General features: G+C 41.2%; 3 protein-coding genes across 6 annotated transcripts; 2 read left to right on the top strand and 1 right to left on the bottom strand.

Moving 5' to 3' along the window:
- Window positions 1-75,446: 75,446 nt before the first annotated feature.
- Window positions 75,447-91,469, top strand: LOC109902159 (endoribonuclease ZC3H12A-like). Of its 4 annotated transcripts, XM_031786586.1 has the most exons (8): window positions 75,447-75,616; window positions 78,508-78,963; window positions 80,069-80,199; window positions 80,431-81,095; window positions 82,194-82,333; window positions 85,235-85,469; window positions 88,571-88,677; window positions 88,971-91,469. In XM_031786586.1, exons 4-8 carry the CDS (start codon window positions 81,034-81,036, stop codon window positions 90,089-90,091), a joined length of 1,665 nt encoding a protein of 554 aa, XP_031642446.1. In that variant the 5' UTR covers window positions 75,447-75,616; window positions 78,508-78,963; window positions 80,069-80,199; window positions 80,431-81,033; the 3' UTR covers window positions 90,092-91,469. The 4 variants fall into 4 exon arrangements, with proteins under 4 accessions (XP_031642446.1, XP_020353867.1, XP_020353868.1 ...); XM_020498278.2 differs by lacking the exons at window positions 80,069-80,199; window positions 80,431-81,095; XM_020498279.2 differs by lacking the exons at window positions 75,447-75,616; window positions 80,069-80,199; window positions 80,431-81,095 and adding an exon at window positions 77,788-78,306.
- Window positions 91,470-93,114: 1,645 nt separating this feature from the next.
- Window positions 93,115-106,994, bottom strand: LOC116353096 (centrosome-associated protein 350-like). The gene is made up of 7 exons (XM_031786584.1): window positions 106,881-106,994; window positions 106,597-106,684; window positions 106,241-106,407; window positions 99,725-99,845; window positions 99,147-99,294; window positions 98,123-98,362; window positions 93,115-95,095 (listed from the first exon to the last, which is right to left on the bottom strand). Exons 1-7 carry the CDS (start codon window positions 106,953-106,955, stop codon window positions 95,038-95,040), a joined length of 897 nt encoding a protein of 298 aa, XP_031642444.1. The 5' UTR covers window positions 106,956-106,994; the 3' UTR covers window positions 93,115-95,037.
- Window positions 106,995-114,348: 7,354 nt separating this feature from the next.
- Window positions 114,349-143,369, top strand: LOC116353095 (serine-rich adhesin for platelets). Its single transcript, XM_031786583.1, has 9 exons — window positions 114,349-114,547; window positions 121,178-121,243; window positions 121,745-122,032; window positions 126,381-126,439; window positions 130,602-130,700; window positions 131,030-131,192; window positions 131,884-131,957; window positions 142,213-142,317; window positions 142,592-143,369. The coding sequence occupies exons 2-9, from the start codon at window positions 121,213-121,215 to the stop codon at window positions 142,844-142,846; spliced, it is 1,074 nt and encodes a 357-aa protein (XP_031642443.1). The 5' UTR covers window positions 114,349-114,547; window positions 121,178-121,212; the 3' UTR covers window positions 142,847-143,369.
- The last annotated feature ends 810 nt before the right edge of the window (window positions 143,370-144,179 follow it).

Raw genomic sequence — 144,179 nt, 5'->3', positions numbered from 1 at the left:
ACATGGGAATAACATTTAAATTACAACTTTCAAATCGTATCACAAAGATGGTTTGAGGTCCACATATCAGAGAATGTTGACTTGAATAGGAATATAAATTGTTTTAAATTACACTGTCAATCTTCCATAGGAAACCTATTGAAATCCTAGAAATATATAATAGAGTAGACATTCCCATTTAAGATGACATTTGAAAGTAGATGGACCATCTTTGTGGTAGTAATTGGAGATACCAAATACAATTTAAATGGAGTACCAGCTAAATTGCTGTGGTCTGGCAGGATAGGTCCATTCTGTTAATTACAGTACCTGTTAAAAGTTTGGACACACCTACTCATTCAAGGGTTTTTCTGTATTTTTACTATTTTCTACATTGTAGAATAATAGTGAAGACATCAAAACTATGAAATAACACATATGGAATCATTTAGTAACCAAAAGTGTTTAACAAATTGCGACTGCACAATCACCCAACATCAACCCAATTGAGATGGTTTGGGATGGGTTGGACCGCAGAGTAAAGAAAAAGCAGCCAACAAGTGCTCAGCATATGTGGGAACTCCTTCAAGACTGTTGGAAAAGCATTCCAGGTGAAGCTGTTTGAGAGAATGGCAAGAGTGTGCAAAGCTGTCATCAAGGCAAAGGGTGGCTACTTTGAAGAACCTAAAATATATTTTGATTTGATTAACTCTTATGGTTACTGCATGATTCTGTATGTGTTATTTCAAAGTTTTGATGTCTTCACTATTATTCTACAATGTAGAAAATAGTAAAAATAAAGAACCCCTTGAATGAGTAGGTGTGTCCAAACTTTTGACTAGTACTGTATTTCAATGATTGAAATTACGCCCATCCTTTATTCAAGAGTATGCTGTGTCTCAACCGATACGTGTTTTGAGATAATTGAAAGGTTAAAAATGTCCATCTTATTTATTTAAAAAAAACATTTATTTCATTATAAAAGGAGTTTGACAACCCTGTTTGTAAGTTTTTAAATTATATAAAACTCACCGTTAATCTTTTCCAGGAATGAAGAGATGGATGTCTCATGGCATGTTGGGTATGCAAAATAGTTCACCTTTGAGCACCTCTATCACCTGAAAGTCACTTTCTGACCACTTCTGCCATGGTCAAATATGTATGGAAAGTTTTATTCAAATCAAAAACTGATTGAAATCAAATGGAACGACCCTATGGTCTTATCTCAAATCCTTCACCATAGTTAATGAGCAACCTGGAGAAAGGTCTGTAACCTAATCAATATAGGAGTGTATAAAGAATTTATGAAAATATAGAATAAGCTACCACTGACTACAAGGGAGATATCTGAACCTAAAACAAAGACATTCAATCCCTCTTCCTCAAATTAATTCTGTAAATTGTTGCAGACTTAGTTTCGCATAAAGTAGTTTAACTTGTTTATATAAGCAAATTCCCTGTGTGTGAATATGTAATACCATTTTACAGAAACCCTGCTATCATTATGGCTCATGAATATCTATGCATTAAAACTGGGAGACTTGGTAAGGGAGCTTTTCAGGGGAAATTAATTTACCAAGAAGGGCATATCAGTCATGTTTATTTCCATTGTCACAAGACTGTTGAACTGCTTTTATCCACCACTTTCAAAACTAAACTACTGATTTTGGGAAGAAGAAATGTTGTTTCATGCTTTTTTAAATTAATACTACATATTGTATATATATTGTAAAGTCTGCTTCCAACTCACATTCTCAAACACATAGATCCCCTGAACACAGCTCACTTTCCAGCTCACAATCACCTGAATTCTGATCACCTGTTCACACACCTGTATGTCATTATCACACACTATTTAGTTCAGTTCTTTGCACCCCATCATTGTGAGGTATTGTTTGTTTTGTGGCACACTTCTATTCGGATTGCTGGGTTTCCTGTAATTTAGCCCCCTGTGTATGATTTTTGTCTGCCTCACTAACAATTCATTTTGCCCATTCCCTGCCTGTACTTTAGTCGGATTTCCTGTTATCAACCTATTGCCTGATCTCCCGGACGATGTTACTAGCCTTTTCCCTGCTTGTACTGTTGCCTTTTTGGTGCACCTGTGGATGACCTTCTGCCTGTCCCTAGACCCAGCTACCTGCCGCCTCCTGTGGCACTTTACAATAAACACCTGCTGTGCCCTGTGCTTGAAACCAGCTCTCTGTCTCCCATTGTGTTCATTACATATATATATATATATATGATAAACACCCTTTTAAACTAACCAAAGAAGGGTGTCAAAAAAAAATCAATACCATCAAACTTTCCAAGGAACGCTGTTAGCCAGTAAAAGTGATTACTGTTCTATTGCATATTATGAGATGCTGTAACTGTACATCTTTCATAGAGATTTGCTCATGCTCTCAGAAAAGAAAAGATTGTGTTCAAAGCAATCATTTTCCTTGGGTGCTTCCGTAGAATGTACCCCAGCCCATGTAAATAAATGAACCAATGGGGAAAAAAGTACTTTTCTGACTGTAGAATGAAAGTCTCAACCCAATAAATAAATTATTGGAACATTGAGGAGGAAGATTGGGTCTGTGCCCATATACCCACCAAAGGATGTTTACTAGTGGTTTGTGGTTTACAGGGGCCCAAGCCCATAGGGGGCCCGAGTGACAGAGAAAAAAAAATATTAACAGCAGGAGCCCGCTTTCAATGTTCAAAACACACCTGATAGCATAATTTAGTAACAGGATCAATATTTTCTAAAACATAACTAGATTACGTTTGATTATAAACAAATACAGGTAACTGACAAAATAAAGGAAACACCAACATAAAGTGGATTAATAGGGTGTTCCAAAACAGCTTCAATGCACCTTGGCATAGATTCTACAAGTGGACCTAAACCATGCCAAGAAAATGCACCTCAAACCATAACATAGAGCGCCTTCAGAAAGTATTCACATTTTGGGATTAAAATTGATTCAATTGTCATTTTTTTGTCAATGATCTACACAAAATGTGTAGATGTGTAATGTTAAAGTGGAAGAAAAATGATATATCTTGATTACATAAGTAATACATGTCCTGAGTCAATATTTTTTTAGATTCCCTTTTGGCAGCCATTACAGCTGTGAGTCTTTCTGGGTAAGTCTCTAAGAGCTTCACACACCTGGAATGTATTTTTTTAATTCTTCAAGCACTGTCAAGTTGGTTGTTGATCATTGCTAGAAAGCCATTTTCAAGTCTTGCCATAGAATTTCAAACCAATTTAAGTTAAAACTGTAACTAGGCCACTCAGGAACATACAACCTTGTCTTCATAAGCAACTCCAGTGTATATTTGACCTTGTATATTTTTTATTTATTTACCTTTATTTAACTAGACAAGTCAGTTAAGAACAAATTCTTATTTTCAATAACGGCCTAGAAACAGATTCGTACCTTGTCAGCTCGGGGATTTCCCCAATCATTGTTGAGATCTGATATTCTGCACAGGGCAAGAGGCGTAGGCCAATGACATTGACCTATCTTCAACCAGTCACATTTCTCAAATCATTTTGTGTAAAACTCCAGCTAAACTTGGAGAGTACTGTTAGGCCTAACTACTAACAAAAAGTGTGCTTCTGACGAATGCGAGACTTGATATTTTTTTGTTAACCACTCAACACAGAATAGCCGCATCTCCCTCAAATCGTTTGGAGAAAATATCCTTTCTATTTTATTCTGCTTTGTCCAATTGTATTCTTCATACTATAAAATAATACCACAGTTCTAATGAAATAGTGTAGCCCAAAACCATTTGGCATAGCCAGATCAAGACCTAAAATAAGGACAACTTAATAATATGATTGCTACCGTTTCACGGGCTCCTAACCAACTGTGTTATGTTATTAGTTTTTTTTGCATTGCAGTAACTTATTTTGTACATAAAGTTGCTGCTATCGTCTCTTATGACCGAAAAGAGCTTCTGGACATCAGAACAGCGATTAATCACCTCGAACTGGATGAACATATTTTCTTTAATGAGTCCGTCGCGAAGGATATACTGCTTCCCGGAGACCAGGCCCAAATCCCCGTCATTCGCGTGAAGAAAAGACGGAGATACAGGGGGCGAAGGTCGGGATGCCTTGTGAGGATTCGTAGGCAAGTGAGTAAATCGTCACTACCATCGGTTCTATTGGCCAACGTGCAATCACTAGAAAACAAAACTGGATGATCCACGGTCGAGACTATCCTACCAATGGGACATTAAAAACTGTAATATCTTATGTTTCACGAGTCGTGGCTGAACGACGACACGGATAATATAGAGCTGGCTTGGTTTTCCGTCAATCGGCAGGACAGAGCAGCTACATCTGGTAAGATGAGGGGCGGGTGTGTGTGTCTATTTGTCAATAACAGCTGGTGCGCAAAATCTAATATTAAAGAAGTCTTAATGTATTGCTAAACTGAGGTAGAGTACCTCATGAAAAGCTGTAGACCACACTATCTACCAAGAGTTCTCATCTCTATTATTCGTATCGATCTATTTACCACCACAAACTGATACTGACAGGAAGACTGCACTCAGCGAGCTGTATAAGGCCATAAGCAAACAAGAAAATGCTCATCTAGAAGCAGTGCTCCTAGTGGCCGGGGACTTTAATGTAGGCAAACTTAAATCAGTTTTACCTCATTTCTACCAGCATGTCACATGTGCAACCAGAGCATAAAAAACTCTAGATCACCTTTACTTCACACACAGAGATGCATACAAAGCTCTCCCTCACCTTCCATTTGGCAAATCTGACCATAATTCTATCCTCATGATTCCTGCTTACAAGCAAATACTAATGCAGCAAGACTCACTCAATTTCGGAAGTGGTCAGATGACACTGATGCTATGCTACAGGACTGTTTTGGTAGCACAGACTGGAATATATTCCATGATTCATCCAATGGCATTGAGGAGTACATCAATTCAGTCTCCGGCTTCATCAATAAGTGCATCGACGACGTCACCCCAACAGTGACCTTACGTATATATCCCAACCAGAAGCCACAGGCAACATCCCCACCGAGCTAAAGGCTAGAGCTGCCGCTTTCAAGGAGCGGGACACTAATCTGGATGCTTATAAGAAATCCTGCTATGATCCTCAGACGAACCATCAAACAGGCAAAGCCTCAATACAGGACAAAGATTGAATCCTACTATACCAGCTCTGACGCTCGTCGGATGTGGCAGGGCTTGCAAACTATTACGGACTCCAAAGGAAAACACAGCCATGAGTTGCCCAGTGACGCAAGCAGACCACCATAGTCCCTATGCCCAAAAATACGAAGGTAACCTGCCTAAATGACTACCGCCCCGTAGCATTCACGTACGTGGACATGAAGTGCTTTGAAAGGCTGGTCATAGCTCACATCAACATCATCATCACGGAAACCCTAGACCCACCCTCATTTGCATACCACCCCAACAGATCCACAGATGACACAATCCTAATCACTCTCCACACTGCCCTTTCCCACCTGGACAAAAGTAACACCGATGTGCGAATGCTGTTCATTGACTACAGCTCAGCGTTCAACACCATAGTGCCTACAAAGCTAAGCCTACATCACTAAGATAAATACCTCCCTCTGCAACTGGATCCTGGACTTCCTGACGGGCCATCCCCAGGTGGTAAGGGCAGGCAACAACACATCTGCCAGGCTGATCATCAACACCGGGAACCCTCAGGGGCGTGTGCTTAATCCCCTCCTGTACTCCCTATTCACCCACTACTGCATGGCCAAGAACGACTCCAACACCATTAGTAGGCCTGATCACCTACAACGATGAGACAGCCTATAGGGAGGAGGCCAGAGACCTGGCAGTGTGATGCCATGACAACAACCTCTCCCTCAATTTGAGCAAGACTAAGAAGATGATTGTGGACAGGAAAAGGAGGGCCGAACAGGCCCCCATTAATAAAAACGGGGCTGTAGTGGAGCGGGTCAAGAGTTTCAAGTTCATTGTTGTCCACATCACCAAAAAACTATCCATGGTCCAAACACACCGAGACAGTCATGAAGAGGGCACAACAACACCTTTTACCCCTCAGAGGAGACTGAAAAGATTTGGCATGGGTCCTCAGATCCTCGAAAGGTTCTACAGCTGCACCATCAAGAGCATTCTGACAGGTTGCATCACTGCCTAGTATGGCAACTGCTCTGCTTCCAACCGCAAGGCACTAAAGAAGACAGTGCATACGGCCCAGTACATCACCATGGCCAAGCTTACTGCCATCCAGGACCTATATACATTTGAAGTCGGAAGTTTACATACACTTAGGTTGAAGTCATTAAAACTCGTTTTTCAACCACTCCACAAATTTGTAACAAACTATAGTTTTGGGAAGTCGGTAAGGACATCTACTTTGTGCATGACAAAAGTAATTTTTCCAACAATTGTTTAATGACAGATTATTATAATTCACTGTATCACAATTCCAGTGGGTCAGAAGTTTACATACACTAAATTGACTGTGCCTTTAAACAGCTTGGAAAATTCCAGATGATGTCATGGGTTTAGAAGCTTCTGATAGACTAATTGACATCATTTGAGTCAATTGGAGGTGTACCTGTGGATGTATTTCAGTGCCTCTTTGCTTGACATCAATGGAAAATCAAAAGAAATCAGCCAAGTCTGGTTTATACTTGGGAGCAATTTCCAAATGCCTGAAGGTACCACGTTCATCTGTACAAGCAATAGTACGCAGCTATCAAGACCATGGGACCACGCAGTCATCATACAGCTCAGGAAGAAGACGTGTTCTGTCTCCTAGAGATGAACGTACTTTGGTGCGAAAAGTGCAAATCAATCCCAGAACAACAGCAAAGGACCTTGTGAAGATGCTGGAGGAAACGGGTACAAAAGTATATCCACAGTAAAACAAGTCCTATCGACATAACCTGAAACGCCGCTCAGCAAGGAAGAAGCCACCGCTCCAAAACCGCCATTAAAAAAAAGCCAGACTACGGTTTGCAACTGTACATGGGGACAAAGATCGTACTTCTTGGAGAAATGTCCTCTGGTCTGATGGAGGAAAAAGGGGGAGGCTTGCGAGCCAAAGATTACCATCATCATGTTGTGGGGTGCACTTCACAAAATAGATGGCAACATGAGGAAGGAAAATTATGTGGATATATTAAAACAATATTTCAAGACATCAGTCAGGAAGTTAAAGCTTTTTCGCAAATGGGTCTTCCAAATGGACAATGACACCAAGCATACTTCCAAAGTTGTGGCAAAATGGCTTAAGGACAACAAAGTCAAGGTATTGGAGTGGCCATCACAAAGCCCTGACCTCAATCCTATATAATTTTTGTGGGCAGAACTGAAAAAGCGTGTGCGTGCAAGGAGGCCTACAAACCTGACTCAATTATACCATTATACCATTCAGGAGGAATGGGCCAAAATTCACCCAACGTATTGTGGGAAGCTTGTGGAAGGCTACCTGAAATGTTTGACCCAAGTTAAATAAATGAAAGACAATGCAAACATCTGACCCACTGGGAATGTGATGAAATAAATAAATAATTCTCTCATTTCACATTCTTAAAATAAAGTGGTGATCCTAACTGACCTAAAACAGGGAATTTTTACTAGGATTAAATGTAAGGAATTGTGAAAAAACTTAGTTTAAATGTATGTAACTTCTGACTTCAACTGTATCAGGCGGTTTCAGAGGAAGACCCTAAAGACAACAGCCACCCTTGTCGTAGACTGTTCTCTCTGCTACTGCACGGCAAGCGGTACCGGAGCGCCAAGTCTAGGTTCTAGAGGCTTCTAAACAACTTCTGCACACAAGCCATAAGACGCCTGAACATCTAATCAAATGGCTACCCAGACTATTTTCATTGCCCCCCCCCCACCCGCTTTTATGCTGCTGTTACTGTCTGTTCTTATCTATGCATAGTCACTTTAATAACTCTACTTACATGTTCATATTGCCTCAATTACCTTGACTAACCGGTTCCCCCGCACATTGACTCTGTACAGGTATCCCCTGTTCATAGCCTCGCTATTGTTATTTTACTACTGCTCTTTATTCAATTATTTTATTTCTTTATTTTATTACATTTTTTTCAACTGCATTGTTGGTTAAGGGCTTGTACGTAAGCATTTCACTGTAAGGTCTACACGTGTTGCATTCAGCGCATGTGACAAATAAAATGTGATTTGATTTGAAAAATGTGTATCTTAAACTGTACATGTCCAGTTGCAGGTGGTACTTCAAAAACTAGAGAAAATTCGGAACATTTTAAATCCCTCTAGTCAGGAAGCGTGCAAGGTGGGCATCGCACCAACTGTCAGAGCAGCTCACAGATTACTGCACCTGTACATAGCCCACCTATAATTTAGCCCAAACAACTACCTCTTTCCCAACTGTATTTAATTTTAATTAATTTATTTATTTTGCTCCTTTGCACCCCATTATTTTTTATTTCTACTTTGCACATTCTTCCATTGCAAAACTACCATTCCAGTATTTTACTTGCTATATTGTATTTACTTTGCCATCATGGCCTTTACCTCCCTTCTCACCTCATTTGCTCACATTGTATATAGACTTGTTTATACTGCATTATTGACTGTATGTTTGTTTTTACTCCATGTGTAACTCTGTCGTTTTATCTGTCGAACTGCTTTGCTTTATCTTGGCCAGGTCGCAATTGTAAATGAGAACTTGTTCTCAACTTGCCTACCTGGTTAAATAAAGGTCAAATAAATAAATAAATAAATAAATAAATCGCGCAGCATATCAAATAGCTGATTGCTGCTTTGCTGTTGTCAGTGAAAAGCATCTGAAATAGGCGTATCGCAATATTGCTGGAAAAACGCTAAAGAGAGGAGACAGATAAAAACTAACCGGTCTTTAGTTAGGCCTACTGTTTGCTTAATAGTTTTATCTTATTGGCACTATAGAGGAGAACATATTTGTTTTATAACATTAACTTTCCTCCTCCAGGCAAGATTGATGTGGACTGAGCTCTGAATCTGTGTAAAGAAAGGAGAAGAAATGCAGGAAGGTATTTTTAGCGAACAGTGAGTTAGTTATAGGCCTATTATTTCCTAATTTATGACTATCCAATCCACTCATCACATTAGAAATAGGTTATTTTACATTAGGTGATACTGCAAATGCGATGATAGATGTATGCAGTACTTTATCATAAAGCTGGGGGGGGTTTCGTGAATTTGTTTAGCTTCCCCTACCTTGAAACTCAGGTGCCGCCTATAGTAATCGATAGTTGATAAATTTGTACATTTTACTGATCATCATAAGAAACCGAATTCTATCAACGTCCTTGTTCTGTCCCATTACTGTAGCTGGCCACTGTGTTGACTTGAGAGGTCACGCACAGTGCCCACGGCAGATGAATGAAATTTGCACTTCTGGGAGAATTTTTATTTCTTTTTTAAACTGCATTTAAAATGACTATAATCTAAATATTATAGTTTCACATATACTTGTAAAAAATACATGGAGTGCAAAGTGTTAACCACCCAGCTTTGAAAAACTGTTTCCCTGCTTTTGGGAGGAGCTGGCTACTGTACACAGAGATTTCCAGCAATTGCGATCTTCAAACTGCACAGACATAAAAATGGAGTTCAGCTGACCCTGGGTAAGTAGAATGACCTATATCCCATGATTTTGCAGTATCCCTTTAAGGACAGGAGCATGACATGCATATTCCATTAAAAACAAATAGAAACAGTGTTTCCTTTCAGTCACATTTTCACCAAACCCGGCCCAACAACAGTCGTCTAGTTTACCTCCGGACATACTGTACAGAATACCAATACATTTCTTTCGCATGATTATAACACACTTAACTTTGGAAATATAACAATAGTTTGGGACTATAAGGTTCTATCTGAATTTTTGTCAGAATGTAATTATTGACATAGCCTTGTTCTGTTCAGTGTTCTCTACAGTAGTAAGATAAAAATTGCTGACACCATTCAAACCAATGAGGGTTCGTAACATTAAAGCCAATTACTGTATTTCAGAATACAGCATAGATACCGTCTCAGCCTCCAGTATCTATGCTTCAATATTCTATGTGCCGGGTGCCAAGGGTCAGTCTGTTATTTCTGGTGTAATTCTCTTGTCTTATCTGGTGTCTTGTGTGAATTTACATTCAGAATTTACATTCTGCATCTAATTCTCTCTCTCTCCCACCACTCCCGGAGGACCTTAGCCCTAGGACCATGCCTCAGGACTACCTGGCCTGATGACTCCTGGCTGTCCCCTGTCCACCTGGTCATGTTGCTGCTCCAGTTTCAACATTTCTGCCTGCAGTTATGGAACCCTGACCTGTTCACCGGATGTGCTACCTTGTCCCCGGACCTGCTGTTTTCAACTCTCTCTCGCTCTACCGCACCTGCTGTCTCGACCTCTGAATGCTCGGCTATGAAAAGCCAAATTACATTTACTCGAGACAATGACCTGTTGCGCCCTCTACAATGACTCTGATTATTATTTGACCCTGCTGGTCATCTATGAACTTTTGAACATCTTGAAGAACAATCTGTACTCTTATAATCTCCCCCCGACACAACCAGAAGAGGACTGGCCACCCCTCAGAGCCTGGTTCCTCTCTAGGTTTCTTCCTAGGTTCGTGCCTTTCTAGGGAGTTTTTCTTGGCCACTTTGCTTCAACATCTGCATTGCTTGCTGTTTGAAGTTTTAGGCTGGGTTTCTGTATCGCACTTTGTGATATCTGCTGATGTAAAAAGGGCTTTATACATACAGCCTTCGGAAAGTATTCAGACCCCTTGACTTTTGCCACTTTTTGATATGTTACAGCCTTATTCTAAAATCCTGAGCAATCTACACACAATACTCCATAATGACAAAGTGAAATACCTTATTTACATAAGTATACAGACCCTTTGCTATTAGACTCAAAATCTCTCAGGTGTGTCCTGTTTCCATTGATTATCCTTGATGTTTCTACAACTTGATTGGAGTCCACCTGTGGTAAATTCAATTGATTGGACATGATTTGGAAAGGCACAGACCTGTCTATACAAGGTCCCACAGTTGACAGTGCATGTCAGAGCAAAAACCAAGCCATGAGGTTGAAGGAATTGACCGTAGAGCTCTGAATGTTCTTGAGTGGCCCAGCCAGAGCCCAGACTTGAACCCGATCAAACATCTCTGGAGAGACCTGAAAATAGCTGTGCAGCAACGCACCCCATCCAACCTGACAGAGCTTCAGAGGATCTGCAGAGAAGAATGGGAGAAACTCCCCAAATACAAGTGTGCCAAGCTTGTAGCGTCATACCCAAGAAGACTCGATGCTGTAATCACTGCCAAAGGTGCTTCAACAAAGTACTGAGTAAAGGGTCTGAATACTTATGTAAATGTGATATTAAAAATAAGGAATAAGGCTGTAATGTAACAAAATGTGGGGAAGGTAAAGGCTGAGAACTTCTCCCCTCCTGAATGACTCACCATATCAAATGGTCAGCTAATTTAGATATATGTTTAGCCAAGCTGACAGCAGCTAGCTAGCATAGCTTGGCGATAGCTGCAGCTGGCTATCCTTTCTAGAAGATATTTCTCTGTCAAATTAGTTATGTACAGTGGGGCAAAAAAAGTATTTAGTCAGCCACCAATTTTGCAAGTTCTCCCACTTAAAAAGATGAGAGTTGCCTGTAATTTTCATCATAGGTACACTTCAACTATGACGGGAAAAAATCCAGAAAATCACATTTGCAAATTATGGTGGAAAATAAGTATTTAGTCACCTACAAACAAGCAAGATTTCCGCCTTCTTTAAGAGGCTCCTCTGTCCTCCACTCGTTACCTGTATTAATTGAACCTGTTTGAACTTGTTATCAGTATAAAAGACACCTGTCCACAACCTCAAATTCCACTATGGCCAAGACCAAAGAGCTGTCAAAAGACACCAGAAACAAAAGTGTAGACCTGCACCAGGCTGGGAAGACTGAATCTGCAATAGGTAAGCAGCTTGGTTTGAAGAAATCAACTGTGGGAGCAATTATTAGGAAATGGAAGACATACAAGACCACTGATAATCTCCCTCGATCTGGGGCTCCACGCAAGATCTCACCCCGTGGGGTCAAAATGATAACAAGAACAGTGAGCAAAACTCCCAGAACCACACGGGGGGACCTAGTGAATGACCTGCAGAGAGCTGGGACCAAAGTAACAAAGCCTACCATCAGCAAGGGCATTGAAGACGAAACGTGGCTGGGTCTTTGAGCATGACAATGATCGAAGGAGTGGCTTCGTAAGAAGCATTTCAAGGTCCTGGAGTGGACTAGCCAGTCTCCAGATCTCAACCCCATAGAAAATCTTTGGAGGGTTGAAAGTCAGTGTTTCCCAGCAACAGCCCCAAAACATCACTGCTCTAGAGGAGATCTACATGGAGGAATGGGCCAAAATACCAGCAACAGTGTGTGAAAACCTTTGACCTCTGTCATTGCCAACAAAGGGTATATAACAAAGTATTGAGATAAACTTTTGTTATTGACCAAATACTTATTTTCTACCATTATTTGCAAATAAATTTATAAAAATCCTACAATGTGATTTTCTGGATTTTCTTTCTCATTTTGTCTGTCATAGTTGAAGTGTACCTATGCTGAAAATTACAGGCCTCATCTTTTTAAGTGGGAGAACTTGCACAATTGGTGCCTGACTAAATACTTTTTTGCCCCACGTTCTATAATGCCTTGCTACGAAAGTAACTTTGCAACTCCATTTCAAAGTTTCATGTCTTGTAAATTCATGTAACCATGGAAACGATATCAACTACTGCGAGTTGAATTCCTGCTGTCATTGGTCAGCTCAGTTGTCCTACAATAACTTTTGCATGTGAAAACACAGAATCCTACTCATCACTCCACATGCCTTATGTCACTTTTGTTTCGCAGAGTGGGCCACTTGGCTCACGCCCGGGAGGCAGTCCAGTTCCGAAATGTAATGCAATTACTTTTCACCCGGTTCAAACTCCTCCCACTGGCGTAACCCAGGCCAGATAAATAAACCTCTTCATTGGCAAAAGTGGGCATTTAAGTAATCCATACCCAACCTTCAAGTAAGTCACGCCGAACTCACTTACAAAACTCAATTTTGGACGAGACTGACTTTATGACCAATATTATCCTATTTACACTTTGTAGTCAATTTTGACAGTAGAATTCATATTTGACTCATGTTGATGTGACATAGGCTGGTCAAAAGTTGCTTCTAAAGGTCAGTTGACCTTTAAGGTTTAGTGGCAAACTACACCCAAAAATCTGTATTTCTGCCACATACTGCACAGGATAAAAACAAAAAAATCCCAAAAATGTGAACATTGTATGGATATGTTTTCCCCCACCCACACAGTCTACCAAAAGAAGAGAATAAAAAAACGTCCTATTTCTTCTGTTAAAACAAAACCGCCAAATCTCTACTCAGGCACCGGAGCCTGGGAAGGTGGAACATCTTCCATTGCGAACTCCTGAAGTCCCAAATACTTTTCAGCTGCTGCCACAATGATGTCCAACTTCTTCTATACCGTAGAGCTAATAACAGTTACAATGAATGCTACAGAATCCACCTTTTTAACAAACAGCGTAGCCGGTTGACTTGTTTGACACATTCACGGGCTGTGGTGCATCTGCGACCATATCTTCAACACTGTCACTTGGTCCGATGGACAGTTCTAACTTTCGCCACCTAAGTTTCTCAACTTACAGGGCACTCCGGATCATGATCCCTAACACAATTGCAGAACTGACCTTCTTCACTATACATATTTCATCTGCACGCATTTGCAACACTCCAGCACAGTAGGTGGTGGTATCCACCTTATCAGTTTATTTACAAACTGTCAATATGCTCATAGAAGTAGTAGAAGAAGAAATTGACTACTTAAAAATGGATAGTCCTCAATGGTGCTGGCCATGCTGTCACAGAAGCAGCCATTGCAAAGATAGAGATGTACAAGAGAGCTCATCTCCTTTGGGGCAAGACATGAACCGTCCAATGAAATACTACCACATTGTAGGGCTTCCAACTCCTACCTGCTACACTAATATGAACACCGTAGAATTGTATTCTGCGGAATCCAGAGAGGCTTACAGGTCTGAGTTATGGGAACTTTTCACCAGTACTGTACAGAACACACCTTTAGGTTGTGACTGGGGGCCCTGTGAGCATTCAGTGTTGCCCAGGTGATGAATGGCCAACATTGGATAAAGTACATAGCAATAACCTCCAGACAACCGACAGCGCACCTTGGCACAGGCTGGCCCATTTATCATTCAATTGTCAGAGGATTTTATCAAGTGTGTTTTCTCCTGCGCCTTTTGATTTATTTTACAATTTATTACAGTCAATCCCAGTCAGCATTTGCCAAATGTAATGGCTATTCAGAGGAGAGAGGGCTGAGGAAGCACACACCAAGTACATACAACAAAGTGAGAACAATGCTATCTGACTAGGGCTGTGTCTGAAAATACTACTAGCTGTCAAATCCTTGCTTCCTCCATCCTTGTTTCCCCAATTCCTCACCTACCTCTGAAAGTACATTTGAAGAAAGGATCCAAGGTCCCTCTCGCTGACCTCCTCCTCCAATGAGCTTTAAGCAGGAGGTGAGAAATTGAGGAAACAAGGATGGAGGAGTCAAGGACTTGACAGTTAGTAACGTTTTCAGACACAGCCTGGGTATCGTCACATCATAGGAATTGATTAATATTAAATTGTGGAGAGGGTGGGTTGGGTGTGTGGGAGGCAAATAAACCTTGCATAGCACTATGGGGCTAGGAACAGTCCTTAGCACATAAAGTAAAGTGCTCTCCACGTGCATGCTCTCGTTTATACACACTCTCTCTGCCTCTAAGTTGTTTCCAAAAAACACATGTTTATTTCTATCAAGCTAGCAAATCGTTAATAATTTCCTTTTTAATTGCTGTGGTTTGCCTGGCCTCTCATTCGGCAGAGGCAGCCCTCCCACAGATCTATCTGGCATTAATGTGGTGTTCAGTCTCATGTGTTCAGTCTTGCAGCAGTTACTTGTCCCCGGGCAGCCGCTGAGCGCCACTGAGCTCTGCGTGAAGCAGCTCTTAAGAGACATTACTGGTTTTGCCTCTCGGGGGCGTAATATGTATGCTTCTTGTCTTCAGAGGCGGGGGGCCTGATTCACTGTCTTGCCGAGCTCCGGCATCTCTTTTTGGAGGCTTGGCAGCACCCATGTGGGGGTGACGTTGATTGATGATGCCCCCCAGTTTAACACGCTGTGAAAACGCTGTGGAAATACTGTGGAAACACAGTGGTAGCCGAGGTCCAAAGCTGCACGGCTCACTGGGAAGACACAAACCGCAGCGCTCAATGAAGTTTTGCCACTGAAATAAATATGTATGTCAGTACGCTACATGGATGAGGGATGTGCCAGCATCTTTAAGCATAAAGATTATTCTCCCTGAAAAATCGGGGGTGTCCAGATATACACTGCTCAAAAAAATAAACAACACAATGTAACTACAAGTCAATCACACTTCTGTGAAATCAAACTGTCCACTTAGGAAGCAACACTGATTGACAATAAATTGCACATGCTGTTGTGCAAATGGAATAGACAACAGGTGGAAATTATAGGCAATTATCAAGACACCCCCAATAAAGGAGTGGTTCTGCAGGTGACCACAGACCACTTCTCAGTTCCTATGCTTCCTATAGCATGAGACGGAGTCTACAACCCACACAAGTGGATCAGGTAGTGCAGCTCATCCAGGATGGCACATCAATGCGAGCTGTGGCAAGACGGTTTGCTGTGTCTGTCAGCGTAGTGTCCAGAGCATGGAGGCACTACCAGGAGACAGGCCAGTACATCAGGAGACGTGGAGGAGGCCGTAGGAGGGCAACAACCCAGCAGCAGGATCACTACCTCCACCTTTGTGCAAGGAGGAACAGGAGCCCTGAAAAATGACCTCCAGCAGGCCACAAATGTGCATGTGTCTGCTCAAACGGTCAGAAACAGACTCCATGAGGGTGGTATGAGGGCCTGATGTCCACAGGTGGGGGTTGTGCTTACAGCCCAACACCGTGCAGGACGTTTGGCAGAGAACACCAAGATTGGCAAATTTGCCACTGGCACCCTGTGCTCTTCACAGATGAAAGCAGGTTCACACTGAGCACGTGACAGATGTGACATAGTCTGGAGACACCGTGGAGAACATTCTGCTGCCTGCAACATCCTCCAGCATGACCGGTTTGGCGGTGGGTCAGTCATGGTGTGGGGTGGCATTTCTTTGGGGGGCCACACAGCCCTCCATGTGCTCGCCAGAGGTAGCCTGACTGCCATTAGGTACCGGGATGAGATCCTCAGACCCCTTGTGAGACCATATGCTGGTGCGGTTGGCCCTGGGTTCCTCCTAATGCAAGACAATGCTAGACCTCATGTGGCTGGAGTGTCTCAGCAGTTCCTGCAAGAGGAAGGCATTGATGCTATGGACTGGCCCGCCCGTTCCCCAGACCTGAATCCAATTGAGCACATCTGGGACATCATGTCTCGCTCCATCCACCAACGCCACGTTGCACCACAGACTGTCCAGGAGTTGGCGGATGCTTTAGTCCAAGTCTGGGAGGAGATCCCTCAGGAGACCATCCGCCACCTCATCAGGAGCATGCCCAGGCGTTGTAGGGAGGTCATACAGGCACGTGGAGGCCACACACACTACTGAGCCTCATTTTGACTTGTTTTAAGGACATTACATAAAAGTTGGATCAGCCTTTAGTGTGGTTTTTCACTTTAATTTTGAGTGTGACTCCAAATCAAGACTTGATAAATTTGAATTCCATTGATAATTTTTGTGTGATTTTGTTGTCAGCGCATTCAACTATGTAAAGATTTTTTTTTTGAATAAGAATATTTAATTCATTCAGATCTAGGATGTGTTGTTTTAGTGTTCCCTTTATTTTTTTGAGCAGTGTAGTATATTTAAACACAGTGGTACCCAATTGTGATACTTGAGTAAAAGTATAGATACCTTAATAGAAAGTTACTCAAGTAAAAGTGAAAGTCACCCAGTAAAATACTACTTGAGTACAAGTCTAAAAGTATTTTGTTTTAAATATACCTAAGTGTCAAAAGTAAATGTAATTGCTAAAATATATTTAAGTATTAAAAGCAGAAGTAAAAGTATAAATAATTTCAAATTCCTTATATTAAGTAAAGCAGAGGGCACTATTTTATTGTTTTAAAAATGTACGGATAGCCACACAAACATTATTGACAAGAGATGCATTTGTGTTTAGTGAGTCCACCAGACCATAGGCAGTAGGGATGACCACGTGTTCACTTGATAAGTACTTTGGTTTGTTAGGGAAAATGCATGGAGTAAAAAGTACAATATTTTCTTAAAGAATATAGTGAAGTAAAAGTAGTCAAAAATAGAAATAGTAAAGTAAAGATACCCCAAACAATGACTTAAGTAGTACTTTAAAGTATTTTTACTGAAGTACTTTACACCACTGTTTAAACATTATTTCACATAACTTGACTTTTCAAATCTCAATCTGTTACTTTATCACTCAGCGCTCGTACAATAATGTTTTGTACCGTGTCGAAACAATTTGCATGTCAGATTATCAGTTGTTCATTTCGGGGTAGTGTGGAAGGAAGAGCCATTTTTCTTCCCTAGTTTGATAACATTAATTCACATGAATTAAGAGTACAGTTCGAGCTTCTACTTTTAAAAATCCAGCTTTCCAGAGTCTCTCACTGTTGTTGCTTGTTATACACCCCCTCAGGCCCCAGCTGTGCCCTGGACACCATATGCGAATTGATTGTCCCCCATCTATCTTCAGATTTCGGACTGTTAGGTGACCTAAACTGGGATATGCTTAGCACCCCGGCCGTCCTACAATCTAAGCTAGATGCTCTCACACAAATTATCAAGGAACCTACCAGGTACAACCCTAAATTCGTAAGCATGGGCACCCTCATAGATATCATCCTCTTCTGTCTTCAACCAGGATCTCAGCGATCACTTTCTCATTGCCTGCGTCCGTAATGGGTCCACGGTCAAACAATCACCCCTCATCACTGTCAAACGCTCCCTAAAACACTTCAGCGAGTAGGCCTTTCTAATCAACCTGGCCCGGGTATCCTGGAAGGATATTGACCTCATCCCGTCAGTTGAGGATGCCTGCTTGTTCTTTAAAACTATCTTCCTCACCATTTTAGATAAGCATGCTCTGTTAAAAAAATGCAGAACAGATATAGCCCTTGGTTCACTCCAGACCTGACTGCCCTCGACCAGCACAAAAACATCCTGTGGCGGACTGCAATAGCATTGAATAGTCCCCGCGATATGCAACTGTTCAGGGAAGTCAGGAACCAATACACGCAGTCAGTTAGGAAAGCAAAGGATTGCTTCTTCAGGCAGAAATTTGCATCCTGTAGCTCTAACTCCAAAAAGTTCTGGGACACTGTAAAGTCCATGGAGAACAAGAGCACCTCCTCCCAGCTGCCCACTGCACTGAGGCTAGGTAACACGGTCACCACCGATAAATCCATGATTATCGAAAACTTCAACAAGCATTTCTCAACGGCTGGCCATGCCTTCCTCCTGGCTACTCCAACCTCGGCCAACAGCTCCGTCCCCCCCGCAGCTACTCGCCCAAGCCTCTCCAGGTTATTCTTTACCCAAAACCTGGACCCGTACAAATCAGCTGGGCTTGACAATCTGGACCCTCTATTTCTGAAACTATCTGCCGCCATTGTCGCAACCCCTATTACCAGCCTGTTCAACCTCTCTTTCGTATCTTCCTAGATCCTCTTCAAAGGGGGAGACACCCTGGACCCAAACTGTTACAGACCTATATCCATCCTGCCCTGCCTATCGAAGGTCTTCGAAAGCCAAGTCAACAAACAGGTCACTGACCATCTCGAATCCCACTGTACCTTCTCCGCTGTGCAATCTAGTTTCCAAGCCGGTTACGGGTGCACCTCAGCCATGCTCAAGGTACTAAACGATATCATAACCGCCATCGGTAAAAGACAGTACTGTGCAGCCGTCTTCATCGACCTGGCCAAGGCTTTCGACTCTGTCAATCACCATATTCTTATCAGCAGACTCAGTAGCCTCGGTTTTTCTAATTCATCCAACTACTTTGCAGACAGAGTTCATTATGTCAAATCGGAGGGCATGTTGTCCGGTCCTCTGGAAGTCTCTATGGGGGTGACACAGGGTTCAATTCTCGGGCCGACTCTTTTCTCTGTATATATCAATGATGTTGCTCTTGCTGCGGGCGATTCCCTGATCCACCTCTACGCAGACGACACCATTCTGTATACTTCCGGCCCTTCCTTGGACACTGTGCTATCTAACCTCCAAACGAGCTTCAACGCTCCTTCCGTAGCCTCCAACTGCTCTTAAACGCTTGTAAAACCAAATGCATGCTTTTCAACTGTTCGCTGCCTACACCCGCACGCCCGACTAGCATCACCACCCTGGATGGTTTCGACCTAGAATATGTTGACATCTATAAGTACCTAGGTGTCTGGTTAGACTAAACTCTCCAATCTAAAATCAAATCTAGAGTCAGCTTTCTATTCCGCAACAAAGCCTCCTTCACTCACGCCGCCAAACTTACCCTAGTAAAACTGACTATCCTACCGATCCTCGACTTCGGCGATGTCATCTACAAAATAGCTTCCAATACTCTGCTCAGCAAACTGGATGCAGTTTATCACAGTGCCATCCGTTTTGTTACTAAAGCACCTTATACCACCTACCACTGCGAACTGTATGTCTGTTAAAAAAATATTGCCTTACCTCCATAATCTTACTACATTTTCACACACTGTTCATAGATATTTCAATTGTGTTATTGACATTTGTATCCCATGTATAACTCTGTTGTTTTTGTCATACTGGTTTTCTTTATCTTGGCCAGGTCGCAGTTATAAATGAGACCTTATTCTCAACTGGCCTATCAGGTTAAATAAAGGTGAAATAAAAAATGTCAAAAAAATGTTTTTATCGGGGCTCATAAGAATGTAGATTTGAGTAAGTTAAATGTTACAAAGTAATTTTAGTGTGGATGAGAGAAGGAGGGTCAAGGAGGAAGATATTTGTCAGTCTGGTGAAGTGGATTTTGATGTACCCTGTTTCCATGACACCCAGATCCTGTCCTTTTCACATTCATTTGTGTGTGTGTGCATGTGCGAGCGGATGGGAAATAATTATCAGACGCAGGAAATTAGGTTCTAAGAGAGGAGCAGTCAGCATTAGGGTAGTAGCCAACGATATTGATTGAGGGAAAGGAATCAGGTTTGGTCTTCATTTGTCACAATGGGCCCGGACTGCAGCTGGTTAAGTGGCCACAGACCCACTCACCAGCATCAAGCGAATTACTATCAAAGAGACATCAAATGCATGTGTAATAAATGGTTTTCGAGTCCATCTCAATCTGCTTTCATACTTTTGATGCCCATGTCGAATCGCCAGCTAGTTAGTTGTGTGATGTGCGCTAGTAGCGACCCTGAAGTCTAGAAGTACTGCCACCCCAGAAACCCCTTGGTTTCTCTGGGTCAGTGCTATTGAAGTGTTGTGGAGAGGGTCCCAGGTTCTAACATGGCTGGAACCTACACTATGAAGTACAGCAGTCATCATCATAAACTCATGGTCTTCCAAACTGTTCTAAATGTACTTCTTCAATAAGGAAGCCTTTCAACCTTAGCTACTAGCAGGAGATCTCCGTCCGACAAACTGCTATCAGTATGTCGATACGTGCGATCCATGTGTGCTGTTGGCCAGAGAATTGATCTCTCTACCTGCCTGCTCCCCACCTGCCCTGGTCTGTCTCTCCCATTCTGGTACAGGTGCCCTCGCCACTCTCTCTCTCCCTGGAGCTTTGCTTGCCTACATCATATGCATACATCGCTGACTTTTTATTGATCTGCGGTTGCACGATTTGATCAGTGACTCTTAGGGCAATAAACAAACATGTTGCTGTTGTTCATTTTGTGCTTGTCTACCCTTGGCTTTTACAATGTTGGAGATACTTTTAGAGCCCGTTGCTCTGTGAATAAGGAAATATATGACTGTTTCTCCCTCAAGATTTGTGAGAAACCACACATTTGCTCCGGAAATGCACGTGAGAACTATGCACATTTCTCCCAAACAATATGGGAGAAATTGGACAAGTGCACTTACATGTCAGGACTGTTCTCTTGGTACTTAATCATGTCTCAGGACTTTACACATCTGTAATATGTGGCGTTAAAGACTCTGGTGACTATGGATTCTCATTCAACTGCTGTCTGTAAATCCAAATGTTGTAACCCCCGATCTAGACTTGCCATTATCTTGCCGCTTCTATTGTCTGGAAATGTGCAATCTAAATTTTTGCATATGAATGTAAGAAATCTTCTGCCAAAGCTTGATTTTGTGAACATATGGATAAAAACTGCCGACCCGGATTTACAGTATTTATGCTTTCTGAAACCTGGCTCAAAAAAAAAATCCATTACAGACAAAAATGGTTACATTGTTTTTCGTACAGATCGTAAATCTAAGGGTGGTGGTGTTGCTGTATACGTAAAAGACAAGTTCTCAGTGGTCGTTCTGACTTCTGTTACTAAACCTTGGCTCATCTTTAAATATTACTGTATTTTGTTGTTATAGGCCTCCATCTGCTACTGTTGGCTCTCTGTATTTGTTATCACAGAATGTCAATTCTGAGTTTGTCCTGATGGGTGATCTGAATCAGGACTGGTTAACATCTAGCTCTGATCAACTCAAAATTCTATGCAATATTTATAATCTCACTCAGATTATCAACAGTGTAACTAGGTTGAATATAAAATATCCTCTGAAATATGACCGTAACCAATACTCCTCATCGTTTTAATGCTTCTCGTATTTTTGCAAATGACATAAGTGATCACTGTGCTATTGCCTGTGTGAGAGATGGTAAAATTCCTAAGAAATCTCCACGTGTCATTACGAAAAGAAACTGGAAGCGGTTTGATATTCAAGGTTTTTTACATGATGTAGCATTGAATGGAATAGAATGGAATCAATCCCTGATGTTGAACTAGCCTTTTCTTACTTCCACAACGCATTCAATAGGCATGCCTCTTTTAAAAAATCAGGACTAAGGGCAGAGAGAACCCTTGGTTTGCTAAGGAATTTACTAAATCATAAGAGAATGAAATGCTATGTGGGCTAAAGCAAGAGGGACTAGTTCGGAATATGATTGGATGGCTTTTAAACGTCTTCGAAATATGGGTGTGGCAATTATCCGTAAATTGGAAGCAGACCACTACCTGAAATCTACTTCATATAATTTAAATAATCCATCCAAATTTTGGCAAGTAGTAAAAGGTTTTGGAGTGCAAAAAAGATACACAGCTTCCCAAACATTTGTTGGTAGACGCACAGATTGTAACAGAGAACCTCCATTCTGAAAGCCTTGAATCAGCGTTTATTTGAAAAGGTCAAAGTTGTAATTGAGCCCCCTATGAATGTACCTGGCACCCCTATGCACTCCTTCACCAGGTTCTCCTTTTCATCCTTCTCTGTTTCAGAAGTGCGTAAAGCCCTGAAAGAAATTGATGGATAAAAATCCCCTGGCCCTGATGAACTTCCTACACCTAGCTGCAGACATCATTGACCCCCCCGCCCCCCTTAACATGTATTTTTAACCTCACGCTTGATGTTAAGGAAATCCCCAAGTTATGGAAATCTGCCTTTGTACTGCCTCTCCTGAAAGGTGGAGATCCTTCGCTACGTGACATCTATCAACCCAAATCTAAATTGTCTGTATTGTCAAAGGTACTGTAGTGTTTAGGCAGCTAAAGGCCAACTTCAATGGAATGCAATCAGGTGTTACGTCTGGCCACAGCACTGTTTCAGCCATATTGAAGGTTTTAAGTGACATCCACTGTGTTCTTGACAAGAAGTTACATTGTGTGTCTGTCTTTATTGATTTGTCGAAGGCTTTTGACACCGTGGACCATGCTGTGTTAGTTTAAAATGTTACTAGTCATGCTCTAGATTGGTTTATAAATGACCTATCAAATCTTACACAATATGTAATGGCGGATGGTTGTCCATAGAGGTGTGCTCAGGTGTTCCGCAATGTTCTATTTTGGGCCCACTGTTGTTCATTTTGTATATCAACAACATTGTCTTATTGAAACAGCGGATGTTCATTTTTATGCAGATTATACTGTTCCTTATTCAAGTGGTAGTAGTTTATCTTTAGCTTTTGAAAATGCCCAAAGAGCATTTAACATCATACAACATAATCTTTATGATTTAAAGCTGGTTCTAAATTCAGGTAAAACAAAATGCATGGTATTTTCAAATGCCAGGCATGTTACTAATCATGTCATTGCTACATTGGCTGGACATACTATAGAGCAAGTCATAGTGTTCAAATATTTGGGTGTGTGGGTTGGTGATAAACTGAGCTTCACTGTGCATGTAGAGAACTTGATAAGGAAGCTCATGCGGTTTTTATTACCGGCATGAGGCTTGTTTTTCTTTGTAGGCCAGAAAGGAGTTGGTATGATGTACATTACTGGCGGTTTTAGATTTTAGTGATGGGATATGTACAGTTGAAGTCGGAAGTTTACATACACCATAGCCAAATACATTTAAACTCAGTATTTCACAATTCCTGTCATTTAATCCAAGTGGAAATTCCCTGTCTTAGGTCAGTTAGGATCACCACTTTATTTTAAGAATGTGAAATGTCAGAATAATAGTGGGGAGAATTATTTATTTCAGCTTTTATTTCTTTCATCACATTCCCAGTGGGTCATAATCATACATACACTCAATTAGCATTTGATAGATTAATTTTGGCCCATTCCTCCTGATAGAGCTAGTGTAACTGAGTCAGGTTTGTAGGCCTCCTTGCTCGCACACGCTTTTTCAGTTCTGCCCACACATTTTCTACAGGATTGAGGTCAGAGTTTGTGATGGCCACTCCAATACCTTGACTTTGTTGTCCTTAAGCCATTTTGCCACAACTTTGGAAGTATGCTTGGGGTCATTGTCCATTTCAAAGACCCATTTGCGACCAAGCTTTAACTTCCTGACTTATGTCTTGAGATGTTACTTCAATATATCCACATACTTTTTATTCCTCATTACGCCATCTGTTTTGTGAACCGCACCAGTCCCTCCTGCAGCAAATCACCCCCACAACATGATGCTGCCACCCCCGTGCTTCACGGTTGGGATGATGTTCTTCGGCCTCCCCCTTTTTCCTCCAAACATAATGACAGTCATTATGTCCAAACAGCTCTATTCTTGTTCCATCAGACCAGAGGCCATTTCTCCAAAAAGTACAATCTTTGGCCTCCCGGGTGGTCTAGCTGTGCCACCAGAGACTCTGGGTTCGAGCCCATGCTCTGTCGCAACCGGCTGTGACCGGGAGGTCCATGTGGCGACGCACAATTGGCCTGGTTTGTCCGGTAGGGATATCCTTGTCACAACGTGCACTAGCGACTCCAGGTCGCCAGGTGCATGGTGTTTCCTCTGACACATTGGTGCTTCCGGGTTGGATGCGCACTGTGTTAAGAAGCAGTGCGGCTTGGTTGAGTTGTGTTTCGGAGGACGCATGGCTTTCGACCTTCGTCTCTCCCGAGCCCGTACGGGAGTTGTAGCGATGAGACAAGATAGTAGCTACTAAAACAATTGGATACCACAAAATTGGGGAGAAAAGGGAGTAAAATTCAACAACAACAAAAAAGTACAATCTTCGTCCCCATGTGCAGTTGCAAACCGTAGTCTGGCTTTTTTATGGCGGTTTTGGAGCAGTGGCTTGCTGAGCAGCCTTTCAGGTGATGTCGATATAGGACTCATGTTACTGTGGATATAGATACTTTTGTATCTATATCCACAGTAACTTCAAAGTCCTTTGCTGTTGTACTGGGATTGATTTGCACCTTTCGCACCAAAGTACATTCATCCTTAGGAGATGGAACACGTCTCCTTCCTGAGCGGTATGACGGCTGCGTGGTCCCATTGTGTTTATACTTGCGTACTATTGTCTGTACAGATGAACATGGTACCTTCAGGCGTTTGGAATTTGCTCCCAAGGATGAACCAGACTTGTGGAGGTCTACAATTTATTTTCTGAGGTCTGGCTGATTTCTTTTGATTTTCCCATGCTGTCAAGCAAATATGCACGGAGTTTGAAGGTAGGATTTGAAATACATCCACATGTACAACACCTCCAATTGACTCAAAGTATGTCAATTAGCCTATCAGAAGCTTCTAAAGCCATTACTTAATTTTCTGGAATTTTCCAAGCTGTTTAAAGGCAGTCAACTTAGTGCATGTAAACTTATGACTCACTAGAATTGTGATACAGTGAATTATAAGTGAAATAAACATTTGTTTATTTGTTGGAAAAATTACTTGTCATTCACAAAGTAGATATCCTAAAAGACTTGCCAAAACTATAGTTTGTTAAGACATTTTTGGAGTGATTGTGAAAAAAGTTTTAATGACTCCAACCTAAGTGTATGTTAACTTCCGACTTCAACTGTATGCAGGCCTCAAACCACTACCTGAGAGCACTTGATTCAGTGTATCATGCAGCCCTCGGGTTTCTTACAAATCAAAAATGTCAAACACATCATTGTGATCTCTACTGTTTGCTGGTCATCATTGACCTTGCGTAGGCTTAAACTGTCACACCCTGACCATAGAGAGCCTTTTATTCTCTGTTGGTTAGGTCGGAGTGTGACTAGGGTGGGTTATCTAGGGTATTGTATGTCTATGTTGGCCTGGTATGGTTCCCAATCAGAGGCAGCTGTTTATCGTTGTCTCTGATTGGGGATCATATTTAGGCAGCCATTTCCCCCACTGGGTTTTGTGGGATCTTGTTTTGTTTGCTGTTTATTGTCTTGTGAGTTTCATTTAATAAACATGTGGAACTCTACATACGCTGCACCTTGGTCCGGCATTCACGATAACGATCGTGACATAAACACTGGTATACACTTATTTATATGGCCATATTGGGTAAAATGCCATTTTATCTCTTTTTTTTTAGCAGGTCGGTAAATAAATATAAATCCTGTCCCATTCTCATTTGCTTCTAACAGTACCAAAAATTGGAACAGGTCATGGTAGAAATAGTTTTAGTTACTCAGCTCCATGGTCCTGGAATTCTCTGCTGAACATTTTAAAATATGATGATCTAGTTTCGTTGGTGGAGTTTAAACACTTGATCGATGTATATATCATAGAAGAGTGTAATTGTCTTTAGGACAGCTGTTTTTAGTCAAGTCTTTCGTGTTTTTTAATGTAATTGTGGTATTGTATGTGTTTATAGTTTTGTTTAATGCTGTGTTAGTGTATGTAAGTTGTTTTGTCTGAAACATTGTTCTCCCTGCTGCTATTGGTCCATGTCTCTCTTGGAAAAGATATGTTATCTCAATGAGAAAAACCTGTATGAATAAAGGTTAAATTGAAACTCTATGTCATGTCCATATGTACCTTTTCCTGTGGTATGGAAATGTAAAGTAATAACAAGATAAACCTGGGGTATATTTACTAAGAACCTAACAAACACAGGATGAATCAGGGAGGTACCTACCTGAATTTGTGCAATAGAAACTCTTGTTTTCATCTCGTTCCGTTGCTAAATGTTTTGTTACAGTTTGCTAAACTGCACTAATGAATTCACTACCTGTATATCCCTGTATGACATTTGGTGAAGAAATAAGGGTCTGGAAAAGATCACAGTGACCTATCGGTTTTGTCTGGTAAAATGACATGTATTACGAACAGAGACCCCATAATTCTAGGTTTGATCATTACTCTGTGGTAAATAGTATAGTGAGTCATCCGATTGACAATAGAATACTGTAACTATCAGTGATGGGAATCCATGACCATGTCTTCCCTTTTGTGTTGATGAAACACCATCATTGTAGCACCGATAGATCTGTGACTGACAGAATATGAACAATGCGACATGACATCACAAACAGTATACCTTATGGGCACACTGTTTTTTTTTCCTAATTTCAATATTGTCAATGTTGTGTGTTTTTTTGTGCAACTTTATTATAGCGTCATTTAGATTTTATGTCAATGGTTAAAGTGTTGTCGTTTTTTATATCTGGTATGCTATTATTCGATGAACGCACTAATACTTACTAATTCCTCAGCAGCCTGGTGCATTGAAGAGCAACGCTGGAAATGTTGTAGCCACACTAAGACCGGGAGTTATTAATGAAGGCGACCGCCATCACTGAATGATTTCCCACACCGAAAACCATGTTTGAATTAATTGCGGGGCTTAAGTCATCTGGCTACAGCAAGAGAGCTGTTAGTCTATAAATCCAGATGTTTGCCAGGAATATTAAGTAGGACACAAGGCAAGATTAACTGTTCGTCCACAAATTCAGTCATTGGCTGCGTATGAGTGTTACTGTGAACACAAATGTTGACATAGGGGAGCTCTGGTAAACTCTTGGAGCTGGGCAGTGGCTCCTTAGAGAGCACATCTTGGCCACATGTCTGATGTCTTCAGTAGTGATGCATTCACCAGTGGGCTCCCCTAAAGACACTTTATCATGGCAAAATGCCCAATAAATCTTTATCTATCCACAGACAATTTACTGTACTGTTCATAGAATACTGTTTATTTCACCATCAATCACTTGATAGTGTCTGATGCTATCTACAGCATATCTATGAAAAAAACTGTTACATGGGATCAATTTGAACTAGACTTTTCAGAATGCTGTAACAAAGAGTCGGATAAAGCACACCTTGACTGTAATTTTGTATTCCATGATTTGTTTCTTAAACTGCTAGAAAATATTGTGCTATAAAAAAAGGGTTCAATGGTTCATTTCATATATGGCCCTCAAAATGGTTCTATATGGAACTGAAAAGTACCTTTATGTTTTGGCAGTGAAGGCAAGGGAATCGGATAATGTACTGAGATTTTGTATTCCACAATTTGTTTCCAAAAAACTGAACATTTTAGAGAGAGTAAGATAACACAACAGCAGAGTCCCTGAAACGAAGGTAAGATGAAGAAGCATGCACCTCAATGTTTATCAAAGCAACACTTAAATCACATGACTGTGCTGAACCAAAATCTGGAGCATCCAAATTTAGCAATGCGACGTTTGGGGTTAGTCAGGCACGGTGCAATACAGACAGTCAAACGTCTGTTTGAGAAGAGAGAGAGAGAGCAGAGTGGCTTCCTTGGAAAATATATTTTCTCTTCAAATAAAAGGAGGGGGACGGTAAAATTACTTTGCGATCTCTGTCTGGAGAAGAAACAATAATTCAGTTTTAGTCAGAGCTAACAATAATGGTAAATAAAACCAATGAAGAAGTTATTTTGCAACGGACTTAATGTAGCACAACATCTCACACAGGATGCGATACATTAGAACCCATTATTTCTTACATCCCCCATATCCACTTTGCAGAGTATTCAGAGGACATACAGATACATCTGAACATAATTGTATTTTGTGGAAATGCTCTGTTATGCAGACAGGCAATATTTGTTACAGTTTTCTGTTTGCGAGACAGCATGCCATAATGACAGTGCTACTCTTCATTATCATGCAGTCAAGTAATGAAGCTGCCTATGGCTGCTTGTTTCAGAAGTGTCCAGTCAAGGTATGAAAGATGTTTGTCTGCTGCCTGGAAAGGAACTCAAGTATTAGGGCTCACCTCAAATCTGTTGGTCACATCAAATAGTAACTCAAAGCGAGTCACAGTTTTTAATGTTATTACCGACATAGATATACCATCTCCGGTTTACATTTGAGTCATTTAACAGACGCTTTTATCCAGAGCGATTTACAGGAGCAATTAGGATTAAGTGCCTTGCTCAAGGGCATACGTGTAACATCGCACACACACACACACACACACACACACACACACACACACACACACACACACACACACACACACACAAGGTACCTTTCACAAAGTGTTTCCAAGAACATTTGTGGATGTTAGGTTACCCTTTGAACCATTCTGTGCCCTTTCACAAGAAGAAAAGTAAACAGAGAAAGAGTTCACTCTTAAACACAACAGGATCGTCTGGGTTAATACAATCGTATTCACCACAAATGTGTCTTAACTTTTACTCTGGCTTGCAAGTCTGAAACGATAGGTATGGACAGAAAGAGGGAATTTGGACTAGGAGAAGAGAAAGGACTAGGTGGCAGCTACCTCGGGGAACAGGGGCATTGTGAATGATTGATGAGAGAGACAGGGCTGTTGGTGAGTTTAGCAGTGTAGAAAAACACAGCTAAATAGAACCCCATTTCTGTCCTTTCAATGTCCAGTTGGTTTGTATGGCTTTTCTTGTACTATACATCCAACGGTTTATAATGAGCAATGCTACTGGAGAATCAATCAAGATGCACACACCCACTTCGTGCTAATGTTTTTAAATGTACGGTGCCTTCAGAAAGTATTCAGACCCCTTTACTTTTCCACATTTGTTACGTTACAGACTTATTTTAAAATGTATTCTATTCCCTTCATCAATCTACACACATTAACCCATAATGACAAAGCAAAACCAGTTTTTTTGATTGTTGCTATGTTGTTAAAAAAATGAAATACCACATTTACATAAGTGTTCAGACCCTTTACTCAGTACTTTGTTGAAGCATCTTTGGCAGTGATTACAGCATCGAGTCTTCTTGGGTATGATGCTACAAGCTTGGCACACCTATATTTTGGGAGTTTCTCCCATTCTTCTCTGCAGATCCTCTCAAGCACTGTCAGCTTGGATGGGGTGCGTTGCTGCACAGCTATTTTCAGGTCTCTCAGACATGTTCGATTGGGTTCAAGACCGGGCTCTGGCTGGGCCACTCAAGGACATTCAGAGACTTGTCCCGAAGCCACTCCTGCGCTGTCTTGGCTTTGTGCTTAGGGTCGTTGTCCTGTTGGAAGGTGAACCTTCGCCTCAGTCTGAGGTCCTGAGCATTCTGGAGCAGGTTTTCATCTAGGATCTCTCTGTACTTTGCTCCGTTCATCTTTCCCTCGATCCTGACTAGTCTCCCAGTCCCTGCCGCTGAAAAACACTCCAAGTTGGCTGTCAGCCACTGAGGAGTGGCTTCCGTCTGGCCACTCTACCGTAAAGGCCTGATTTGGTGGAGTGCTGCAGAAATGGTTGTCCTTCTGGAAGGTTATCCCATCTCCACAGAGGAACTCTAGATACCCATCGGGTCCTTGCTCAGCTCTTGGCCAAGGCCCTTCCTTGTTTGCTCAGTTTGGCTGGAAGGCCAGCTCTAGGAATAGTCTTGGTGGTTCCAAACTTCTTCCATTTAAGAATGATTGAGGCCACTGTGTTCTTGGGGACCTTCAATGCTGCAGACATTTTTTGGTATCCTTCCCTAGATCTGTGCCTCGACACAATCCTGTCTCTACGACAATTCATTCGACCTCATGGCTTGGTTTTTGCTCTGACATGCAGTCAACTGTGGGACCTTATATAGACAGGTGTGTGCATTTCCAAATCATGTCCAATCAAATGAATTTACCACAGGTGGACTCCAATCAAGTAAAACCCTGTTTCTACAACTTATGTAAATAGGGTATTTCTGTTTTAGTTTTTTTTATACATTTGCTAAAACATCAACAACAAAAAATAACTGTCATTATGGGGTAGTGTGTGTAGATTGCTGAGGATTTTTAAATTTTTTATCCATTGTAGAATAAGTCAAGCGGTCTGAATACTATCCGAAGGCACTTCATGACAATTGTAAAGTCTTTTGTCTTTTGTTTGTATTTTTCGTTGTGTGTTGGACCCCAGTAAGACTAGTTGTCGCCATTGGTGTCAGCTATTGGTATCATAATAAATTGAATCGAATCAAATCAATCATCTTTATTGTCCCAATTAGGACATTTGTAATCTTAGAGTCAAAGGGTTTTCTGTCATCCCTCCGCATTCTGTCCCAAATATTTTTGTCTCGCTGCACCAATCTGTTTATCTCACAATGTCCTAATGCCATTTCTCAACCACCAACTACTCTCCTTCTGACCCTCATTGTTTTGCTCTCCAACTCTCTTCCTTGTTCATACTCTGTTTACCTCTCTCTCTCTCGGTGGATAGTGGCAGCCTTTCCCCGGACACAGAGTGACCCCTGCTGGTGGAGGGATAGACTAGCAGAGAGAGAGCGAAAGGGAGTAGAATAAAACAAGAAATACACAACTAAGAGAGAGAGAAAAAAGAAAGAAAGAAAAAGAGAGAGAGTGAGTACATCTTCTTCTGTTGTGTGTGTAATCAACTAATAAATCAGGCTGGTATCAGCTCCACTGTGCCAGACACACTGTCCTCCTCTTTCTCAGTGGACAATTTGAGGACCACATTTGGAAGTCAGTGCTGGTCAGTCAACCAGAGTGGTCCATACACTCCACACAGCTTTTGTCTCTATGTAATGAGAGGCCATGCTGAACGAGGTAATAATAAAAGGTCTTTGTTTATATAGCACTTCATTTTATTTTAAACTGGTCTCAGAGCATTTTGTATGTAAATCCGAGACACTCTATTTAGTATGATATGTTACGTTTCATCTGGTATGTGTCAATTTGTGGATGTCCATCACTTATTTTGCATGATGTTACGACTTGCAATTCATACAAAATGTTACAAATTGCAATTCGTACAATATGTTACAAATTTGCTAAACTTATATGTTCAAATTTCCAATTTGTTGTTGCTAACATTAGCTAGACAGGCTAATGTTAGCTTGCCTATGGGTTACGTTTATGAGTTAGTTTAAAGGGTAACGGGTTAGCTAAAAGGGTAGGGTTAGCTAACATGCTAAGTAGTATGTTGTTGAAATGTTGCTAATTGCTCAATTTGTCCGTGATTAGATTCAAACACGCAACCTTTGGGTTGCGAGACTATCGCATTATACGCGCACCCTGGCTTTCAGACCAAAGGTTTGGTCTAGTAGAGCACAAAGAGAGTCTTGATGATCCATACGAACTTGCACACAGGTACACTATGGACACTATGTGAATTAAATGTTCACTCCATTCAGTGCTTGCTTGCCATTGCATCATCAGTATACTAATTTTATCAGTTTCTGTACTTTTCCACCCTTCGAATGTTAGGGTACATCTAGCTTCAGACTATCCACAGGAGCCAAATAGATTGGTATAATTTATAACTCAATGGAAAAAGTGAGTAACATACAAAGTGTGAGAGTGGCATATTTATTTTTATTTTTTTTTGCTTTTAATTGGAATGAATTCCTCCATTTTTTTAGGACCCAAAATGAACTAACACATATGTTTTATGTGTAAAATTGCTATGAACAGTGATATAGGCAGGTGGCAATGAATGACCTGGATTTTAGTGTGATGAAGGACAATCAGGGTTATTCTGCATTCAATCTCTCTTGTTATCTCTCTATATACTGTATATATATATATATATCTCTCTCCATCCATCTCTTTCTCTCCCTCCTTCCGCCCTCCTCTTTTTCTCCTTTCTTCCTTCCTCCCTTTCTCTCTCCCTCTCCCTGACCCTCTGCCAGTTTGAGGAAATAACCTTAAAAGCACTTATTTATTCAGAGAAACATGATTTCCAACGACTGAAAGGGAAACTCAATCTTGCAATCAAATAACATGTCTACGCACAGTCAAGCCATAGCCTTTTTTCCATAAATAACAGATCACCACCTGTGTTCTATAAACATATTTCACTACCGAAGAACGGTAGTTTTCCCACACACACTCAATTACCTCATGTGATTTCCTCAAATTCTCATTTTGATGAGACTGACCCCGTGCCCCCAGCTCCGGAGAATAGAGAATTATAAAAGTCGGCCATTAGATTTTGGTTTAGGAAGAGACGATGTCCACACACTGTGGAAATGTAACTAGCATAATAAAAAAATCCCCATCAAAATCTGTCAGAGATATTTTTTTTGCGTCTCAATCCACCACCACATCTGCGGTGGAAGGTGGCCGAGCTACAATGTTGTTTGTCAGACCATGACACATCCCCAAATCAGTCTTCTCACAAAAACGTCTGTAGCACCTAAACGGTTTGCCCTTACAAGCCTCACATAACTTTCACGTACATGTCGGTTGTCACAAGACTCGTCTGAAGGTAGCCTGGTACCAGCTAAAAAAATGTACGGAAGTAGATTTGTAAGTAGTTCAGTGGACAATTTTTTGTTATTTTATGGTAAAAAAAATAACTCCTGATCTTTCTTATATCTCTCAGATACAGGACAAACCAATTTCCTGTTGATTTATATTTTGACTGTTTTTCCTTGTATGAATCTTTTACTCAATGCATTTCTATGGGCTAATTCAACGTTTCATCAAAGAATTCCATATGTTAGGTTAGTAAAAAAAAACTTCCCCGCCTCCCCAACCATGCAGGACTCGTCTGTATGGAAGTTGACCAGCTTTGTGGAGGTCACACACAAATTACCCCTGGGATAGACAATTCAACTGGAACCCACCATTATAGGCTCAATGTGATGAGGCTCTCAGCACAATTATCCAATTCAGACAAAAAACACTAAAGAGCTCATAGCAGGGGGAGATGCTGCTGGAATACTAGTGTTAATAGCGTAGCATAATGTAAATTGCGAGATATAGCAACGCAAGCAGACAATGAATGGATATTCAAATGCAGCTCCACCTTGGCTGTTGTTCGTGGCAGGCTTATTAGGAGCAAAGTAGCACCTATAGGAGTGCACGGCTCAAATTCACTCAGCTGGCATTTAATTTCTACCTTGTTGTTGAGTACTTGAGATATTTCCAGTGCTGTCACTGGGGAGTTAAAAGGAAAAAGCGTCCGTTGCCCATTTTTCAAAACATATTTGTTGAGCACATATTCAGTGCCATCAATTTGTGTGTAAGGTCAGAGTCATCCATTGGTATTAATATATTCCATCATTTCCAGTGGATACAAGAGGATGCTGGCTCCTGCCTATGTGGTGGGTGCTCTGCTCCCAGCTCCCGCAAGGTTTCAACTGGGTCAGGGTAAAGACCCTCCGGGCAATTTTAGTTTTTTAAAAGTTACGACAGAACTTTGATACACTAGCAAAGTACATTTTTACTACCTACAACTTACTAACCATGCTGTACCTTGTGTACCATGTGATGACTTTCGAAAACTAATGCACTTTTTCCTGAAAAGGTTGTGGCAGTAACGTCCGCAGAACCTTTAGAAAACGGACCAAATAGACACTAGAGGAATCTTGTCTATAACCCTCAAAACACAGCATAGGACCAGAAATTGATGCTTGGGATTATTGTATTGACGTTTAGTTTACAGTTGGCATCTTCTACTTTGAGGTTATCACACCGTTCTCCGGGGGAAGGCATCCCTCTGGGCATAAATTGGTTGAATCAACGTTGTTTCCTGGTCATTTCAATAAATGTGATGACATTGAATCAATGTGAGAAACTGATTGGATTTCAAAAAAGGAATGACTCGCTAGGTTTCCATGCAAATATAAAAAAGAACTATCTGCAGAAAGAAAATATGTGCATTTTCCCACAAGTGGTGTTTCCACCAAATGGGCAGGTTGCTGAAGAAAATGAGTGCGTGACGACATAGTGCACACAAAATGTTGCTTAAGTTTTCATGTACCGAATAAAAATCTAAAGTTCAATGTGTTTCCATGACATTTTCAATTCTACCAATGGTTTTGTCACAAAACTGTTGCGTTAAATATCAAATGTGCCTACCCTGGTCTTGGCACCTGCGTAACAGCCAAGTGCTTGCAGATGGAGCGTGTAGGATAGTCTACATGATGATATTATTATTATGGATAAGTAAGGATATTTGTCTGCATTTATAAAATTGTACCGAAACTTCCTGTTTCCATCACAGCTGTCATTTAATTCACGTTAGTTGACAACTCAACCAAATGTAAATCAAAAACTCGACTTTGAGTGAGGTCTGTGTCCTGTGGGATGGCGTCAAAAAAGACCTGAGCCAATGTTCTCAAAGCATCTCAGAGTACGAGTTCTAGTCTAGGATCAGTATTTAATAATACTATACTAATATTATGAACAGTGAAACTTGATCCTAGATCAGCACTTCTACACCAATATGCTTTATGAATACAGGCCCTGGCCCCTCAATAGGATCCACCACAACAATCACAAGATTGTAATGTTTCCTCACCTCACCTTTTGCTCAGGGAAAAAAAACACACGCACAATGTAATTGCAAAATAAAATTATGCGGTCCAAGGGGAAATATGAATGATGATATGTGTGCTGTAGTCATTTCACGCCTCACAGAGCCCCACCTTTAACAACAGAGGTGCATGTCTTGACTGCCGTTTCGGGCGTGGGTATTCAAATAAAGGAATAGTGGAAGCATTCTCTTTTTAATTGGACATTGTTAGACTGACATATCAATCCGGCTGCCGAAATGCCCTTTTCCGTGTATATTGTAATTGAAACGTCTTTTTATTTCCCTCATGGTCTTCCCCTGTACAGGAGATTAGGAATGCTTATGCCTTGCAAATCTGGCTGGTTCAAGTCTTATTGTTGAGAAGGTGGTGCTTGATTCTGTATTAATTTGTTGTATATGTTGATGATGAAGTTGATAGGACACAGCCATTAGAACATTCACAGCCTCCATCAAATTACACAAGCTTTAAAATGGGCAGTATTTCATGATGGCATGTACCATGTGTAATCTCTTTGATTTGATTCAACGTCTTTGTGTTCAGACTTTAACTAGCATTATTCAACTGGAATCCAGTGATTATAACCAAATGTGAATATATCCAAATAGGGGCCACTTACAGTAATTGTACAATAAAGGGGGGTGAGTATCCTGGACAAAAAAAAAACGATTTCAATCTATTTCGATGGAGATTCTAGGCTTAATCTGTGTCTAGGAAACCATCACACCTCAAACATAGTCAAAATACCCCTAGGAGCTTAATACTGTACAATGTTTGCCTCGTTCAGTACAGTAGGGTCGGTTTTCCATACACAGATTAACTCCGTGAGACCCAACGTTGTAAGAATACGTGTCCTAAATTGCCTCCTATACAGAACCTAAACTCAAACATCATGTCAAACACTACATAATGCATCACCTTAGACCAAGATGTATCTCTTGGTATTAGTATTTGTTCTGTGTTGTCTGATGATTGTGACATCGGTAGCCTCTGAAACATTAGAAACCTGTCCGCACGTATGAGACCACGATGATCCACTACACAAGCATATGTCGTAGGCTATCCATTCAAGTCAATGATTCCAAATATGTTTTCCTGTCTTCTCTAAGATGTAGTGATTATGTAGACAAATACATTGAGAAACAAACATTCTGAGCCAGAGCTGGAGGTTTTGTAAGTGTTGCAAAAACGCAACTTTGGGCTTGAAGGGAGGCCAAACTGAGACATTGGGCCACATTCATATATTGATAGTTAGAGAGATTGTTTTCCTTTACAATTATGCAAATATGGGCAACCACATACTTCAAGAGTAACTCTACACACCAAAAAATGAATATATATACTGTATATATTGTTTTAGGTGTGGTTTATGAGGTCAGAATACTGCCATTGAAAACCATTCATATTATGTTAAAGAAGTAAGATAGGAAGTTCTCTCTAAATTAAACCAGAAAGGACACCCAAATATTACCAAAAGTAAGTTAGACGTTCTCCATAGAATACACAGAAAATTATTTATTCTTTCAAAGATACACTACTGTTCAAAAGCTTGGGGTCACTTAGAAATGTACTTGTTTTTGAAAGAAAAGCACATTTCTTGTCCATTCAAATAACATCAAATTGATCAGAAATACAGTGTAGACATTGTTAATGTTGTAAATGACTATTGTAGCTGGAAACAGCAGATTCTTTTAATAGAATATCTACATAGGCGTACAGAGGCCCATTATCAGCAACCATCACTCCTGTGTTCCAATGGCACGTTGTGTTAGCTAATCCAAGTTTATAATTTTAAAAGGCTAATTGATCATTAGAAAACCCTTTTGCAATTATGTTAGCACAGCTGAAAACTGTTGTCCTGATTAAAGAAGCAATAAAACTGTCCTTCTATAGACTACTTTAGCCTCAGCATTTGTGGGTTCAATTACAGGCTCAAAATGGCCAGAAACAAAGAACTTTCTTCTGAAACTGATCAGTCTATTCTTGTTCTGAGAAATGAAGGCCATTCCATGCGAGAAATTGCCAAGAAACTGAAGATCTCGTACAACGCTGTGTACTACTCCCTTCACAGAATAGAAAGAGGAGTGGGAGGCCCCGGTGCACAACTGAGCAAGGGGACAAGTACATTAGAGTGTCTAGTTTGAGAAACTAGTCCTCAACTGGCAGCTTCATTAAATAGTAAATCAAATCAAATCAAATCAAATTTATTTATATAGCCCTTCGTACATCAGCTGATATCTCAAAGTGCTGTACAGAAACCCAGCCTAAAACCCCAAACAGCAAGCAATGCAGGTGGAGAAGCACGCAAGTACCCGCAAGACACCAGTCTCAATGTGACTCCGGGATGCTGGACTTCTAGGAAGAGTTCCTCTGTCTGTGTTCTTTTCCCCATCTTAATCTTTTATTGGCCAGCATCCTGGAGTCGCCTATTCATTGTCGCCATGTGAATGTTGACCTGTTTAAGGGTCTTACTCGCTACGGAGAGCCTGATCACACAGTCATCCGGAACAGCTGGTGCTCTTCTGCATGTTTCAGTGTTACTTGCCTCGAAGCGAGCATATAAGTAATTTAGCTTGTCTGGTAGGCTTGTGTCACTGGGCAGCTTGCAGCTGTGGTTCCCTTTTGTAGTCTGTAATAGTTTGCAAGCCCTGCCACATCCGACGAGCATCGGAGCCAGTGTGGTATGATTCAATCTTAGTCCTGTATTGTAGCTTTTTCTGTTTGATGGTTTGTCAGGAGGGCATAGCTCCTTGAAAGCAGCAGCTCTAGCCTTTGGCTTCTGGTTGGGGTATGTACGTACAGTCACTGTCGCGACGACGTCATCGATGCACTTACTGATGAAGCCAGTGACATTGTGCTCCTCAATGCCATCGGAAGAATCCCGGAACATAGTCCATGTGCTAGCAAAACAGTCCTGTAGCTAAGCATCTGCTTCATCTGACCACTTTTTCATTGACCGAGTTGCTGGTGCTTCCTGTTTTAGTTTGTAAGCAGGAAGGAGGAGGATAGAATTATTGTGAGATTTGCCAAATGGAGAGCGAGGGAGATTTTTGTATGCGTCTCTGTGTGTGGAGTAAAGGTGGTATAGAGTTTTCTTCCCTCTGGTTGCACATTTAACATGCTGGTAGAAATGAGGTAAAACAGAATTAAGTTTCCCTGCATTAAAGTCCCTGGCCACTAGGAGCGCCGCCTCTGGATGAGATTCTTCCTGTTTGCTCAGGCGAGCGAGACATTCTTAGATTTCGTGCACCAGCTGTTGTTTACAAATATACATAGACCGCCACCCCTTGTCTTACCAGAGGCGTCTCTTCTATCCTGATTAAATTATTAATGTTGTCGAGTTAACGTCCCATTGGTAGGAAATACATGCTCGTAGTTAGTCTATTTTATTATCCAGAGAGCTAATAGGACCGATGGTAAAGGCAGATTACCCACTCGTCGTCGGATCCTTACAAGGCACCCAGACCTATGTCCCCGATATCTCTATTTCGTTCCCCTGCAAATGACAGGGATGAGGGCCTTGTTGGGTGTCTGGAGTTAATCCTTTGCGTCGACTCATTAAAGAAAAAATACTTCTTCTAGTACGGGGTGAGTAATCGATGTCCTGATATCTAGATGCTCTTTTCAGTCATAAGAGACGGTGGCAGAAAAATTATGTACAAAATAAGTTACAAATAAGTCATGGCTGGTTCCACCCCTCCCATGCAGATCGGGGGGAACCATAAGCCACTTTGGGTACATCTCCTGTTTATCTGCCTCTGGTGTTGTTTCCCAGATGCAAGAATGATTAGACACACTAAGGGTGTCGCACCCTGATCTGTTTCACCTGTCTTTGTGCTTGTCTCCACCCCCCATCAGGTGTCTCCCATCTCCCCTCATTATCCTGGGATCTCTGTTTGTCTGTTGTTGCCAGTTCGTTTTGTTCGTCAAGCCTACCAGCATTTTCCCCCTTGCTCCTGTCTTTTCTATAGTTCCTGTTTTCTAGTTTTCCTGGTTTTGACCATTCTGCCTGCCCTGACCCTGAGCTTGCTTGCTGAGCTGTATATTGCCCCACCACACTGGATTATTTACCTCTGCCTGCCCTGACCCTGAGACTGCCTGCCGTTCTGTACCTTTTAGACTCTTATCTGGATTATTGACCTCTGCCTGCCCTGACCCTGAGACTGCCTGCCGTTCTGTACCTTTTAGACTCTGATCTGGATTACTGACCTCTGCCTGCCCTTGACCTGTCATTTTGCCTACCCCCTGTTCTAGTAATAAACTTGTATTACTTCGACACTGTCTGCATCTGGGTCTTCCCTAAAATGTGATAAAGGGTTTTGTTCTGTTCCTCCAGGCTCTCTCGATCTCGGTTACACCCACCACATCTTATCTATGGAATGCCAGCTGTTGGATTTTAGGCTCCTCTCAGTTCACACAGACATAGATGAGAAAGTACTCATCAAAGCTATTCAATGAATTAACAGTATTATAACATAATCTTGTAATTTTGCTCTCACACATGTAAATTCTTGCAACATTTCCAGAAAATTATTATTTTAAAACCTCTTAAGGATCTGCCCCTTTTTTTCAATTTACACCTAAAATGACACACCCAAATCTACCTGCCTGTAGCTCAGGACTTGAAACACTTTGAAGTTTGTGGGAATGTAGGATTAGATTTGGTAAAAGATAATACAAAGAAAAAAACTACAGTTTTTTTGTATCATCATCTTTGAAAAGGCATAATGATTTGTTCTAGCCCAGGCGCAATTTAGATTTTAGACAATAGATGGCAGCACTGTACGTGCAAAGTGATCCGATGAACTATTGCATATCTATTCAAAATGTTGTATCAAGACAGCCCAAATGTGCCTAATTAGTTTATTCATACATTTTCAAGTTCAGAATTGTGCACTCTCCTCAAACAATAGCATGGTATTCTTTCACTGTAATAGCTACTGTAAATTGTACAGTGCAATTAGATTAACAAGAATTTAAGCTTTCTGCCCATATCAGATATGTATATGTCCTGGGATTTTTGTTTTGTTTCTTACAACCTCATGCTAATCACATTAGCCTACATTAGTTCAACCGTCCTGCGGACGGGACACCGACCCTGATAATCAGAGGCCTATTAAAAATATTTCTGCAAGCTAATAAAATGTTTCCTCATTTGAATCTATACTTGGGTCTTACAGGGTTAAGTCTAGTCCTGGGCTAAAAAGCGCTATATATTTCAATTGTGAATTATTTTTGTCCAGGACTAGGCTTATTCTGTATCAGGCAAACCGGCCAAACAGCTTTTATAGGGTGAACACCATGGACTACTCCAAGCATTTAATCATTCAAAATGTTACCAAAATGTATTCATGGCCAACAACTGACAAGTGAAGTGGAGCTGTGCAAATAAAACCTGGCAGATGCTGATTGAATGGCTGCTTGTTTGGGTTGTAACGATAAGAACGAATTACAATTTTGCACATCATCCATTGGGAAAACTAAAGCCCGAGATAGGGTTTAAAGCTCTTTGTGGAAAGATTACCAACCACAAAAGAGAAATATCACTCCTTTAGTGGATTCTCAATGGAGTATCTCCCACTATCAATAAATGATTAAGCACCCCATCAAAACAGTACAATATGACCTCAAAGCACACACAATAAAATGGTGATAGCATTGTAAGGAATGGATCAGCTATCAATCTTTTTTGTGCGGTCTTAATAGTGCTAGGAGAGAAGTGAGTTGTCAATGCGAAAGACGTTCATTAATCATACGAAGGTCCCAAAATGGCCCCTGTTTCAAACTAGGCCTTCCTTGCTTTTCCCGCTAACGTCTGCCATTATTCTCGCCTTGCCGGATGAAATAATAGCTATTTTATGGTCACCTCCCCTGGTTTCGTATCATATCCTAGCCTTTAAGTGCATCACTCATTTCTATTATCATTCTGCCCCCTGGTTCTTCTTCCATGACCAAGGTGGACACCTCAGACTGAATTCTCTATGTTGGCATTTCAATCAAATATCCCTGAAATGTACCAGAAATCAAGCTCCTTGGTTGCTGCCCTATGTGCCAATCAGCACAATGGGGAGGAATAAGTGATTGATCCCTGATTTTGCAACTGGTTTTGCAACTGCTCCACCCACAACCGCAAGGCTCTCCAGAGGGCAGTGAGGTCTGCACAAAGCATCACCGGGGGCAAACTACCTGCCCTCCAAGACAACTACACCACCCGATGTCACAGGAAGGCTAAAAAGATCATCAAGGACAACAACCACCCGAGCCACTGCCTGTTCACCCCACTATCATCCAGTTGGCGGGGTCAGTACAGGTGTGACCGGGAGACTGAAAAACAGCTTCTATCTCAAGACCATCAGACTCTTAAACAGCCATCACTAACATTGAGTTGCTGCTGCCAACATACTGACTCAAATCTCTAGCCACTTTAATAATTAAAAATTGGATGTAATAAATGTATCACTAGTCAATTTAAACAATGCCACTTTATATAATGTTTACATACCCTACATTACTCATCTCATATGTATATACTGTACTCTATACCATCTACTGCATCTTGCCTATGCCGTTTGGCCATAGCTCATTCATATATTTTTATGTACATATTCTTATTAATTCCTTTACACTTGTGTGTATAAGGTAGTTGTTGTGAAATTGTTAGATATTACTGCATGGTCAGAACTAGAAGCACAAGCATTTCGCTACACTCGCATTAACATCTGCTAACCATGTGCATGTGACCAATAAAATTGTATTTTATTTTATTTGGTTAGAGTTAAAAGCCTCTCATCTAGCTCATAAAAATATAGGCCAAAAACAACCTGGCTGTAGGCTACTATTGGTATCTGCCATTTTGTTGACAGTCAACCTCCCTTTCCATTCAGTCATTCCAGGCATGGCCCTGGCTCTAGATGACCTTGGTTATCAGCCCAGCCAGTGAAGAAGAAGACAGACAGGTGGCAGAGGGACAGGGGTGATAGAGTCAAGGGTGACAGGTAGAGGTGTGGTGCTTCCGAGACAGACTAGGCTTTGCCAGTGGAGGGCAGGACAAAGCAATGCTCAGGCTTAGACTGGCCCTGCCAGTTGGCAGCTGCGCCCCTGAGAAATCACTCTTGCTGGGTGCGAATCAGAATTCTAACAGCTAAGGGCAACAGTCACCCCATGGTGGCAACCTTCACAACAAACCGATGCCCACACCATACAGAGTGGTGCATACAACGTTGTCAATATCCCAACATGGGTGAATAATACATGTGGTTGCCTCCAACAAGAACAATGTTTTGTCACAAGATATTCTGACTGTAATAAACTATTGTATTGCATCCATTGGCATGACAGTAATGCCATCCATAATCAACTTTCATGTCATATTTTGTAAATAATGGTTAGATGCATGTTTGGCATGCATGTTTGAGTTTGAATTACACTAGTGCCCAAATCAGTGCACTCACTGTGCTGTGTTTTGGTCCATGTTTCTGCACACAAATGTAGTACAAGAGTGTCGTATGAGACCTACTGTACACATCCATAGTTGAGAAACAATTCGGTTTTCTCCCCAGGATCCCAGCAGAGTGAATTAATCATCACAGTCTACCCAGTGTGGAGAGAGAGACCAACAGCTGGGCAGAAAAAAAACTCAGCTTTAAACACTACATACTGGAGGAGGGGCAGTGATCACTACGAGTTCTGGATTCTGACATCAATAGTAATGAATACCTTGGAGTGTTGCCTCCTGACTACCTGAGTTGGTATCACACAGGGCGGTATATGTGTGTGTGTTATGTAGAATAACAGGAAATATTAAAATTACCTCTGCATCAGACCGACAGGAGCTATTAATCAGGGTGCCGGTGTTGTTGCTCATGAGTGAAGCTACACACTGAGGCTGGAATAGCATTTGAATCTGACACACCTGAACAAAAGGTATTTTAGTAATGATATATTGCTGGCTGATACAAATCCCTTTAAAGTTATGTGTTAGAATGAGCAAGGTTGTCTGTCTGTTCTTTCAAAGAAAGTATTATTGATCATACGGTAATGTGAAGGCTTGACGTCTCACCTTGTCTATAGACTGCTTACAGGGTAAGGAAACCAAATTTGTAATTTGGGTTAAGTATTACTTTAAGTTCACGTGGGAAAGCAACACCAATCCAGAACTAAATGCTTGAGAAATGTTCATTTCTATGTGCAGTGTCAACCCATTACAATACCTCCGTCCGTATCCAAACTCACACAATGTGAGAGAGTACTAGGTTTTGTGATTTACGTAGGGAAAGCGCTAGGGTGTCGAGAGCATGAAATGAACAAGATTAATGTAAGGGATATGTTCTTTTGAAGGTTCAGTCAGAGAGTGTTTGAGTCATCCGGTGGCACAAAGGGTGGAGTCACCATGGCTGATTTACTTTACTATTCAAACCCTGGCTTAATTGGAAACCGTGAATCACCCTGAGACATGTGGCACAAGATAGACTCTAGGTAAAGGACTCCCTTTTCATCTCTTTTGGGTCTTTTTAAGAAATCATATGAAAATACATTTTTGTGACGGACAACTAGCTCTGGCCATCATTGAAATTTGAAGAGATGGCTTGTAGCGGAAAACTACAGAGACCGTTTTATCAGCCCGGATGTCCAAGACCAGATCCAACATTTTTCACTGCACAATGAGGCTTGGCAAATACTCGATCAACTGTCTCAGGTTCAACCAACCTTGCCAAACTAAGCCTGCTGTGTTAAAAAGATATGACTTAAGGAGAACAAATGTCTCTCCTTCAAAGCTATTTGGGAAGGAGGCATTTGATGTTGAAACTATGCAATCTGCGGGATAACCATTTTTACACTACTGATCTGAGCCGAGCCAAGCCAAGCCAAGCTGAGTTGTACTGGGCTGGCCTGGTTACACATCCATCATAGTTGCTAGAACCGTGCTGGAAAGGACAATGTGAAAGGGAATTGGATCAGATCCCAGCCGGCGACCGAAAACAACGGCGCCGCAGAAAGGGCAGACGGAGCTGTCTTCTGGTCAGGCCCCGTAGACGGGCACATCGCGCACCGCTCCCGAGCATACTACTCACCAATGTCCAGACTCTTGACAACAAAGTAGACAAAATCTAAGCAAGGGTTGCCTTCCAGAGAGACAGAGATTGTAACGTTCTTTGTTTCACGGAAACATGGCTCACTCGAGATATGTTAGAGTCGGTACAGCCACCTGGCTTTTTCACGCATCGCGAGGACAGAAACAAACATCTCTCTGGTAAGAAGAAGAGCGGGGGTGTATGCCTTATGATTAACGAGACGTGGTGTGATCATAACAGCATACAGGGACTCAAGTCCTTTTGTTCACCTGACCTAGAAATCCTTACAATCGAATGCCGACCGCATTATCTTCGATAATATTCACAGTTGTGTATAACCCCCCCAAGAAGACACATCGACGGCCCTGAAATAACTTAATTTGACTCTATGTAAACTTGAAACCACATATCCTAAGGCTGCATTTACTGTAGCTGAGGATTTTAACAAGGCTAATCTGAAAACAAGGCTCCCTAAATGTTATCAGCATTTCAAATGCGCGACCTGGGCTGGCAAAACCCTTGATCATTGTTATTCTAACTTCCGCAACGCATATAAAGCCCTCCCCCGCCATCCTTTCGGAAAATCTGACCACGACTCCATTTTGTCGCTCCCAGCCTATTGACAGAAACTAAAACAGGAAGTGCCCATGCTCAAGTCTGTTCAACGCTGGTCCGACCAATCGGATTCCACGCTTCAAGATTGCTTCGATCATGTGGACTGGACTGGGATATGTTCCGCATAGCGTCAGACAATAACATTGATGATTTGGTGAGCGAGTTTATTAGCAAGTGCATCGGTGATGTTGTACCCACAGCGTCTATTAAAACATTCCCCAACCAGAAACCGTGGATTGATGGCAGCATTCGCGAACCACTGCTTTTAATCAGGGCAAGGTGACCTGAAACATGACCGAATACAAACAGTGTAGCTATTCCCTCCGCAAGGCAATTCGACAAGGTAAGCGTCAGTATAGAGACGCAATTCAATGGCCCAGACATGAGGAATGTGGCAGGGTCTACAGTCAATCACGGACTACAAAAGGACAACCAGCCCCGTCGCGGACCATGATGTCTTCCTCCCAGACAAACTAAACAACTTCTTTGTTCGCTTTGAGGAAAATACAGTGCCGCTACCAAAACCTTCGGGCTCTCAATCACTGCAGCCAACGTAAGTAGAACATTTAAACGTGTTAACCCTCGCAGGGCTGCCGACCCAGACGGCATCCCCAGCCGCGTCCTAAGAGCATGCGCAGACCAGCTAGCTGGTGTGTTTACGGACATAATCAATCCTTATCCCAGTTTGCTGTTCCCACATGCTTCAAGAGGGCCAACATTGTTCCTGTTCCCAAGAAAGCGAAGGTAACTGAGCTAAATGACTATCGCCCTGTAGCACTCACTTCCGTCATCATGAAGTGCTTTGAGAGACTAGTCAAGGACCATATCACCTCCACCCTACCTGACACCATAGACCCACTCCAATTTGCTTACTGCAATCACACTGCCCTAACCCATCTGGACAAGAGGAATACCTACGTAAGAATGCTGTTCATCAATTACAGCTCAGCATTTAACACCATAGTACCCTCCAAACTCGTCATTAAGCTCGAGACCCTGGGTCTCGACCCTGCCCTGTGCAACTGGGTGCTGGACTTCCTGACGGGCCGCCCCCAGGTGGATCACCCAGCTGATCCTCAACACTGGGGCCCCACAAGGGTGCATTCTCAGCCCTCTCCTGTACTCCCTGTTCACCAATGACTGCGTGGCCTTGCACGCCTCCAACTCAGTCATCAAGTTTGCAGATGACACTACAGTGGTAGGGTTGATTATCGTGGACTTCAGGAAACAACAGCAGACCCCTATCCACATCAACGGGACAGTAGTGGAGAAGGTGGAAAGTTTTAAATTCCTCGGCGTACACATCACGGACAAACTGAAATGATCCACCCACACAGACAGAGTGGTGAAGAAGGCGCAGCAGTGCCTCTTCAACCACCCGATGTCACAGGAAGGCCAAAAAGATCATCAAGGACAACAACCACCCGAGCGACTTCATGTTCACCCCGCTATCATCCAGAAGGAGAGGTCAGTACAGGTGCATCAAAGCGGGGACCGACAGACTGGAAATCAGCTTCTACCTCAAGGCCATCAGACTGTTAAACAGCCATCACTAACATTGAGTAGCTGCTGCCAACATACTGACTCATCTCTAGCGACTTTAATCATGAAAAAATTGATGTAATAAATGTATCACTAGCCACTTTAAACAATGCCACTTTATATAATGTTTACATACCCTACATTACTCATCTCATATGTATCTACTGCATCTTGCCTATGCTGTTCGGCCATCGCTCATTCATATATATTTTATGTACATATTCTTATTCATTCCTTGGTAGTTGTTGTTAGATTACTGCTAACCATGTGTATGTGACAAATCAAATTTGATTTGATTTGACAAGATAAGGGGTGGAAGCAACAATGAGTAGTCTGCCCCACTGCTGCTCTTGTTGTAAGTGAAAATTGAATAGGCCTACCATAACTACTGGTTACAGCATTGAACAACATGACTATTTCTGTAGTGTTATGAAAACAGTTAGCCAGACTACTAACTCTACTGATTAGCTTACACTCGCCATGTCTGGGTCCAAAGCACTTGAGTCCATCAGTCAACATCAGTCCATCCTGTCTCTATATACAGAAACACACCAAACGAGCGACTCTCACCACCACATCTGAAAGTCCCAAACCAATAACAGAGTGAGAGCTAACCACGCCCTTCATTTCATCAGCTCCAAACAAGAAACCTCAGATTAACATTGAGAGCACACCAAGTGGACACAGCCATCAATTCAACATCTAGTTTTAATTTACATTTGATAGAGTTGTCAATTAGTGTGAATATGACAAACTCCAATCAGTTTTCCATGTTGATTCCACATTGATTCCATGTTGTTCAAATGATGTGGAAACAACGTTGTTTCATGGGATTCCATGGTAGCCGTGGTGCCTAGTGGCGGCGTTGGTAGTTTACTCTTTAATTATTTCTTTTAAGTTTTGCTAGAGCAGAAATGGTGTCCGGTTTGGTGCTAATGTAGACCTGAGTATCGTCAGCGCAGCAGTGGAAATTTATGTTATAATCTCTGAGAATTTGGCCGAGGGGGAGCATGTCAATGAAAAATAGGATAGGCCCCAGCACTGACCCTGTGGGACGTCGCATGCGACTGCAGACTCCTCTGATCTGGACCCTCCAATAGTGATGTATTGCTTTCTATTGAAGAGGTAGGAAGAGAGAACCAGTTCAAAGCTGTTCAACAGTTCAGACAGAAGTGTGCTCACTGATGTGCCGCAGCAGGATGATGTAGTCTACCGTGTCAAAAGCAGCATCTAAGAGGAATCAGCAGCCATCGGTAAGTTGTTGGTAACTTTAACCAGAGCTTTTTCGTTTGATTGCAAGGTCCGGAAGCCAGACTGGAAAACCTTACACAAACTTATTAGATGATTGATGTGATTAAAGATTGGAAATGGGCTTGTAGTTGGATAGGATTTCCTGGTCAAGGTTGGGTTTCTTTTGTAAGGGGGTGACTGCAATTGTTTTGAAGATCGATGCTACCTCTTCATGTCAGCAGGGACTTGTTTATCAGGCTGGTGACAAATATAAGTCTCTCAAGCTTACGGCCACGAATCTTCATTCTGTGGAGTTCATCAGTGAACCAAGGAGACAAGTGTTGGAATGTTACTTTAGGAGTTTTTTCAGGGACAAGGATGTTCAGAGTATTCCTCAGAATGCTGTTATACAGATTGACCATGTCATCGAGGGCTAGCTCACTGCAGTGGGCTGTATGTGTTCCTGAAAGAGGGATAGGTTAAGTTTCCTCAGGTTGCGGAATTCAATGGTCCTCTTTGGGCAGTGGAGAGGAGTTGGAGCAGTCAGAGACTGTGTCAGAGCAGTGTGGTCAGAGACACATAGGTCGATGACATCCAAGTCAGAGACATTGCCAGTGATAAGTCCATGTGTGTTCACGGTTGTGGGTGGGAACATTAGGTTATCAGTTCAGACAATTCAGAGATAAGAGGTGCTTGTCTTGGGGGGGGGGCAGTAAACAAGAATAACAGTGAGAGGATTTGGTTGTTTCCATTTAAAAGCAAGGCACTCAAGCAACAGTCAGTGGATTTTATATAAAGCAGTCTCTGCATAAAACTGCAAGGCTCTCACCTTGCTGCGTGGCTGCGTACATTTTCAATGTATTTGTATCCAGGCGGCGCTACTTCATTAAGATGGTAAAAGTCACCCTTTCTGTGCCATGTTTCAGTGAGGCAGATAATGTCAAAATCATTGTCAGAGATAAACTCATACAGAGTTTTTCTTTAAGGATTCTAGATTGTAGAGTGCAAAACATGTGGAGGCATTGGTGGAAACAGATTCATTGCATTTGGTTGGTCCACTGTGAGTGGGTGAAGTCAATTGCCTGACGATCAGCCTGCAGAACTGGCAAGTGATCTTTATTGTCCAACTCTGGACAAGAGCACACAATAGGCTTTAATTTGCTGATCAGTTTCTGCATGTTTTCCGTAGGACCCTGTATTGGATAAGGCTGTTATTGAGCTCCTTGCACAGGGTTGTTTTAAATCAGTTAAAAACTTATTTAGAATCATTTTGTGTAATGGAGGAAAGTTGCTGCCATTTCTTAATCTTTGGTCCAGCCTTCGGTCCAGGAGATGAGAGGAAGATCTAGTCTGGAATCCAAATAATTACAGTGGCTTGCAAAAGTATTTACCCCCTTGGCATGTTTCCTATTTTGTTGCCTTACAACCTGAAGTTAAAATAGATTTGGGGGTTTGTATCATTTGAGTTACACAACATGCCTACCACTTTGAAGATGCAAAATATTTTTTATTGTGAAACAAACAAGAAATAAGACAAAAAAACTGAAAACTTGAGCGTGCATAACTCTAAACCCCCCCCCCCCCAAGTCAATACTTTGTAGAGCCACCTTTTGCAGTAATTACAGCTGCAAGTCTCTTGGGGTATGTCTCTATAAGCTTGGCACATCTAGCCACTGGGATTTTTGCCCATTCTTCAAGCCAAAACTGCTCCAGCTCCTTCAAGTTGGATAGGTTCCACTGGTGTGGGAATTTTTAAGCCATACCACAGATTCTCAATTAGATTGAGGTCTGGGCTTTGACTAGGCCATTACAAATGTTTCCCCTTGAAGCACTCGAGTGTTACTTTAGCAGTATGCTTATGGTCATTGTCCTGCTGGAAGGTGAACCTCCGTCCCAGTCTCAAATCTCTGGAAGACTGAAACAGATTTCCCTCAAGACTTTCCCTCTATTTATCGCCATCCATCATTCCTTCAATTCTGACCAGTTTCCCAGTCCCTGCCCCACAGCATGATGCTACCACCACCATGCTTCACTGTGGGGATGATGTTCTCGGGGTGATGGGTGGTGTTGGTTTTGCGCCAGATATAGCGTTTTCCTTGATGGCCAAAAAGCTAGATTTTAGTCTCATCTGACCAGAGTACCTTCTTCCATATGTTTGGGGAGTCTCCCACATGCCTTTTGGCGAACACCAAACATGTTTCCTTAAAGCAATGTCTCAGCTCTGTGGAGTGTACGGCTTAACTCCAATCTCCGCTGTGGAGCTTTGCTCCTTCAGGGTTATCTTTGGTCTCTTTGTTGCCTCTCTGATTAATGCCCTCCTTGCCTGGTCTGTGAGTTTTGGTGGGTGGCCCTATCTTGTCAGGTTTGTTGTGGTGCCATATTCCATTTTTTAATAATGGATTTAATGGTGCTAATATGTCGTCTAGTTTATTAACGTTTTCAGTACTTGATTAGCTTCCAAAAAAACAAAAAGTTGATAATAAATGCACATAAAATCACTCATTAGCTGCCTAGAGGTCATCAGTGCATGAATGAAAGAACTTCATCCAGTTGAACAGTGGCAAGATTTTGGCTATGCTTATTGGGACACCCAAGCTGGTCACCAGTGCTGGAAACATCTGCCATACAATCAGGCCATCCACCTGTCCTTTGTCATCTCAACCTATGAGTCAAGTTTGATCCTTCTCTATCCTTTGATGCCCACATGAAACAAATATGTTTAACATCATTTTTACATCTTAAAAACATTGCTCGGGTCATACCATCACTCTCCCCTGCCAGATGCAGAGAAACTCATCCACGCCTTCATGTTCTCACTGATCAACTATGGCAATGCGCTGTTTGGGGTCCTCCCAGCCAAATCACTACAGAGGCTCCAACTAATCCAGAACAGTGTTGCCAGGGTCCTGACCAGGACCAAGAAGTCAGACCACATCACTCCAATCCTGGCTCAACTCCACTGGCTACCGGTCAACTACAGGATCGACTTCAAGATTATCATGCTTGTATGTAAAGCCTTGAACGGATTGAGCCCCAACAACATCAGCCACCTCACACTCTCAATAACCTGGTGGCAGAAATGTTATTATGTGGTACTGCTGTCTCATTAAATAAATACTCTAAACTACCATTTCCTAACAGAAGTGGCCTACTGAAACTATTGGTTGCTAGTAAACTACATGATAAATAAAACTTATTTCAATGTACCTCTTTATTATTCATAATGAACAATGTATTGTGACCTAGGATTAAAAGCTGTTTGACTATACAAATTGTACACTTGAGGCCAGTTTGCATCCAAGAAATCCGTATAGGCCTACAATGCTTTGTACTGGTTTGACATTGTAGTGTATGCAATTACATTAGTCAAATATCTAAATAAGCAGCTTATTAGAGCTGGTGTATTTCATCAGAATACTCTCACGGGCCTCATCCATACTGCAAAGAATCAAATGGTAGGATGTTGCTATAAGATTACTGTCAGCTAGATGATCAAAGCAAGTTTAGGCATACAACAAAAGGGAATTGAAAGTGATCCAAACGCACAGAGGGATCCCTAACTTGTTTTTTCAATGAAAATCCAATTTGATAATTGATCTAAAGTTCTGGACAACATTTAAATCAACATTGAGCATAAAGGCCTTGTGATGAAGTGAGCGCTTAGGCATCTCACCAGAAATGTAGTCTACCCTCTAGCTGCCTCCCGCCAATTCTGGGGCACACTTTCATTGTTTCATTGTGTGAATTATTTCCAATTTGTTTGTTAAATATTGATTAATTCCCCACTAACTATATCACCAGTATTGAATTTACCGTTAAATCTCTGCATTAGCAGTAGCCTAATCTAGAATGTTAGTGTTTTAATACTTCGGTAATTTCTGCTCATGAAAATATTATTGTAATGAATATTCAGGGAGAAAAAGGTGTAGATTCACACGCAGAGCGCAGCAGATGTTTTATTAAACCTTCACAAAGGGCAGGAATCATGGTCACAGGCAGGCAATGGTCAAACACAGGTCGGTAGTCAAAAACAAACAATACCTCACAACCATCCAAACAGAAAGTATTGAACTAAATAGGGAACTGATGAGACCAGGTGAGAAACGAACACAGGTGAAATCAATTAACAAAAATGAAAGACAGGGCTACGTTCAAGAACACAAAGAAAAAGAACATAAGGTTGACAAAGAAAAGAAAAGCAGAACCTTACAGTTATCACGTTAATTTACTGCTCTCATTCTCGTAGTGGAAACTTTGATTATTGTGGATAGTCAGATTAATACAATAGTTTGAAATATAGGCTTCCTGGTGAAAAGGATCGGGCCCTTTTTTTCCATTTTCGCCTAAAATGACATACCCAAATCTAACTGCCTGTAGCTCAGGACCTGAAACAAGGATATGCATATTCTTGATTCCCTTTGAAAGGAAACACATTGAAGTTTGTGGAAAAGTGAAATGAATGTAGGAGAACATAACACATTAGATCGCTTTCCATTTTTTTTCTCCATAATCTTTGAAATGCAAGAGAAAGGCCACATATTGACTTAGGATGCTTGGTTTAACTTAGATTTTGTCAACAAGATGGCAGCAAAGTGTGTGCAAAGTTTCAGACTGATCCAGTGAATAATTACATCACTACAAAATATTTTGTATCAAGTCTGCCAGGAGTTTGCCCAAATGTGCCGAATTGGTCAATTTACACATTTTCAAGAACATAACTATAGAGAACATACAAATATGCTATGATAATTTAAAAAAATGTTTACACACTCCCAGGAATGTCATACATGATGAATCATTAGCTTCCCTACAGAAAATACGCTAACTGTCACACATCAAGCAAAACTATGCTGCATTTTATCTCTGGGACTCTCAGGATGATAAATCAGAGCAAGATTACTGAATTTAAGTACATTATTTAACTTCAGAGGTGAATGTATCAAACCAGTTCCTGTGATAAAAGTGTTTTGTTGTTGTACACTATCCTAAAACAATAGTATGATATACTGTAAATTGGACACTGCAGTTAGATTAACAAGAATATAAGCTTTCTGCCCATGTAAGATATGTCTATGTCCCGGAAAGTTGGCTGGTGTATACGACGTTTTCTAGTCACATTATCTTATATTGAGCAACAACCGTCCCGGTTTAGGAACACAGATCCCTAAAGGTAAATAAAATGTGGAAAATCGTCAATCAAAGGAAACGTTGTACCACAGCAACCATGTTATTTTTGCGAAGCCAAATTGATTCTGAGTTCGTACAAAGAAAGTTTGTATGTGAAAACTATTTTTAAGATGCATACTTTCAGTTTTCACTTGCTTGCATAAGAGGGAGGGTTGCGCTAACGGTGCTGACACATGTGCCGATCAAATGCACTTCTGGAATGCCGATTAAGCTAATTGCATGTCCTAATAATTCAAAAGATTGTTCAGAATACCAGGTTTTTTAATCGGCAGATGCTTACTTCAATTTGGAAGTTACGCCAATTAAGATAAGCAGAGTAAAGTGTTTACATGACTACTGCCATAATCAGTTTCATGTTGAATTATTAGTGTGCATGTAAACATACACATTGGGGATACATTGGTACTGTAGTGAAGCCGTCTCTGTAGTAATGCAAGGTCTCTTTCTGATCATGTGAAAAGTAAATTGCTATGGAAATGCTGGGATGTGTTTTTCAATGATGTTAAAGGTAATTACGATGGAACTATGATGGTGATACAATATGGAGCACAATTATCATCATGAATATTAAGGCTATATGCACTACATGTTACACACATAGACACTCAACCGTGCAAATTGGCAGAGTTATTATTTATTTGGACATCACACATTATAGTCTTACTCTTTATACAGACATCGTACACACTCTCACTAAATCACATCCAATATCATACACATCCACTTACTCAGATTTACTACACACATAATATATTGTCTAAATTTACTAACATCTGTGGCATTGGCTCACAGGCAAACAGGCAAGGGAATAAAACATATATCGCTAGAACCTATTTCTTGAATTCTAAATATCAGACATTTGAAAGCACTAGATTTGACTGTCATAATAGCTCTGATGGCAGTAACTTTACAAGCACTAATTATGGTCAATTTAGACTGAGAATAGTATCTAGTTATGGTAAGGGATGAAATAAGTATAGCCAGTTATAATTGTAGCGGTTTAGCAGATTATTTAAAAAAAGAAGATCAGTCTTTACTTAGCTACAAGAAAAGGAAAATAATACTGTTTAGAGGAAACTCACTCTACATCCTTAGATGAAGTTGCATGGAAAAAGGAATGGGGTGGTAAAATTATTTTCTGTCATGATATTTATTAACAAAAAATTTGATCTGAATGTGCAAATAGTTAGGAATGAGTCGCAAGGAAGGTGGATCTTTTTGAATATGAAAGTGGGCGAAAAAGAGATTTGACTCATTAATCTATATAGTTCAAATCAGGATGATCCATACTTCTTCGAAAATATTTATACCAATTTATCAAATCATTATGGTAGGAGACTATAACACAGTGTTAAGTACCTCAATGGTGTCACGAGTACCACCGAAGGTGGCTCCCCTTCCTGCTCGGGTGGCACTCGGCGGTCGTCGTCGCCGGTTTATTAGCTGCCACCGATCCCTTTTTCCTTTTCATTAGTTTTTGTCTAATTGTTTTCACCTGTTCCTTGTTGGGGTTTTGGGATGGGTGTTATTTAAGTTTGTTTTGCCAGCTGGTATTTGTGCGGGCTTGTTTGGTTTGTTACGTTTGGTGATGTATCGTGTTTGTTTTGGGCATTCACCCATGTTTGGACATGTTACGTTTTGAAGGACATTAAAGCGTTTTTCCCGTTCACTTCGCTCTCTGCATTTGACTCCTCACTCATCACTCACCCGACGTTACAGAAGCCCGCACCACCAGATGGAGTCAGCAGGAGCCGTGACCACCCCTCTCCCCACGATGGAGGAGATAGTCCTTCATCATAGGTCGATCCTCCATCGCAATGGATCAGATGATGGAGAGGATGGACCGTTGGGAGAGGAGTGGTCTCCCTACTACCCCACCTACCCTCCCACCAGCAACTCTACCATCTCCTCCAGCGGGATCCGGTGCCAGCGCTCTGCGCATCACGCCTCAGAGTACGATGGAGCGGCGGCGGGGTGCCAGGGATTTCTGCTACAACTAGAGCTCTACCTGGCCACCGTTCGGCCTGCTCCCTCGGACGAGGAGAGCGTGAGTGTCCTCGTCTCCTGCCTGACGGGTAGGGGCCTGGAGTGGGCCAACGCCGTCTGGAACGGGCCCGACTCAGCGAGGGGCCACTACCTGGAGTTCACCCGCCGTTTCAGGGCTGTGTTCGATCATCCTCCGGAGGGCCGAGCGGCGGGTGAGAGGTTGTTCTATCTCCGGCAGGGGAGGAGGAGCGCGCAGAACTTTGCGTTGGATTTCCGGACTTTGGCCACTGGAGCTGGGTGGAACGACAGGGCCCTGATAGACCATTACAGGTGTAGCCTAAGAGAGGATGTCCGCAGGGAGCTGGCTTGTCGGGACACTACGCTCAGCTTGGATGAGCTGTCTATCCAGCTAGACCATCTGCTGGCTGCTCGCGGATGTTCTGAAAGGGTCCTGTCAGTTCCACCACCTGCCCCCCCCACACTCCCATCCCGATGGAGCTAGGAGGGGCTGCGTCTAGGGAGACCGGAGGAGGAGGCTCCTCCTGTACCCATTGTGGCTGGAGAGGGCACACTTCCGGTCGGTGCTGGAGGAGTCCATCTGGGAGTCGAGAGGGCAGGCGGAACACTCCTCGGTCACCCCAGGTGAGTCAGCACCACACTCTCCCAGAGCTTCCTGTTGGACATATGTTTTTGTTAATCTGTTTCCTTAAGTTTTTCCCCTCTCTCCAGCATAAGGCGCTAGTTGATTCAGGTGCAGCGGGGAATTTTATAGATCGTGGACTCGCTCAGAGGTTGAGGATTCCGTTAGTTAAGGTAGACCCCCACTTCCCTATGCACTTCTTAGATAGTCGACCGTTAGGGTCAGGGCTAGTCAGGGAGGCCACGATTCCTCTGGAGATGATTACGCAGGGGGATCATAAGGAACGGATTAGTCTGTTCCTTATCGATTCACCTGCGTTTCCGGTGGTACTGGGGATTCCCTGGCTGGCTATTCACAATCCTAAAATTTCGTGGAGACAGGGAGCTCTCCAGGGGTGGGCTGATGAGTGTTCAGGCAGGTGTTTAGGAGTTTCCATCGGTGTCGATAACGGTGGAGAGTTCAGACCAGGTTTCCACTGTGCGCATTCCTGCTGAGTATGCCGATTTGGCTATCGCCTTCAGTAAGAAGAAGGCGACCCTATTACCACCCCATCGACAGGGGGATTGCATGATAAACCTCCAGGTAAATGCTGCACTCCCCTGGAGTCACGGAGGCTCTGGGGCAGGGGTACATTCGGCCCTCCATGTCAACCGTCTCCTCAAGTTTATTTTTCGTGAAGAAAAAGGAGGGTGGTTTGCGTGTATTGATTGTCGAGGTCTAAATTCCATCACTGTGGGTTTTAGTTACCCACTACCTCTCATCGCTACATCGGTGGAATCATTTCACGGGGCGCGATTATTCACGAAACTGGACCTCAGGAGCGCGTGTAATCTGGTGCGTATTCGGGAGGGAGATGAGTGGAAAACTGCATTTCATCTGGCCATTGTGAGTACCTCGTCATGGTGTACGGGTTAAAGAATGCTCCAGACATCTTTCAATCCTTCGTTGATGAGATTCTCAGAGACCTGCAAGGACAGGGTGTAGTGGTGTATATTGACGACATCTTGATCTACTCCGCTACACGCGCCGAGCATGTGTCTTGGGCGACTGCTGGAGCATGACCTGTATGTGAAGGCAGAGAAATGTGAATTTTCCAAACGAGACGTTTCCTTCCTGGGTTATCGCATTTCCACCTCGGGGGTGGTAATGGAGGGTGACCGCGTCAAGGCCATGCGTAATTGGCCGACTCCCACCCCGGTAAAGTAGGTGCAGCGGTTCTGAGGGTTTGCCAATTACTACCGGAGGTTTATCCGGGGCTTTGGCCAGGTGACGGCCCCTATTACCTCACTGCTGAAGGGGGGGCCGGTGCGTTTGCAGTGGTCAGCAGAGGCGGACGGAGCGTTCCGTCGTTTGAAGGCACTGTTCACCGACGGGCCCTTCTTTGGCATTTATAGTTGAGGTGGATGCATCCGAGGCTAGGGTTGGAGCTGTGCTTTCCCAGCGCTCGGGTACGCCACCGAAGCTCCGCCAGCGGAGCTGAATTATGATGTGGGGGATAGGGAGTTGTTGGCCATGGTTAAGGCTCTGAAGGTGTGGAGACACTGGCTTGAGGGGGCTAAGCACCCTTTTCTCATCTGGACTGACCACCGTAACCTGGAGTATATCCGATCAGCTAGGAGACTGAATCCTCGTCAGGCAAGGTGGGCCATGTATTTCATCCGATTTCGTTTTACGACCTCATATAGACCAGGTTCCCTCAATACTAAGGCCGACGCGCTGTCCCGCCTATTCGACACTGATGACCGGTCCATCGATCCTACTCCCATCATTCCGGCTGCCAAGCTGGTAGCACCGGTAGTATGGGAGGTGGACACGGACATCGAGCGGGCACTAAGGGAGGAACCAGCGCCTCCACAGTGCCCGGAGGGTCGTAGGTACGTGCCGCTAGCTGTTCATGATCAATTGATTCCATGGGCACATAGTCTACCCTCATCAGGTCACCCGGGTATTTCGAGGACGGTGCGAAGTCTTAGAGGGAAGTACTGGTGGCCTACCTTGGTGAGAGACATGCGATTCTATGTCTCCTCCTGTTCGGTATGGGCTCAGAGTAAGGCTCCTAGGCATTTGCCACGAGGGAAATTACAACCCCTCCCCGTTCCACAACGGCCGTGGTCCCATATATCGGTGGATTTTCTTACGCATCTTCCCCTGTCTCAGGGGAACACGAATACCACCGAAGGTGGCTCCCCTTCCTGCTCGGGTGGCGCTCAGTGGTCGTCGGTCTGTTAGCTGCCACCGATCCCTTTTTCCTTTTTGTTTGTTTTTGTCTAATTGTTTTCACCTGTTCCTTGTTGGGGTTTTGGGATGGGTGTTATTTAAGTTAGTTTTTCCCGCTGGTGTTTGTGCGGGCTTGTTGGTTTGTTACGTTTGGTGATGTATCGTGTTTGTTGTGGGTTTTCGCTGTCCAGTGTTTGTAATTAGGTTTTGGATTTGTTTAGCGCCAGTGTTTTAGGGCATTCACCCATGTTTGGACCTGTTACGTTTTGAAGGACATTAAAGCGTTTTTCCCGTTCACTTCGCTCTCTGCATTTGACTCCTCACTCATCACTGACCCGACGTTACAAATGGACTGTAAAGGAAATCACTCTACAAATTATCATCACCATGCCCTGAAGGAAATCACAAATATTATGGACACATTAGGAATAGAGAATATTTGGAGACTAAAAAATCCCGACCTAGTGATATATACATGGAGGAGACTTAATCAAGCTAGTCGTCTTGACTACTTTCTTGTCTCTTTCTCTCTTGCATCAAAGGTTACAAATGTTTCAATAGGAAACAAAATGCAATCGGATCATCATCTAATTGGACTTTACATAACTCTTACAGAATTTCCATGTGGACGGGGATATTGAAAATTCAATCACAGTTTACTGGAGGACAGCTTATTTTTAACAAAGACAAAATAATTTATAACTGAATTTGTCCAGTATAATATAGGAACAGCAAATCCACTTATTGTTTGGGATACCTTTAAATGTACCTTCAGAGGTCGTTCAATTCAATATTCATCAATAATAAAAATAAAAATAAAATCTGGCTAAAGAGACAAGACAAATAAAGGAAATACTTGAACTAATAGTACAGGAGGATAGCAAGAAAAACAATACTACTGAGATACAAAATAAAGTTTCAAGAAAAACATAAAGAACTTGAGGAACTTATTCAAGAATAATCTAATGTAATCTATTACAAATATAAAGCAAACTGGATGGAATATGGAGGAAAATGCACATAATTCTTCTTGAATCTCCAACACAGGAATGCTAACAAAAATATTTTTTGTTGACAGAGTCATTTATGATTCTCCAAATTATATTTTAATAGATTAAGCTAAATATTTTAAGCAGATGTTCTCTTTTCCGTCTCATCCTCTCCCACTGAATGAAGATTACTGTAAGGATTTCTTTCCAAATAATACAAAAAATAATAATTAACAAAATGTACAAAAATATCAGTGCAAAGGCCAAATTAGAGGAATAACTTTTTTGAGGCTATTAAATCTTTTCAGTCTGGAAAAAAACTCAGGGCTTGATGGCATACCGGTAGAGGTATATTTTTTATATACTAAAAGCTCCATTGTTAGATTGTTTTAACTACTCCTATTGAAATGGTAGTCTGTCAGGTACTCAGCAGGAAGGTCTGATTTCACTATTATTAAAAGAAGACCCAGATGGCAAATGTAAATATCCAGTCTATCTAAAAAACTGGAGGCCCCTTACACTTCAATGTTGTGATGCAAAAATACTAGTGAAATGCATAGCACTCAGAATTAAAAGGGTTTTACCAGCTAGTGTTCATCCTGATCAGACAGGTTTTTTACATAGATGGTACATTTAAGATAATATTAGAATACTAGAAATAATAGAACATCTAAGATGCCAGGCCTGGTATTTATAGCGGATTTTGAAAAGGCATTTCATAAAATAAGACTGGATTTGTTATATGAATGCCTGGATTTTTTCAATTTTGGTTATTCTCTTATAAAATGGGTAAAAGTAATGTATAGCAACCCCAGGTGTAAAATAGTAAATAACGGTGTTAAGGTTTTCTTCCGTCGAAGGAGAGGAGGACCAAAATGCACCGTGGTTATTTGTAAACATCTTTAATGAAGATGAAAAATACGAACAATATACAAACATAATAACCGTGAAAACCCGAAACAGCCCTATCTGGTGCAAACAAACACAGAGACAGGAACAATCACCCACGAAACACTCAAAGAATATGGCTGCCTAAATATGGTTCCCAATCAGAGACAACGATAAACACCTGCCTCTGATTGAGAACCACTCCAGGCAACCATAGACTTTCCTAGACTACTATACTATACCACAATCCCATAACCTACAAAAACCCCAAGACAAAACACACCACATAAATAACCCATATCACACCCTGGCCTGACCAAATTAATAAAGAAAACACAAAATACTAAGACCAGGGCGTGACAAACGGCTACTTCTCATTGAGTTTTGAATTGTCAAGAGGAGTTAAACAAGGGTGTTCGCTGTCACCATATCTATTCGTCATGGCCATCGAAATGCTAGCTATTAAAATCAGATCTAATAACAACATTAGAGGATTAGAAATGCAAGGATTAAAAACAAAGGCTCAAGTTGATGACTCAAGCCAATGACTCAAGTTTTATATTAAGTCCGCAAGCTAGATCCCTGCCATGTCTAACTGAAGATCTTGATCACTTTCCTGGACTCTCTGGACTAAAACCTAATTATGATAAGTGTACAATATTACATATTGGTTCTTTAAAAAATACAACTTTTACATTACCCTGCAGGTTACCTATAAAATGGTCTGTCAATGAAGTAGACATACTTGGTATTCATATCACCAAAAAATATATATTAATAAGCTCTCCACAATGAATTTCAATAGAACTTGTAAAAATAGACACGAACCCGCAACCATGGAGAGATAAATACCTGTTTATTTATGGAAAAATTGCTCTGATTAACTCCTTAGTCATATCTCAGTTTACTCACTTACGGCACTGCCTAATCCTGATTATTCGTTTTTCAAATCATATGAGCAAAAAATATTTTGCTTTACCTTTGGCTTCAAACCAGACAAAATAAAGCGTACCTATCTATATAATGAATATGAATTGGGTGGGTTGAGATGATTATATATAACAGCACTAAACCTCTCTCTAAAAGCTTCACTTATTCAAAAGATTTACTTGAACCCTAACACAAGCTCTTCCATTGTTTAAAAAGGGCCTTTTTACCTTTGTGCAGATTGCAATGTCTCATTTTCAATTAATGGAAAATGATACATTTTTCAAAGTAGCTCTCTTTTTCAAACAAGCATTGCAGAGCTGGCTACAATATCAATTTCATCCCCCTGAAAAGACAGAACAAATATTACAACAAATAATATGGCTGAACTCAAATGTGCTGGTTGATAAAATACCTTATTTATGGGAAAGATGTTTGAAAAGGGTATTTTGTTCTTAAATTATATTGTAAATTGGAATGGTAGATTTATGTCTTTCATTGAGTTATCAGAATTGTACAGGAAGGTCTGCTCAATCCAAGAGTACAACCAATTAATTACCCCAAAAATGGAGGGGGCAGATGGCAGCAGAAGGAGGTAGGGAACTGGTCTATCTGCCCAATATAAAGGATCGAAACTGTCAGAGGAATAAAAATAGCATTTATAGGAAAGTATACCAGTTTAATTTGAGGACCAGTATGTTGACAACTGTGCCATACAGATTGCAAAATAGTTGGGAAGAGATTTTTGATGTACCGATTCCTTGGTACAGAGTGTATGAGTTGATACATAAAATGAAGCAAGATTCAAGACTCCGTTCTTTTCAGCTAAAATTATTATATAGAATTCTTGCAACCAACAAAATGTTGATTATTTGGGGCATAAAATCATCGAAGCTCTGCAGTATTTGTTGTGAGGATACAGAATCAATAGACCATTTATTTTGGTATTGCCCTCAGGTTGCCTGTTTCTGGTCTCAGGTTCAGGAATTCTATTCGATTAGATAGATTGAAATTGTACGTTAAACATCACAGCTGTTAGTTGTTGAAAGATATATGTTGCAGAGATAGGTAGGATGGGCTGAGGGAAGCTGAGGGTTGGGATGTGGAATTGTAGACAAGTGGGAGTGGAGTTGCTGGGCAGGAGATAGAATGATGATCAAAGATAAAGTATAGAAGAATAAAGTCAAAATAAAGCATAACAAAAAGTTTGAATGACACTGAGGGCAGTTTTTTTTACAGCTAATGCCAGTTTGCCTGATGCTCATGCCGTGCAGGTGTTTGTACACATGCATATACACACATTCTCATTCAAATACACACATACATGGACACACACACATGTTAATAGTGCCAGACATGAACTCAAACATATACAGTTGGCCTTGCTGTTTGATTTTAGTTGTCATTGATGTCCATTGTTTTTTTGGTTGTTGGTACATTGGGGGGGTTATTGGGGGTGGGGAATGGAATTCATTTAATTTTTTATTATTTTATTTTTAATGTATTTTTTATTTGGGAGGGGTCTCAGATGGTTGAGGGACAGCTATGGGGAACTGTGGGGGGATCTTGGAGGGTTTGCGTCCCCGTTTTTTGGGGCCTTGTGGGAGATCTGTCGACGTGCCCTTGAGCAGGGAGTTGACCCTGGATGCTTCTGTGTGTTGCTCTGAATGGGAGTCTGTTGGATGACTGGTGTGGTGTAGTTGCTAAGCAGCTTCACTGCAAGTATGTTGTATCATTTTGGATATGCAATTCAAAATATATAAAAAATATTAAAAAAAAAATAATAATTAACATACTCAATGTCTTTTGTTTGGAGTGCTTCATCTGTGCATGTATCTGGTTTCTGTCTTGTATTTAAGGAAAGCTCCATCCCAAAACTATATTTTGGTATTTGTTTCGTTAGTCTATTGTTGATATAGTCCCAAAATGTTTTGCATGTCAGCAATCAAGTTTTCAATTTATGTAACTTTCAAAATACAGAAATCTGGCCGTATGATGCATGTTGCATATGATAATGTTGCATCATACTGGCCAGATTTCTGTATTTTGAAAGTTACATATCTTAAAAACTTACGGAACATTTTGGGACTATATCAACAATGGACTAATTAAACAAATACGAAAACACCGTTTTTGGGTGGAGTTTTCTTTTAAGTAAGGCATGCATAGAAATACCTGACATGAGGACTGAGCGTCAAGTTTTCAGTCTACTAATTTGAGTTTAGAAATTATGAAAAGTCCTCGGTGTGTGAACTCTGATTAAATATTATGATTGAACCTTTTACTGCAGTGGAATAAATCAGGGTCACACAGAGTGTTTCTTAAACAAATCTACTTTGAAACTAGTAAGTAATATCAGACCAGCATGCACTCTTTCTCCTGCTCTGCATTGATACTTACAGAGGGGAGGTGTGTATTTATAAGTGCTCTGGTGTATTATAGGGTGTCCAATCAAAAACGCATATTTTAACCAATGGATAAAATGCTAAGTTAATTGTGTAGAGAGAAAATTATGAAAAGTACTCAGTGTGTGAACTCTGATTAAATATTATGATTGAACCTTTTACTGCAGTGGGCTAAATCAGGGTCACAGAGTGTTCATTGGTAGTCTTAAACAAATCTACTTTGAAACAAAAGTACACAGCTCACACACATGGTTATGTGCTTAAAAAAAGAAGACACAGGTACCATGTCAGATATAGAGTTGTAATGCTTAACATTTTGAGTTTGCATCCCAATATTGCACTTTATATACATCACAGAAGACTGAAATATAACAAAACTGTTTGACGTAGAAATACCGGATTTTCTGCATTTATTGTTTATTAAATGGGAAATTCTGAAAACATGAATAACATTCCACCCATGAGGCCACTTGGTCAATTGACTGCAGGAAAGGGCTACACTAATTTACAAATGTAATGAAGAATTGGAAATGTCCTTTAACACCAGCTTATTGGTTGATGCCAATTTGGTAATGGTATGGTCCTGGGTCGGGCATATAGTAGATGGGTAGTCTGATAACGTCACAAAAATTATGCTTGCGCAACGATGAAGGCGTGTGTTATTCTGAATGGTCAGATAGCTATCAACAAAGCTGTCATGTGGGGGATCGTTTCAGCTCGTTGTATCTTGTCATTGATACCATGTCTTGTTTTGAAGTGGTTTGACTCATGTCATGTCTATGCTAATATGGCAAAAAAATGGACTAGCTAGCTAACCGACAACTGTAACAATGTATTTGAGAGACTACAAGAGCTCATTGTGCAAATGTATTTATGTTTTCATTAAACATTGGGAGACAAAATATACACTGCTCAAAAAAATAAAGGGAACACTAAAATAACACATCCTAGATCTGAATTAATGAAATATTCTCCTGATGCTCCTGATGAGGTGGCAGATGGTCTCCTGAGGGATCTCCTCCCAGACCTGGACTAAAGCATCCGCCAACTCCTGGTGGATGGAGCTGTGCGGCCCCCCAAAGAAATGCCACCCCACACCATGACTGACCCTCCAGACTCTGTCACGTCTGTCACGTGCTCAGTGTGAACCTGCTTTCATCTGTGAAGAGCACAGGGCGCCAGTGGCGAATTTGCCAATCTTGGTGTTCTCTGGCAAATGCCAAACGTCCTGCACGGTGTTGGGCTGTAAGCACAACCCCCACCTGTGGACGTCGGGCCCTCATACCACCCTCATGGAGTCTGTTTCTGACCGTTTGAGCAGACACATTTGTGGCCTGCTGGAGGTAATTTTGCAGGGCTCTGGCAGTGCTCCTCCTGCTCCTCCTTGCACAAAGGCGGAGGTAGCGGTCCTGCTGCTGGGTTGTTGCCCTCCTACGTCCTCCTCCACGTCTCCTGATGTACTGACCTGTCTCCTGGTAGCGCCTCCATGCTCTGGACACTACGCTGACACAGCAAACCTTCCTGCCACAGCTCGCATTGATGTGCCATCCTGGATGAGCTTGTGGCAAAATCTGCTCGGAGCCTTCACCGTGCGCTGCCACTTTAAGAGCGCATGAGCAGTAAGGAAGGAGGAAATAAATAGAGCTCGTTCAGCTCTTTGGGGAGGAGCTCTTGGGTGGCGCGACAGTTTGATTGTGTGGGCTGTGCTGCAGAAGTTTTGTTTGTTTTCAGCGTGTGTAGTTTATAAAGTATTTAACTCAATCATCGGTGTAATCGCTCTACGTCGTGGTTGTTTTCGTTTGGGACCGCGCCCGTTATGGATCGCATGGATTAGTAGCAACATTGCTGCGAAGCTTTACCATACAATCCAACAAACCATCGGACAGTCAGACAGTACACCTGCACGCCTGAAGACTACAGCTAAGATCCCTCTTGTTCTCTCTCTTTTTCTCTTCCCTCTATCGTTCCAGTGCTTTACCCTGCAACAAACTCTCTATTTTTCCAATGCACTTCCTATTGAAGTTCATTAGAGCTGGACTATTATTGCCCTGCCAGAAGTATTTGGGTGGACATTTTAGTTAAAAGGGAGGTTGCTTGCAAGTTATGCATTGTTATGTGAACTGTATTGAGGTGTACTAATGACATGTGGCCGAGAAGATTGTGGACATTTTTAGGGCCTTTGTTGTGTCTATGAACACCCCCCACATTCATACCCTCTGCACTCCTCCACTGGACGATAATACATATTATTGCAAATCCTCTGTTGACGACTGGGTTCTTTCTTGTATGAAGTTGCTGTTAAATTGCTCTGCCATTATTAGTATTATTATTATTATATGAGGTATTCTTGTTGGGGTTACCCCTGTGCTGTGATGTGGGTTTTATGTGGGGTGTATTCTTTTTTCTCTCCACTGGCTATCTGGTAAACAGGCTACACTCTCTCTTCTGCTGATGTGTGTGGGTCTGGTGGTGGTACTCTCTCTATTCTACTCTTTTCCTTTCGGCATGGTTAATACCTGCCTGGCGCCCAAACAAAATCTTTCTTTACCCCTCTTTAATAAATACCGCTACAAGCTGCACTACCTGAGCCACTTGTGTGGGTTGTAGACTCCGTCTCATGCTACCACTAGAGTGAAAGCACCGCCAGCCAGGAAGCATAGGAACTGAGAAGTGGTCTGTGGTCAACCACCTGCAGAACCACTCCTTTATTGGGGGTGTCTTGCTAATTGCCTATAATTGCCACCTGTTTTCTATTCCATTTGCACAACAGCATGTGAAATTGATTGTCAATCAGTGTTGCTTCCTAAGTGGATAGTTTGATTTCACAGAAGTGTGATTGATTTGGAGTTACATTGTGTTGTTTAAGTGTTCCCTTCATTTTTTTGAGCAGTGTAGTTTACATGTTGTCAACAATCTAAGCCAAATCCTTATGTTTTACCCCGTAGTTGAGCATGTGGTGGCTTTAGGCCTACCTGTTTGTGTACCTGTAAGGCAGATCTGATTTGGTTTCTTAAGGGGAGGCTCTGCAGTATTACCCATACACGGTGTCCTTTCTGTTTAGGACAGGTTAACCCTGATTCAGAGGCTATTCCTTTTTGCTGTTGCCAGTGTATTATATTGTAAATCTAAGATGAAGATGTGCTGTATATTTTGTATTATCTTCACATTTGGATCACATAAATGCATCTACACTTTGAGCACTTCAACCTGCCTTGACTTCTGCTGATAAATATCCTGCCCTTACAAGGTTAATATATTTTTACAGGCCAATACATTGAATATCTAGAATCATTGGATGCAATACAGGAGATATTCCAAAAAGTATTGTCTCTACATGGATCACAAACATGTTTACAGTATTACATAGAGAGTAACACACTTGTAGGAAGCCTAACATTGTATCATTATATGTTCTCTCCTGCTAATGAAACATACTAAAAGGCCTGCACTCTCCCTGTGGTTGCCAGGTTAGTTGAGGGATAGAGAGGGGCTTAGTTGAGTAGAGGGGCTGGAGGCTGGGTCAGAGAGTGGTGCAGGGTGGAGGAAGTCATCCTATCTGGTTTTAGCTCATTGCTCTGCAGTAATATCAACCCTCCCTGCAGAGATGTGTGGCCAGTGGTGTGGGACCTCTATGAAGGCATTGGCCTGGCAACTGGCCCTGATTAGTTTCTCCAGTCTCCGTAACTCCTGTCAGTACACGGCATTAACCTAGGACACGACAGAATGACCTCCAACCAGACTGTGCCGTTAACCCTATGTATGTGTGTGCAGACACGCATGCACACATACGTAAACAACTATACCGCTACCGGTAACACCTAGTTTACAGTGCTAAAACAACAGGCTAACGTCCAGAATGTAATAGGAAACAACGGGGAAATAAGATGGCAACGAATGCCGTAATAACCTGTTAATAGTTAGTATGTAGCTGCTAAATTCTGGCATAAAGTTATATGAATGTTCCTGATTGTTATGAAGACACTATAATTTGTTACTGAAGAACAATCAATAATAGAGGCTAATAAGCTAAAGTTATGTAGGAAGTAATTTAGGCCATTTCCCCTCTTTTCAGCAGCACCATTGTCATGCCCTGACCTGAGTATTCTTTGTTTTCTTTATACATTTTGGTTAGGTCAGGGTGTGACATGGGTGATGTATGTGTTTTTGTACTGTCTAGGGGTTTTGTAGGTTTATGGGGTGGTTTACCATCTAGGTGTTTATGTATGTCTATGGTTGCCTAGATTGGTTCTCAATTAGAGGCAGCTGTTTATCGTTGTCTCTGATTGGGAACCATATTTAGGTAGCCTGTTTTGTATTGTGGTTCGTGGGTTATTGTCTATGTGATGTTGCATGTTTGCACTCAGTATTTATAGCGGTCACGTTCGGTTTGTTTGTTTGTTTGTTTGTTTGTTTGTTTGTTTGTTTGTTTGTTTGTTTGTTTGTTTGTTTGTTTGTTTGTTTGTTTGTTTGTTTGTTTGTTTTGGTGTACTTTGTTTTTCGTCAATCATTAAAGTATGCATTCACACCACGCTACGCTTTGGTCTACTCAATACGACGATCGTGACAACCAACTGTACTTATTAAGAATGTACTTGGAATTCTTCTAGAAGGACTGTTTATTTAACAGAAACGTTTGAGGAATTGGTCATTTCTTTATACTGTAGTTCCAGTGTACCCACTATTCTAAAAAACCATGTACTTTACTGTTACTTTCTTTATAACTTTACTTTTAGGTACATCAGATTTAATGTCATGCAATTTCCCCACAGACAGATGAACACAAGCACAAGTAATTAAGCTGCTATGTTCAGTAATGGAACTTAATTTATTGTTAGTGTAGCTGCATTGTGCATGTAGATTTTCTGGACAGGGCACACTGCTGCCGATTTAGGGTATTTTATTACTGGATGAGATTAAATAACTGCAGTGAATAAATGCAATGCAAAGCAATTACATACAATGTCGAGCCTCTCTATGCTCTACACACCTCTCCTCAGCAAGCATCAAGGCTCATAGTACAGACTTGATAGACAACAGTACATGACCAAAAGTATGTGGACACCTGCTCGTTGAACATCTCATTCCAAAATCATGCGCATTGATATGGAGTTGGTCCCCCCCCTGTGCTGCTATAACAGCCTCCACTCTTCTGGGAAGGCTTTCCACTAGATGTTGGAACATTGATGCGGGGACTTGCTTCTATTCAGCCATTAGCATTAGTGAGGTCGGATAACTATGTTGGGCGATTAGGCCTGGCTCACAGTCGGCGTTCCAATTCATCCCAAAGGTGTTCGGGGAGGTTGAGGTCAGGGCTCTGTGCAGGCCAGTCAAGTTCTTCCATACAGATCTCGACAGACAATTTCTGTATGGACCTTGCTTTGTGCACGGGGACATTGTCATGCTTAAACAGGGAAGGGCCATTCCCAAACTATTGTCACAAAGTTAGAAGCACAGAATCGTCTAGAATGTCATTGTATGCTATAGCGTTAAGATTTCCCTTCACTGGAACTAAGGGCATTGGGGCAGGTAACGTTCTCCTGGCATCCGCCAAACCCAAATTTGTCCATTGGACCGCCAGATGGTGAAGTGTTTCGACTGCTCCAGAGTCCAGTGATGGCGAGTTTTACACCACTCCACCCGATGCTTGGCATTGCGCATGGTGATCTTAGACTTGTGGGAGGCTGCTCAGCCATGGAAACTAATTTCATGAAGCTCCCACAAACAGTTATTGTGCTGACGTTGCTTCCAGAAGCAGTTTGGAACTCGGTAGTGAGTGTTGCAATCGAGTACTGTCGTGGTAATTTCCTGTATTACTAAGTGAAAGGAGAGTTTACAAACCACACACAAGTCAGAGTTATACTTTAAACTTCATATTTTAATAATATGAGCTTCACCATAGCCCTTTGACTCCCAGATCCATTCAGTGTCTATAAATGAATTCTGAGAGTGCTTACAAATGAATACTTCATCTTTTATAGCCAAGATACACCCCTCAACTCACAATGACGAACCACAGATCTTAGAAACTTCACAAAGGGCATTTTACTTGAAAGATGGCATTAGCTATAAATTATCATTCAGTTTGCTCTCTAAGACGAGGTTCTACTTCTCGTTCTTGGTACTTCCTATTACCAAAACATTACCTCATCCAATGGCATATATCAATTGTCAATTCTAGATACTCCCATCTCAAATACAACACACCCCTGGACAAGCTCCCTGAGAGGAGTGAGCCTCTAGGTCATATACTATGAAAGATAAGTTTCAACATCAGAGGGGACATACAATGGTTCCAGACACTGCCATACTCCTCCCCCCAATGGGAAAAGGAGGGAATGACTGGATTACAGACATAGTGGAGCCCTTCACATGGTTTCACAGATGCAGTATATTCATTATGAAGACAATGTTCAAACCTGACTTCTCCCTTTCTGATATTCTGCCTATTACCAGACATGTAAATGACAAGCCTGACCTCTCCCCTCTCTGGGTCCCAAGTGACTTTTCCCTAGAGAAGAGAGAGGAAAATGCAACTGCCAACAGTATAGTCCAAAAGAAGACATTCTAATGACAAGTATAAAGTAAATAAAACATCTTATTTACCTATGTTACCTAACTAATTCTGATTCAGCTACGACAGTACTAACTATTTTTATGCGCTAAGTGCTTCAGCACTTGGCAGTCCCATTCTGTAAGCTTGTGTGGCCTACCACTACACGGCTGAGCCGTTGTTGCTCCTAGAAGCTTCCACTTCACAACAACAGAACTTATAGTTGAGCGGGGCACCCCTAGCATGGCAGGAATTTGACGAACTGATTTGTTGGAAAGGTGGCATCCTATGACAGTCACTGAGCTCTTCAGTAAGGCCATTTGAAGGTAAATTTTTTTATGTATCACTCAATGTGAACTGTGTCTTTGAACATTACCTACCGGTAGCCATGTATGTAATGTTACGTTTTTCGTAAATGTAAATGCTAGCTAACATTAGCTACCTTAACTTGTAAAAAAAAATTCATTAATTTGAAAATGTATTTTTTATTCTTGAATATTTGAAATTATTATAATAATTGTAATATCAAGTCATGGCAGTTCTAGAAGTTATGGAGTTACAAGCGTTTCTCCTTATATGGTTGCTCCTCACCAATAGTTCGCTAGTATCACAACAACATTAGGACTTTTTATGAACTGTACATTAACATGTTATAGACTTTTAGCTAATACACCGGAGCATTCACAAATACATACCTCACCTCTTTAAGCCTCAAAGCAGAGAAGGAGTAGAGCGAGCGCACAGTTTCCACTAGTTACCACAGTCATAAAGTTGAAATGGTCTATATTATAAACATTTATGAAAACAGAAATGTGCTTTTTGGTCAAATTTTAGGTTAGGGTTAGCATTGTGGTTAAAGTTAGGGTTCAGAGTGCATGCTTGTCTGACTACTCCAGACCAATGCAATCTATCAGATTCTCATCAATGCTGTGAATTTCCAGCATTCAAGTGCTGTGAATTTCATGTCTGCCTTTTGCAATTGAGAATCACTCTCTGATGGATTGCTTTGGTCTGGAGTAATATTGGCCTCCCGTGTGGCACAGGAGTCTATGGCACTGTATTGCAGTGCTAGAGGTGTCGCTACAGACCCTGGTTTGTTCCCAGACTGTGTCACAACCAGCCGTGATCAGGAGTCCTATTATACACAATTATAAATAAGAATTTGTTCTTAACTGACTTGCCGAGTTAAAAAAAAATGTTAAATCAATTAAAATATACAGTGCCTTGCGAAAGTATTCGGCCCCCTTGAACTTTGCGACCTCTTGCCACATTTCAGGCTTCAAACATAAAGATATAAAACTATTTTTTTGTGAAGAATCAACATCAAGTGGGACACAATCATGAAGTGGAACGACATTTATTGGATATTTCAAACTTTTTTAACAAATCAAAAACTGAAAAATTGGGCGTGCAAAATTATTCAGCCCCCTTAAGTTAATACTTTGTAGCGCCACCTTTTGCTGCGATTACAGCTGTAAGTCGCTTGGGGTATGTCTCTATCAGTTTTGCACATCGAGAGACTGACATTTTTTCCCATTCCTCCTTGCAAAACAGCTCGAGCTCAGTGAGGTTGGATGGAGAGCATTTGTGAACAGCAGTTTTCAGTTCTTTCCACAGATTCTCGATTGGATTCAGGTCTGGACTTTGACTTGGCCATTCTAACACCTGGATATGTTTATTTTTGAACCATTCCATTGTAGATTTTGCTTTATGTTTTGGATCATTGTCTTGTTGGAAGACAAATCTCCATCCCAGTCTCAGGTCTTTTGCAGACTCCATCAGGTTTTCTTCCAGAATGGTCCTGTATTTGGCTCCATCCATCTTCCCATCATTTTTAACCATCTTCCCTGTCCCTGCTGAAGAAAAGCAGGCCCAAACCATGATGCTGCCACCACCATGTTTGACAGTGGGGATGGTGTGTTCAGGGTGATGAGCTGTGTTGCTTTTACGTCAAACATAACGTTTTGCATTGTTGCCAAAAAGTTAAATTTTGGTTTCATCTGACCAGAGCACCTTCTTCCACATGTTTGGTGTGTCTCCCAGGTGGCTTGTGGCAACCTTTAAACTACACTTTTTATGGATATCTTTAAGAAATGGCTTTCTTCTTGCCACTCTTCCATAAAGGCCAGATTTGTGCAATATACGACTGATTGTTGTCCTATGGACAGAGTCTCCCACCTCAGCTGTAGATCTCTGCAGTTCATCCAGAGTGATCATGGGCCTCTTGGCTGCATCTCTGATCAGTCTTCTCCTTGTATGAGCTGAAAGTTTAGAGGGACGGCCAGGTCTTGGTAGATTTGCAGTGGTCTGATACTCCTTCCATTTCAATATTATCGCTTGCACAGTGCTCCTTGGGAGGTTTAAAGCTTGGGAAATCTTTTTGTATCCAAATCCGGCTTTAAACTTCTTCACAACAGTATCTCGGACCTGCCTGGTGTGTTCTTCATGATGTTCTCTGCGCTTTTATCGGACCTCTGAGACTATCACAGTGCAGGTGCATTTATACGGAGACTTGATTACACACAGGTGGATTGTATTTATCATCATTAGTAATTTAGGTCAACATTGGATCATTCAGAGATCCTCACTGAACTTCTGGAGAGAGTTTGCTGCACTGAAAGTAAAGGGGCTGAATAATTTTGCACGCCCAATTTTTCAGTTTTTGATTTGTTAAAAAAGTTTGAAATATCCAATAAATGTCGTTCCACTTCATGATTGTGTCCCACTTGTTGTTGATTCTTCACAAAAAAATACAGTTTTATATCTTTATGTTTGAAGCCTGAAATGTGGCAAAAGGTCGCAAAGTTCAAGGGGGCCGAATACTTTCGCAAGGCACTGTAAACAGTCTTTCTACAAAAGTTCCTAGTACATTCTTAATAAGTATAAACAGTGCTGCTGAGAAGAGGGAAAATGGCCTTAAATACTTACTATATAACTTTTGCTGAGTTCTTCAGTAAAGAATAATTGTTTCTACATAACAACCAGAGAAATGTATATACAGTTGAAGTTGGATGTTTACATACACCTTAGCCAAATACATTTAAACTCCATTTTTCACAATTCCTGTTTAGATCAGTTAGGATCTCCACTTTATTTTAAGAATGTGAAATGTCAGAATAATAGTAGAGAGAAGGATTTATTTCAGCTTTAATTTCTTTCATCACATTCCCAGTGGGTCAGAAGTTTACATACACTCAATTAGTATTTGGTATCATTGCCTTTAAATTGTTTATCTTGGGTCAAATGTTTCGGATAGCTTTCCACAAGCTTCCCACATTAAGTTTGGTGAATTTTGGCCCAATCCTCCTGACAGAGCTGGTGTAACTGAGTCAGGTTTGTAGGCCTCCTAGCTCGCACACGCTTTTTCAGTTCTGCCCACACATTTTCTATAGGATTGAGGTCAGGGCTTTGTGATGGCCACTCTAATACCTTTACTTTGTTGTTCTTAAGCCATTATGCTTGGGGTCATTGTCCATTTGGAAGAATCATTTGCGACCAAGCTTTAACTCCCTGACTGATGTCTTGAGATGTTGCTTCAATATATCCACATAGTTTTCCTCACTCATGATGACATCTATTTTGTGAAGTGCACCAGTCCCTCCTGCAGCAAAGCACCCCCACAACATGATGCTGCCACCCCAGTGCTTCACGGTTGGGATGGTGTTCTTCGGCTTGCAAGCCTCCCCTTTTTTCCTCCAAACATAACGATGGTCATTATGGCCAAACACTTCTATTTTTCTTTCATCAGACCAGAGGACATTTCTCCAAAAAGTACGATCTTTGTACCCATGTGCAGTTGCAAACCGTAGTCTGGCTTTTTTATGGCGGTTTTGGAGCAGTGGCTTCTTTCTTGCTGAGAGGCCTTTCAGGTTATGTCGATATAGGACTCATTTTACTGTACCTGTTTCCTCCAGCATCTTCACAAGGTCCTTTTGCTTTTGTTCTCGGGTTGATTTGCACTTTTCGCACCAAAGTACGTTCATCTCTAGGAGACAGAACGTGTCTCCTTTCTGAGCGGTAATGACAGCTGCGTGGTCCCATGGTGTTTATACTTGCCTACTATTGTTTGTACAGATGAACGTGGTACCTTCAGGCGTTTGGAAATCGCTCCCAAGGATGAACCAGACTTGTGGAGGTCTACAATTTTTTTTCTGAGGTCTTGCCTGATTTCTTTTGATTTTCCCATGATGTCATGCAAAGAGTTTGAAGGTAGGCCTTGAAATACATCCACAGGTTCACCTCCAATTGACTCAAATTATGTCAATTAGCCTATATGAAGCTTCTAAATCCATGACATCATTTTCTGGAATTTTCCAAGCTGTTTAAAGGCACAGTCAACTTAGTGTATGTAAACTTCTGATCCACTGGAATTGTGATACGGTGAATTATAAGTGAAATAATCTGTCTGTAAACAATGTTGGAAAACGTACTTGTGTCATGCACAAAGTAGACGTCCTAACCGACCTGCCAAAACTATAGTTTGTTAACAAGAAATTTGTGAAGTGGGTGAAAACGTGTTTTAGTGACTCCAACCTAAGTGTGTGTAAACTTCCGACTTCAACTGTAACTTTACATCAGTATTTAGCAGCTAAATAGTAACTATTAACAGGTTATTACCTCGTTTTTACCTGCTCGTTGCAGTCTTATTTAGCTGTTTCATATTACTTTCCAGATGTTACCCTGTTGTTTTAGCACTCTGAACTAAAGTGCTACCACCCTGGTACCTACCAAACAAATTGATTAACCTGAAATGCACAGACAAACTGGCCACATCCACACACTTGCCTAACCTCTCCTAACCCTTGAAGTAACAAATCACACACATACAATACACATTTGTTTTTGCCTCGAGCCAGCCTTAATGCTACTCCCTTAGCCTTACACATATTCATAGGCGGCATGTCCAATAAGCTAAGCTTCCCTTAAGTAAATTGAATGGAACTTGCCAAAATGATATAGTCCTGTCTATACACAAAAAAATAAAATCCTTCAAAACACTACACTAGAGAGCATGATTTATCCACAGAGGATTATTAGCTTGTTTTGTTTTTTAAATGGCGGTGGATTGTTTTAAATTACCAGCACATACAGCCCGGGAAGCTCGCAGTTTGGGCAAGCATGCAGCAAATATCCGAGCTGATTGTTGACATATCCCCGGTGAGTGCGCATATTCACTGTCTTTATCATTGGGTGAGTCAGTGGCAAGTTATTTTGGGACAATAATGTCCTCATCCAGATTAGATAGACTACATAGCCTACAATGTCTCCCCTTTTCATAGGCCTCAATTAGATGGTTGCATTCAAGACAATATTGTTTTTATTGATCTCAGTTTGTCATTTTCAGCAAATCAGCCTACCCTGTCATTTTGTGGTATTAAAGATTAGGCTCACGTCTCCAGTTATGGCAAGTAAAGTGTTGTAGAATTGCATGAAGTGTGTTTATAAAACTCTACATTTTTCTCGTGTCCTGCTAAAGAATGTTCCTCTAGCTGAAAAAAATAGCTTCCCCCAAACTTGAAACCCACATGCAGCCTATTGACATACTCAAAAAACACACACAAACGATAGCTTTGGTTTGATATTTCCTTGCAAGGTAGGCCAAAGGAGTGCATCAACCCAGCATGAGCCAATGTAAAGGGTGACATCTAGTGGGAAAAACTGTTCTGTACCATAGAGTATATCGATTATAGTTAACTAGAGCCTACACTACACGAGGGCAGATACTTATCACTGTATAAAAAAAATTACGCTGTAGGTCAAGCCTATATCATCACTGGGGGGGGGGGGGGGGGGGGGTTGTAGCTGGTCCAATTAGAGGCCTTATTTCTTTCCATTATTATATATTTTTTATTCTGCACCCTCAGCACCTATAGGTATAAGATGTCCATAATTTTGGTGAATTTATTTACAAATCAGACTTTACAGTGAAAGCATAAGGGCAGGGTTAGTTTCAGTTTCAGAAATTCAAGAATTGAGGACTGAGAAAATGTAGCTCTATAGTAACGTAGGCTGTACTTTGGGAGGACTTTAACAAGTTGGGGCCGTGGCCACACAGGAATAAAGGAAGGACACTTTTGAGCACGAGAGAGGGAGGTGCTGCGGTTGCGAAGTCATAACCATAGCGTACATCAGAAATGCAAAATGTATGGTCAAGGTGAAAATGGAGCACTACGACGAGGGAAACTAGTTGAAAGTTAAGGTAAATTCTAAATGCCATTGTCAGTGTTGTGTATTTGTACAAAGCTAATGATTTACTATGTTAGTTTCACTGAAACGTCATATGACTCTGATTTACGTGTCACCTGTATTTGTATTCCACTGTCATGAGAAAAACACGGCGCCAGGCTCTCCTGTACAAACGAATACACTAATCCGTTGTCTGCCTCTGCATTGTCGGCCTTTGTAATGTAACATAGTTTTTGTATATGCTATTTTATTATTTACATGGGTAAATCATTTTAAATTGGTTCAGGATTCATCTAGTTATTTGCTTTCATGATTCGTCCAGGGTGCTTCAGGCTATGGTAATGTTGAATAACATTTGGGAAATTTACAATAGGTTTACCAGTTTAATTGTGTAGTTTCTGTGATACATTGCAATAAACTAAAAACGGTTTGCAATTGCTGTAGACCTATGACACTTTAGCCTAATGTGAATACAAAGATATTAGGCCTGAAAAGTAATACACATGTAATGCAGTACAGTCAATATGTCAAGTTGTCAACTGAATTATTTGCATATTACTCTAACATAATACAGAATGTCAGCCAAACTACACTAAACAAAAATATAAAGTGTTGGTTTCATGAGCTGAAATTAAAGATCCCAGAAATGTTTTATATGCACTAAAAGCTGATTTTGCTCAAATTTTGTGGACACATTGTTTACTTCCCTGTTAGTGGGCGGCAGGTAGCCTAGCGGTTAAGAGTTGCTGGTTCAAATCCCTGAACCAACTAGGTGAAAAATTTGTCGACTTGAGCAGGGCGCTTAACCATAATATTGTATGTAAAAGTGTTAGTGAGCATTTCTCCTTTGCCAAGATAATCCATCCACCTGACAAGTGTGGCATATCAAGAAGCTGATGAAGCAGCACGAGCATGACACAGGTGCACCTTGTGCTGGGGACAATAAAAAGACACTAAAATGTGCAACACAATGCCAAAGATGTCTCAAGATTTGAGGCAGTGTGCAACTGGCATGCTGACAGCAGGAATGTCCATCAGAGCTGAATTGAATGTTAATTTCTCTACTACAATGTCGCTTCACAGAATTTGGCAGTACTTCCAACCGGCCTCACAACCGCAAACCACGTGTAACCACACCAGCCAATGACCTCCACATCTGGTTTCTTCACCTGTGGGATCGTCTGAGACCAGCCAGCTGATGAAACTGGGTTTGCACAACCGTAGAATTTCTGCACAAACTATCAAAAATCGTCTCAGGGAAGCTCATCTGCATGTTCGTCGTCCTCAACAGGGTTTTGACCTGACTGCAGTTCGGCATCGTAACCGACTTCAGTGGGCAAATGCTCACCTTCGATTGCCGCTGGAGAAGTGTGCTCTTCATGGATGGATCCCGGTTTCAACTGTACCGGTAGATGGCAGACGTGTGGGCGATTTACTGATGTCGACGTTGTGAACAGAGTGACCCATTGTGCCGGTGGAGTTATGGTATGGGCAGGCATAAGCTACAGACAACAAATACAATTGCATTTATCGATGGCAATTTGAATCCTGATGCCCATTGTCATGCTATTCATCCGCCGCCATCACCTCATGTTGCAGCATGATAATGCACAGCCCCATGTTGCAAGGATCTGTACACAATTCCCGGAAGCTGAAATTGTCCCAGTTCTTCCATGGCCTGCATACTCACCAGACATGTCACCCATTGAACATGTTTGGAATGCTCTGGATCGACGCATACAACAGTGTGCTCCAGGTCCCGCCAATATCCAGCAACTTCGCACAGTCATTGAAGAGGAGTGGGACAACATTCCACAGGCCACAATCAACTGCCTGATCAACTCTATGCGAAGGAGATCTGTCGCGCGGCATGAGGCGAATGGTGGTCACACCAGATACTGACTGGTTTTCAGATTATCGCCCCTACTTTTTTTTTGGGAGGGGGGGTATTTGTGACCGGCAGATGCATATCTATATTCCTAATTAATTTATTTCAATTGACTGATTTCCTTATGTGTACTGTAACTCAGTAAGATATAAAAAATTGTGGCATTTTATACAGTGCCGTGAAAAAGTACTTGCCCCATTTCTGATTTTCTCTATTTTTGATGCTGATGCAAAACCTAATATTAGATAAAGGGAACTTGAGTTTACAAATATGGATACTTTTTTTTTTTTAAATAACAAAGTTATGTAACACCCAATTCCGTTGTGTGAATAAGTAACTGCCCCCTTACATTCAATAACTGGTTGTGCCACCTTTAGCTGCAATGACTGCAACCAAATGCTTCCTGTAGTTGTTGATCAGTCTCTCACATCGCTGTGGAGGAATTTTGTCCCACTCTTGCCTGCAGAACTGCTTTAACTCAGCGACATTTCTGGGTTTTCAAGCATAAACTCCTCGTTTGAAGTCCAGCCACAACATCTCAATTGGGATTAGGTCTGGATTTTGACTAGGCCATTTCAAAACTTTAAATTCGTTGCTTTTTAGCCATTTTCATGTAGACCTGATTGTGGATTTTGGATCATTGTCTTGCTGCACGACCCGGCTGCGCTTCAGCTTCAGCTCACAGACGTATGACCTGACATTCTCTGATACCGAGCAGAATTCATTTTTTCCTTCTATTAAGGCAAGTCTTCCAGGTCTTCGGGCAGCAAAGCATCCCCAAACCATCACACTACCACCACCATGCGTGACCGTTGGTATGAGGTTCTTACTGTGGAATGCAGTGTTTGGTTTTCGCCAGGCATAATGGGAGAACTGCTATCTATAAAGTTGACTCAGGTTTGCCGAAAAGCACCTGGATGATCATCAAAAATAATGTTCTTTGGACTATTTTTGTTCAGTATATTTGCATAACATTGTCTTTGAATTTAACTAAAGTCTCTCTCTGTCCAATCCAGGAAACCGTATCAACATGAAAAATAGGCCATAACCCTCCCAAGCTGAACAGCTGCACAGGAAAGCCCAGACTGACAGTAGTAGAAGATGGACCAGGCCTTTCCCGGTCTCCAGACCTCAGCCACTGAGCTCCAACTCAGGGTGGACTTCTTCAGAAAGTTGGGCTACTCCCCCATAGAGGTTCGGGCCGCCCTGCTGAAGCTAGGCCTGAGTACAGACACCAACTCTGTACTGGGGGAGTTGGTCCGTAGCGGAGCCAGCACTGGTACTTCCAACTCCACCATTCCTGAGAGTGTTGAAGATACTACTGGCCCCATAAGCCACAAAGGCTCCAACATGGCCTCCTCTAGGACCCATGGCTCCCCAGGAGACAGACCAGTCTCATTACTGGAAGACAGCAGGGACACAGACAGTGGACTGAAACCTATCGTCATTGACGGCAGCAATGTGGCCATGAGGTGAGCGAGTCGAGAAGAGAGGAAGGGATTATTCTTGTTTTGTTTGTATGAGCTAGCATTCAATTTAAGTGTTTCAATGAGTTCAGCTGTGTGCATGCGCGCCTGTAAGGGTTAATTGTTATTGTGGTTGAGAAATTAGATGAAGCAGATGTACTGTATTATGTTCTCATGTGGTTGGTTGTACATCACAATGATAATGACAGCCAGCTATGCAAAAATACCTGAAAACTACAACAACTCATTATCAGCTGTTGAACTATGACCCTGCAACACAAGAACCACGAGCTCTTCTCATACACCTTAATAATTTTGTCAGCTAGGTTTGAAGAGGTAGTATCCATGCCTGTGCATGCCTTTGCTAAGGTTAATGCTGCGCTATATGCAAATCTCCTACGCAAGTCTCTGCCTTGCACTGGCTCCCAGTGATAGCTATGTGTCAAGGCGGTGTTTATGTTGTCAGGATAGAGTTCATATTGAACAGGCCAGACAACCTTGTCACTCAGTTTTATTATGTCTTCTTAGGTCAAGTGTTTGCAATTACAACCATTTTTAACTGTCGTCTCCTTATTACATGGATGGAGCCAAGCCAACATTTTAGAACTTCCATTATTACAGTTTTATTACCTAGCTATTTGAGTATACAGTCTATGTTTGGACTCGATTCAATTCATAAACCAATAAGGAAACACAATCCACGTGTATGTTCAAAGGAATGTCAGATTCACAAGTGGCAGCAGGTAGCCTAACAGTTAAAACCATTGGGCCAGTAAACGAAAGATTGCTGGTTCAAATCCCCAAGCCGACAGGGTGAAAAATCTGTTGATGTACCCTTGAGCAAGGCACTTGACCCTAATTTATCTGGATAAGAGTGTCTGCTAAATGACAAAAAAAAATGTAGGGTGTCCAATCCAAAATATATTTTTTACCAATGGGTGAAATAATACGTTAATTGTGTAGACACTCCTATAAGAAAACCAATGGTCAAAACCCCATGTATCTATAATAATCCGTTCAGTTTATTTCCCTTGTATTATGGCCAAGATTAGGGTTGCTAAATCAATGGAAGTCAGATAACATTTTTTTTAAATATTTTGTTTTGAAAAAGGATTCAAAAATCTGGAAAATAGCATTGCGTCAGTTAGGCTGGATGATGTGCGAAAATTGAGGCAAACTGACCGGCTCAACGTTGAACTCGTCATCTTTCTTCTCGAATCCAGAGGACATAAAACAGTAGAGGTAAGATAGATATCCATTTTGGGACATGACATGTTGTATTTTAGTTTACACTTTTCATATTAATGCGAAATTCCTATTACTTTTCAAAGATTTCACAACAATTTTCACAAAAAGTTTTGTGAAATGTCAACAGCACCGAGTGTAGGCCTACCGCAAGCTTTTTTATTTTCAAAGCCTTTTACATTTTAATTCCGCTCGTGTCATGCTAATTTTGCTTTTTGCGACCCACAGAAACAACTTTGCAGAAGAACACTACATGTAAAATCCAAAACAGTTGCAGCAAGGAGCGTCAACGCTCTGTCAAAAGAGCTCAGTGCTTATTATTGGATATATTAGGATACGAAATCAGACTTTTTGGATATAATGTTAATGATATGTGAGAGAAAGACCCAACTGAATGATTTAGAACATGAAGAATCATATTTGTCTTGGTAAAATTAATTTTATAATATAAGGAATTGAAATTTCATCACCAAAGCTCGTTTTCACCCACTCACCCTACCATGTAATGTTTTCATGTTTTGCCAAAGTGTTTTGTTGTTTTATCTGTATTTTATATTTATTGTTCAAAGGTCTCTTTGCAAGTGTTATTTAGCATTGATATACACTACCAGGGTCACATAGAAATGGCCTTGTAAAGCACATTGAAAAGCACATTTTGTCCATTAGAATAACATCAAATTGATCAGAAATATAGGGTATACATTGTTAATGTTGTAAATGACTATTGTAGCGGGGAACGGCTATTGTTTCTTTTTTTATGGATTATCTACATAGTCGTACAGAGGCCCATTATCAGAAACCATCACTCCTGTGTTCGAATGGCACGTTCCAATGGATCGCCAGCATCCCGGAGTCGCCTCTTCACTGTTGACGTTGAAACTGGTGTTTTGCAGGTACTATTTAATGAAGCTGCCAGTTGAGGACTTGTGAGACGTCTGTTTCTCAAACTACACACTCTAATGTACTTGTCATCTTGCTCAGTTGTGCACCGAGGCCTCCCACTCCTCTTTCTATTCTTTTTAGGGCAAGTTTGCGCTGTTCTGTGAAGGGAGTAGAACACAACACTGTACTAGATCTTCAGTTTCTTGGCATTCGTGCATGGAATAGCCTTCATTTCTCAGAACAAGAAAAGACTGACAAGTTTCAGAAGAAAGTTCTTTGTTTCTGGCCATTTTGAGCCTGTAATCGAACCAACAAATGCTGATGTTCCAGATACTCAACTAGTCTAAAGAAGGCCAGTTTTATTGCTTCTTTAATCAGGACCGCAGTTTTCAGCTGTGCTAACAATCGCAAAATTGTTTTCTAATGATCAATTATCTTTTTAAAATGATGAACTTGGATTAGCTAACACAACGTGCCATTGGAACACAGGAGTGATGGTTGCTGATAATGGGCCTCTATATGCCTATGTAGATACCATTCGAAATCAACTGTGTCCAGCTACAATAGTCATTTACAACATTAACAATGTCTACACTGTATTTCTGATCAATTTGATGTTATTTTAATGGACAAAAAAAATAGCTTTTCTTTCAAAAACAAGGACATTTCTATGTGACCCCAAACTTTTGAACGGTAATGTACGTAAAATAGGACCTTGATGCACAGTATAGCTGTCATTCTGTCATATGTTATTATCTTATAACCGCTACTTTACTTTAATGATGCCATGCTACTTTACTACTCAGAAAGAGTACTGTTTGAGCTGCATACCTGTGTTCCTGTATTTTTTTAATAACTATGCAAATCTTGTCATTCGCTTGCATTGCCACTGAAGCGAATGCATTGTAGACAGAGGAGAAATTATTTGGTCAGATTAACTTTGCTCAACCTTTTTTAACAATGAAACAATCAGAGATCGACATAAAACTGCACCTTCACCTCTCTCCTTCCTTTTAAATCTGCCCTCTTCACTAGAAATGTTTGTTGATTCATAGAAAGTAGTGACATATTTACTTATCCCATTTCCTGCTCTTTTGTCTCCCTTCCAGTCATGGTAACAAGGAAGTGTTCTCCTGTAAGGGAATTGAGTTGGCAGTGATCTATTTCCTGGATAGAGGTCACTCAACCGTCATTGTGTTTGTGCCCTCCTGGCGCAAGGAGCAGCCCAGGCCTGATGTCCCCATCACAGGTGAGATTCACAAATACAGTGCATTCAGAAAGTATTAAGACCCCTTGACTTTTCCACATTACAGCCTTATTCTAAAATGTATTAAATAAATTAAAATCCTCAATTTAGACACAAAACCCAATTTTTTTGCAAATGTATAATTTTTTTATTTAATTAAACAGAAATACCCTATTTACATAAGTATTCAGGCCCTTTACTATGAGACTAGAAATTGAGCTCAGGTGCATCCTGGTTCCATTGATCAACCTTGAGATGTTTCTACAACTTGATTGGAGTCAAGTTGTGGTATAGCCCAGACTTGAAACCGATCAAACATCTCTGGAGAGACCTGAAAATAGCTGTGCAGCGACGCTCCCCATCCAACTTGACAGAGCTTGAGAGGATCTGCAGAGAAGAATAGGAGAAACTCCCCAAATACAGGTGTGCCAAGCTTGTAGCGTCATACCCAAGAAGACTCGAGACTGTAATCGCTGCCAAAGGTACTTCTGTAACGGTATTCGTCGTCTGAAGAAGAGGAATCATCGGACCAAAGCGCAGCGTGGTAAGTGTTCATGCTTTTTATTGGAACTGAACACTATAACAAAAATAACAACGAGAATAACCGAAACAGTCCTGTAAGGTGCAAAACACTAAACTGAAATTACCTACCCACTAAAACCATGTGGTAAAAAGCTACCTAAGTATGGTTCCCAATCAGAGACAACAATAGACAGCTGTCCCTGATTGAGAACCATACCCAGCCAAAACAAAGAAATAGAATGCCCACCCAAATCACACCCTGACCAAACCAAAATAGAGCCATAAAAAGCTCTAAGGTCAGGGCGTGACAACTTCAATAAAGTACTGAGTAAAGGGTCTGAATACTTACTTCAGAAATTATACATTTGCCAAAATTTCTCAACTAGTTTTTTCTTTTTCATTATGTTGTATTCTGTGTAGATTGAGGAGAGAAAAATAAAACAATTTAATGCACTTTAGAAAAGGCTGTAACGTGGAAAAAGTCAAGGGGCTTGAATATGCACTATAGTTCGAATGAGACTAGTCTCTGTTTCTGAATATGAATACTTTAATACCAGGGGATTTTGAAAACACAAACTATGTTAATGTACAACAAGAAACAATGCTTTTTCGGACAGTTTCCGGGATTGATCTCTCTCTTTTTAGTCCAGGATTAGGTTTTGTGAGGTCAGCGATACATAAAAATACTAGACACAGAAAATCAACACAATAGAATAAAGTACAATACAGTATTCATTGTGACTATTTCTTTAAAATAATGCAATACATTCCCTTATCTCGTTTATATGCAGGGGTTTTGGTAAGTACACTCACTGCACCTACAGTATGTTTCCAGTCATATGATGTGTCTGTAATATGAGACTGAGGCAAAAGGCATTTGGAAACTCCACCAGAGGGTAGTATTGGACAATGCTGAAATCAAGAAATACTGCCTGACGTCATACTCTAGGCTTTCTGAAAAAATTCTAAATAAATGTTCCCAATTGTCATTGCTTCAACCCACATCATGTTGTCGAACACAGCAGTGACTCTTGTCCATGTACCTGAAGGCTATCTGTTAGGAGGTGTTTGTGTTAACCCAGCGTAACCACTAACAAAGCCAGTGTGCAGTAGATCGGACCACTATTTGTAGCTGACACATCATCACCTGGTGCCCACTGCTTGCATGGTTCAGTGGCATTGTCTGAGGTGGAGCAAGCAAGCCAAAAGTTAAATTTTCAGTCCCAGTAACCAGGAAGTAAAAATAACCTCAACAGTCAATCCTACCAGGGAATTGGGAAATCCCCACCAGGAAATTCAACTGTTTTTCTCACACACTCAGGTTACTGTCTCAGGTTACAGTCTTTAACTGTTTCTAATCAAGCAGAGCGTTATGGTTTACATGTCAAGTGATTGTTGTTACCTGAACAATCAAAGCATTTTTGATACAGACAGTTGACATTTGTGAGTGCATTTCAGGCTTTAGTCAATAGTAGTCTCTAAAAACCTCAAGGAAATGGTTAAATATGGAGCTCTGTCTCACACTTATTTAAGTCAGGGTCCATATTCAAGTGTATCATTAGGAGCGCTGGTCTAGGAAAAAATACATTACTTTTAGGTCATATTGAATAAGATTACATGGACAGGAGGGACCAGATCCACGATCACTACTCCTACTTTGAGACACCATATGAATATGGCCCCAGATCTTTCCAAAGTTGGCTTACTGAACATTGTTGCCTTTAGCTTGTCCATTTTGTTTATTTAAACAATTTCCATTGTCCGTTTTCACACTGTGCACACAGGTGCATTTATTTAACATTCATTTTGGATGTATTTGTCAATGCTTTAATTTAGTCTGCTGGGAGGTTTCCATGTTATATGATATTTGGGTTGTGAAGTTTGAACAGCTTATGTAATAATTAAACTGTCATGTAATATTTGTTTTAAACGATTGATGGTTTTGTGCTCTGTGTTTTGTCTCAGGTATCCACAGTTGATGGATTTGTGTTTTGCGTGTCCCCTGTTTGATTTGGCACACTATGCCATGTTTGATTGAAGCAATGTTATGTGACCCTTTCTTATCATAGTGTCACCTGGCTTGTTCATCATGCAAAGGTATAGAATACGTTGTTTTGAAATATTAGTCATGTTTATGTGTACTAAGAAGACAAGGTAAGGCAGTGGAATAATTTGTGTCAAACAGAATTCCAATATGATGAAAGACCAAACATAAAGCGAGCCATCTCTTCTTCTTACATCGCCAGCAATCTTATTCATTATTATCTATACGGCAAAACTGATCCGAAATCAGCACTCCTACTCTGAGAAGCTTTATGAATAAAGGCACATGACTGGGACATAATAAAACACTTGGTGAAACATCTGCATCTGCATTTCCAGACCAACACATTCTAATGGAGCTAGAGAAGAAGAAGATAGTTGTCTTCACGCCCTCGAGACGTGTCGGTGGTAAACGGGTGGTCTGCTACGACGACCGTTTTATTGTGAAGCTGGCCTACGAGTCGGACGGCGTGATCGTGTCTAACGACACCTATAGGGACCTCCAGGGAGAGCGTCCGGAGTGGAAGCGCTGTATCGAGGAGAGGCTGCTTATGTACTCTTTCGTCAATGACAAGTGAGTGCTGGATGTATTTATTTTTTAAAGGGGGGTGACAGGCATGCATTAAGGGGAGATTGATAGAGAGAAGATACAATGGTGAAGAGGCCAGTGGGGCCCGGAATTCAATCCCACGCAGGCAGGGGAATCATACATGTTGTATGGGGGGGTTTCAGCAGGTAACATCTGTCATAAATACTGATGGACAGAAACATGATAAATGGAGAGATGTATAAAAAAAGGTTTTTAACTCTCTGGAAAAACATGTATTAATCATGCATTGATGTCAAGGGTAGATATGTAGAACAATTTGAGTCATGTACTTAGTTCTCTTGTCACGTCCTGACCGTAGTTCCTTTTTTATGTCTCTATTTTAGTTTGGACAGGGCGTGAGTTGGGGTGGGCATTCTATGTTTGTTCTGTGTGTTATAGTTCTATGTTTTTGGCTTGGTATGGTTCCCAATCAGAGGTAGCTGTTAATCGTTGTCTCTGATTGAGAACCATACTTGGGTAGCCTGTTCCCACCTGGTTTTTCTGGGTAGTTGTTTTTTGTGTCTGTGTTTTCACCATACAGAACTGTTTAGATTTTCGTTTCTTTCCTGCACTTTGTTATTTTGTATTTTCTCGTGTTCTGATATAATAAATTATCATGGACACTTACAACGCTGCATTTTGGCCCGATCCTTCCTACTCATCATCAGACAAAGAAGAAGTTTGTTACATCTCTAGTCAGGATTCAGCCCAGAAATAGCGAGCAACGTGGTTCCGAAAAGCAGATTTGACCTTTTAGAGCAGATACTGTAGTAGTGTAATATACTGTAATGCCATGGTCACCAACTGGTTGATCTCCAAGGCATTCCTAGACGATTGCCAAACATTTCTGTAAAAAACTCTATGTCAAAGCCTTGCGTTCCTATTTTTATATTATTAGTCTCGCGCTGTTGGCGGCAGGTGCACCCGATTCAGCTGCCCTGCATGCCAGGTAGGTGAAGTGTAAACCATTTCATGTGTCTGAAGGTACAAACTCTGCCTTCCCGGCGGGCCTGGAGAGTAAATCAAGTGCACCCTAGGCCTACCAATTGGATGGCTCAGATTACCATGTCTGTAGTAATGTAGCAAGCATAAAAGAAAGCTACAGCAAAGTTTATATTTAGATATTTAAGAACTTTTAAAACCATGACTCAACAAATACAGCGAAGAGCTGGGATTTTTTATGAGCGTGTTCATGTTTAAGTTCTTACTCAGCACTGTCAACACTTTTTTTTTATTATTCAACACTTTTATAAGCCATAAAATGCACATTCATACTACTTCCACTTGCGCTACAACCAGCACTGCAGCTGTAATGAATGAGTAGAAAGGTGTATCGATAGGCTTGCATGGTTATTATTAGCGGCTTGGGTATTTTTTAATATAGAGGAATATTTCACTTTCTCCGTTGAAAGTGTCGTAGGAATATTGGTCCAATAATATTTCTCAGATACCAGAGCTTGTGAATTCAAAGTAAACTTTATTACAAAGTAAAAAGCCGAACTGGTTCTTGGATCAACTGTTTTTCCCAGCCTTAGCACACTCTTTTTATACAGTTTCATCCTTATATTACATACATAGAGAGGAGTGACTGTAAATTATGAACTCTTTTTGGCTTTGCGCCACAATTATTTCCAACCCTAAGTTCTTTCTTTGAGGCAGACTTTTTCCCGCCTCTACAAATCATTTAACGCTCTACAAATCACTGAACCGATTATATTATTATATTATAAACTATGACAGTTTGGTTAAAAGGTAATAGGGGCCCCTGCCAGGCTGCAGTCACAAGTAGATTATATCGGCACCCTCCAGGCTATAGTCATAAGTACATTCATTATATTGATTCTGTCACGTTCTGACCTTTATTTGCTTTGTTTTGTCATTATTTAGTATGCTCAGGGCGTGAGTTGGGTGGGCAGTCTATGTTTGTTTTTCTATGATTTGGGCATTTCTATGTTTCGGCCTAGTATGGTTCTCAATCAGAGGCAGGTGTCATTAGTTGTCTCTGATTGAGAATCATACTTAGGTAGCCTGGGTGTCACTGTGTGTTTGTGGGTGATTGTTCCTGTCTCTGTGTTTTGCACCAGATAGGGCTGTTTAGGGTTTCACACGTTTCTTGTTTTTTGTAATCAGTTGTTCATGTGTACGTTTACGTATTAAAAGAACCATGGACACTTACCACGCCGCATATTGGTCCTCTGATCCTTTTCGCCTCTCCTCTTCGGAAGAAGAGGAGGAGATCCCTGACAGATTCTGACACTTCTTAATCCAGGCATGCTTCTAGATTACAATGTGTGTATTTATTTTGTATATTGGCTTTTCTTATGCTAAACAGGTGTGGTTACAGGTTCCTTTGAAGCTTTTAATGATTCTGTTTTATTACATTAATATTTCACAATAAATATGCTACTGAAAAATCACCATAAAAGGATTAACAACATGTATTTGTCCAGAGGCAAAAATAATGTGGTGCGACTCGAGTTTTGCCATCAGCTGGAAGACGTGTCCCTTTTTGGTCAGCGTAGAAAATGGAAAGAGGCGTTAAGAGGCGAACCTTCAGTCTGCTGCTCGCTCCCTCCACTGAGACTGACCATCAGATGCAGGCACAATCAGCCCAGTAAAATAAATTAATATATAAATGTAGCTCACTCAGCTGTGCCTCACAGGTAATACAACATCTGGTCTATTACCGGTCTGATCGTATAGCCTACCTAAAAGCAAAGCCAAGCAAAGCCAATATGCGGTGATAAGGTATTGGGCCTATAGCCTAATGCATAAACCTAATTGTTACACTACTGTTTTTAATAGGTTAATGTTGCATAGGCTTATGTTTTTTTAAACAAATCTGTGGTAGATCTCCGCTTGCATTTTGACTCAAAGTGATCTTGACTCAGAAAAGGTTGGTGACCACTCCTGTATGGTTAGAGGATGATTCATGAGACCTGTGTTAATGTAATTATTTCAGATATGAAAAGCAAACATTCCCTCTGCCTGCACCGGGTCTTATTGTTCTAATCGATTAGATTCGATCCTCTATCACTTCTCTGCCTGTATTGTTTTCTGATCAATATTACCCATTTCCGGCCCAGATTCATGCCCCCAGATGACCCGCTTGGTCGTCATGGTCCCAGTCTGGAGAACTTCCTGAGGAAGAAGCCTCTACTACCAGAACACAAACGCCAACTCTGTCCTTATGGTAGGATCTCAACCATAGAGATATATGTGTGAGATACCATAGGGTTCTAATTATATTGTCTGAACACTGATGCTTAGTTTAAAACCTGTCTTGTTGAAGCAGAAGACAAACACAAAGTACTAATCTAGGATCAGGTCTCCATTAGGCATAAATTATTTTATATCAGCACTTCTAATCTGAGACTCTTTGTGAAGAGTCAAGATACTTTCTCCTGTAGAATTGTATTATTTCAGATTTAGGTAGAAATACTGTAACTGTCATGTTTAGTAACTCATTTATGTTTTCTATTTCAGGTAAAAAGTGCACGTATGGCGTAAAGTGTAAGTTCTACCACCCTGAGCGCACTCACCAATCTCACTGCTCATTGGCTGATGAGCTCAGGGAGAAGGCAAGGCTCTCCTCAGTAAAAGAGGACCGGAATCACACGACGTCACACCTGAGGGGCCCCCAGGCCGACCCGAGCCCCTTTCCCTCCTATTCTCTGGAGAATGACCTGGAGCACAGGCTGACGTTGGAGCATCGCGGTTCCCTGAGGGAGGGTCCCAATAGCCAGGTAACTGAGAACATGTTTATGTCCTGGGATGGGCCACACTCCAGTAGGAACCAGAAGGCCCGCAGCCCCACAGCAGTAGACCAAGGACAAATGGACTGGCCCAATATGCCCAGTATGTTCTCCCCCTACGCTACTACTGACCTCCCCTATGCCAGCATCTCCCATGAGTGCATGGACTCTGGTTTTGGCACCTATGAGAGCCAGTACTCGGATGTGTCCCAAGGCCACAGCAAGGCCTTCAGTCCCAGGCAGCAGCAGAAACAACAGGGTTCCAGACATCCAGGCATGCATTCAGAGAGGCTGGCCCAGGACAGCCTCCAGCCCTGCAGGTGTTGTTTCCATTTGGCTCCCTTCACAGGTCCCCAGCAGCAGCACCACAGCAACCCACACCTCGAGTCCCAATCCCAGCCAAGGTATGACACCTACTCGCCTCCTCTGTTCCCACCCAACATGCACCACTACAGCCTCCCCTGCAACTTCCAGCAAGGCAGGGTGGGGGCACATAATTTCCACCCCCATCAGCACCCCCAGAAGTACTGGTCAGACCCCTTCCATGGTGGGGTCCCCCAGGCTAGGGCATTGTGTAGCCTCACCCCGAGCCCCCACCATCACCCCCCAACCCCGCATGGAGCCCCCCACTCATGCTCCTCTTACAGGAATCAGCAGGAACTCAACTCCTGGGCCCAGCCACCTCCACCTTCTGCCTTTGACACAGACAGAGAGGAGCTCCGTAAGAAACTGCAGGCCATCTTCAACCCCCACCAAGTAGATACGGTCATGGGGATGTTCCCTCACCTGATGGATGCCCAGAAGCTGGCTGCAGAGATCCTCAATTTCAAATCTGATGCGGGGGCCTTCTGATGCCTCTAAGCATCTTGTCTACGGGGTTCATTCAGGGTTGAGAAGCTTGCACAACTCTAACTTCCACATAAATCATTAATTGATTTCAATGGGATACTTGTGTGAAAATGTGCCTTGGGTAATTATTCTCTTGGTCTTTTCCTTTGTAATTTACTGTAACTGATTGAAAGGGCAATGTTTTATTGTTGATGTTGTCCTTCCTTAGCAGTCATGTGCTTGCATAGCTTATGTTAAATCCATGACAGGTTGTGTGTGCACAGTTTGGGAGAAGTGTAGAGAATTGGGATGAATCCCCTGTCGTGTTCAACTGGATTATTAGAAATTTATTGAAAGTTGTATACATTTATAACAGTGTAGTCAAATCTTGCCTCTAGACTCAATACTACGGCAAAGGTGAATCTAGAGTGTTTGACTGTTGATGCATATTGTATCATCATTTGGGATATACCGTATGTGATCTCTCGTTTGTCTGAAATTCTGCTCTCATGTAATAAGAAATAATTGTCTCAAATAATGTCCTTGTCTGAAATTACACCTTTTACTATTGTGTTTTTTTAATATTGTGGTTCTGATGGCCATAATGTATTTCCTGTCTCATAGACCAATATGTTCCTTATTCCATCTCTTTATGCAGTGTGGAATACAATGGTATACATTTTTCCCGTGTCTAAAGCTACGCCCAAAGAACCCCAAATACTATACAGTATCCTTCTAACCAAGATAATAAGTTGTAGAAGCTGCCAAAGAAACTGAATTAATGTTGGAAATGCAACATGTCAATGACCCAAATATTGTAATTCTCCCATAGACCAGAATGTGATGTTCTCAGCAAGATAATGTATAAAAATGTGTTATGTAATATGTACAGTATGTCCTGTGAAGGTCTCGTATATCACCAAAGACTGGGTAAATCCAATAGATATTTTAAAGTAACTGTCCAGTGTTTCAAGATTTCTATGAAATAATACCTATAATTATTTACAATACAGTTGGAGTGATTTTAGTTTTCCTTCCAAAATGTTTTTAAGTATGTTAAAAAACAGCTTTTCTGTGTTGGAATGGTGTGGGTGTACCCCAACAGAATGGTGTGGGCGTATACCGGTATAAAAAAATATTCATGCGAATAGACTGCTGATTGGCCAGCTCAAGCTCAATGACGATGACCTCATCCTCTATGTGGAAATAGCAAGCATTTTTTAAACTGTCTGTTTGAGTTTAAGGTTGTTGTTTTTTTTGGTGTTTTCTCCAGTTTATGCTTTGACCACATGAGTCAACAACATTTATTTGCGTGTGAGTTAACTTAACTTCTTATGGCTGGGGGCAGTATTGAGTAGCTTGGATGAATGAGGTGCCCAGAGTAAACTGCCTGCTACTCAGTCCCAGTTGTTAATATATGCTTATTATTTGTAAGTTTCTAAAACTGTTTGAATGATGTCTGTGAGTATAACAGAACTCATATGGCAGGCAAAAACCTGAGAAAAAAATCCAACCAGGAAATGTGAATTCTGATGTTGGTCGTTTTTCAACTTATTCCCTATTCAAGATACAGTGGGATAGCATGTTGCACTTCCTAAGGCTTCCACTAGATGTCGCGCTTCGTGACTTTGGATTTGGTTACAAAACGCGCTAACAAAAGTAGCTATTTGGACATGAATGTTGGACATAATCGAACAAAACAAACATTTATTGTGGAACTGGGATTCCTGGGAGTGCATTCTGATGAAGATCATCAAAGGTAAGTTAATATTTATAATGTTATTTCTGACTTCTGTTGAGTACACAATATGGTGGATATCTTTTTGGCTTGTTTGGTCTCTGAGCGCCGTACTCAGATTATTGCATGGTTTGCTTTTTCCGTAAAGCTTTTTTGAAATCTGACACAGCGGTTGCATTAAGGAGAAGTGTATCTAAAGTTCCATGCATAACACTTGTATTTTCATCAACATTTATTATGAGAATTTCTGTAAATTGATGTGGCTCTCTGCAAAATCACCAGATCTTTTTGGAACTACTGAACATAATGCGCCAATGTATACTGAGAATTTTTTATATAAATATGAACTTTATCGAACAAAACATACATGTATTGTGTAACTTGAACTCTATGAGTGTCATCTGATGAAGATCATCACAGGTTAGTGATTAATTCTATCTCTATTTCTGATTTTTGTGACTCCTCTCTTTGGCTGGAAAAATGGCTGTGTTTTTCTGTGACTTGGCTCTGACCTAACATAATTGTTTGTGGTGCTTTCGCCGTAAAGCCTATTTGAAATCGGACACTGTGGTGGGATTAACAAGAAGTGTATCTTTTAAAATGGTGTGAAATACTTCTATGTTTGAGGAATTTTAATTTTGGGATTTCTGTTGATATGACACTGGCTGTTGTCGTATCGATCCTGTTAGCGGGATCTCAGCCCTATTCATTAACAGAATATAAAATTTTTAAAAGTGAGATTTTCACTGGACAATTGCTTCAATGTTTCTATGATAGTTGTCTGTCTTCGCTGTATGCTTGATAGACAACACTTTGTAACTTCTTTTTTAAGTGCCTAAACATAGAAAATGTATAATTCAAATATCATGGACATTTAGAGTAGAGTTCTTGGTCTAAACAAATTGTTAAACTTTTTTATTTTAAACCCATTTTGGTAACTTTATTTAACAGCACGGTAAGTACTAGCTAGATATTTAAAGTTAGAATGTTGTTATTATTATGCTATCATATAGTATTACCAGCTTCATATCAGGTTAATGCAGTTATAACCTCATGGTACTTGAAATAATTGGCAGGGAACACTAGGCATTTTATTTCTCAGCCATTTTTATGTATTTTTAGAGTAGACTACTTTGTTTCTTCTGACTACAAATAGCTACTATACCAAATAGTACAATTTGTTGCCAAGTATTTACCAGTACCTAGTACCAGTACCTAGTACTTACCCGACTGTAATAAAGGGATGAACAGATAATTACTGATAAGGTACTCATAAAGAGTTCATAAATAGTTGCAGGAAATGAGGATGACTTTTTTTCATAACGATGCTCTGCTTGAGGAAATGGGTAGGATTTATTTCGCAATGATCAATCATTCATTCAAATACAACCCAAGATTGGAGTAATTTGTACACACTATGCACATTTTGAAAAATATATATGTATTACCCTTATTTTACCAGGTTCTCGTTTGCAGCAACAACCTGGGGAAGAGTTGCAGGGAAGAAGGGTTGAATGAGTTAATTGGAAGCTGGGTATGAATAGATGGAGCATTATGGATAGTATACCACATAACTTAGTTCTGAGACACTTCTTTATAGTCCCATGTGTAAACACTTCAAGGGAACTCTGTTTGGAGATCCCTATTATCAAACATTTGCACAATGCACAGTACAATAACCAATAATCCAGTAATAACAACAGCTTGATGAAACTCATCTTGGTCATTCAATAAGTCCTCACATTGACATCAGCATTAAAGGGATAGTTCACGAAAATAAACTAAAACTTCAACAAAAAGTAAATTATCCCTTTAAGGAGAGTGCTTGGATTTCTCCAGAAACTATGTATGTTATGACATCTCATGAGTGTGAGCTTTTATTTTGGAGTCCTCAATTAGAAATGCAAATCACATGATACAGCAGTTTTGACGATATCATAAATCATGATTTTTAATATAAGAGTATAAATCTCTCATTGTACAGTATTCACAGGTCAACTGATACCCATTATGTCTTGCAAAAACCAAACAATGCATTCCACAGGAAGAACCTTATACTAACGGTCAAGCATGGTGGTGGTAGTGTGATGGTTTGGGGATGCTTTGCTGCCTCAGGACCTGGACGACTTGCCTTAATAGAAGGAACCATGAATGCTGCTCTGTATCAAAGAATTCTACAGGTAAATGTCAGTCCATCCGTCTGTGAGCTGAATCTGAAGTGCAGCTGGGTCATGCAGCAAGACAATGATCCAAAACGCACAATCAAGTCAACATGAAAATGGCTAAAAAGCAACACATTTGACATTTTGGAATGGTGTAGTCGAAGTCCAGACCTAATCCCAATTGAGACGTTGTGATAGGACTTGAAATGAGCAGTTCATGCTTGAAAACCCACAAATTTCGCCGAGTTAAAGCAGTTCTGCAGGCAAGAGTGGGCCAAAATTCCTCCACAGCAATGTGAGAGACTGATCAACAACCAGAGGAAGCATTTGGTCGCAGTCATTGCAGCTAAAGGTGGCACAACCCGTTATTGAGTGAAATTACTTTTTCACACAGGGGAATTGGGTGTTCCATAATTACTCAAATAAGTATACCTTTTTTTCTGTTATTTGTAAACTCAGGTTCCCTTTAACATTAGCTTTTGGTTGAAGATCTGATAATATGCAGAAACAGATGAAATCAGAAAGGGGGCACAGACTTTTTCACAGCACTGTATGTTCTAGTAGTCATTGAGAGACTCTAAATGTGCATTGCATATCCATAATACCAAATGTTTCTATCGGCCATGTCATGAACAAGATATACTGTATAGTGTACTTTAATCGAAATGCATAATAAGCTATTACTATTCGAGGCTACGAGTGTTATTTTATTTCTGAACACAAAGAAAACGGTGTTAGTGCTCATCCCACATATACCATTGTATACATGTACAGTATATACTACTGTATATAGTATTTCTTATCATTTTGTTCTCTTTTTCTTTAGCGAATGTTGGTCTTTAATACAGGGCCGATATTGACAATTCTATGATCTTTGAAGCATGTTGTCTTCACCATCATTCTACAATGTAGAAAATAGTACAAATAAATAAAAACCCTTGAATGAGTAGGTGTCCTAAAACTTTTAACCGGTAGTGTAAGATTGCTTTCAGAGACCATTCGTGATTGATGCCAAAGAGTTCAAATGATTCATCCAGATGTGACCCTCCAACATAGAGACTGTGATGTCATCACTCCCAGGCCATCAACAGCTTGGTGAATGGCACAAAGGCACCGTGGCCAGCCTCGCTGCAAGGGAAGGGAAACAGACAGTCACCACATGGCAGTTAGATTTCAGTACCTTGGCGTAAAAACTAGGCAGACCATTGGGTAATACAACACAGTGTTATAAAAATATCCCTACAAAATATCATTTTCCCGATAAAGAAAATAAATACACAACATGACCAAAAGTATGTGGACACCTACTCATTGAACATCTCATTCCTAAATCATGGGCATTAGTATGGAGTGGTCCCCCCATGTGCTGCTATAACAGCCTCCACTCTTCTGGGAAGGCTTTTCACTTTTCATGTTGGAACATTGCTATAGGGACTTGCTTCCATTCAGCCACAAGAGCATTAGTGAGGTTGGGCACTGATGTGATTAGGCCTGGCTCGCAGTCGGCATTCCAATTCATCTCAAAGGTGTTCGATGGGGTTGAGGTTCTTCCACACAGATCTCAACAAACCATTTATGTATGGATCTCGATTTTTGCACAGGGGCATTGTCATGCTGAAACAAGAAAGGGCCTTCCCCAAACTGTTGCCACAAACTACAGAATCGTTTAGAATGTCATTGTATCATGTAGCGTTATGTTTTCCATTCACTGGAACTAAAGGGCCTAGACCGAGCCATTAAAAACAGCCCCAGACCATTATTCCTCCTCCAACAAACTTTACATTCGGCACTATGCATTGCGGCAGGTAGCGTTCTCCTGGAATCCACCAAACCCAGTGTGATCAATCACTCCAGAGAATGCATTTCCACTGCTCCAGAGTCCAATGGCAGCGAGCTTTACACCACTCCAGCCGATGCTTGGTATTGCGCAGTTCCCGATGAACAGTTGCTTCCAATGGCAGTTTGGAACTCGGTAGTGAGTATTGCATCCGAGGACAGGCGATTCTTAGACGCTACGTGCTTCAGCACTCGGCGGTCCCGTTCTGTGAGCTTGTGTGGGTTACCACTTGGCGGCTGAGCCGTTGTTGCTCCCTAGACGTTTCCACCGGGGAATCTTTAGCAGGGCAGAAATTTGACGAACTGTCTTGTTGGAAGGTGGCATCCTATGACATTGCCACGTTGAAAGTCACTAAGCTCTTCAGTAAGGCCATTCCACTGCCAATGTTCGTCTATGGAGATTGCATTACTGTGTGCAAAAAAATTTTTTCCTCTCAGTGGTTGAAATTGCTGAATCCACTCATTTGAAGGGCTGTCCACATACGTTTGCATATATAGTGTACTTTTATCGAAATGCATAATAAGCCATTACTATTTGATGCTAACAAGACTGTTATTGTATTTCAGAACACAAAGAAAACAGTGTTAGTGCTCATCCCACATATACCATTGTATGCATGTACAGTGTATATACTACTGTAAATAGCATTTCATATAATTTTGTTCTCCTCTTTTGACACACGTGCTACTCATGTTTGATTTCAGCCAATGACAATGTCCGCAGCACAAGTTGAAGTGTGTCTTGAGCACGGAACCATATTTGCTATATTCTTTTTTTTTTCAACAAAATACAAACAAGTCGATAATGACAGTGACAAGACAACCATAAAAATGAAGGACGATGTACAATACATGACGATACTCAAACCGACAAACACACATGATACAACACATTTGGACAAGACAGTTATCAGCAATGCCATGGTGTAGTAGCCTAATACAAAAATAAACAAGGAAAAAAATGTGTTTTCTTACACTCTATTGCATATGGATAATTTGACTCTTATGGTAGCATATGTTCATTTTAATGTATATTGTTCAATAACAATGTTGTGGACTTTCTCAAATAAATATTGCCAGGCTACCCAAATAATATAATTGCAGACACATTTATCCAAAGCAACTTACAGACATGTGTGCATTCATTTTATGTGTGGGTGGCCCCGGGAATAGCAAATTAATTGTTTAAACAGGTTGGGTGTTAGAGATGTAGAACTTTGTCTTTTGAATATTCATATTGTACCTAGCAGAAGTATTGTGTCATTAATTGAGGGGATATGGACATTGAGGTCACCCAAGATGATGAGTTGGGGGTTAATACGTAGTTTGATGGAGTGATGGGAAAGCCAGCCTTGAACCTGTAGCCAAAACAAGCTCACTGTCTGACAGTACCAAAACAGATGCATCATGTCCGCCTCCTCTTCATTACAGAACCTACATTTTGAGTCTTGCTCAATACACCAAATGGACAGCATTTTCTTTGTTGACAGCTAAAAAAGAATCACACACAGCAGAGGGAGAGAGAAAATATATGCACATATGTGATGTTGTGCACAATCTTCGGGGACCACTTTTTGCTTGTGGGCACTACTTTCAGAACTACTGGCTAAAAATAATCCAAAAGTACCAGAGAATCGCTAACTGAAAGGCTCTTGAGTATCTATTGGTGTTTTGTATGTGACATTAAGGACTTGCTTCCATGGTATTGGGTTTTCAAAGACATCTTCCCAATACATTAGACATTTGTTTGGAATTGCAGATAGGTGATGGAAATTCAAAATGAGTTGATTTTAGATTTTTGTGTCCATTTTTAGTTTTTTTATAGTAGGATTGCGTACAGTTAAATTATGCCTTACTTTCTTCATCTTAGCTTTACATGTGGGGGATATAGGAGACAGCAATTGTGCATACATATGATTTATACAAACATCCCCATAGGCTCTAAACACTGTTCCAAAATCAAACAACTTTCCATCTTTCCACGTCCACAATGTCATTTATAAAATAAATATATTTTTCAATACACAATTGTTTCAAGTTCATAATTGTTACTTGTGTGTGTGAGGGGCCTGGAGGCCCTACTACTGTAAACAACAGGATTCAGTGGATAACTTATTTAAAGTAAATGAACCCTTCAGTTATAACTAAAAGCACTGTTGAACCTTTTCCTGTCACCTCTAAAAAATAGAGATATATTTATACTCCACAGTAGAACTCTAGCAATTCTACCAATGTAAAAATGCAAGGATGAAACATCCCTTACTCACAGAATAACTGATTTAAGACTACAAATTCATGGGAAATGAAGAGAGCGCTTACCATTCAAAGTAGCACTGTCCCCTGTGTGTGCCATCTTGCTGCCCGTGTTCAAGTGATTCCAGCTCCACTCCCATATGGAAGTCTGGCTCCCCGTCGAGGTGGCCCAGGTAACGAATCGTGCCTGTGCTGATCCGTCCCGAGGGCAGCAGGACTCGAACCCGGTGTCCCGTCTGCAGGTCTAGGGGGGAGTGAGGCACAAAGACCCGGTGTGGACCGATGTAGCTCCTCCAGGAGCTCCCACTGGGGGGATGGAAGGTTTTCTCTTTTTAGATGGCTTAAAATGAATAGGATTTCAAGGGACATTACACTCTAAAATCAAACGTTTTCAGATCAGACCTGGGTTCAAATACTATTTAGGGTTTTTTCAATTACTTTCAAAGACATTTTTCTTTTGAATAATATACAGTGTATTTTCAAATACAAATATTTAAATACTCCATGCATTTGAACCCAGGTCTGTTTGGTCCTATGGGTGTTTGAAATGATGTATTTGGAAACAAATATTAGAAAATTGTTTGAAATCGTAGGCTATTTATAGGATTATTTCAAAAATAATACTTTCAAATACTTCAAAGTGGTTGATTTTAGACACATTATTTTAAAATACTCAAATAAATATTTAAATTACAAATAGTTAACCACGCATGTATTATAACCCAGGTCTGTTTGGCTATGTTTACACAGGCAGCCCAATTCTGATCTTTGTTTCACTAATTGGTCTTTTTATCTATCAGTTCTGAAAAAGATCTCATGTGATTGGTCAAAATACCAATTAGTGGAAAGAATATCAGAATTGGGCTGCCTGTGTAGACACAGCCTTACAGACCTCAAAAGTAGTCATTGTTTGTGTAGATACAGCTACATACCTCAACTCCAAATTAATGGAAAATATAAGCACTGCAAATCTGGAAAGTACATGCTGCATTCCATGGACCAATTTTAGGTCTGAAAACAAGTGCCAAACATTTTTAAGTGTAATGGCCTTTTGACACAGCTGGGAGCAGGTGAAGAGAAATGGCTCTACCTGGTGGCTGTAGACAGAGCAGAAATGGGTCTGGAGCCAAATGCTGAGTTCAATGAGACCTGGCTGCCAGACAAGCTGCTTTTGCATGTGTCGCCTGTTGATGACTTCGTCTCAGACCCTCTGCTTTGGTTGGAATGGCTCAAGCTGCCTGTTATTTTAAGTCATGGATAAGATTATTCTTTCCTATTCAAAACATAGATATTAAAGGGAGATTACACTTCAGAATAAACATTTGTCCGATGTTTTCAGACCTCAACCAGTCCAATGGTAAGTTGAATACATGTTCCAAGACTTTGAGTGTGTAGATCTAGGTATATGCCTTAACCACAAATGAATGGAAAAGATAAGCACCAAATAAAATCTGGAAAGAGGAAAATGCTTATCTTTTCCATTAATTTGGGATTAAAGCATATAGCTTGATCTACGCAACAAATGGCCTGTGACGTGGACCTATCTGAACATTAGTCTACTTTTGAGGTATGGAAACATCTGACTAACTTTTATGCTGGAGTGCAATGTCCCTTTAAATCCCATATGATGAATACAGCAAATCAAGTACTGTTGATCATGTGATTTACTTGAGCTGTCCTGGTCCTTTTCATCGTAAGGATGTCTGTTCTTCACCTCTGAATCGCCAAGGTCCTCGAAGCTGCCCACCTGAAGTAGACTTCCAGGCCTGGCTACAGTCTCAGAGATCAGCTGATGAAAATAAAACAAAGTTGTCATCAAGTTATTATTATGACTAAATAATGAAACACACACACATAATCATACAGGCGCGCAAAAACGCACACAGACACACGTTACGTTACGTTAGTCCATCGTATCCGAATTTGACTTCCACTTCTGAGTTAACGGTGAATTCTTTGGTGAATATAGAGTCCAATCCGAGATCCACAAACTTTATTGCAGGTGGGGAATATGCAGTCTGTTTGGCATACGTTTGGCATATGCAGGCATGGTAGTATGTCTCCTGAGCTGTTTTTGCTGGTTCTCTGTGCTCCTCTCCTCCCACCTCTGTACACCGCTCTGGCAGAGCTGCCACCAGGTGGAACGGTCAGCAGCAGCATCCTCCAGGTCTGTGGGTTTGATGTTGCACTTCTTCAGCAACATTTTCAGCTGGTCCTGATGGGGCTTCATCTGCTCCCCCTGCAGACCGCCGGTCAAGATGTAGCTGGCCATACAGGATCTTCCGCTGCAAGTGCTCCTGAGACATGCTAATGACATGCCCAAGCCAGCGCAGTTGTTGTTGGGTGGCCATGGCCTCCATACGCTTGCAGTTGGTCTTAGCAAGTATTTCTGTACGGGGGAAACACTTCGCACCAGGTGATTCTGATGATGTGCTGCAGGCATCTTAAGTGGAATCGCTCGAGCTGCTTGTGGTAGCGACTGTAAGTGACCAAGGATTCACAGCTGTAAAGAAGTGTGGTGATGCAGACTGCTTGATAGACGGCAACTTTGATGTGGAGCTGGAGACCCCTGTTTTGGAATCAAATCAAATCCAATTTTATTTGTCACATACACATGGTTAGCAGATGTTGATGCGAGTGTAGCGAAATGCTTGTGCTTCTAGTTCCGACAATGCAGTAATAACCAACAAGTAATCTAACTAACAATTCCAAAACTACTGTCTTATACACAGTGTAAGGGGATAAAGAATATGTACATAAGGATATATGAATGAGTGATGGTACAGAGCAGCATAGGCAAGATACAGTAGATGATATCGAGTACAGTATATACATATGAGATGAGTATGTAAACAAAGTGGCATAGTTAAAGTGGCTAGTGATACATGTATTACATAAGGATGCAGTCTATGATATAGAGTACAGTATATACGTATGCATATGAGATGAATAATGTAGGGTAAGTAACATTATATAAGGTAGCATTGTTTAAAGTGGCTAGTGATATATTTACATTTCCTATCAATTCCCATTATTAAAGTGGCTGGAGTTGAGTCAGTGTCATTGTCAGTGTGTTGGCAGCAGCCACTCAATGTTAGTGGTGGCTGTTTAACAGTCTGATGGCCTTGAGATAGAAGCTGTTTTTCAGTCTCTCGGTCCCAGCTTTGATGCACCTGTACTGACCTCGCCTTCTGGATGATAGCGGGGTGAACAGGCAGTGGCTCGGGTGGTTGATGTCCTTGATGATCTTTATGGCCTTCCTGTAACATCGGGTGGTGTAGGTGACCTGATACAGCCCGACAGGATGCTCTCGATTGTGCATCTGTAGAAGTTTGTGAGTGCTTTTGGTGACAAGCCGAATTTCTTCAGCCTCCTGAGGTTGAAGAGGCGCTGCTGCGCCTTCTTCACGATGCTGTCTGTGTGAGTGGACCAATTCAGTTTGTCTGTGATGTGTATGCCGAGGAACTTAAAACTTGCTACCCTCTCCACTACTGTTCCATCGATGTGGATAGGGGGGTGTTCCCTCAAGTCCACAATCATCTCCTTAGTTTTGTTGACGTTGAGTGTGAGTTTATTTTCCTGACACCACACTCCGAGGGCCCTCACCTCCTCCCTGTAGGCCATCTCGTCGTTGTTGGTAATCAAGCCTACCACTGTTGTGTCGTCCGCAAACTTGATGATTGAGTTGGAGGCGTGCGTGGCCACGCAGTCGTGGGTGAACAGGCTGTACAGGAGAGGGCTCAGAAAGCACCCTTGTGGGGCCCCAGTGTTGAAGATCAGCGGGGAGGAGATGTTGTTGCCTACCCTCATCACCTGGGGGCGGCCCATCAGGAAGTCCAGTACCCAGTTGCACAGGGCGGGGTCGAGACCCAGGGTCTCGAGCTTGATGACGAGCTTGGAGGGTACTGTTGAATGCCGAGCTGTAGTCGATGAACAGCATTCTCACATAGGTATTCCTCTTGTCCAGATGGGTTAGGGCAGTGTGCAGTGTGGTTGAGATTGCATCGTCTGTGGACCTATTTGGGCGGTAAGCAAATTGGAGTGGGTCTAGGGTGTCAGGTAGGGTGGAGGTGATATGGTCCTTGACTAGTCTCTCAAAGCACTTCATGATGACGGATGTGAGTGCTACGGGGCGGTAGTCGTTTAGCTCAGTTACCTTAGCTTTCTTGGGAACAGGAACAATGGTGGCCCTCTTGAAGCATGTGGGAACAGCAGACTGGTATAGGGATTGATTGAATATGTCCGTAAACACACCGGCCAGCTGGTCTGCGCATGCTCTGAGGGCGCAGCTGGGGATGCCGTCTGGGCCTGCAGCCTTATGAGGGTTAACACGTTTAAATGTTTTACTCACCTCGGCTGCAGTGAAGGAGAGACCGCATATTTTCGTTGCAGGCCGTGTCAGTGGCACTGTATTGTCCTCAAAGCGGGCAGAAAAGTGATTTAGTCTGCCTGGGAGCAAGACATCCTGGTCCGTGACTGGGCTGGATTTCTTCCTGTAGTCCGTGATTGACTGTAGACCCTGCCACATGCCTCTTGTGTCTGAGCCGTTGAATTGAGATTCTACTTTGTCTCTGTACTGACGCTTAGCTTGTTTGATAGCCTTGCGGAGGGAATAGCTGCACTGTTTGTATTCGGTCATGTTACCAGACACCTTGCCCTGATTAAAAGCAGTGGTTCGCGCTTTCAGTTCCACACGAATGCTGCCATCAATCCACGGTTTCTGGTTAGGGAATGTTTTAATCGTTGCTATGGGAACGACATCTTCAACGCACGTTCTAATGAACTCGCACACCGAATCAGCGTATTCGTCAATATTGTTATCTGACGCAATACGAAACATGTCCCAGTCCACGTGATGGAAGCAGTCTTGGAGTGTGGAGTCAGCTTGGTCGGACCAGCGTTGGACAGACCTCAGCGTGGGAGCCTCTTGTTTTAGTTTCTGTCTGTAGGCAGGGATCAACAAAATGGAGTCGTGGTCAGCTTTTCCGAAAGGGGGGCGGGGCAGGGCCTTATATGCGTCGCGGAAGTTAGAGTAACAATGATTCAAGGTCTTTCCACCCCTGGTTGCGCAATCGATATGCTGATACAATTTAGGGAGTCTTGTTTTCAGATTAGCCTTGTTAAAATCCCCAGCTACAATGAATGCAGCCTCCGGATAAATCGTTTCCAGTTTGCAGAGAGTTAAATAAAGTTCGTTCAGAGCCATCGATGTGTCTGCTTGGGGGGGGATATATACGGCTGTGATTATAATCGAAGAGAATTCTCTTGGTAGATAATGCGGTCTACATTTGATTGTGAGGAATTCTAAATCAGGTGAACAGAAGGATTTGAGTTCCTGTATGTTTCTTTCATCACACCATGTCACGTTAGCCATAAGGCATACGCCCCCGCCCCTCTTCTTACCAGAAAGATGTTTGTTTCTGTCGGCGCGATGCGTGGAGAAACCCGTTGGCTGCACCGCCTTGGATAGCGTCTCTCCAGTGAGCCATGTTTCCGTGAAGCAAAGAACGTTGCAGTCTCTGATGTCCCTCTGGAATGCTACCCTTGCTCGGATTTCATCAACCTTGTTGTCAAGAGACTGGACATTGGCAAGAAGAATGCTAGGGAGTGGTGCACGGTGTGCCCGTCTCCGGAGTCTGACCAGAAGACCGCCTCGTTTCCCTCTTTTTCAGAGTAGTTTTTTTGGGTCGCTGCATGGAATCCACTCCGTTGTCCTGTTTGTAAGGCAGAACACAGGATCCGCGTCGCGAAAAACATATTCTTGGTCGTACTGATGGTGAGTTGACGCTGATCTTATATTCAGTAGTTCTTCTCGACTGTATGTAATGAAACCTAAGATGACCTGAGGTACTAATGTAAAAAATAACACGTAAAAAAAACAAAAAACTGCATAGTTTCCTAGGAACGCGAAGGGAGGCGGCCATCTCTGTCGGCGCCGACAGAGACCCTGCGTCTGAGTTTCCCGAAGCCAGATGATGCTTGCTTGATCCTGTTTTGAATTTTGAGGTCGATGCTGCTGTCCTCCGAGAGGATGCTGCCCTGGTATTTAAAGAACGTGACTATTGCCAGTGATTTGTGTCCAATGGTGAAGACAGGCATGGTGGGTGGAGAGCTGGATCTCCACTGGAAGACCACCTGTGTCTTAGTGGTGTTGATAGACAGTCCCATCCTGCTATAGACCCTCACAGCCGCTACAAGGACGGACTGAAGGTCTTCTGGAGTGTGGGCCACGAGCACCATCATTAACATACTGCAGCTCAAGAACCTGCTCCATCAAAACCTTGGTGGTTGCTTGGAGCCCCCTGATGTTTATGATATGTTGAGCCTCCAATATTTATGCTGCAGTAGTTTATGTGTCGGGGGGCTAGGGTCAGTCTGTTATATCTGGAGTATTTCTCCTGTCTTATCCAATGTCCTGTGAGAATTTAAGTATGCTCTCTCTAAATCTCTCTCTCTCGGCTATGGAAACCTGACCTTTTCACCGGACATGCTACCAGTCCCAGACCTGCTGTTTTCAACTCTCTAGAGACAGCAGGAGCAGTATAGATACTCTGAATGTTCGGCCATGAAAAGCCAACTGACATTTACTCCTAAGGTGCTGACCTGTTGCACCCTCGACAACCACTGTGATTATTATTATTTGACCCTGCTGGTCATCTATGAACATTTGAACATCTTGGCCATGTTCTGTTATAATCTCCACCCGGCACAGCCAGAAGAGGACTGGCCGCCCCTCATAGTCTGGTTCCTCTTTAGGTTTCTTCCTAGGTTCTGGCCTTTCTAGGGAGTTTTTCCTAGCCACTTTTTTCCTAGCCGCTTCTACACCTGCATTGCTTGCTGTTTGGGTTTTAGGCTGGGTTTCTGTACAGCACTTTGAGATATCAGCTGATGTAAGAAAGGCTTTATAAATACATTTGATTTGATGTTGAATAGGGTTCCATCCAGCCTGAAGTCCACAGCAACTGTGCTGCTGTCCTCAAGCTCCTTGTGGAGAAGCTGGGTGACACATAGGAGGAAGATGTTAAAGAGTACAGGTGCCAGCACACACCCCTGCCTCACACCGATGCTTACTCAAAAGGGCACTGACTCCTGCCCTCCTATGGCAACCCAAGACATCATCCTATCATGGAACTGGCAAAGGATGTTGACAAATTTGTCTGGACAGCCAAATTTGAGTAGAATGCCCCGTAGTAGTTCCCTGCTCACAGTGTCGAAGGCCTTGAAGAGGTCAACAAGGGCAGGGAAAAGGTCCTGATGTTTTTCACGGCACTTCTCCTGGAGTTTCCGTGCCGTGAAAATCATGTCGACCGTACTTCTGTTCTTTCTGAAGCCGCATTGTGACTCTGGCAACAGTTCCTCTGTGATGTTGTTCATCAGCCTGTGCAGCATCACCTTGGCCAGGACCAAGGAATGTTTGCATCCCACCACTGTTGGGGGACAATCTCCCGGTCCCAACCTCAGTGATGTACTGGTGGAGCGTTCTGGTGCAGAGTAACCTCCCTTCTTAAGTAGCTCTGCTGGGATGCTGTCAGTGACAGGAGCCTTGTTGTTCTTGAGGGAACGGAGAGCTAATAACCCATTTTTGGATGGTTGGTGATTGGTTGACGTATTGAATGAGTGGACGGACAGGCAGTTCTCCCAGGATGGAGTGGTCTGTAGGAGATCATCAGGATCTGGTTTTGGTCCTTCAAGAGTCAGACCATCAGCTGTTTCAGGGGGGTGATGGAGCGACTTCTAGGGACATAGATAGCTTTAGGTGAGAAATTGTGCATGACGTTTTTGTCGGCATACATTTTGATTTCCTGTGCCTTAATCGTCTACCATTCATTCTGCAGAGCACTCAAGGTCGTTTGTACTTCCTTGAGTGATGCACGCCATTGCTTGCGGAGGGTAGCACATGTGGGGCTGTTGAGAGTAGCCATGTGTGCTTTGTGCATAATGTCCAGTAAGGTTGATGTGGTCTCAGAGTTCTCACCGAACCAGTCCTGATGTTTCCTACCTCTGTAGCCAATGGCGTGGGCTGCTGCCTGATAGAACACTGAGCTAATAGATGCCCACTTCTGGTCCCTGGGTCCTCTGCGCTCAGAAGAGGCTCAGTCTCCCTCAGCCTTTCAGCGATAGAGCGACAGAACTCTTCCCTTACTGTAGCTTTCTCAAGCTTGGTACACACACACACACACACACCTGATAACGGAGGTCCTGTTGTTTCCTCTGCATTTCCACAAACTTCCTTTCCCATGTAGCCCTCTCAAAGGTAATCTGGGTCTTGAGGGCCTGTATCTCCCTCTCAGCTTTGGACAGTCTCCTCTGCATGGCACTGCTACAATGACTTCCTGGTATTTCCGCAGAGGCTGAAAATCCATCATCCAACACATACAGAGACCAGAATTAGAGCATGCTATTCTATTATATTCTACAAAACACATAGATGAGATAATTAGAGTAATCCTTTAGAACACCAATCCTATGCCAGTCTGTATCACAGTAGTCTACATTTTGTATGGTTTTCATTATTTACTGAGGACAACCCTCATCGTTACCTGTTTTTTGTTTCACTTGATGGTTGTGATCCTTTCCTGTTCTGTGGGGTTCATTGGGCAAGTGTTTGATTGAGTAGTATGGGCTCACCTTCATCAAAAATCAATGACAGTCAAACAGTATTTCAAAAGCATGAGGGATGTCAAAGATATAATTGTCAGATAGCACACATAGCCCATGGTCCTAGATCAGTTTGTGCTGTATAGTTAACTCCTATGGTCATTGTCATTCTTGGCTAAGAGTTGCACAAACAGATCTGTGACCAGGCTATAGGACACACACTCACCCAGAAGAACCTGCAGGTACATAGCAGACCCTTGAATGTCCATGCAAACGCACGCCACAGGACATGCATCACCATGCTGTTGTAGTATCCCCTCACATTGTCCTATCCTGCCTGAGAAAATAAAGCTGTTGTTGAGGTGTGCCCATAGGACATTCTTTTACTGTGTCACTCAAACTTTTTTGTGTGTCTCTATCTCTATTGTGGGTTCCATAAGTACATAAATGTTAATATACTGACTGGTTTATGCAATAGAGTGGACAGTGTTGTCCCCAGTGACACCAGTTTGATTATTTAATGGTTCGTGTATGAGATTTCAACCCAGCATTTAGAATGTGAGGCTCCAAGACTTGATACAACAGTACTATTTAATAATAGAAGTTCTCTATTAAGTTGTTGGCGACATGTGTGTACAGCGTGTTCATAATTCCATGAAATATAAAATCAAGCCTGGTCCCTGATCTGTTTGGGCTGTCTTACCAACTCCTACTGCTTTTTTTTGGGTGTAATGACTATATAAATTGACGAGACAGCACAAACAGATATGGGACCAGGCTATATGCTATCGACACTGCATCCACAATTCTACCACCTCCATTCGGATGATGTCTCTGTAATACAGCTAATTCTGGAGATTCGTTCACTGAGAGCTTCAACAAACCATTACAAACAAACATGTAATAGCACGAGCAAACATGTAATAGCGCTAGCTTCTATACAGACAGATAGGAGGCTAAATACAGACCTTTCCCAACAGCCAGAAGGTGAAGAGAATGAAAGTCAGAATGTCAGAATGAAAATAGCTCTGCTCTTTTCAGGTCAATGCCGTCACACTCCATGGTGAATGCTAGAACACCATGCAGTACCCACTGACCTGTTGCTGTGTCCAGTGCCGTGAGAGCAGTGTTGCTCACAAGTAAATCTTATCTAATCTTCTTAGTCATGCTGTGTCCCGGGCCATGTTCTTCCAGACAGCAGCTTAATTTTGCCTCCCGAGCCTCCTCATAAAAACACAGTAAGGTGGGTGGTGTTATTGATGCAGTTTAATGCTGGCCACTGTCAATTCCAATCATTTTACAAACTACTGTAGGCCTATCTTGATGAGCCGGAGGAAAATGAAGTGTCTTCCTTTCAATGGCATATTCGAGTAGACAGTCCTGAATTGTATCTACTGGCTGATATTTTCTGTAATATTTGATAGTCATGCACAACACACTGTATTATATAGGGTTATATCATATTTATGGTATCAATATTCAGACAGCCAAGACATGCTTAGGTTGTCCTAATATGGACACCGTACAAAATAATGACCCAAAGGACAACGGCATGTGTTCGCTTTAAACACAGACATCCTGTCACTTTCAAACACAGCCCTTTGTTTGCATATCATTTTGCATTGATGGTCTTTGTTTATGCAATAAATAAATGAATGGTCATGGCTCTGAAAGGCCATGCAAAACTAGCTGTTTTCTTTGATTCAACATATTGTCATTTTGCTTACCTTGTGCAGGATATATCTGTTTTCCATCCTAATTTGTTTGCATCTGAAGAGTGAATTGTGATATTGTGGCACTTTTACATGAGCGATAATACCCAATCATAATAAAAAATATTACAATACACACTTTATAGTTTCGGCAACATTCCCATTTTCACTTGACTTTGCAATATGATTGAATCTCAGTTCGATGGTCACATTTTCTATCCGTCAAGGAGAAATTAAAGTGATAGGAATTCTGATATAATGTTCTTCATCCCTGCTATCTACGTGTGATCTTTTGTATGTTTTTACACTTCCTCTGTATGTACAACACCACTTACACATACAGTATTTACAATACAGTACATTTCATAGGCACCGGATACTGTATACACTGCTGATTTGAATGGCTACTGTGTAACATTAGAAAAGTATTAGATAATAAAATATACTGTATACTACTTTCACCCATCTGCATTAGAAATTATGCACATTTTGTCCGACAAACATATTGACACTGACCATCATACTTTATTTTTTCACTTTGCTTCCGTTATCAATGACTGCTAGGAAAACCAGTAAACACAAACATGTAAACTTGTCTCCCTTGAATAGCTCAAACTGGTTTTGCATTGAACAGGTCTCGCCTGGAAAAAGAGATAGGTCACAGGTCATTACCGTTACTAATGGTGTAGCCAAATTATTGCTGGGTTGCTGTTGTGGAGAAATATTATTTAGTGACGGATAACACTGCTTTCCGAGTGGTGACTGGTTTTACCTGTTTCATACGCATTCATTACCTGAACATTATTTACAATAAGTCCCCACTGTAAGTAAATCATGCTTTCATTACTTGGAACAAGAGATTTATTTACAAGTGGCCTGTAAATTCAGCCCATGTCAACTTTCATCACTCGTCATACTTTTGGGGCATCGAGCATGACAGCATTATTTTCTCCTGGTTTCCTGTTCTTCTCTCCATTGTGGAGAAGAATTGGCTGGATTCAAAGTAAAAACACATCATTCAAATGAAATGTGAGCCTGTAGGTATTATCTGGGAGGGTGACTGTTTTTGAATGGTCATATAATTGTAACTCTCACACACTCACCACTAAGGTATAATGTATGCAGGTCATATACAGTAACTGCAAGGAAGGTAGGCCAGTTGTTCTCACCTGGCCTACCTGATTAAATAAAGGTGAAATAGGGGCCTCCCAGGTGGCACAGTGGTTAAGGGTGCTGTACTGCAGCGCCAGCTGTGCCACCAGAGACTCTGGGTTCGCGTCCAGGCTCTGTTGTAACTGGCGACGCACAATTAGCATGGCGTCATCCAGGTTAGGGAGGGTTTGGCCGGTAGGGATATCACGCACCAGCGACTCCTGTGGCGGGCCGGGTGCAGTGCACGCTAACCAAGGCTGCCAGGTGCACAGTGTTTCCTCCAACACATTGGTACGGCTGGCTTCCGGGTTGGATGCGTGCTGTGTTAAGAAGCAGTGCGGCTTGATTGGGTTGTGTATCGGAGGATGCATGACCTTCAACCTTCGAGTCACGAGTCCGACCGGTGGCTTCCCTTCCCGGTCGGGTGGCGCTCGGCGGTCGTCGTCACCGGCCTATTAGCTGCCACTGATTGTCTTTCCTCCCTCTCCTTGTATGTTTATTGGTAGCACCTGTTTGTGATGATTAGTTGGGCTTCTTTAGACAGCCGGCCCGGCCCGCCTGTTTGTTGTGCGGGATTAATTATTGTAACCTTCGGCTCTGTAGTAGAGGAACGTGTTTGTTCCTGGTCGTGAATTTTCAGTTGTACATTTTTCATTCCACGTGTTTGGGGCCGTTATTATTGTGAGCACCCTGTGGTGCGTTGGTGCAATTAAAGAGCACAGCATTGCACTCTCTGTCTCCTGCGTCTGACTCCACACCCACGACACCCGGAGCATTACACTTCGTCTCTCCCGAGCCCGTACGGGAGTTGTAGCGATGAGACAAGATAGTAGCTACTAACAATTGGATACCACGAAATTGGGGAGAATAAGGGGGTAAAATAAATATAAATAAAAAATATATATTAAAGAAATAACTGTGAAATAAAAATGAAAAGGAGCACTCAACTACTATTTTCCAAGGCATGTCCTTTTCTGTCAATAGCTGGACAAATGGGAGGATGTGCTGAAGCACAATATAGTGTATGCCGACCTCATCTGGCTATTCGCTTGTTGGCAAACTCTTATTATTGTTGTCTTTTACACCGAGGAAACATTTTGCATGATGATACTTGGTGATAACATATGAAAATGCCAGTTGGGACAAAATGTACAGGAAACATATAAAACAAACATATAACAAATGTAAAGGAAACATATAAAACAAACATATAACAAATGTAAAGGAAACATATAAGAAACATATAACAAATGTAAAGGAAACATATAAAACAAACATATAACAAATGTAAAGGAAACATATAAAACAAACATAACAAATGTAAAGGAAACATATAAGAAACATATAACAAATGTAAAGAAAACATAAAACAAACATATAAAACAAACATATAAAACAAACATATAACAAATGTAATTGGAAACATATAAAACAAACATAACAAATGTAAAGGAAATATATACAACAAACATATAACAAATGTAAAGGAAACATAACAAACATAACAAATGTAAAGGAAACATATAAGAAACATATAACAAATGTAAAGAAAACATATAAAACAAACATATAACAAATGTAAAGGAAACATATATAACAAACATATACAGTGCCTTGCGAAAGTATTCGGCCCCCTTGAACTTTGCGACCTTTTGCCACATTTCAGGCTTCAAACATAAAGATATAAAACTGTATTTTTTTGTGAAGAATCAACAACAAGTGGGACACAATCATGAAGTGGAACGACATTTATTGGATATTTCAAACTTTTTTAACAAATCAAAAACTGAAAAATTGGGCGGCAAAATTATTCAGCCCCCTTAAGTTAATACTTTGTAGCGCCACCTTTTGCTGCGATTACAGCTGTAAGTCGCTTGGGGTATGTCTCTATCAGTTTTGCACATCGAGAGACTGACATTTTTTCCCATTCCTCCTTGCAAAACAGCTCGAGCTCAGTGAGGTTGGATGGAGAGCATTTGTGAACAGCAGTTTTCAGTTCTTTCCACAGATTCTCGATTGGATTCAGGTCTGGACTTTGACTTGGCCATTCTAACACCTGGATATGTTTATTTTTGAACCATTCCATTGTAGATTTTGCTTTATGTTTTGGATCATTGTCTTGTTGGAAGACAAATCTCCGTCCCAGTCTCAGGTCTTTTGCAGACTCCATCAGGTTTTCTTCCAGAATGGTCCTGTATTTGGCTCCATCCATCTTCCCATCAATTTTAACCATCTTCCCTGTCCCTGCTGAAGAAAAGCAGGCCCAAACCATGATGCTGCCACCACCATGTTTGACAGTGGGGATGGTGTGTACAGGGTGATGAGCTGTGTTGCTTTTACGCCAAACATAACGTTTTGCATTGTTGCCAAAAAGTTCAATTTTGTTTTCATCTGACCAGAGCACCTTCTTCCACATGTTTGGTGTGTCTCCCAGGTGGCTTGTGGCAAACTTTAAACGACACTTTTTATGCATATCTTTAAGAAATGGCTTTCTTCTTGCCACTCTTCCATAAAGGCCAGATTTGTGCAATATACGACTGATTGTTGTCCTATGGACAGAGTCTCCCACCTCAGCTGTAGATCTCTGCAGTTCATCCAGAGTGATCATGGGCCTCTTGGCTGCATCTCTGATCAGTCTTATATGAGCTGAAAGTTTAGAGGGACGGCCAGGTCTTGGTAGATTTGCAGTGTTCTGATACTCCTTCCATTTCAATATTATCGCTTGCACAGTGCTCCTTGGGATGTTTAAAGCTTGGGAAATCTTTTTGTATCCAAATCCGGCTTTAAACTTCTTCACAACAGTATCTCGGACCTGCCTGGTGTGTTCCTTGTTCTTCATGATGCTCTCTGCGCTTTTAACGGACCTCTGAGACTATCACAGTGCAGGTGCATTTATACGGAGACTTGATTACACACAGGTGGATTGTATTTATCATCATTAGTCATTTAGGTCAACATTGGATCATTCAGAGATCCTCACTGAACTTCTGGAGAGAGTTTGCTGCACTGAAAGTAAAGGGGCTGAATAATTTTGCACGCCCAATTTTTCAGTTTTTGATTTGTTAAAAAAGTTTGAAATATCCAATAAATGTCGTTCCACTTCATGATTGTGTCCCACTTGTTGTTGATTCTTCACAAAAAAATGGTAAAAGGTCGCAAAGTTCAAGGGGGCCGAATACTTTCGCAAGGCACTGTAACAAATGTAAAGGAAACATATATAACGAACATATAACATATGTAAAGGAAACATATAACAAACATATAACAAATGTAAAGGAAACTGTAACGGTTTTCTTCCTGGGAAGGAGAGGAGGACCAAAATGCAGCGTGGTTATTTATAAACATCTTTAATGAAAGATGAAAACGTGAACACTATACAAAATAAGAAAACGTGGAAAAACTGAAACAGTCCTAACTGTTGCAAAACACAGAGACAGGAACAATCACCCACAAGATACCTAAAGAATATGGCTGCCTAAATATGGTTCCCAATCAGAGACAACGATAAACACCTGCCTCTGATTGAGAACCACTCCAGGCAACCATAGACTTACCTAGAACACTCAACTGAACACAACCCCATAGACTACAAAACCCCTAGACAAAACAAGACACATAAATCACCCATGTCACACCCTGGCCTAACCAACATAATAAAGAAAACACAGAATACTAAGGCCAGAGCGTGACATAAACATATATAACAAACATATAACAAATGTAAAGGAAACATATATAACAAAGGTAAAACAAAAGTAAAGAAAACAACACATCTGGTGTGATGGAATCACTTGTAAAGTATGTTTATGTCACATATCCTTGTAGTTTCGGTAGGTTGGTGGGGGGATTTTACTTGACGTTTTTCAATTATAAAATAAGTTTAAACTAATGTGAAATAATGCATTTGAAATACAAATACAGTAGGTAACTTAATATTTTAAATTCTTACAATTTCACTACGATAGACACTTTCATGAGTAATAGCTTTGTGCCAACTATAGCTTTGACCATGAAAACTAACATGGAATGGATTTGTGTAAAGAATTATATTTGGTTGTAGTGTGTATGCAAATAATTATCTTTGGATGTATTGTGTATCCAAAGAATTATGTAGTGTGTACAATTCCATAAGAGAACTAAAAGCTATGCCAGCCTTTGTGCGTCTTTTCTTTTAGGGGGTTCTTCTTCTCATAAAACGGTCAGGTTTATTAGAAGGAGGGATTTTTTGTCACCTGAGTGGCCCAGGTGCCTTTGTGTGGTTCCCAGGTTAGGTATTCCACATTCCAAGAGCCACAATGCCACAAAGAGGTAATTGTTGTCAAGGGGGTTTATTCCTGACAGGGGGGGGGGGATTTCACATTGTGTTGAACAGAAACCAGAATGTTCCCCAAAATCACCTCCCTGGCATAGGAATTATCTCACAATAAACCCATGAGGCAGCAAAGTTGTAGGAGACTGTAGAACCATTTTGTTTGGACAAGAAAAGGAAAATGAGGTGATAGGTAAATAAAGAGAGGTGATGTATAATATTTATCCGATAGTTTTGGGTTGCAGATGTTAATGATGTGACTATGACCTGTTGTACCACTTTGCTCCAATGACGTTTTTTCATTAATGTGTCTGATAACATAATTCTATTAATTAGTCTCACATGACCATCTGTCAACTGACCAGCGCACTCAAGATTTGGTCCTGGTTCCTGAGATTATAGGTGTGGATTGAGTTAGCGAGCTGGAAGTTTACCCTAATTTGATCTCTGGGCGCTTGCATGGTAGTTTTAACCCTCCCACTCAGCTCTCTGCCTGTAGTCTCCTCCTCTCTGCTAGTTGTGACTAGTAATTGAGTGGGTGTGCAGGTGAGAGTTTCCACTTAATAGGTTGCCTCTCCTGTGCTGTCACTAGGAAGAACAGAGGGTAGTGACACTGGGAGAAAAGGAGAGCGGCGAGACAGAGAGAGAGAGGCTCTACACATCATCCGCAGCTGATACAGACAGTTTCATCCTCAGACTGTTGCTCAACACTACACACGGGTAAGCGCTTGTTGTTCTTTTTTTCTGAAAACATTTAGTTAAACATTTGTTTTCGTTATTTTGTTTCCATTACCTGCTTATCTCAGGCTGATTAAGTTCAACAAGGAGTGTTGCCATGGTTGCTTAAAGATGATAGAGAATAATGTTGCTTAGGTTAACTTCACAACAATAAATATAAGGTTATGTTACTGGCATTGAATGCTTCCATATTTTCACATAGTACAGTGCCTTCTGAAAGTATTCAACTGAAATGTTTTTGTCCCTGGCCTACACGCAATACCCCATGATGTCAAAGTGGAATTATGTTTTTTGACAATTTTACAAGTTAATAAAAAATGAAAAGCAAAAATGTCTTTAGTCAATAAGTATTCAACCCTTGTGTTATGACAAACCTAAATAAGTTCAGGAGTAAAAATGTGCTTAAACAAGTCACAAAGTAAATTGGATGGACTCTGTCAAGCTTCGAATTTCGAACACAGATTCAACCACAAAGTCCAGGAAGGATTCCCAATGCCTCGCAAAGAAGGGCACCTATTGGTAGATGGGTAAAAAAAAGCAGACATGGAATGTCCCTTTGAGCATGGTGAAGTTTTTAATTACACTTTGGATGATGAATTAATACAACCAGTCACTATAGACGTCCTTCCTAACTCAGTTGCCGGAGAGGAAGAAAAACGTTCATGGATTTCAACATGGTGAATTTAAAACAGTTACAGAGTTTAATGGCTGTGATAGGAGAAACAACATTGTAGTTGCTCCACAATACTAACCTAATTGACAGAGTGAAAAGAAGGATGCTTGTACAGAATACAAATATTCCAAAATATGCATCCTGTTTGCAATAAATCAAATCAAATCAAATCAAATTTATTTATATAGCCCTTCGTACATCAGCTGATATCTCAAAGTGCTGTACAGAAACCCAGCCTAAAACCCCAAACAGCAAGCAATGCAGGTGGAGAAGGCACTAAAGTAAAACTAAAGTAAAACTGCAACAAATGTGGTAAAGAAATTAACTTTATGTATTGAATACAAAGCCTTGTGATTGGGGCAAGTCCAACACATCACCAAGTAGCAGAGTTGTGGACTCAAGTCACATGAGTCACACATTTGATCACTTGAGACTTGACTTGAAAGGAAATTAAATAACTTGAGGCTTGACTTGGACTTGGAGCTTTAAGACTCGATATTCGACTTTGACTTGAGACTGATGACTTGAAATGATCTGGCCAGGTTTTGTCATGTCCACACAGCCAGAGACAGTAGCCGCAGCATCTCCCTTGCAAAAAAACATGCAACAGATTGGCTAGTGAAACGCACACTCTGCCTTCTGATTGGACCAGCGAACTGTCAATTGACACAGGTCGGGTGAGCTAGCGAACAGATTGCTGATTTGCTGTACAGCCATGTGATCAGGTGCAGCGCAAACGTCAAATTGTAGGGAGAGAGGATTGCCATAATAAATAAATATGCAGGTGCAAAAATTGTTTGGTGATCACGAGAATTAACAGTTTACTTTGCAAGCTCACCAGTAATTGGGCATTAAGTTTTAGTTTAGTGCCTTATTGCAAACAGTATTCATGTTTTTATTCTGTACAAGTTTCCTTCTTTTCACTGTGTCAATTAGGTTAGTATTGTGGAGTAACTACAATATTGTTTGTCCATCCTCAGTTTTCTCCTACTGGTCTTTCATGAAGTCAAAATTGCATGAAATGGATCATTTACTTATGAAGCTTGTATTTGAAATGTGTTGTTAAAGTGTATTATTAGTCTACTGCAGAGAATATGCACCATAGGCGCGTCTTTCTGCTTGTCCTCTCCAAACTCCCCCAGTGGAGAGCACTTTGTTCTCTTGTTGAAATGTGTGCTGTTGCTTTCACATGTTTAGATGAATATGTCATCAATAATCATTAAGTCTCATTAACACAAATGTACCTATGTAACAATGGATGTGGAAATTGCCATTTACATCGTAGAACCAAGTTTATGGATTGTAATTGCAAATTGGTTAATTGTATGGTCCTATGGTCTTTTGGGCTATTGCCGTTGTGTATTTGGTCAATCTGATTGTATATTTTGTATGATAAGGCACTTTCACTATTGGATCACTAGGACCTGTAAATAAATCTACACTTTGAGCACGGCAACCTGCCTTGCCTTCTGCTGATTTCATTCCCTTAAGACTGCTACAAGGTGCCTATTTTACAACGACAAAATTCGAAATAATGAAAAGGGCTGCCTGGTAGACTCAATAAATAGGCAAATATCTGTAGTTGAACAAGTCATTGCATGTATAGATTTGTTTTACTTGACTTGAGATTTGACATGAAAAAACTTGTGACTACTCGACTTGACTTGCTCTTAGAATACACAAGTTGGACGTGACTCGAGACTCGAGCCTTTCTACTTGGGACTCCACTTGCAACTCGGACCTTGTGACTTGAGACTTGCTTGTGACTCAAAAAATAGTGACTTGGTCCCACCTCTGCTGAGTACCACTCTTCATATTTTCAAGCATGGTGGTGCCCCATCATGTTATGGGTATGCTTGCCATCGGGAGTTTTTTACGATAAAAAGAAACGGATTAGAGCTAAGCACAGGCAAAATCCTAGAGGATTTTCCAACAGATACTGGGAAACAAATGTACCTTTCAGCAGAAAGTTCTAGTTCTAGTGGCCTAGTTACAGGTTTGTCTTCAATTGGATTGAAAATCTATGGCAAGAGATGAAACATGGCTGTTTAGCAATGATCAACAACAAACTTGACAGAGCTTGAAATGTGCCAAAGGTGATTCTAACATGTTTTGACTCATGGGGTTGAATACTTATCTAATCAAGATACTGAATATTAGTGTGTTTAAAATAAATACAAATTAACCAATTTTATCATTTGTCTTTCACTTTGACATTACAGAGTACAGATCATCGACAAAAAATTACAATTAAATCCATTTTATTCCTACTTTGTAAAACAACAAATTGTTTCAAAAAAAGTGAAGCAGTGTGAATACTTTCTGAAGGCACTGTGTATCTATAGTATGCTTGTGTCACAATTAATATAACATTTGATGGTGGTTTTATTTAAAACCCTCACTACATTATTTATTATTTTAATTGGACTGTGTGTAGGTTAAAATCACAACATATTTTATTTTAAATGTAAGCCTTTGTACAGACATACAGTATCTAGAAACCAGTGGCATTCAAATATGCCGTGATTTAATATAACTCTTGACAGTTTCCTACACTTACAGTACTGTGTAGGGACTTACATGGCAGCTAATGCTGACTCAATGCGATAGTTAGCCGTGTGAGTTACTGCACGAGGATGTGGCACCTGACTACACCTGACTACACAACCTCGAATACACAATTCAGTGCCTTTGGAAAGTATTCACACCCCTTGACTTTTTCCACATTTTGTTAGGTTACAACCTTATTCTAAAACGGATTAAATAATTTCCCCCCCTCATCAATCTACACACAATACCCCATAATGACAAAGCAAAAACTGTTAAAAACTGTTAATATATACAAGAAAAAAAAGTTATATACATTTACATAAGTATTCACCCTTTACTTTGTATTTTGCTGAAGCACCTTTGGCAGCTACAAGCTTGGCACAGAAGTCTTTGGGGAGTTTATCCCATTATTTTCTGTAGATCCTTTCCAGCTCTGTCAGGATGGATGGGGAGCGTTGCTGCAGAGCTATTTTCAGGTCTCTCCAGAGATTTTCAATCAAGTCCGTCTCTGGCTGGGCCATTCAATGAAATTCAGAGACTTGTCCCGAAGCCACCCCTGCGTTGTCTTGGCTGTGTGCTTAGGGTTGTTGTCCTGTTGGAAGGTGAACCTTCACCCCAGTCTGAGGTCCTGAAAGTTCTGGAGCAGGTTTTCATCAAGGAACTTTCTGTACTTTTCTCCATTAATCTTTCCCTCGATCCTGACTAGTCTCCCAGTCCCTACCACTGAAACATCCCCACAGCATGATTCTGCCACCACCATGCTTCACCGTATGTCACGACTTCCGCCGAAGTCGGTCCCTCTCCTTGTTCGGGCGGTGTTCGGCAGTCAACGTCACCGGCCTTCTAGCCACCATTTTCCATTTGTTTTGTCTTTGTTTTACACACCTGATTTCAATCCCAAAATTACTGTTTCATTATTTAACCCTCTGTTTCCCCATGTTTTTTGTGAGTGGTTGTTTATTGTATTTTCGGTCTGTCATGTTGTGCGTTTATTTGTTACTTTGTATCTTTGACATTTTGAGTAAAAGTACGTTGATTACTCATATCTGCTGTACTGCGCCTGACTCTCTACACTAGCTACACATAGGACCCGTTACACCATAGGGATGGTGCCAGGTTTCCTCCAGACATGACGCTTGGCATTCAGGCTAAGAGTTCAATCTTGGTTTCATCAGACTAGAGAATCTTGTTTCTCATGGTCTGAGAGTCTTTAGGTGCCTTTTGGCAAACTCCAAGCGGGCTGTCAAGTGCCTTTTACCGAGGAGTGGCTTCCGTCTGGCCACTCTACAATAAAGGCCTGATAGGTGGAGTACTGCAGAGATGGTTGTCCTTCTCAAAGATTCTCCCATCTTCACAGAGTCAGAATGACCATCAGGTTCTTGGTCCTCCCAGACCAAGGCCCTTCTCCCCCAATTCCATGTTTGGCCAGGCGGCCAGCTCTAGGAAGAGTCTTGTTGTTTCCAAACTTCTTCCATTTAAGAATGATGGAGGCCACTGTGTTCTTGGGGACCTTCAATACTGCAGAAATGTTTTGGTACCCTTCCCCAGATCTGTGCCACGACACAATCCTGTCTCGGCGCTCTATTGACAATTCCTTCAACCTCATGACTTGGTTTTTGCTCTGACATGCTCTGTCAACTGTAGGACCTTATACAGACAAGTGTGTGCCTTTCCAAATTATGTCCAAACAATTTACCACAGGTGGACTCCAATCAAGTTGTAGAAACATCTTAAGGATGATCAATGGAAACAGGATGCACCTGAGCTCAATTTCGAGTCTCATAGAAAAGAGTCTGAATACTTATGTAAATAAGGTATTTCTGTATTTAATTGATTGTTAATAAATCCTGTTTTCACTTTGTCAATATGAGATATTTTTTATTTCATACATTTTAGAGTAAGGCTGTAAAGTAATACAATTTGGAAAAAGTTAAGGGGTCTGAATAGTTTCCGAATGCACTGTATATATATATACATACTATATTTTAATATATTATATTTCATGAACTTTAAGCAATATAACATTTTTCCATTACACAAACACCTGTAACTGGACCTACTTTTTTTAAAAGTGGGATATTTGTCACAGATTCCCCTGGTACTGCTGCTCATTCCATGCACCAGTTCCAGAGGTCTACGACACCGGTCTATAGGTCGACCCTGAACTATCTCATTACGCACACATGATTCCAATTCCCCTTGATTAGTAATTGTATATATGTGCCCTCTGTTCATCAATGTCTTGTCAGTTATTGTTCCCATGTCCGTTGGTCTTTGATACCTGTACTTTCTTGCTGCGTGTATTGTGCACTTGTTATTACGGGTCTCGCCCCGTGTATTGTTGTGCATTTGTTATTTGTCTTGACCCGTGTAGTGTATCGCCCGTCTCGTCCTGTGTATTTATTATAGGTTTTACCTCGCTCCTTTGTTTGGGTTTACATCCCTGTGTTTTTACATACGTGTTTGTTTTGGGCTTCGTCCCCGTGCCTTTCATGGCATGTATTTTTGGGTGAAGTATTAAAACCCCCTATTACTTATTCCTGCGCCTGTCTCCAATCATTTATAACACGTGACACTATTAGCCACTGTTCGACCCTCAGTATCCAGGGCGGTGAGCCCAAAGGAGACTGTGTGGTTTGTTCCTAGGGAGGGATGAAAACATGCCGTGCTTAGATATATTGCCCCGGGGACATCACGAGGAACAAACACATTTTAATTGTGCTCATGGCTGAACGGCTGCCAACCGACACTACCGAACAAAATCATATCTTTTGATGACACACGCATGTGTCTGATTATTTTGCCAATGATTATTTTCTCAATATTGTAATTTACCAGCCACAATTTTGGTTGTGAGAGGATGGTTGTTTTACAGTTCAACATCTATTTTCTATTCCTAACTCTGTTTTCTACCTCTCTTTCCCACACTTAACAAAATTTTACTTACAAATCAGGCGCTGCGGCCACTGCAAACCATCATCAGATCAGTTTCCCCATAGAACAATTAGGGAATTGTTTGCAAATGAGCCCTCAGATAGATGATGGCATAAGATCAAAGGATAAGTCCAGGTGGGACATAATGAATGGCCCTGTGTAAACAGTCGGATTGCTCTACTGAATCTAACTTAGATTGTGTGTCAAAGGAAAAAGCATAATAGATATGGATTTGGGTCTTTACTTATGTGGTTTGTGGTATTACTTTTGTCCTCTACATGCTCCAGGTAGCCTTATTCAATAGTCAGGTAATCCCAATGCTACAAGACAATGAGGAACCTTTATATCACAATATTCAGGGTGTCACATTTCACCGTTTCTCAGTTTATTAATATCACGTTAAAACTTATACTGAGTCAAAATTAACTCATTATGACTTCTCTTTCCCTTTCTAGACTGGACTAAGGGCTCCTACTCCCTCCAGAAGACTATGGCCTCAACTGCTTTTTTTAAAGGCACAGGTATGTTTACTTTCTAAATGTGCCCATTGCCTAACAAATGTGTATAGACACACACCGACTGATTCTTGAATAATATAACTTATATAACTTTAACCAAAGTTATTTAAGTTATACCATTCAAGAAACTATGGGTAAATATCAACAATTAAAATGGACAGATTTTCAGATCCCATATTGTATCTTTAAGATTCTACTGTACCTGCAACCCCAGTTAAACTGCAAAATGACTGACGTAAAAAACAAAAACTGTGTTATGTTGGACGTAGTATTTTCAGCATACTGCAGTTACACTGCACTCTAACTGGAATTATACTGCAGTGTACTGCAGTTATCCTGCACTCTGAATGCAATCTTTTTTCGTAAGGGAATGACTCATCTAGCCAAACAAAACAGAGGCTTACTGCCCACATGAATATGACAACGCATGGTTAAGAGCTTGTTATGTTTAATAGACAGGACCTGCTAAACGATGACAGCTGTATGCCTCTCCTATCTGAACAGGCCTCCTGCTCTTCTTACTACTGGGACTGCAGCCATCGTCATTTATTTCAGGACAAAACATCACCTCAAGTTCCAATTCAACGCCCGATGCTGCATCAACTGTGATGTCACCTGGCATGAGTACTGACTCTGCAGCAACTATCGTGACAGCTACCACAGCTCAAACTACAATGTCGCCTGCCATTTCTTCTACGAATGCTACAATGTCGTCTGCCATTTCTTCTACGAATGCTACAATGTCGTCTGCCATTTCTTCTATGAATGCTACAATGTCGTCTGCAGGGTTGGGTAGGTTCCTTTCTAAATGTAATCCATTACAGTCACTAGTTACCTGTCCAAAATTGTAATCAGTAAATAACTTTTGGGTTGCAAAAATGTATGTTATCAAATTGAACAAAATCTTTTGCAGGATAAATCAATGTTAAAGTTCACATAGCTGGCCATATATGGATGTTACATTTTACTTTATGGGTTGGATATGAAGGCTTCTTCTAACCCATTGCTTTCTACTACATATAATAATATGATTAAATTATATCTTCACATTGAAAACCAAAGGTCTAGCATAATTCCAGTCAAAACACCAGTCTCAACGTCAACAGTGAAGAGATGACTCCGGGATGCTGGCCTTCTAGACAGAGTTACAAAGAAAAAGCCACATCTCAGACTGGCCAATAAAAAGAAAAGATTAAGATGGGCAAAATAACACAGACACTGGACAGAGATATGGCTTTTTCTTTTCAACTCCGCCTAGAAGGTCAGCGTCCCGGAGTCGCTTCTTCACTGTTGACGTTGAGACTGGTGTTTTGCGGGTACTATTTAATGAAGCTGCCAGTTGAGGACTTGTGCTTGTGCTTTTCCCCAAAGTTTTAGAACACCTACTCATTTAAGGGTTTTTATTTATTTTTACTATTTTCTACATTGTAGAATAATAGTGAAGACATCAAAACTATGAAATAACACATATGGAATCATGTAGTAAACAAAAAAGTGTTAAACAAATTCTTCAAAGTAGCCACCCTTTGCCTTGATGACAGCTTTGCACACGCTTGGCATTCTCTCAACCAGCTTCACATGGACTGCTTTTCCAACAGTCTTGAAGTAGTTCCCACATATGCTGAGCACTTGTTGGCTGCTTTTCCTTCACTCTGCAGTCCAACTCATCCCAAACCATCTCATTTGGGTTGAGGTCAGGTGATTGTGGAAGCCAGCTCATCTGATGTAGCAAATAGCCCTTACACAACCTGGAGGTGTTTTGTGTCATTGTCCTGTTGAAAAACAAATGATAGTCCCACAAAGAGCAAACCAGATGGGATGGCGTATCGCTGCAGAATGCTGTGGTAGCCATGCTGTCACACCAGCCTTCGCTTTGGCTCCCCCTCCTGTCCAGCTCAGGAATTCGGCGTCGCAGGCCTTCTAGCTGCTGCCGAACCTACTGCTGGCAAACGCTCTTCACTCATCAACCCCGGACTTGACTTGTCATGTCACGTGTGCTCCCTCTCCAGCCTCTAGGTCACCAGGCTGCTCATTATGGCACAAACCTGTCACCATCATTACGCGCACCTGCGCGTCATCAGAATCACCTGGACTCCATCACCTCCTTGATTACCTGCCATATATACGTCACTCTCTTTGGTTCCTTCCCCAGGCGTCATTGTTTCTGTTTCAGTTTCCTGTCTGTGCGATGTTCGTGTTTGTTGTACTCCTCTCTACACCAGTGCCTTAAATGTGCCTTATATTCTAAATAAATCACTGACAATGCCACCAGCACAGCACCCTCACATCATCACACCTCCTCCTACATGCTTCATGTTGGGAACCACAAATGCGGAGATCATCCGTTCACCTACTCTGTGTCTCACAAAGACACAGCAATTGGAACCAAAAATCTCAAATTTGGGCTCATCAGACCAAAGGACAGATTTCCACCGGTCTAATTTCCATTGCTCGTGTTTCTTGGCCCAAGCAAGTCTCTTCTTATTATTGGTGTCCTTTAGTAGTGGTTTCTTTGCAGCATTTAGACCATGAAGGCCTGATTCACGCTGTCTCCTCTGAACAGTTGATGTTGAGATGTGTCTGTTACTTCAACTCTGTGAAGTATTTATTTGGGCTGCAATTTTTGAGGCTGGTAACTCTAATGAACTTATCCTCTGCAGCAGAGGAAACTCTAGGTCTTCCTTTCCTGTGGTGGTCCTCATGAGAGCCAGTTTCAACATCGCGCTTGATGATTTTTGCAACTGCACTTGAAGAAACTTTCTTTAAATGTTCTGCATTGACTGACCTTTGTGTCTTAAAGTAATGATGGACTGTCATTCCTTTTTGCTTATTTGAGCTGTTCTTGCTATAATATGGACATTTACCAAATAGGGATATCTTCTGTATACCACCCCTACCTTGTCACAACACAACTGATTGGCTCAAATGTATGAAGAAGGAAAGAAATTCCACAAATGAGCTTTTAAGAAGGCACACCTGTTAATTGAAAAGCATTCCAGGTGACTAACACATGAAGATGTCATCAAGGCAAAGGGTGGCTACTTTGAAGAATGTCAAAATATAAAATATATTTTGATTTATTTAACACTTTATTGGTTACTACATGATTATACATGTGTTATTTCAATTATATATATTATATATAATTGAAAATGTATGTAGCAATTACTTATTGCCCCTTTAAGTCTGTCAAAAGTGTGCGAGTTTGAGCATGTGTCCATTAGGACTTTTATATCAGCATGAATTAGATTGAACAATAAAAGCCCCACTTTCTTTTTCCATATGCTGGTATCCGCACTATGCAGCTGTTACAAGAGCACATTTTTCACTGGCTGTCCACTGATTTCAAAAACAATGATTGATTGGCAGCTTAAACTTCTTGAATTCAATTGGGTTCAAATACACATTTAGATTTGTGAACAGCCATGCACAACAACCACAATCCGTAAGGCGCAATTTGCTAAATGAGAGAGCGGCAGTATGATTCACATCAATGCGCTATGTAGATATCAATAATAAATAATATCCGTATCACCGTAGACTACACCACTGCTGTCATCCTTACCTCCAAGTGTTTATTCAAGTTGGATAATCGTTGGATGCTGACAGAAGTCAGCATCCATTGGAAGACATAGCTTGGACTGTAGCCTACAAAAAACAATTTTCCCACGATCAATCAAACACATTTGGTGTGTCAGCATAGTGGTCTCTGACTTGTGGTCAGACTTGCTCTGGTGGAACAAACTTTTTTTGTCAATGCTGATTTGAATGTCGATGAGAAGTGTCAAAGATGTTCTTTTGCAAATGTCCTTTCTGAATTTAACAGTAATCCTTGAAGTAATCATCTCGTTTTTCAAAAGTATCTGTAATCCGATTACAATATTTTTGTTGGTAACGTAACGGATTACAGTTACCGATTATTATTTTTTGTAATCCGTTACTCCCCAACCCTGGTTGTCTGGCATTTCTTCTCTGAGTACTACAATGGCATCGAACCATGATGGCAGCTACCAAGGTTCAACATGCTGCTAATACGGCTACCTCTACCTCTAATTCATCCAATACAGTGCCTTGCAAAAGTATTCATCCCCCTTGACGTTTTTCCGATTTTGTTGTATTACAACTTGTCATTTAAATGGATTTTTATTTGGATTTCATGTCAAATTGGTGAAGTGAAATAAAATAAAAATACTTGTTTCAATTATTTTTTTTTATAAAACTGAAAAGTTGTTCATATGTATTCACCCCTTTTGCTATGAAGGCCGTAAATAAAATCTGGTGTAACCAATTACCTTCAGAAGTCACATCATTTGTTAAATCAAATCCACCTGTGTGCAATCTAAGTGTCACATGATCTCAGTATATATACACCTGTTCTTGAAAGGCCCCACAGTCTGCAACACCACTAAGCAAGGGGCACAGCCAAGCAAGTAGCACCATGAAGACCAACGCTATGTCTGGTGGAACCCCAACACCTCCCATCACCCAGAGAACACCATCCCCAGAGTGAAGCATGGTGGTGGCAGCATCATGCTGTGGGGATGTTTTTCATCGGCAGGGACTGGGAAACTGGTCAGAATAGAAGGAACGATGGATGGCGCAAAATAAAGGGAAATTCTTGAGCGAAACCTGTTTCAGTTTTCCAGAGATTTGAGACTGGGACGGAGGTTCACCTTCCAGCAGGACAATGACCCTAAGCATACTGCTAAAGCAACACTCGGGCGGATTAAAGGGAAACATTTAAATGTCTTGGAATGGCCTCGTCAAAGCCCAGACCTCAAGCCATTTGAGAATCTGTGGTATGACTTAAAGATTGCTGTACACCAATGAACTCAAGTCTTCAAAGTGGCATGTTGTGTAATTCAAATGATACAACCCCCCAAAAATCTATTTTAATTCCAGGTTGTAAGGCAACAAAATAGGGAAATGCCAAGGGGGTGAATACTTTCACAAGCCACTGTATAGGATCAATGACAACAGCCATGACCTCCACTTCAAGTGTAACCATTGACAACTCAGGGAATACAATGGCGGGTAATACAAAATGCTGATTGTTTTATGAATTCACATTCAGGATATTTGGTAGATATATTATTTTGCCACTTTGGTCTCACACTACATGTTGTCCTTGCTAACACAGGTAGTGGAACCACAAGCACGGACAATGCCACTTCATGGGGCACCAGTGGCATGACCATGGTGAGTCTAGTAGTTTAGTAGTCTAGTAGATTTAATTCATGATATGATATTATGTTACCACTTTATTTGAAGGGGGTATGCATAATGCATCTATATAATCTTTATGAAACTAATCATGACACCTTTGTGAATGTTGAAGTATCATTCATAGCAACCTTCATTACAGATGTTTTACTCAACATCATTCATGAGACCGCTAAGTAAATAGTCCTTGGAATTATTGCAAATTGTCTTAGAAAAGAATTTAGTTGAATTTGCTGATATGTGCTTCTTTTGCACCGTAAGGCAACAAAGAGCTCTTTATATTTTGTACATATTTTTGATGATTTTCAGTGTTTTTAGTTTTTGCTAAGTCATTTAGTGTTTATTGGGTATATCTGGTTGTTTTCACCCATGGAGTTGAAGGACTGATGGCAAGTCTACTAGTGTGGTTTGGTTATACCTAGCTAGCTAATGTTTGCATTTAACTTCTTATGGCTGGGGGCAGTATTGAGTAGCTTGGATGAATAAGGTGCCCAGAGGTGCCCAGAGTAAACTGCCTGCTACTCAGTCCCAGTTGCTAATATATGCATATATTAGTATATTCGGATAGAAAACACTCTGAAGTTTCTAAAACTGTTTGAATGATGTCTGTGAGTTTTACAGAACTCAATATGTCAGGCAAAAACCTGAGAAAAAATCAACCAGGAAGTGGGAAATCTGAGGTTGGTCATTTTTCAACTAATTCCCTATTGAAGATACAGTGGGATATTGGTCATGTTGCACTTCCTAAGGCTTCCACTAGATGTCAACAGTCTTTAGACGCTTGTTTGATGCTTCTACTGTAAAGGAGGGGCTCATAAGAGCTCTTTGAGTCAGTGGTCTGGCAGAGTGCCACAAGCTCGTGACACTCGTTCACGTGAGAGTTAGCTCGCGTTCCATTGCTTTTCTACAGACAAAGGAATTCTCCGGTTGGAACATTATTGAAGATTTATGTTAAATACATCCTAAAGATTGATTCTATACATCGTTTGACATGTTTCTACAGACTGTAACTGAACTTTTTGACATTTCGTCTGCTCCTAATGAATGCACATCGTGACTTTGGATTTGTTTACAAAACGCACTAACAAAAGTAGGAGGACATAAATGATGGACATTATCGAACAAAACAAACATTTATTGTGGAACTGGGATTCCTGGGAGTGCATTCTGATGAAAATCATCAACGGTAAGTGAATATGTATAATGTTATTTCTGACTTTTGTTGACTGTACAATATGGCGGATATCTTTTTGGCTTGTTTGGTCTCTGAGCGCCGTACTCAGATTATTGCATGGTTTGCTTTTTCCGTAAACCTGTTTTGAAATCTGACACACTGGTTGTATTAAGGAGAAGTGTATCTAAAGTTCCATGCATAACACTTGTATTTTCATCAACATTTATTATGAGAATTTCTGTAAATTGATGTGGCTCTCTGCAAAATCACCAGATCTTTTTGGAACTACTGAACATAATGCGCCAATGTATACTGAGAATTTTTTATATAAATATGAACTTTATCGAACAAAACATACATGTATTGTGTAACTTGAATTCCTATGAGTGTCATCTGATGAAGATCATCAAAGGTTAGTGAATAATTCTATCTCTATTTCTGATTTTTGTGGCTCCTCTCTTTGGCTGGAAAAATGGTTGTGTTTTTCTGTGACTTGGCTCTGACCTAACATAATCGTTTGTGGTGCTTTCGCCGTAAAGCCAATTTGAAATCGGACACTGTGGTGGGATTAACAAGAAGTGTATCTTTAAAATGGTGTGAAATACTTCTATGTTTGAGGAATTTAAATTATGGGATTTCTGTTGTTTTGAATTTGGCGCCCTGCACTTTCACTGGCTGTTGTCATATCGATCCCGTTAGCGGGATCTCAGCCCTAAGAAGTTTTAAAAGATCTCACTAAGCCCCGGTTTCTTGACGAACGAGACCGGACTGCATTTTGGAAATGGGGATGGCTGATGTGGACTGATGTGTGGTGAACTGAGGCATCACCCAAGTGGGTGCTACTCGTTAGTTGTGGAGGAGTACTCAGTCCAGGCTACAGAGATGTTGAGCTGAGGACGACATCAGGGCCAGCAAGCCAACTGCATCATCTGGCATCGATCATCTGGCATCACCATCATCAAATCATCTAGCCTAACTTGTCAGAAGCCCCAGTCTCTGTCATAAACGGGTACACTCTGTTGTGACGGACCTCTCAGAGCTGGCTTCATCACCGTCAACATCAATTTCTTTGTTTTGTTAATCTACCTAATTGTTATGTGTCACGCCCTGACTTTAGTTATCTTTGTATTCTTTATTATTTTGGTTATTCAGGGTGTGACAAGGGTGGTTTGTTTCGTTTTTGTATTGTCTAGGGGTTTTCTAGTCTAGGTGTTTATATGTCTATGGTTGCCTAGATTGGTTCTCAATCAGAGGCAGCTGTTTATCGTTGTCTCTGATTGGGGACCATATTTAGGTAGCCATATTCCTTGGGTATTTTGTGGGTTGTTATTCTATGCTTAGTTGCCTGGTTTGCACTAGCCATATTAGCGTCACGGTTCGTTTTGTTGTTTTGTTCAGTGTTTGTTCTTTCATTAAAGAAGTATATACGCTTAGCACGCTGCGCCTTCTTCTCTTCCATATGACGACCGTGACATTATGTAAATTTACATTTTTCCTTTTGATCTGTTGACCTATTCTGCAATTCAGCGTTTAGCTACAAATGTGTAGCCAACAAGATTAAATGACCCAATGAAACAATATACCCTTCATATACTGTAACAATATCTCACTCATTATCTAAATTTCATTGATACACTGTAACCTGAATCATTTTCTCCAGCATAGAGACAGGTCATACTGTATCAGTTGACAAGTCACATAGAAAAGATTATCTTTTACAATGTTGCATGGGGCAGAAATGGGCATTCTGTCACGCCCTGACCTTAGAGATCCTTATTATTCTCTATGTTCGTTTAGGTCAGGGTGTGACTCGGGTGGGAAATTCTATGTTTTCTGTTTCTTTGGCCTTGGTCTACTCTTTCTACCACCAACGAGAGCTGTTACACATTCACACACAGTGCAACACAAATACCTTTTTACTGTAGGCTGCTGCTTAACAATAGATTCTACCCTGATATCTGATTATTTATTTTACTTATGTACTGTATAAGGATACTGCAACTGATAAATTGTTTTCCCGTAAACTTTTCTGTCAAGTTATAGCTAAACACTGTATGGAAAATGGTATTTACCATTATTTACCGTCTCCCATCTACTAAAAAGAATAGCTTTAAAAATTGTATCTAGTTTTTTTTGCTGTTGGATTAAATGTTAGTTAAAATGACTAAACAGTGAGTCTATCATTATCTGATGTATAGGTGACTAAACAAAATGACCTTATGGTATTTCATGAAAAACTTTTGCATGTATGACTCAGGGGTTAAATATGTTTTCAACTCCAATTAATGCACACTGAAAGGTTCTGAACATAAGATAATGGGTATTGCTCAGTGTTTTGAAAATACACCCCCTTACATCTGAAAATGTGCCAAAGTGATTGAAAAAAACTAGAAGTGAATACAGACCGTTTTTTTTCTTCAGTTCTACCACTGTAGTGTACATAACCACAGTGCGTGTGTGTTGGTGGGTGTGAGTGAGGGGGTTGAGGGGATGGTGACTGGGCCCATGTTTGTGTCTGTGCATGTTGGCACCGAGGAATGAAGTAACTTGGTGGGAGAGATTATTTCATGATACATGTAGTCCGCTTTACCATCCCGTTTAATGCCTTATCTTGTAGCTTTCCTCGAGACGGGCAATTTCACATCAATTAGCATGCACAATGTCACCCTTTATAAAGCACCGTTTTTGAGGGAATTAGCCAGTTATGTCACATTTAGTAATGCCCTCTACGTTGGTTATGTCATCCTTTTTGCACCCTTTATTGTGGAGTAAGGACATAAAAGTACAGTTGATCTGTGTAGTGCAGACTTTATGTATGCTGTATAGACTTTCTAAGTAGTACTTCATTCAACGTCGGACCGATACTACTGTTGTTTGATTGTTTAGAGAAAGCATAGATGCGGTGCTCAGTATCTGATCGTCTCTCTATCTCTCTCTTTCTCTCTCTCGCTCTCTCTCTCAAAGATATCCTGTCGCCAGTTCTCCTGTAACTACTCAGACTGCAACGATGTGTACATGAATATGACTTCTGTTTCATGCAACGCTAATATCACCTTCTGTGAGGTACAGTATACACTATGCGTGTATTGCAGAATTTTAGAATTTGAATAATACAAATGTACTTACATGTCATACACAACTTTTGCATGCTATAGTTCAATATTGCATCTGCTGTCATTAATTCATGTCACACCTATTTTAAATACGATCTTCCTGGCCCTACTACTAAAAGTTTCACACCATATTTTTTTTAAAGTCAGTTGCATTTGCAGCAACTACACCGGAATGTGGTTCTAACTTCATCTTTTATTCCCTTGTTTAACAATAACGAAACATTTAAATGTATTTGTTTCTAAAAGGGTGCTAACAAAATGTGTGTGATACCTTCTCAGCTGAAGAGACAGGAAGACATGACTTACACCGGTGGCTGCAGTTCCTCCTGCAGTAATGCCTGTGACAATGACACTCAGACCAACTGTTCGATGGGATGCTGCAACTCCACTGGCTGTCTTAGCTCTACCCTGGCCTCCATTGTTCGTACAAACACTACAACAGGTAATCCGTTTTTAGTTTTTCCCCCAAAAAAATATACAATAAAGAAAACCAATATCCTGTGGCCTACGGTGGTCCACTGGTTTAAACCGCTGCCTCTGGATCACATGTACTGTGTATCTCTGAGAGCATGGGTTCAAATCTGTCCCACTGCTCAAGCACCCTCTCTCCTCCTTACTTCTTCTCTACCCATCCTTTCTAATAAACACAAAACACACCTAAGGGACTAGCCCACTCCATAAAAACAATTCTAAGTGCCCTGTATTATGATTGTTTTCTATGCTATCCTGCATTTCTTCAGTTTCCTTGTAAACTGTGTGCAAGACTAAATAAAGTCAAAGTCAAACCGTACTATGGTGTCCTTGGTGTTAGAATTGGTGAACCTGTAAAAACCCTGTCTTTTACTGTGAGGGATTCATGCTTACATGTGTCACCACCACATCAATTGGGAGACTGTTACTGTATGGGGCTGAGCTAAATCTGTTGTTCTGTTGAACTATTCGTTTTCTGACAATGCATAGCATCTTATCACTATTCCTTTCATTTCAACACATCTGTAAAATGTGTTATTTATTTGGATTAAATCTGAATTGCATTATATGAGCATGACAGTACAATGCACTATATACAGGACAGAATTGAGACATGAGTCATCTCAAAGATACTTATTTTATTTGTTCCTCCGGTTCTACAGTGATGATGACCACCACCACCACAACAACAACAGCAGCAGCAGCCACCACCACTACAACTGCTGAACCAACCAATGTAAGAACTAGCTTTTGGGCAGCAACTTGACATTCTCAGGTTGATGTAGGCCTACAACAATATGTTAGGGTACATTTATATACACATTAAACGGGCAGTGTGTGTGTGTGTGTGTGTGTGTGTGTGTGTGTGTGTGTGTGTGTGTGTGTGTGTGTGTGTGTGTGTGTGTGTGTGTGTGTGTGTGTGTGTGTGTGTGTGATGGTCATGGAATTTTGGATGGCAGTTATTGTTCAGGCAAGTGACCGCGGTCACCATTATAATAGTTTTAAAGACACATTTTCTCCTCTCCTCCGCTCCTGTGCTGCTGTTGCAGGGAGGGGGAGTTGTCTAGACAACCAAAGACATCTTGCTTGTTTCAGCAAGGAGCAACACTGTTTAATCACTGAGTTGATGTTAGCGCGGAAACGGGCTCGGTAGTCCCGTCTTAGTCCCGTCTTCAGTGAGCTATCTGTTTGTCGTCGGCTCTAAGAACCGGCTCTTGTAGGAGAATGTTGGGAGCCGGCTCGCATATCAGAAGAATAATCAAAAGATTTAAATGAATAGAATAAACTAATTCGAAGAACAAAAAAAGAAATAAAATAATATAGGCCTAAATGCTCAAGCGCAAACACATTCGTTCTGACTGTCTGCTCAGACTAACAGTCTCGCCTGTTATTCCTGTCAATCAGACACGCAGTATCAACGAAGGAACCAAAGCCGAGGAGAGAGAGGAAGGACAGCTGTGAAAACAACAGCTGGAAAATTAGTCGGAAGCACAGTAAGCATTTGGATGCATTTTAATAATGTAGACAATGTTAAAGCACAGTGTAGAATTTGCCAAAACAAAATCTCATATAAAGCCGGTTCTACGCACAACCTACACCGGCATATGCGAACTGTGAAGCTAGCTGTAGCAGCATCTCCACCACTCACTCAAGTAGGCCTACTCCGCGACCCACAGCAACGCAGTCTTCTATGGACCAGTTTATGCCAAAGTCTATGTCTGTAGCAAAACAAGGCCAAATTGATATTGCATTGGCGAAAATGATTGCTACCGATTTCCAGCCATTTTCGATCGTGGAGGACAGAGGTTTTAGCAATAGTCTATTCCAAGCAGGAAAACCCTTTCAAATTCACTTATTCGACAACTGTATGAGAGCACACAGGCTTCAGTGCAGGAGTCCGAAAAGCTACTGTAGTTTGCCTTACCACTGTCTGCTGGACATCAAGGGTAACCACTTCTTACATGTCGGTTACATGTCACTTCATTGAAGATTTTTCGATGTCTAGCTGTCTTCTGGACTGCTTTGAGTTCAGCGAGAGACACACCTCAGAGAACTTGGCAGAGGAACTGTTGAGAGTGTCCAGAGAATGGCAAGTAGATGGAAAAGTGGTCTGTTGTGTTAGCGACAATGTAGCTAACATAACCAAAGCCATGAACATTTTTAAATGGACCCATCATCCATGTCTTGCCCACACAATCGACCAATCGACCAATCCTGGAACCCTTTGAGCAGGTCACTGTGGAGTGAGGTACAGTAAGCAGTTATTACTACATCATTATTTAATCCAGTACTATATATATATGTGGACAGTAGATGAGAATGTATTATCAGTAGAAAAAACATGATCCTGAACTAATAAGTTACTGTTCTCTCTTTTCAGCTATTTGACAGCTGCAAAAATGATACTCCTGTGTAAGGGTCTGCAGCGAATCACAGCCAGCCGCCAGAGAGAAGGAAATGTAATTACAGGACATGTGTCAGAGTTGATTGACACCCTATGTTCATCAATGGACAGAATCACGTACTATCAGAAACCGCTGCACTTGACCCCAGGTTTAAGAAGTTAGCCTTCAGTGATGCCAGAGCGATTGATGAGTGTCACGCCCTAGTCTTAGTATTTTGTGTTTTATTTATTTATTTGGTCAGGCCAGGGTGTGACATGGGTTTATTTTGTGTTGTGTTTATGTATGGGGGTTCGTAGGTTTTGTGATTGTGGCTTAGTGGGGTGTTCTAGCAAAGTCTATGGTTGCCTGAGGCGGTTCTCAATCAGAGGCAGGTGATTCTCGTTGTCTCTGATTGGGAACCATATTTAGGCAGCCATATTCTTTGAGTGTTTCGTGGGTGATTGTTCCTGTCTCTGTGTTTATTGTCACCAGATAGGCTGTATAGGTTTTTCGTTCCGTTTCTTGTTTTTGTATGTTCGTGTTTCATCTTCATTAAAGATGTATCGAGTTTACCACGCTGCATTTTGGTCCGACTCTCCTTCGACGGAAGAAAATCGTAACAATGAGGCTCTTCAAAGAATAACTTCAGCAGCAGGGAGGGACAGCCCCAGCAGTCAGCTGGCTCAGGCACCAGGAAGAAGAGGGAGCAGATGGAGCAGAAGCTCCAGTAGTAGTGCCACAAACGTCTGCTGTTTGGATGTTGTGTGACGAGAGAGCAACTGGGGATGCAGCACGAAGGAATCCCTCAGCAGATGCCATAAATGGAGGTCCGATCCTATTTGGAGGAGCCCCTCCTTCAAAGATCTGCAGATCCTATGAGCTGCTGGAAGAACAAGGCCTCTGTCTACCCACGGCTTACTAAAGTTATGACAGGGAGACTCTGCATAGTGGCCACATCCGTCCCTGTGAGAGGGTCTTCTCGAAAACGGGACAAATAATTACTGAGAGAAGAAACCGCATCAGCCCCTCGAAAGTGAGGAAGCTTGCATTTCTGAATGCAAATCGCTCATAAAAGCTTGATTATGGTCAGCATTGCTGTGTGCTGCTGGTTATAGCATGTCAATAAAGAAGAGAGAGAAAAGAGGGACCAGTTTAATGTTTAAAGTGGGATGCTGCAGTTTTTCACATTGTTATTTATTTATTTATTGATATGGTGCAGTATTATATTATGTTGTTCAGATTGTATTTGTTTTGAATGATTAGATTTATATGCACTTTGTTTATATACATTAAAAAGTTATACTTTAAATGCAAATTTTTAATTGCATTCTTTTTCATAACAAACCAATGCATTGTTAAATACATTCTGGTTAAGGTAGAATATGATTTCATTTAATAATTTAATTAGAATTGTTTTACACCAATCATAGTCAAACTATCACAAACTGTTTGACTTAAAAAAATACAAAACATATATTTTTTAAGAGCCGTTTGGGAGCCAAAAGAACCGGCTCTTATTGGTGAGCTGAGCCGAATGAGCCGGCTCACTGAAAAGAGTCGGAATGCCCATCACTACTCTGAAGCTCTTTCAGAGTGATCATTGCATTCTTGGTCACCTCCCTGACCAAGGCCCTTCTCCCCCAATTCCATGTTTGGCCGGGCAGTCAGCTCTAGGAGAAGTCTTGGTGGTTCCAAACTTCTTCCATTTAAGAATTATGGAGGCCACTAGGTTCTTGGGGATCTTTCAATGCTGCAGAAATTGGTGGGTACCCTTCCCCAGATCTGTGCCTCGACACAATCCTGTCTTAGAGCTCTATGGCGGTTCCTTCGTCCTCATGACTTGGTTTTTGGTCTGACATGCACTGTCAACTGTGGGACCTTATACAGACAGGTGTGTGCCTTTCCAAATAATGTCCAATCAATTGAATTAACCACAGGTGGACTCCAATCAAGTTGTAGAAACATCTCAAGGATGATCAATGGAAACAGGATGCACCTAAGCTCAATTTTGAGTCTCACAGCAAAGGGTCTGAATACTTATATTTTTGCTTTGTCATTATGGGAAGTTGTGTGAAGATTGCTGAGGATTTAAAAAAAATCTATTTTAGAATAGGGCTGTAATGTTGCAAAATGTAGAAAAAGACCCAGAGTTACCTCTAATGCAGAGGATAAGTTCATTAGATTTACCAGCCTTTACCAGCCTCAACCCTCCAGGCTGTGTCAGGGCTATTTGACCAAGAAGGAGAGTGATAGAGTGCTGCATCAGATGACCTGGCCTCAACAATCAGCTGATCTCAACCTAATTGAGATGATTTGGGATGAGTTAGACCGCAGAGTGAAGAAAAAGCAGCCAACAAGGGCTCAGCATATTTCAGAACTCCTTCAAGACTGTTGGAAAATCATTCCAGGTGAAGCTGGTTCAGAGAATACCAAGAGTGTGCAAAGCTGTCATCAAGGCAAAGTGTGGATACTTTGAAGAATCTAAAATCAAAAAATATTTTTTTATTTAACAATTTTTTGGTTACTACATGATTATATATATGTTATTTCAATATTTTGATATTTGATATTATATATATAGTCTTCACTATTTGTCTACAATGTAGAAAATAGTTCAAATAAAGAAAAACCCTTGAATGAGTAGCTGTGTCCAAACTTTTGACTGGTACTGTATATACATGTATATCAGAAATTATTCACACCCCTTGACTTTTTCCACATATTGTTGTGTTACAGCCTGAATTTGAAATATCTTACATTTATGAAATCCAAGATTGCGTAGCAGTCAGACGTCTTTGTCTTTGTCTTGTCTCGTCCCATGTATATATCTTTTAATATATTTTTCTTCTGATTCTTTTTAACATTTTTCCTAAACCCCAACTTCAAAATACTCTCCTGCAACCCGCCTCACTCAATGTGGTGTGGATCTGGGTTTTTTTCTAAAGTATTTCTATTTACCTCGGAACTGGATTGCTTCAACTGAAGCTAGCTAGCTAACTAGCTACCAGCTATCAGCTATCAGTCGGCTAACCTTTAGCTCGGAAAGCTCTCGTCAGTTCGTACAAAGAGTTTCAAACCAGAGCATACCGGACCTATTTTTCTCTCCATATCCGCGGATTCCTACCGCAAACTCTGAAATCTTTCTTCTGGATCATGGCAGCTAACCACTCCTGGCCAAAGTTCCCGTCCCGGAGCAAGCACCAACTATCCTGGGGCTAGCCCATGCTAGACCCATCTCCTGGCTAGGGCTCCTGGGCTACTCCTGAAGCCCACTCCTCGGCTACAATATCCGGACCCCTTCTACTGCCGGTACGGGGCACGGATCCCGCCGATCCTTTACGACTGGAATACCGACATAATCTGCCCGAGGATCCCAACATTCTGCTAATTGCGGCCTGCTAGCTATCTATAGCATATTGGACTGTTAGCTGATCCACTGGCCAGTTTCTTGGACCACTATACCCATTTTGTCAATTGGACTTGGACCCCTCTGCTACTTGGAACCCTACTAATTCCACAACTGGTCTATCGACTTCACCGACGTCACCAAAAACAGACTTTTCCCCCATCGCAACGTCCCTCTAAGGCCCTTATGCTAGCTTGCTAGCCCCGGCCTGCTAACTGCTAGCTTGCTAGCACCGGCCTGCTAACTGTTGTCGTGCAAAATTCCTGTATTTACCAAATCATGAGAGCCACACACAAGTCAGAGTTATCACAAAGTCCATTTTTAATTATATGAGCTCCATCACAACCCTGTGACTCTCAGATCAATTCAGTGTCTATCAATGAATTCTCTGAGAGTCCCTTACACATTGCAACTGAGATCCTTTATAGCAAAGACACACATAGCCAGACAGCACTGGCATAATTGTTCGTTCAGCCATGTCTCCTAAACTATGTACTTTTCTCAAACTCAGAACCATAAACCAAATCCACATATCAACAGGCATATGTCAAATCCATCCCTCCTTGACAAGATCACAGAGACACATTGACTAACACACAGACATTGTGGAGCCAAGAGATACACGCTTGACCTCTCCCCTCTCTCCGGCCCCAGTAACTTAGTCTTGACAGAGAACAGATGACTGCAAACCCGCCACAGTATTATACAAAAATAAACATTCTGATGAGAAGTAACTTACAAACATATGATGAATATAAAACATCTTACCTATGTTACCAACTAATTCTGATTATTCCCCAACACTGTCTGAATCGCCATATCCCCAGCCAGCCCAACCACTTACTGGACTTATACGATCACTTGGCTATGCATGCCTCTTCCTAATATCAATATGCCTTGTCCATTACTGTCCTGGGTAGTGATTACTGTCTTATTTCACTGTAGAGCCGATAGCCCTGCTCAATATGCCTTAACCAACCATGTTGTTCCACCTCCCACATATGCGATGACATCTCTCTCTTCTTTACTCAATGCCTAGGTTTACCTCTAATGTACTCTCTTCCTACCATACCTTTGTCTGTACATTATGCCTTGAATCTATGCTATCGTGCCCAGAAACCTGCCCCCTTTACTCTCTGTTTTGAATGTGCTAGACGGCCAGTGCTTATAGCCTTTAGCCGTACCCTTATCCTACTTCTCCTCTGTTCCTCTGGTGATGTAGAGGTTAATCCAGGACCTGCAGTACCTAGCTCCACTCCTACTCCCCAGGTGCTCTCATTTGTTGACTTCTGCTACCGTAAAAGCCTTGGTTTCATGCATGTTAACATTAGAAGCCTACTCCCTAAGTTTTCTTTATTCACTGCTTTAGCACATTCTGCCAACCCGGATGTCTTAGCCGTGTCTGAATCCTGGCTTAGGAAAACCACCAAAAACCCTGAAATTTCCATCCCTAACTATAACATTTTCTGCCAAGATAGAACTGCCAAAGGGGGCGGTGTTGCAATCTACTGCAGAGATAGCCTGCAGAGTTCTGTCTTACTATCCAGGTCTGTATACCAAAACAATTTGAGCTTCTACTTCTAAAAAGTCACCTTTCCAGAAACAAGTCTCTCACCGTTGCAGCTTACTATAGACCACCCTCTGCCCCCAGCTGTGCCCTGGACACCATATGTGAATTGATTGTTCCCCATCTATCTTCTGAGCTTGTGCTGCTAGGTGACCTAAACTGGGACATGCTTAACACCCCGGCAATCCTACAATCTAAGTTTGATGCCCTCAATTTCACACAAATTATCAATGAACCTACCAGGTAAAACCCCAAATCCGTAAACATGGGCACCCTAATAGATATCATCCTAACTAACTCGCCCTCCAAATACACTGCTGCTGTTTTTAACCAAGATCTCAGTGATCACTGCCTCATTGCCTGCATCCGTAATGGCTCTGCGGTCAAACGACCACCCCTCATCACTGTCAAATGCTCCCTAAAACACTTCTGCGAACAGGCCTTTCTAATTGACCTGGCCGGGGTATCCTGGAATGACATTGACCTCATCCCATCAGTAGAGGATGCCTGGTTATTCTTTAAAAGTGCCTTCCTCGCCATCTTAAATAGGCCTGCTCCATTCAAAAGATTTAGAACTAGGAATAGATATAGCCCTAGGTTCACTCCAGACCTGTCTGCCCTTGAAGAACACAAAAACATCATGTGGCGTTCTGCATTAGCATCGAATAGCCCCCGTGATATGCAACTTTTTAGGGAAGTTAGGAACCAATATACACAGGCAGTTAGGAAAGCTAAGGCTAGCTTTTTCAAACAGAAATTTGCATCCTGTAGTACAAACTCAAAAAAGGTCTGGGACACTGTAAAGTCCATGGAGAATAAGAGCACCTCCTCCCAGCTGCCCACTGCAATGCGGCTAGGAAACACTGCAACTACCGATAAATCCACAATAATTGAGAATTTCAATAATTATTTTTCTACAGCTGGCCATGCTTTCCACCTGGCTACCCCTACCCTGGTCAACAGCCCTGCGCTCCCCACAGCACCTCGCCCAAACCTTCCCCACTTCTCCTTCACCCAAATCCAGATAGCTGGTGTTCTGAAAGAGCTGCAAAATCTGGACCACTACAAATCAGCCGGGCTAGACAATCCTCTCTTTCTAAAATTATCTGCCAAAATTATTGCAACCCCTATTACTAGCCTGTTCAACCTCTCTTTCGTATCATCTGAGATTCCCATAGATTGGAAAGCTGCCGTGGTCATCCCCCTCTTCAAAGGGGGAGACACTCTACAGTCATGGCCAAAAGTTTTGAGAATTACACAAATATTTATTTTTGCTGCTTCAGTGTCTTTAGATATTTTTGTCAGATGTTACTATGGAATACTGAAGTATAATTACAATCATTTCATAAGTGTCAAAGGCTTTTATTGACAATTACATGAAGTTGATGAAAATAAGTCAATATTTGCAGTGTTGACCCTTCTTTTTCAAGACCTCTGCAATCCGTCCTGACATGCTGTCAATTAACTTCTGGGCCACATCCTGACGGATGGCAGCCCATTCTTGCATAATCAATGCTTGGAGTTTGTCAGAATTTGTGGGGTTTTGTTTGTCCACCCGCATCTTGAGGATTGACCACAATTTCTCAATGGGATTAAGGTCTGGGGAGTTTCCTGGCCATGGACCAAAATATCGATGTTTTGTTCCCAGAGCCACTTAGTTATCACTTTTGCCTTATGGCAAGGTGTTCCATCATGCTGGAAAAGGCATTGTTCGTCACCAAACTGTTCCTGGATGGTTGGGAGAAGTTGCTCTCGGAGGATGTGTTGGTACCATTCTTTATTCATGGCTGTGTTCTTAAGCAAAATTGTGAGTGAGCCCACTCCCTTGGCTGAGAAGCAACCCCACACATGAATGGTCTCAGGATGCTTTACTGTTGGCATGACACAGGACTGATGGTAGTGCTCACCTTGTCTTCTCTGGACAAGCTTTTTTCTGGATGCCCCCAAAACATGGAAAGGGGATTCATCAGAGGAAATGACTTTACCCCAGTCTTCAGCAGTCCAATCCCTGTACCTTTTGCAGAATATCAGTCTGTCCCTGATGTTTTTCCTGGAGAAAAGTGGCTTCTTTGCTGCCCTTCTTGACACCAGGCCATCCTCCAAAAGTCTTCGCCTCACTGTGCATGCAGATGCACTGACACCTGCCTACTGCTTTTCCTGAGCAAGCTCTGTACTGGTGGTGCCCCGATCCCGCAGCTGAATCAACTTTAGGAGACGTTCCCGGAGCTTGCTGGACATTCTTTGGCGCCCTGAAGCCTTCTTCACAACAATTGAACCGTTCTCCTTGAAGTTCTTGATGATCCAATAAATATCCTTGCCTGTGAAATACTTTTTGTGCAAAACAATGATGACTACACGTGTTTCCTTGCAGGTAACCATGATTGACAGAGGATGAACAATGATTCCAAGCACCACCCTCCTTTTGAAGCTTCCAGTCTGTTATTCGAACTCAATCAGCATGACAGAGTGATCTCCAGCCTTGTCCTTGTCAACACTCACACCTGTGTTAATGAGAGAATCATTGACATGATGTCAGCTGATCCTTTTGTGGCAGGGCTGAAATGCAGTCTAAATGTTTTTGGGGGATTCAGTTCATTTGCATGGCAAAGAGGGACTTTGCAATTAATTGCAATTCATCTGATCACTCTTCGTAACATTCTGGAGTGTATGCAAATTGCCATCATACAAACTGAGACAGCAGACTTTGTGAAAATTAATATTTGTGCCATTCTCAAAACTTTTGACCACGACTGTACAATTATCTGTAAGGTTCCTTAATCAATCAGTGATTTTCAAACACAGATTCAACCACAAAGACCAGGGAGGTTTTCCAATGTTTCGCAAAGAAGATCACCTGTTTGTAGATAGGTAAAAAAATGTATCTGGCATTGAATAGCCCTATGAGCATGGTGAAGTTATTAATTATGGTGTATCAATACACTCAGTCACTACAAAGATATAGGCATCCTTCTGAAACTCAGTTGCCGGAGAGGAATGAAACCATTCAGGGATTTCACCATGAGTTTAATTGTAGTTACTCCACAATATTTACCTAATTGACAGAGTGAAAAGAAGGTAGCCTGTAAAAATATTCCAAAACATGCAACAAGGCACTAGATTAACACATTCGTGTCCTGAATATAAAGTGTTATGTTTGGGGCAAATTCAACACAAAACTATACTGAGCACCACTCTCCATATTTTCAAGCATAGTGTTGGCCGCATCATGTTATGGGGGTTGAATACTTATCTTATCAAGATACTGTACATTAGTGTTTTATTTTTGTAAATTTTTTGGTCTTGTTCAAATTTTTCTTTCGCTCTGAGATTATAGAGTAGTTTGTGTAGAACGTTGAGAAAAAATGACAATTACATACATTTTTATCCCACTTTGTAACACAACAAAATGTGGAAAAAGTCAAGGGGTGTGAATACTTTGTTTTTTAAAACGGTTATAAAGGTTATTTTATTTTCATGACTGTCTTCCTCCATAATCGTCAGTTACACGATTATACGGTAATTGTCCATCCCTAGTGTGTGTGTGTGTGTGTGTGTGTGTGTGTGTGTGTATATGCAAATGACTCAATGTCAGTGAATTTAACAGTCTTTATTAACATTATCCACGTATTTGCAGAAACTTAAGAAGTGTCAGATGTTTCAGTGCACAGAGCAGAACTGTTACAAGACTTGGATAACCAAAGACCCAATGCCTTGTCCCCTCAACCAGCCCTACTGTGAGGTAGGCTTAAAAGTGCACCCCCACCCTACCCTATTCATCATTCTATACCCATAGTAGACAAACTAGACATCCTTCATTGAACTGTAAATGCTGTAGGATACAAATGTACACTTTAAGTATTTCATAGCGAAAGAAGGAAAATACATTTGGCCACGGCAAGAATGATTATCTGTTATGATCTCAATAACATCACTCAGACAAGAGAGAATTTCCTCTCGCCAATCTCGTACATTCTCATACTCCATGCATTCTCAATCCACGTTTCTCTTTTCAGCTGAAAAAGATGACAACTGGTTCAACAACGACCTGGATGGGAGGCTGCAATGCCAACTGCACAAAAAACACCTGGTGTACGACCACAACAGATACATGCCACCAAGAGTGCTGCAACACCTCCATGACCTCCTGCCTCAAGCTGGATGGTACTCTGAACGTTCCTTCTTCTGCCGCTAGGGGTCCGCACTTCCCTTTAGCATTGGTCACTGCTGCTCTGCTGGTTTGTCTGCTCAGCATTGGTTCTCTGGTTTAAACTGGGTCGTGTTCAGTAGGTACCAAGCGGAAAAAAATGTATTGAAAGAGGGAGGAAATTCTTTGACTTGTCCGTTGCAAAATGGTTTAAAACGTTGCCTGTTGTGTGACTTAATGAACACAACCCTGATGTGTCGACCTACTTGAATAACATACAGCGGTAGTAGTAGCACAGCAAAACCTGGTTTCTATTCCACATGAATAGTATACTGGTTGTAGGTCTAGCCTACTCTGTTTTTGTTTGTTTGTTTGCTTGTATATGAGATATATTGAGAAACTGTATATGAGGGCTCATATGTGCTTTTGAGAAATGTAGGCAATTTAAGTGATAATGATTCCCCTATGTGAGTCCAAACCAAATGGTTTTAAAGGGTATTATTGAAGAATATGATGATTAATATGGCTACAGAAAGCTACTCGACCATACCATCAACTAATTTATAAATCAGTAATGTGTATAACATAATCCACAGAAGAGGATAGCTTATTTATGATCATAGATGACTGACATAATGTATGGTAGGGTAATTCATTACCTGCTTTTTGATACTTCTTGAGATTTGTGTAAGTTTAAGTTTACAATTGTGACATGTTCATAAATGTCCTCTTTTTTTAGGCACACTGTTCTTGTCTTTCGCCAGTGGTTTGCATGATGACTTGCATGTTTTCTTTGATTTTGCAATTGCAAAGACCTTCTAGCCTAGTCTCAGATTTGGTTGTGCCCTTGCTCACTCAATTGCTCATTGACAAACCAAACATGCCCAGGACAAGGAGTTGGCATGATAGCACAAACCGACTGGCACTCAGGCTAAAGGCTTTCTCCAATAAAAAAGCAAATATAATATTTTTGCACTTGTAAAAAAACAACAACATATATATTGGGATATAGAAGGTGTTTGAAATATTTGTGCTGACGCATTGAGGTGTAATTCATATCTGTGAATGTAGTCATACACTGTACAACTGTAATGTGTGTTTTACTCCTTTTATTATTTCACTGTATTCTTATTTATAATTCACCATCATAACAATATGGAAATTGATTTATAAAAATTGGTTATGAAATTGGGTTATAAAAAATGCCAAAGTGTATATTTTACAGTAGTTTCATGGAAAGTTGACATACAACACCTGATATGTCATATCTAATATTTGGAGAAAAGTTACTAAAAGAAATGTGTCATGTTGGATACTTTCTACATTGTGTATATTGTACAAACTGTAACAACTGATTTTAAAGTCACCTAAATATAAATATATTTAGGTGAATGAAATATATATAAATCTAAATGAAATAAATGTTATATAATGAAATATATATAAATATAAATGAA

The sequence above is a fragment of the Oncorhynchus kisutch genome, linkage group LG13 (assembly GCF_002021735.2).
Source record: "Oncorhynchus kisutch isolate 150728-3 linkage group LG13, Okis_V2, whole genome shotgun sequence".
Classification (NCBI taxonomy): domain Eukaryota; kingdom Metazoa; phylum Chordata; class Actinopteri; order Salmoniformes; family Salmonidae; genus Oncorhynchus; species Oncorhynchus kisutch.
This window is presented reverse-complemented; position numbering and strand designations above follow the sequence as displayed.

Excerpts from the sequence above, each read along its gene's own strand:
- LOC109902159 (XM_020498278.2), top strand. The coding sequence starts at position 78,593 with ATGGACCAGGCCTTTCCCGGTCTCCAGACCTCAGCCACTGAGCTCCAA. Across the intron at positions 78,964-82,193 it reads GGCAGCAATGTGGCCATGAG|TCATGGTAACAAGGAAGTGT; the intron begins GTGAGCGAGTCG and ends TCTCCCTTCCAG. Across the intron at positions 85,470-88,570 it reads TACTCTTTCGTCAATGACAA|ATTCATGCCCCCAGATGACC; the intron begins GTGAGTGCTGGA and ends TTTCCGGCCCAG.
- LOC116353096 (XM_031786584.1), bottom strand. The coding sequence starts at position 106,955 with ATGGTGATGCATGTCCTGTGGCGTGCGTTTGCATGGACATTCAAGGGT. Across the intron at positions 99,846-106,240 it reads AACAGGACCTCCGTTATCAG|CTGATCTCTGAGACTGTAGC; the intron begins GTGTGTGTGTGT and ends TATTTTCATCAG. Across the intron at positions 98,363-99,146 it reads GCTCTGTCTACAGCCACCAG|TGGGAGCTCCTGGAGGAGCT; the intron begins GTAGAGCCATTT and ends CCATCCCCCCAG.
- LOC116353095 (XM_031786583.1), top strand. The coding sequence starts at position 121,213 with ATGGCCTCAACTGCTTTTTTTAAAGGCACAG. Across the intron at positions 130,701-131,029 it reads CTAATATCACCTTCTGTGAG|CTGAAGAGACAGGAAGACAT; the intron begins GTACAGTATACA and ends ATACCTTCTCAG. Across the intron at positions 142,318-142,591 it reads TCAACCAGCCCTACTGTGAG|CTGAAAAAGATGACAACTGG; the intron begins GTAGGCTTAAAA and ends TTCTCTTTTCAG.